Source organism: Pseudorca crassidens, chromosome 11 (assembly GCF_039906515.1).
Source record: "Pseudorca crassidens isolate mPseCra1 chromosome 11, mPseCra1.hap1, whole genome shotgun sequence".
NCBI lineage: Eukaryota > Metazoa > Chordata > Mammalia > Artiodactyla > Delphinidae > Pseudorca > Pseudorca crassidens.
This window is the reverse complement of record NC_090306.1, coordinates 28,940,072-29,084,250: the sequence shown is the minus strand read 5'-3', so window position 1 is coordinate 29,084,250 and position 144,179 is coordinate 28,940,072. Positions and strand designations below refer to the sequence as shown.

The following is a 144,179-nucleotide window of genomic DNA, read 5'->3' as shown; positions in this document are numbered from 1 at the left end:
ATTTTCTCTCTATCTCTACCACCCCAAATTGATAGATAGCTATCTCTCTCCAGAGATACAGATATACAGGTATCTCTCTATACATCTACATAGATAATCTCTATGTCTTGATCTCTCTCTATATACATTTATGTATGGATATATTGATCTCTGTCTTTATATATGTAGGTGGATATAGATAGATAGGTACTGACATTGGTGGGTAAATAGGGAGATAAAATTATATAGATACTATTTGTAAACCTATTATCAATAATTAAGAGCCTATAAATACTTATATATCCATAGTGTCCAGAAGAGAAACTTGTTGCTAAAATATAAAGGTGTATTTTCAAAGCTTCCACCTGCTGCTGCTTTAAGTGGGTAGTATTACTAGATGTGTTTTCTATTGCTAGCATGTAGATCTAATTGAATACCACTGTTTGTCATGGAAAATATTAGCCTTCATATTATCAAAGAATATCCACTTTCTTAAAATATGTATCAGCTATATTTTCATATTTGGTATAGAAAGTTTTTTCTTAATACCATCTTTAAAAAATACTTGCCTCTATCTAACTTTATCTGTATGACTTGAATTAAACTTATGCAATATTAATCATTACATTTATAAAGCTACTGATCATTCCATTAGGCAACACTTGGGATCTTAATGTGTACCTGCCATTTAAAAAGATGTATATTTACATGGACGAACTCATTCAATTACCTCAACAAGCCAAATTTATAGACCAGGGATCTAAGTACAAATAAATGAGGTCATACACATAGAAAGTGGTAAGAGTTGGAACTGATTACTCCCAGCAAATTACTTTCCAAGGCAGGATTGTTGCTATCAATTTAGAGTACCCATAAAGGCTAGACCATTTTTCTTGATTAAAATATTGTAACAGTTTACTACTATCAAGAAAATCTTAATTAAGCAAGAAAAAAGTTGAATATGAACATGTTTTTACTATAGAATTTTCAAAATATGTACATCTCTACATTTTATTAGTTTAGAAATCTGACATAGGCCAAATAGATTCAACAAATCTGAAGTATTTTACACACATTATAAAGCAACACTTTATAGAACAATGTATGCATCTTTTCTCAATTTTAACATGAAAATCCCTAAATATCTATGTGACAAAAGTGTTTCAACATTTTTGAAAGCAAAATTGGCAGAATTAAGAGGTAAAACAGATCAAGACGATGGTTTAAAGTTTTAAAAGTACTTCTTACAGTAACTGATAAAACTGATAAATGAGCATCAGTAACAATATAGACAATGTGAGCAGAACTGTCAACCAAACTGGCCAAATTGACATTCATGGAACAGTATAAGCAACTGTTAAAGAGTATATTTTTTGTTTCTACAGACTGATATTCACCAAGGTAGACTAGCTGCTGGGCCAAACAATAATCAAATAACAAATCAGTAACTCCATTAAACTTTAAATGATTGAAATATAACAGTCCGTGCTCTGATTACTATCTAGTTAAATTGCATATCAATAATGATAATATATTAGTATATCATTGAATTTTTCAATTAATCAACACACATATATGAACAGTGAATCAAAAAATAAAACACCAGAGAAATTTTGAAACATTTCAAGTTGAATAATGAAAATACAGCCTATCTGAATTTGTGAGACCAGATTAAGCATTGCTTAGATGAAAATTTTTACTACAAAATCCCCATATTGGAAAAAGAAAGTGTTTAAAAGCAATGATAGACGTTTCTACATTAAGAAAGTTTTTAAAAGAGCAATTTACCCCATAGTAAATGCAAGGAAAGAAATAATAATGATGAAAGCAGTCATAAAGAGAATAGAAGGAAGAATTTTTTTAAGTGAAAACAGAGGCAAATGGTTGTTATTTGGAGAGGGAAATAAAGTTGGTAAATTCTTTACAAGACTACTAGGTAAACAAGTGATAACACACACAAGTTATCAATAGCAGGAATAAATGAGAGAACATCATTAGACAGATGTTCAGACATTAAAAGGAGAATAATGGGGATTTCTGAACAACATTAAATCAATAAAATAGATAACATATTTAATGGATGAATTTATAAAATTTGAGAAATAATTTCAAAAACTTTAGAAAAACAATGTCCCAAAACTGATTCAAAAAACTAGAATTTCTGATTAAACTTATACCTATTAGACATTTAATTTTTATCCATAAACCTTCCTACAAAGAGTATATTAAAATGACTTTACAGATTTAATTGTAAATGAGAGAATACTTAACTCATTTTTGAGGACAGCATATCTCTGACACCCAAGTCTGACATAGATGTTGCAAGAAAATTACAGACCAATATTGCATTTGAAGACAAATACAAAGATCCTCCACAAAACAGCATCATATATGGCAATGTATCATTGTTCAGTTAAATGTATACTCAGGAATGCAATATTTCTTCAGTATTTGAGAAGCAGCATGATTCACCACAGTAACAGAATAAAGGAAAAGTGACTCACAAAGCCATCTCAATAGGTGCAAAGAAAGCATTTGCAATACTAAAAACATATTCATGAGTTTCTGAAAACATATTCATGAGTTTTAAAAATCAGTCAACTATGAATAGAACAACTACTTTTTAAAAAAATTTTATTGAAGTATAGTTGATTTACAATGTTGTGTTTAATTTCTGCTGTATAGCAAAGTGACTCGGTTATACATATATATATTCTTTTTTATATTCTTTTCCATTATGTTTTATCACAGGATATTGAATATAGTTTCCTGTGCTATACAATAGGACCTTGTTGTTTCTCCATCCTATATATAATAATTTGCATCTGCTAATTCCAAACTCCCAATTCTTCCCTCCCCTACCCCCACCTTGGCAACCACAAGTCTGTTGTCTATATCTATGAGTCTGTTTTTGTTTCGTAGATATGTTCATTTGTGTCATATTTTAGATTCCACATATAAGGGATATGATATGGCATTTGTCTTTCTTTTTCTGACTGACTTTGCTTAGTATGATAAACTCTAGGTCCATCCATGTTGCTGCAAATGGCATTATTTCATTCTTTATAATGGCTGAGTAATATTCCTTTGTAAGTATATAACACATCATCTTTATCCATTCATCTGTTGATGGATATTTAGCTTGTTTCCATGTCTTGGCTATTGTAAATAGTGCTGCAATGAACATAGGGGTGCATGTATCTTCTCAAACTATACTTTTGTCTGGGTATATGCCCAGGAGTGGAATTTCTGGATCATGTGGCAACTCTATTTTTACTTTTTTGAGGAACCTCCATACCGTTCTCCATAGAGGATGCACCAATTTACATTCCTACCAACACTCTAGGAGGTTTACCTTTTCTCCACACCCTCTCCAGCATTTATTATTTGTAGACTTTTTAGTAATGGCCATTCTGATTGGTGTGAAGTGGTGCCTCATTGTAGTTTTGATTTGCATTTCTATAATAATTAGCAATGATGAACATCTTTTCATGTGCCTATAAGCCATCTGTATGCCTTCTTTGGAGAAATGGCTATTTAGGTCTTCTGCCCATTTTTCAACTGGGCTGTTTGGGTTTTTTTGTTACTGAATTGTAGGAGCTGTTTGAACATTTTGGAAATTAAACCCTTGTTGGTCACATCATTTGCAAATATTTTCTCCCAGTCCATAGGTTGTATTTTCATTTTGTTTATGGTTTTCTTCGCTGTGCAAAAGCTTGTAAGTTTGATTAGGTCCCCTTTCTTTATGTATGATTTTACTTCTATTGCCTTGGAAGACTGACCTAAGAAAATATTGGTATGATTTATTTCAGAGAATGTTTTGCCTGTGATGTCTTCTAGGAGATTTATGGTGTCGTGTCTTATATTTAAGTCTTTAAGCCATGTTGAGTTTATCTTTTTGTATGGTGTGAGGGTGTGTTCTAGCTTCATTGATGTACATGCAGCTGTCTGACATTCTCCACACCACTTGCTGAAGAGACTGTCTTTTCTCCTTTGTATATTCTTGCCTTCTTTGTTGAAGATTAATTGTCCATAGGTGTATGGGTTTATCTCTGGACTCTATTCTATTGCATTGATGCCTTTGTCTGTTTTTGTGCCAGGACCATGCTGTTTTGATTACTATAGTTTTTTAGTATTGTCTGAAGTCTGGGAGGGTTATGCCTTCTGCTTTCTTTTTCCTCAGGATTGCTTTGACAATTCTGGGTCTTTTATGGTTCCATATAAATATTAAGATTACTCTAGTTCTGTGAAAAATGTCATGAGTATTTTGATAGGTATTGCATTAAATCTGTAGATTTCTTTGGGTAGTATGGCCATTTTAACAGTATTAATTCTTCCAATTCAAGAGCATGGGATATCTTTCCATTTCTTTGTGGCATCTTCAATTTCCTTTATTAATGTTTTGTAGTTCTCAGCATATAAGTCTTTCACCTCCTTGGTGAGATTTACTCCTAAATAATCTTTTTTTATGTGATTTTATGTTCCCTTTCTGATATTTCATTGTTCGTGTAAAGAAATGCAACTTATTTCTGTATGTTAATCTTGTATCCTGCTACCTTGCTGAATTCATTTATCAATTCTAGTAGTTTGTGTTGAGTTTTTGGGGTTTTCTATATAGAGCATCAGGTCATCTGCATATAATGACAAGTTTACTTCTTCCCTGCCAATTTGAATACAGTTTATTTCTTTTTCTTGTCTGATTGCTGTGCTTAGGACTTCCAATACTATGTTGAAGAGAAGTGGTGAGAGTGGGCATCCTTGTCTTGTTCCAGATGTTAGCAAGAAGGCTTTCAGCTTTTCAGCATTGAGTATTATATTGGCTGTGGGTTTATCATAAATAGCTTTTATTATGTTGAGATATGTTCCCTCTATATCTACTTTCATAAGGGTTTTTATCATGAACTGATGTTGAATTTTATCAAATGATTTTTCTGCATCTATTGAGATGATCATATGGTTTTTATCTTTTCATGATGTGGTGTATCACATTGTTTGATTTGCATATGTTGAAACATCCTTGTGACCCTGGGATAAATCCAGCTTGGTTGTAGTATATGATCATTTTTATGAGTTGTTGGATTTTGTTTGCTAATATTCAGTTGAAAATATTTGCATCTATATTCATCAAAGTTATTGGCCTGTAATTTTGTTTTTTGGTAGTGTCTTTGGTTTTGGTATCAGGGTGATGATGGCTTCAAAGAATGTCTATGGGAGTGTTCCTTCCTCTTTCATATTTTGGAAGAGTTTCAGAAGGATCAGCATAAGTTCTTCTTTGTATGTTTCATAGAATTTACCTATGACTCCATCTGGCCCTGGACTTTTATTTGTAGGGATTTTTTTTTTAATCACAGATTCTATTTCACTTCTAGTGATCTGTCTGTTCAAATTATCTATTTCTTCTTGATTCTGTTTTGGTGGGCTCTATATTTCTCAAAAGTTGTCCATTTCTTCTAGGTTGTCAAATATGTTGGCATACAATTGTTCATAGTGTTCTCTTATGGCTTTTGGTATTTCTGTGATATCAGTTGTGATTTCTCCTCTTTCATTTCTTATTTTGTTTATTTGGGACGTCTCTCATCTTGGTGAGACTGGCCAGAGGTTTGTCAATTTTGTTTACCCTTTCAAAGAACCAGCTCTTGCTTTCATTGATTTTTTTCTATTTTTTTAATCTCTATTTTATTTTTTCCTCTCTTATTATCTCCTTCCTTCCGTTGACGTTAGGTTTTGTTTGTTCTACTTTTTCTACTTCTTTTACGTGGTAGGTTAGATTGTTTGAGATTTTTCTTGTTTCTTAAAGAAGGTCTATATTGCTATGAACTTCCCTCTATGCAGTGCTTTTGCTGCATCCTATAGATTTTGCATGATTGTGTTTTCATTGTCATTTGCCTCAAGGTGCTTTTTTTTTTTACTTTTTTCTTTGATTTCATTGTTGACCCACTGTGTTTTATTAGTAGCATTTTGTTTAGTGGTTTAATTTCCATATAATTGTTTTTTTCTCATTTCTTTTTCTGTGGTTGACTTCTAGTTTCATGCCATTTTGGTCAGAAAAGATGGTTGAAATGATTTCTATACTCTTAAATGTGTTGAGGCTTGTTTCTGTGCCCTAGTATGTGGTCAATCCTAGACAATGTTCCATGTGCACTTGAAAAGAATGTATATTCTTTTTTTGGATGTAATGTCCTGAAATTTCAATTACATTACTGTTCTATTGTATCATTTAGGTTCTCTGTTGCCTTACTGATTTTCTGTCTCAAAGATCTGTCCATTGATGTAAGTGGGGTGTTAAAGTATCCTACTATTATTGTATTCCTGTCAGTTTCTCCCTTTATGTCTGTTAGTATTTGTTTTATGTATTTTGGTGCTCCTATATTGGGTGTATATATGTTGATGAGTGTAATATCCTCTCCTTGTATTGATCCTTTGGGCATTATAGTGTCCTTTATCTTTCTTTATAGCCTTTGTTTTAAAGCCTGTTTTGTTTGATATGAGTATTATGACTCCCACTTTCTTTTCATTTCTGTTTGCATGAAGTATCTTTCTCCATTCCCTCACTTTCAGTCTATGTGTGTCCTTTGCCCTAAAGTGGGTCTCTTGTAGGGAGTATATTGTAGGCTCTTGTTTTTTTATCCACTCTGCCACTCTGTGTCTTTTGATTGGAGCATTGATTCTATTGGCATTTCAGGTAATTATTGATAGATATATATTTATTTCCCCTTTAATCTTGTTTTTCCATTGATTTTGTATTTCTTCTTTGTCCCTTCTTGTTTTTCCTTTGGTGCTTCAATTTGTATTATAACTATGTTCTCTTCTTTTTGGTTTCTGTAAATCTATTGTATGTTTTTGATTTGTGCTTACCCTATTTTTCAAGTATAGTATTCCCTTCCTACATCTACTTGCCTTAGACTGGTAGTCATATAGACTCAAACATATTCTAGAAAAAAAAATCTATATTTTGTTACTCTTCTCCCCCACATTTTATAATTTTGATGTCTTCTTTTACATCTTCTTGTATATCCTTTTGCTGTTCATTGTGGTTATCATTGCTTTCACAGAATATTTTTGATATTTTTAAATCTGTGTACTGGCTTATTTAAGTTACTTACTTTTCCATTGTGATTTTCTCTTTCCTACAGATTCCTACTTCTTTTCTATTTAGAGAAGACCTTTCAATATTTCCTTTAGGATAGGTTTAATATTGCTGTATTCTTTTACTTTTTGCTTGTCTGAAAAATTCTTTATCTCTCCTTCTATTCTAAATGATAATCTTGCTGGGTAGAACATCCTAGGTTGCAGATTTTTCCCTTTCAGTACTTTGAATATATCTTGCCACTCCTTTCTGGCCTGCAACATTTCTGTAGAGAAATCAGCTGATAGCTTTATGGTTCTCTTGTAATTAACTCTTTTTCTCTTGCTGCCTTAGAATCCTCTTTAAATTTTGTCATTTTTATTATAATATGTCTTGGTGTAGGTCTGTTTGGGTTTCCCTTGTATGGGACCCTCTGTGCTTCCTGTACTTGGATAGCTGTTTCCTTCTTTAGGTTTGGGAAGTTTTCAGCCATAATTTCTTCAAATACATTTTCAATCCTCTTTTCTCTTTCTTCTCCTTCTGGGATCCCTATTATCAGTAGATTGTCCTGCTTTATATTATCCCAAAAGTCTCTTATACTGCTTTCATTTTTTATCATTTGGCTTTCTGTCTGCTGTTCTGATTGGGTGATTTCCATTATTCTATCTTCCAGATCACTTATTCCTTCTTCTGCATTATTCATTCTGCATTCATTGCCTTTAGTTCAGCTTTCATCTCTGGAAATACATTTTCTAACTTTTCTTGACTCGTCCTTATAGTTTATAGTTCCTTTTTACAGTAATTTGCATTTCTGTTAATAGCCTTTCTAAATTCCTTCAGTATTTTTATTATCTCCTTTTTGAAATCAGTGTCTATTAGACTGAAGAGGTCTGTTTCATTGTTTATTTTTTCAAGAGAATTCTCTTGATGTTTTAATTGAGAATTGTTCCTCTGATTCTTCATTTTACTTTTTTTCTCTTGCTCTATGGGTTGAGGAGAAACAGTTATCTACTGTGATCTTGGGAGACTATTTTTATGTGGGAACATCCCTGTGTCACCTGCATGGGTTTAATATATTTGGTGTGAGGGCCGTTTTTAGTATAGATGCCTGCCACCTCTTTCCTCAGTATATGCTGGCCATTATCCCCTTGATAGGTGTTGTGGTGACCAGGTCCTGCACTGGAGGTTGAGCAGGTCCTCCCCTTAGCTCTGTGGTTGTCACTGCCTTGTCAGGGGCAGGATCTGCTCCCGAGGTGTTGGAGTAGAAACCCCAGATCTGTTTCTGAGCTGTGTTTGTGAGCTGCAGTGTGAGGTAGGCAGGATTGGATCACACAATGCCTCATGTCTCTCAGGCACTGTTTCCACAAGGCCACCAGTGCAGTGCGCTGAAGTCAGGTCTATGGACTGCAGTAGTTACGAACCTGGACCCACTCTGGGAGCTATGGAGGCAACTCAGACCCAGGCCCAGGCCAGCCCCCCGTGTGCATGCACCCACAAAGCCCACAGCTGCTAAGGCCAGATCTGTCCCAGCTGCAGGAGCACCCATTGTCTATTTGGTTGTCCCACAGGTGATGAATTTACAAAGCCAGAGGCAGAGGTGTAAATCAATGGTGCACGCAGCCATGTTGAGAGACTTCAGCCCTGCTTCCTGAGTCACACAGCCCCTGGGGCTCAGCTGTGGTTTCAACCCCACCTCTGTGAGTGGGCAACCCACTGATGCCTGCTCCCAGGGCCCGCTGAGGTGGTGGTTGGAACAGGAACCCTCCTAGGAGGCAGCTGGAGTGCACAGGGCAGTGACACGTGCATCCATGTAGGTCTCTCTCTTTTCTGCCTGCCATAGATAGGGGGCTGCATTCTGCAGAAGGAGCAAAAGGAGCCTCTGAAGCTCCTTTTCTGTCCTGGCTGATCTCCCTCCCAGTGAGGGGGCTTCCCAGAGTGCGGTAACCTTCCCTCTTTTTCAGCTCCTTCCCAAGTATGCAGGTCCCATCCTGCTTCCTCTTTTTTTTCCTGTCATCCTACCTGGTTATGTAGAGATCTTTCTTGTCCTTTCAGGTGTTTGAGGTCTTCTGCTGGTGTTCAGTAGGTGTTCTGTGAGAACTGTTCCATTTGTAGGTGTATGTTTGATGTATGTGTGGGAGGAGGTGAGTTCCACGTCCTATGACTCCACTGTCTTGAGTGGAGCACTACCTTTCAATTTGATAAGTCATTTATGAAAAACCTAGAACTAGTATATATTTAATGTTGAAGGACTGAACAATTTCATTCTAAGTTTTGCAACAGGGCAAAAATGCCCCACTCTAAAACTGTCTTCAAACCATATGATAATCTTTGTAAAAAAAAAAAAAACCAAAATCAAACTGAAAGAAATCTAAATATATACAATAAAGTAAAGTGATCATGGCAAGATTCAAAATAAAAGAGCAATAGATATTTTTTAATTGCAGTTTTAGACACCATGGACAAAATATTTCAATATAAAATTAACATAATGACATCATTTACAGTAGTATCAAAATCAAAATACTTAGGAATGAATTTGACAAAATAACTAAACTATAAATTACAGCTAGCTATTAACTACTTACTACTCAATAGACCAGTAACCTTGAAAAATTAAAATTTAAATAAACAGATTATTGAACTACATACATAGCTTGGAAGACATTATAGCTTTATTTCAATCCCAGTCATAATCTCAGCAAGAAATTTTGTAAACTTGACAAACTTTACAATTTATTGGAAATGCCATTTACCTAGAATAGCCAGAAGTATTTTGAAAAATAATTTAAAGGTGGTCAGACACTTACCTTTTCACTTTCAAGACTTACTATAAAACTGTAGTAATAATGGCATTGGCATGAGAGCATTTTATTGTATTTGACTTATATTCAAATGATTAAAAATCTAAAGAATATGGGCTTCCCTGGTGGCGCAGTGGTTGAGAGTCCGCCTGCCGATGCAGGGGACACGGGTTCGTGCCCCGGTCCGGGAAGATCCCACATGCCGCAGAGCGGCTGGGCCCGTGAGCCATGGCTGCTGAGCCTGCGCGTCCGGAGCCTGTGCTCCGCAATGGGAGAGGCCACAACAGTGAGAGGTCCGCGTACTGCAAAAAAATAAAAATCTAAAGAATAGTGATGTGTAATTACAGTGACAGCTTCTCTCTCCTATAATCTAGCAAAGTATCATTCCTTACATTTAAAACATGTCAGAAATATTATGTTTCATCTGAAGGGCATATTCTTGCTGGGATGGGTAAATTTTGATGTTTCCCTTTAATAACTGTTTTCCCACCATTGTATTGTGCTTCTCTAATATAACACTAAAAATGAGGCTGACAGAGACTCTTGCCTTCCTGTCCTCCAAACATTCATTTGTAGTTCATACTTCCTTGTGTACTCATCCACCAACGATATACCGGTTGGACAAAGAATTAATGATCCTCAGCACTACAAGCTCTAAACAGCATATGGAGACTGTGAAGAGAGCAAAATATTTTGATAACAGGGCGACTTAAAGAACGTGCTGAAACTGTGGCCAGAGCAATAACAAACTCTTTTCTCTGTAGCCCGAGGGGGAAAAAAATTCACTTTTTAAAGTAAAATTTTAAATTTCACTGTAACTTGTATGTTATATCAAGATGAAGTAGAAACAGCCAACCTCTCAGGCCATAGAAGATGATTTAATCAGGAAAAGACTGAATTGTGAAATGAGTCTACTTTCAGTTCTTATTTAACTCATGTACTTTGTGAAGTTTTTCTCCCATAACCTTGGACCGGGTCTCTCAGGTTTCCAAATGTTACTGCTACCAGATTGCTACAGAAACTGTTTTTTTTGCCCCAGGTCCCTTCATACTGTCCTCATTCCACAACTGCAGGTTCTGACCATCTGGCAGGCTCCTTCTAAATAGTGTCAGTGTGTCATCTGTCACATCTCACATCCCCTGAGGATATCTTGAATAATTGCTCATCCTAAGCAATAATCACACCTCTTAAGGCCAAGAACAAGTTGTTTATATATCTGCACTGCCCCCAGCATTATCTAGGCATTTAAATTGAAAAATTAAATAAGCATTCTACAGCTAGCTATTAACTACTACTCAATAGACCAGTAACCTCTAGGTATGTAGGCCAGATAATATTAATGCAAACTACAACAAACCATCCCAGGTTATTTTGTTCTGGTGGGCATTAATCAAGAAAAGTGATATATCGCTTCGGGTACAGAGATGAATTATGTGGAAATGTTAGGACATCTTTGTATAACAGGTTTCCCCTTCAAGTGATGTCTTCTTTTGAGCAATGAAAGTGTTGAGTAATGAGCACAGATTTCATGGAATTTTAAGAGAGAAAATTAAACTTAGAAGCCAATCGTGTCCAAATGTCCTCACCTAGTTCTCTCCTGTATAATCGAGCAAACCATTAAATCTGACCTCGTGTGACCTTCTAAGAACTTTATAAATATAATATCGTATTGAGAATGAAAAGGTGTTCTAGCAAATCTATGAATAAAGAGAATAAGTTCTTAAACACCCCCAGATAATACTGATGACATTTTGCACAGGGTTGATATGGAAGCAGAGGTGTGAGGTTTGAGAAACCACTGGTGATAGCAGTAAAGCATCTTACCTAAAAGCTCTGACCCCCTTGGTAGAATGAATGTCGTATCAGAACAGAAAAAGTAAATATGTGTGTACATATATGATTACGTATGTCTACATGTTGTGCTTTAACAGAAATGGTACTTTTCAACAATGGATTCTTTTCCACCAGAATTACTCATATTTGATTTTAAAACTAAATGCCAACAATTTGCTACTTGGTTTGCATCCCCTTGCCAAATTCATTGCCAATAAAATGAGTTGCAGGCTGCACAGAGGGGGCGCTTTCCAGTTGTGTCTTCCTTTGCCACAGCCATGGCCACCACACACATACACACAGGCCCACACCAATGTATCTTCCATCTCCCTAGCCGACAAAACCTTCTTCAGGGTAGATTCTCCAATTGCTGAGTCTGAATTGAGCACGGTAGGGACAGTGGTGCAGGCGGTGGAAATGTCTTCATCATGAGATGACAGGAGTAAAAATTTTTTCTGTGTATAAAATGCTTTTTTTAACAGAAGGCAGAATATCTATAATTGTAATCCATTTACTCATTATAAAATATTTTGTAATTAGGAATTGAGTAACAAAATATTTTTAATTTTGCCAATGAATGTAGGTATCATTGGCCAGATTATGGGAAAGGAGAATTACATGTCAAAGCTATTTTGCAGCATTAAAATCCTCCCTTTGGGGCTCCCCTGGTGGCTCAGTGGTTGAGAGTTCGCCTGCCGATGCAGGGGACACGGGTTCGTGCCCCGGTCCGGGAGGATCCCACATGCCGCGGAGTGGCTGGGCCTGTGAGCCATGGCCGCTGAGCCTGCGCGTCTGGAGCCTGTGCTCCGCAACGGGACAGGCCACAACAGAGAGGCCCGCATACCGCAAAAATAAAAAAAGTATGAGACACTGATGAAAGAAATTAAAGATGATACAAACAGATGGAGAGATATACCATGTTATTGGATTGGAAGAATCAACATTGTGAAAATAACTATACTACCCATAGTACTCTACAAATTCAATGCAATCCCTATCAAACGACCAATGTCATTTTTCACAGAAGTAGAACAAAAAAATTTCACAATTTGTATGGAAACACAAAAGACCCCAAATAGCCAAAGCAATCTTGAGAAAGAAAAAGGGAGCTGCAGGAATCAGGCTCCCTGTCTTCAGACTATAGTACAAAGCTACAGTAATCAAGACAGTATGGTACTGGCACAAAAACAGAAATCAAGATCAATGGAACAGGATAGAAAGCCCAGAGATAAACCCACACACATATGTTCACCTTATTTTTGATAAAGGAGGAAAGAATATACAATGGAGAAAAGACAGCCTCTTTGATAAATGGTGCTGGGAACACTGGACAGGTACATGTAAAAGAATGAAATTAGAACACTCCCTAACATCATACACAAAAATAAACTCAAAATGGATTAAAGACCTAAATGCAAGGCCAGACGCTGTAAAACTCTTAGAGGAAAACATAGAACACTCTATGATATAAATCACAGCAAAATCCTTTTTGACCCACCTCGTAGAGAAATGGAAATAAAAACAAAAATAAACAAATGGGACCTAATGATACTTAAAAGGCTTTGTACAGCAAAGGAAATCATAAACAAGATGAAAAGACAACCCTCAGAATATGAGAAAATATTTGCAAATGAAGCAACTGACAAAGGAGTAATCTCCAAAATGTACAAGTAGCTCATGGAGCTCAATATCAAGAAATCAAACAACCCAGTCCAAATTGGGTAGAAGACCTAGATAGACATTTCTCCAAAGATATACAGATTGCCAACAAACACATGAAAGGATGCTCAACATCACTAATCATTAGAGAAATGCTACAATGAAGTATGAAAACTACAATGAAGTATCACCTCACACCAGTCAGAATGGCCATCATCAAAAAATCTACAAACAATAAATGCTGTAGCGGGTGTGGAAAAAAGGGAACCCTCTTGCACTGTTGGTGGGAATGTAAATTGATACAGCCAGTATGAAGAACAGTATGGAGGTTCCTTAAAAAAGTAAAAATAGAACCACCATACGACCCAGCAATCCCACTGCTGGGTGTATATACCCTGAGAAAACCATAATTCAAAAAGATTCATGTACCGCAATATTCACTGCAGCTCTATTTACAATAGCCAGGACATGGAAGCAACCTAAGTGTCCATCAACAGATGTATGGCTAAAGAAGATGTGGCACATATATACAATGGAATATTACTCAGCCATAAAAAGAAACGAAGTTGAGTTATTTGTAGTGAGGTAGATGGACTTAGAGACTGTCATACAGAGTGAAGTAAGTCAGACAGAGAAAAACAAATACCATATGCTAAAACGTATATATGGAATCTGAAAAAAAAATTGTTTCTGAAGAACCTAAGGGCAGGACAGAAATAAAGATGCAGACGTAGAGAATGGACTTGAGGACATGGGGAGGGGGAAGCTGGGACGAAGTGAGAGAGTGTCATGGACATATATACACTACCAAATGTAAAACAGATAGCTAGTGGGAAGCAGCTGCATAGCACAGGGACATCAGCTCTGTGCTTTGTGTCTACCCAGAGGGGTGGGATAGGCAGTGTGGGAGCGACACTGAAGAGGGAGGAGATATGTGGATATATATGTATGTAGAGCTGATTCACTTTTTTAAAAAGCAGAAACTAACATACCATTGTAAAGCGATTATACTCCAATAAAAATGTTAAAAAAAAAAAAAAGGAGAAATGAGGCTTTGGAACGAAGGCCTGGAAGGATTAAAAACTTAGATCCTCCCCCAGTGATTGTGAGGTTGACTGAGCAGGAGACTGTGGTTTTGCCAAACAGTTGGAGGCAGACAGTTCACAAGTGTAGCCACACACTTGGATGTTTGATTTTCTCCCTATTATCTTACAGCTGGCCTAGGCCTGGAGAAGTCAGTTTAAAGAATATGTCCAGAAGTAAGTGTAACTGGGCTGAGACTGTGAAAGAAAAACAGGCAAAACACTTTCTCAAGCACTAGGAAAAGAGAGGTTGGAATCAGAAGCCAAGGGATTTAAAATATAGAAACAGAAATGAGAAGATGATGGAAGGAAGTCGAAATGTGAATGGACTAGAAATCCCAGTAAAGAAGAGCAGGCATTGTGGGGACTTGGACCACAAAAGGGGGAAGTATGGTAAATTATCCTAAACTTCCTCTCCAGACTAATTTTATATTATTTAATTAAGTTTCATAATACCCATTGAGATTTTTTCATTAAATTTTATTATACGTATACATCCACAAGGAAAAAGTAATATATTTACATTGTTAGACATTCTCAGTCAAAAGCATGTTAAATATCTCAGTCCATGCAAACCTTATTTTATGTCACTTTGCCGTGTTTGGTTGTTGTCTACAATACAAATTGTAATTGCGTGCACAATTCTCATTCCACTGGGTGTTCACTCTTGTGTCTTTAGAAAATTAAACGTTTAAGTCACCAAATTGATGTCTGTTTCTTTAGTATTGAGCAGAATTCAATAACAGGGACTCCATGCTCTGTCAGTGAAAATGCTTTACCCTGCTTGTAGGGATGCATCTATTTGAGCCTATAATTAAATCTTACATGGGCTTATTCTGACATATTTACTTTTGACAATTTAAGAAGCCAATATTACCCATTATTATGTATACATTATTGATCTTTGGAATTTTAGTTTTCAACTCCATATCATGGATTAAAAAAATAGAATTTTATTCTAATAGAAAAGTTATCTTCTTTATTTCCTTTCAGCCAGCCTATTGTGAGGCTAAAAAATGGTCAAAATCAAACAAATATACAATGTAAATTATCATGAAATGTAATAGATTACCACCAATATTTATCAATATTTACAATATCTATCAATATTTAATATATACACCAAATTTGGATTTAAATATGTGTGGGTTTAAATATATGTTTAAATTTCAGCACCATTTCTTATTTATGAACTGTGTCATCTAGAGCAACTACTCATATCTCTAAACTCTCTATTTCCTCATATGTAAATTGCATGTAATAATACAGGCCTCAGGGACTTCTCTGGTGGTGCAGTGGATAAGACTCCATGCTCCCAATGCAGGGGGTCCGGGTTCAATCCCTGGTCAGGGAACTAGATCCCACGTGCATGCCACAACTAAGAGTTCACGTGCCACAACTAAGGAGCCCACGTGCTGCAACAAAGGAGCCGGCCTGCCACAACTAAGGAGGCCATCTGCTACAACTAAGGACTGGTGCCGCCAAATAAATAAATAAATAAATATTTTAAAAAATAATATAGGCCTCAAAGAATAGTGGTATTTATTTGTCAGTTATTAGTAATAAATTGATTATTATTGATGTGGAACTTCTTAGACAATATATTTTATAAGAAAGATTGATATATAATATCTTTATAAACGTTACATGATTGAGCTGAGAATTCTGAAGATAGAATATACTATATTCATCTTTAGTTTGCATTTTTATGTAACAAAGTGCATAACTTATGTGAATCATTTTTTTTTCATGTTAAACTGAGAACTTCAAACAATGCCTAAGGAAAACCACTCTAAGAGCACAGTGATGGATTTCTTGAAGTGTTTTGTTCCCCATCAGAGGAAGAAACAAAGTGAGACCCAAGAAGATATAAGAAATAAGTAATCTGTTTAAGAACAAAAAAATGGCACTATGTTGGAACATAATGTGCCAGAAAAAATGGATTTGAAATGATCCAGAATCTAGGCATACACAGTAAAGAGGAAAAAAAATAGATGTGCCATAATGGAAGAGAAAGATTACAGAAAAGGCAGTTCAGGAAGCACATTTCTATGTTGTTATCCTATTTTCCTTTCCCTCTTTTAGAAGTAATAACTCTCCCAATTAATTTCCATCTATGCACATATTCACTGTGTATTATTTAGAAGAGAATCAGTTCCATATTTTAAAAAGGGATGAGATTATAAAAGGAGGAAAGTGTAATGAGGTAGAAAACTGAAGGGAAAAAAACACGAAATAAGATTAGATAAAGAGAAATGAAAAAGAAATCATATAGTTGTATCTTAATACGTTAACCAAATAATTTTGCTGCAAAAACCAAAAACTGGCTAGGCCAAAATTTAACAAAGGGCCGTTTTATGTAAAATGTTTCTTCACAAGTAAAAGTTTATGAAATTCTGAGATCATTCAGTAGATTAGATATATCTGCAAATCACTATCAATCAAGCTGAAACCTCTGTCGTATGTACTTTTATGAATATTATTTTTTAAAAAACAAATTCACCCCTATGAAACAAGAATAGCTCTTTTCTTCTCTTTGCTTAATAAAATTAACAAACAAATACACATATATAGGGGAAAAAAACGTGTAAAGTGTGTTCACTGCATGACCCAGTTGTGCACACAGTTGAATATCTTTCCTGTGTCTTTCTTGTGTTTTCCTGGAGAAAATACTTCAGTGCTTCCTTTGTCTTGTTTTCTGTAACTATTTTTAAATTTTCCCCAAATGATCCAGAGATCTATTCTCCTTCTAGAATTAGACTTTTTCCCAACCATAATATTTTCTTGCAGATGGTTCTTCTGTTACACTTTGAACTGGTTGTTCTCCACTCATGCAGCAGTCTTCTTCCTTGAACTTCCATTCATCTTCAACTTAGGACTTCCTCCACTACGTCCCATCCCGTTTCCTGATCTTCATGCTTTCCTGTTTTTAACTCAGTAATATTGTTGGAGTCCATCCCTCAGTAATTATCTTGGGTCTTGGTGTTGAATCTTTCTTGGATTCTTTATCAAATTGACTGGGTAATGGCCAGGATGCCTTAAGCAGTCACCCTGGGTGGTAACTTCTCTGACCAGCTGTAACAGTTATTACTCTTTCATTGTATTTCTGCTTCCTGAACATGTATTCAAACATATCATCTAGGATTTTCTTCTCTTTCAAAGAGCTGGAGGGCTGGAGTTGGGTATTTCTCTTCTGCCAGTGAGGTTAGGCTTAGATAAATTCCAAACTGTTTGGCTCTGGTAAAAGTTTCCCTTGAGGGTGCAATTTGTTAAGAACAGGGACATGTGGGCATATTTCAGAATAGTGACTTTTCCCCTCCCCCTGCCAGAAGTATGAGGAATTTTTCCTCTATTCTTCACAGTAAGAATCTAATGGGACTCCTAGAGGTAAAACGTATAAAAGATTGGGGCCACATGGAGATTTTAACTCTCAAGCTAGTGCACACTGAGCCTCTAGCACTCTGTCAATACAGTTTGTGTTCCTACTGGGATTGGCACCAGTGATGGGATTCTGTTCCACTTCTGGGTTTATACTCCCAATAAGCTGTGATTCTCTGTATTCTCCTATTTCTCCAGGTTTAGGGGCAGCAGTTTGCCTTGTGGCTTTAGCTCCCTGATGACTCTAAAAAGAGTTGCTGCTTTTCAGTTTATTCATCACTTTTCCTGTTGTGAGGAAGCAAGTAACAACTTTCAGGCTCCTTACAGTTTGGACTAAAACCCAGAAGTACAATCAACACAATATACAAAAGTCCTTTTACGAATTTTTCTCTTAGATCGTCAGTTCATCTCTTAGATAGGTCAATAACAGTTATTTCCTACGTGACTTTTAAATCTTTTCAGTGTTAAAATGCATGTTTCATTTTATCCTTTCCCCAAAAGGTACATCTAGATAATTGTTCAATTTTGCTGACTTTTCACCAAATCAGTATTCTTAATCATTGTATTTAGGAACTGGGTCCAGAATAATTCTCTCACTGATGATGGCATTTATTAATCCATTTGGGAATTTTGTTCTAGACCTTGCTAACTGTAAAGACTTGGGCGAGGTACTGAATTCTACACAAAGAGGAGTAAGATGTGATTTCCACTTTCAAGGTCGTAACAGTCTATCGATAAGTTGCCAAGATACACTTGGAATGCACAAAGTGATAACATGGCAATGCATTACTTTCCTGTGGTTCCTACAGAAACATCAGAAACCGGTGCCTTAAATCTATAGAAATTTATTGTCTCACAGTTTTAGAGGCCAAAAGTCCTAAATCAACGTGTTGGCAGGGCTACATTCCATCCCAAAGCTAGAACGGAGCATCTATTTTTGCCACTTCTAACTTCTGGTGACTCCACGTGTTCCTTGGCTTGTGGCTATACTGCTCCAGTCTCTCTGGGTCACACAGCTTCTTCCTCCTGTGTTCGTGTTTCTCCTTTTCTGTCTGTCTCAAAACTGTTTCTCTCTCATAAAGATAAATGTGATTGCATTTAGGGCCCTCCTGGTTAATCCAAGATAAGTTTTGCCTCTCAAGATTCTTAACTTAATCACATCTTTTGCCATACTAGGAATAATTCAGACATTCTGAATATAAGGGCATGGACCTATATTTTGGGGGCCATGATTCAATTCATTATGGCCAATAAAACACCAAAATCTATAGAAATAGAGAAAGAAGTCAGGGAACCCCCTGCTTTTAAGGTAGGTATATTTAACCTGGCAGAGAGAAAGAGTTTTAATGTTTTCTTGTTTTTAAAGACAAAAAAAATCCATGCTGAGTGATTACTTCTGTGTCTTTCATAATCCTAATCATGAATACATGTTATTTAAACATCACAAAATCTTAATCAGCATATGATTATACCAAGTGATTTGTAGCTGAGTTCAAGAATTTCAAGGACATTATAGGATTATTCTAATTTCTCTAGTCATAATGCTCATAGGTTATAAAGTCAGGACTTCCACCCACATTTTTCTGACCCAAAGCTCATGAGCTTTTAAGAAAAAAGAATACGATAATAATAATATTCGTATAATTAGTGTTAACTAGAAGAATATGTTTTCTTTTGTCTTCAGAGTATGATGTGTTTACTCTAAGTTTGTTTTCATTAACTCAGAATTTGAGGGCAGCACTTTTTGGATTATTCTACTAGCTCCCCAGTTATCATTAGAACTGCTACTACACTCAACTGGTGAGTCAGTAAAAGCCGGCTTTAAAAGCAAGAAGCTTTATGCCATGTGCCTATGGGGCTTGCTGTCAGAGCAGTCCTGACACATCCCATAGAAGCAGAGAAAATGGAACCTCTGAGCCAGAGGTAACAGCAGAACTGATGAAATGAGCAGCTGTGCTCACAGGCTTCAGTAGCATCATCATTTCTTCCTATTTATTGTTGTATTTCTACTGAGGATAAGAAAAGACTTTTTGAGGTAGGCTTGCCATCAATCAGTTCCAGAATGCTTGGAGGTGAGGGAAGCTTGGCTTATACATGAAGAGCAAAGAATCTACATTCCATAAAGCTGAGCATCACGTAGGCTGTTTTGCCTTAAATCATAAATGAAGATCAAAGTAGAGAAGAGATTTAGTGGCACAATTTGATAGATCTTTGTTTTTTGGAAAATAAATCATATGACAAACTAATAATAGAAGACAAGAGACTTGAAAACTTAAAGAAAACTGGGCTGTTTATCTCCAGTTATTACATTGTTTGATGAAATTATTTTGAGGTTTTAGTAAGCTCTAGGCTTTGAGAGATCAAGCTATAATCCTGATAGATTGACCCTTTCTAATTTGTAGTTTTGTTTTCTTGTTCTTCATTTTGTGATGGCATGAGTACTTCTAAGCCACTAGTTGCTAAAATGAAAAGACAAAGAAAAACAATTTTAATAAAGTGAACCTTGATCTAAATTTTGTACACTTATTAAAAATAGAGAAAGTTTAATTTATGGCCCAAGAGCTATCAAAGATGGTCATTCTTTTCATGGCTTTGTTTATCCTCATTTTGTAGCTTTAGTGTTTGGAATATAATAATTCCTTAATAAAGAAAAATGTGGTAAGTCTAAATACATTGCATTTATAGGATCTTCAATGTTAACCGGCAGGCTCAAGACCTTTTATGTATTCTTGGCCTCTCCTGTGGCCGCCCCTGCTCACAGCTGATCCTCATTAGGAAAAACAAACCTCACTTTAAAAAGAACTATTGAGGGCTAAGGAAGAGGTCAATGTAAATTAGTTCACAAAGTGAGACTTCAATTGTTACCTAGTAGAGGGGCAGGAAGTCATATAAAGAGACACCAATTTGAAAGAAAAGGCCTAAGGCCTGTTTTGTTCAAAGTTAAGCCTTTAAGTGAGTTTCTCTCTGTCTCTCCTGCTTTCTTTTTTCTCTCTCACAGATGTTTACCTGCCTGTGAAAGAGCACAGAGATCCTTTTTGAAGTCTGTTTGCATGCACATCTGTGAGAATTTTGGCTTTAGGTCTTACTTCAAAGCTTTTGTACCTAATGATACCACAGAAAGATGATTCAACAGTAATAGCACACCCTCCCAGGAAGACATTTCCATGTGATATAATTTTTGATGTTTAATAGCAGCATAAATTTTCAAAAGGCAAACAAGGTATGTTAGGTGCATGTGAGGAAAGAATCAACTTCCCTGTGCCAAAGAATGATACCAAAATGGTAAAATGAGCTTCTGACACTATCTTTTCAGCAAATCTCTACTAGAATTTTTCTTAGCTCTAAAAAATAACACATTTGAAGTGAGCAAAAACTCTCCCTGATCCTCTTTTCTTACTGAAATAGAAAAGAATGCACATGCCAAAACAATGTCCATATACCAGAACCTGAGGCTCTATCTGTTCTAACAAAGTTACCACATCCATCATGGCAACTTCAATCAGGGCAACTACTGGGCTGAGCTTGCAGCGGTCTACAGTCACCTTCCAGGATCCATCTGGTTTTTGCAAGATCATTGCTAGGTAACTTAACTGGGGATGTGATAAGGACCACCATCCTTGCATCTGTTAGAAAGTCATGGCTGATATAAATCTCCTAAACTCTATATAATACATATATGATACAATTTTTATTTATATATTTTCACTTACTTTCTCATGACAGGAACAGTTTCAGAGGCTTCCATGTGGCTTTCCCTATTTTGGTAGTTATCTACAACCAAGGACCCAATCTGGAAGTTGTACTAACTTCCAAGTATGTTAATACCAATTAAACATTCAGGGTCCAGGGAAATGACCATCAGGTGGTCTATGTAAGTGATTTATTACCTGTCTCCCATATGCCCCCATACATATAGGAAGGCCACAATAATGTTTCAAAGTATTCGTAGTTCAATAACACAGAAACTCCATAACCTATACCAACAGTGCTAAAAATATGAGTAATCCCCATCTCCCAATTTATAGTCAAGTGAGTAAATGGCCATAATTTTCTTGAGGAAAAATGCAGCAAATCATTGCTTTGTATACATGCTATGGTATTGCAATTGTTCCACTTGGAACCACTGTTTAGTGGGCTCTGATTCTGAACAATGGTCCCCAGTCTGAAACCTATGCAAGGAATCATGACATATTTATTAGGGTGGCTATCCTCAGACGCCCAATCACCAAACCTTGATTTCTTCTGCTGGTTCAAGCTGAGTAGTGACTTTGTCAGACACCAATCTATTTTGCCCCTAGGGAGGTCATATTCTATTAACCATCCTGGTAAGACCCTGTGTATCTGGTTCCCAGGGCTATTACTCCAACTTTGCTAGTGATCACAACATATGTGGTTAAGTGCCACCTGGTTACTGACAGTTAACTGCTGCCACCTAGACTCTACTATTTTAAAGTCCATTCATGGACATTGTTTTCAGCTAGATAAATTCTGTAACAGTATTTTCTATCTCCAGCCCTAAAATGAAAAGTAGAGACACTACTGAATTTTTTTTTTTTTTTTTTTTTCTGTACACGGGCCTCTCACTGCTGTGGCCTCTCCCATTGCAGAGCACAGGCTCCGGACGCACAGGCTCAGCGGCCATGGCTCATGGGCCCAGCTGCTCCGCGGCATGTGGGATCCTCCCGGACCGGGGCATAAACCCGCGTCCCCTGCATCGGCAGGCGGACTCTCAACCACTGCGCCACCAGGGAAGCCCCTGAACTTTTTAATGATGCTGCTTCCTGTCTCACCAGGCCATTCATATGGCCTTGATAAATTTTGTGTCCTTTGGGCCTTCCCAGGGAACATAACCATCATGCTTATCTTCTGACTGTACATATTACATCCATTCTAGCACGTCTACTTCTCTGAACTTTTTAATTTCTTTATCCATCATCTGACATTGCAGTTCATGCACTTCAACTGTGTTCAGCTTGGCCACCGTGTGTACCATGCCACTGGGAGCCACCTTATTAGTTTGTACAATCTCCTGAGGTTCTTTCCAGGACACTAAATCCTTTATCTCCAAAGAATATTCTCAGGTAAATAAATTCTTCCTTTTCCAATTCTATGTTCCAGTCCCTTTGATAAAGAATCTTCTAACACAGTGCCACTCATACATCCCAGATGGCTACTGATACATGTCAGATAGATTTGCAGCATCTTTAAATTACAGTACCTTGTTTATGAAGCCAAGTGCATCCTCAGTTGCTTGATATTGTGACTTAAAACCTAGGTATAAGCCAAGTGGCCAGGAGGGAAAGTGAGGGCAGATCTTGAGTGGTATATCTGCTGCCTTTCAGGATGATTGAGATGACTGCTCTTAGCAAAAAGGAATGGAACACTTCTGCAGGCTTAGAAGGTTCAGAAGAGTCAGAGGAATCAAAATCTTCAGGAGCAATCATCCGCATGTCTAGATTCTGTGTGTTAAAGCTTCAGATTTTCCCAATGGGGGCAATGCCCTTGGTATAACAAATCTGCCAAGTTTAACCTCCTTTGAAGTTAGTCGCACAGACTAATAAATCTCAGGCCTCATGTTTGGCTTTCTCTGCACTCCTGCTGCAAAACGAGGGCTTCTTTGCCTCTACCAAGGAGTCCCTTTGGCTTTCACATCTCATTTTTAATTCATTCTTATTTTCTTTATCATTCTATTATCATTCTGTAGAGAAATTATAGCCCATAAGAGTGTGACAGAGAGGGGACTGGAATTATAGAAATTGAGGAAGGTATTAATGGTCTCCTTGCTCCTGGATGAATTCATGTCCACGTTCATAAGAGTGCACTCTCACTTGTGAATCCCATCATATCACATCCTTTCCCAAATCTCTTCAGGATAAACCATATATATATATAACGAGACTGTATTATCTATTCCCCACCGAAATAGTAAACTCATTTCCCGTTGCTCCCTTTTGTGGCATTTTAAATTCTCAAAAAATATGTAAATATAGAGAAGATCAATAATTATCAACATATGTCCAATCGTGTTTTGGCTCTGCCCAAAACACGATTACTTTAAGGTTACTTTAGGATTACTTCAGAGTTACTTTAACCCCTGAATAGTATAGATGAAAATCCTAAGCATAACATTTCATCGGGGAAAAAATAGCATAAGGACTAAAAAAATACAAAATAAGACAAAAGCTTTTCCAGCTATCCACCCACAAATTTAACAATAAACCCTTAATATTAAAAAATCTAGTCAGTGTATATATCTGCATGATGTATCATAATTTATTTCCAAAGTTGTTTTATTGAAATCAGAATCCCAACAGGGCTCAGAATATTGATAGCTTGGTTGATTATTCTCTTGTCTTTAAATCTATAGGTTGTCCCTCTCTCTTTTTTCCATGACGTTTATTCTTCCTTGTGGGTGGTCATTTGCCTTGTAGAGTTAACAAAATTTTGCATTTTTCTGTGTGTATTCCTGTTTTATTTTTAACATATTTCTCCGATTTTCATGTTTTTCTTTTTTAACAAATTAGTGATTGGGAACTACAGTTTTTTTGTTTTTTTTTTTTGCGGTATGCGGGCCTTTCACTGTTGTGGCCTCTCCAGTTGCAGAGCACAGTCATCCAGACGCGCAGGCTCAGCGGCCATGGCTCACGGGCCCAGCCGCTCCGCGGCATATGGGATCTTCCCAGACCGGGGCACGAACCTGCGTCCCCTGCGTCGGCAGGCGGAATCCCAACCACTGCGCCACCAGGGAAGCCCGGGAACTACAGTTTTGATTCAGATTTGATTGGTAAGAGTTCTTCATAGTTGATGTGCTACACTTCTTATTTCTTCACATTAGGGAGCACATAATATCTGGTTGTCTCAAGTTTTATGTTCTTAAAATTAATCACTAGGTTCATTCACTTAAAATCCCCCTCGATGTGTTATGATTCTTAAACACTAATACATTTAGATGTACTGTTTTCTCTATGGTTTTGAGTGCCCACAGCATACTTTACTTATATAGCATTATAATAATTATTTTAAAGAAATAAAGCAATTAACAAGGATTAATGTACAAAAATGCTTATTATAGAATGGGGATAGAAGAAATTAGAAACACATTTAATATCAAGTAATCAAGGCACAAATTATGTGGTACTTGCATAAGATGGAATGTTTTGTAGGTATTAACATGCTTTCAAAAAATATTTAATAACATGGAAAATGTTCTTAATGTAATGCTACATCAAAAAGTGCTGAAGACACAGATTGTTCCTTAAAAAAGTACAAAAGCTTATCAAATGTAATTTCAAGAGCAAAGAAATAATATGTAATTTTAACTTCCTAGTGTTTCTGAGTGTCTGTAAATATACTAAATTTTAATTTAGGATAATGGATAATAAGAACCAATATTACTAAATATCAACAAACTGATTTGTAATTATATATGGCTGAATAAAGTTGTTTCTTTTGCCCTTTTCTCAGTAATTTGGTGCCAACAACAAAAGTAAAAGTTAATGAAAAATATTTTAAGTGCATCTTCAGTAAGAATAAAAAATACTTTTTAGCTCTCAAAAGAAGATTTTGTTAGCATAAGGAAATATGACCAAACTGAGGAAGAACTGTGAGATCATAAGATTAACAATACAGACCTCAATAACACAAAACAAAGTTCTAAAATTAGGTGCCTATCCTTGTGCTTCCTGAATTAAAGTTTGGGAAAAGGAGCAGGTTTCTTCAGGAGAATTAATGAGTGCTAAGAAAACACATCGAAACCAAATTGTATGGATAAGGTTTTCTCGTATAGAATTGCTGGCATAACAACCAAGTGAGGACAACTCGAAATCCCCATAAGAATGACAAATAAATTCTGAAGGATCCAGAATATGTGCTATGAAGGTATTTTGAAAAAGTTATAAATCTATAAACAGACATGAAAAAGTCTCTAAATCTTACCATCAAATAGAAAGCAAAATCCAAAACAATTCAGAATATTAGTCCAATGTTTATATTTCCATCAATTTGAATAGTTTACATTTAACAAATTTCATGAATTAAACGTATAGACAAAACATTCATATTTTTATTTTAAATTTTGTTTTGTTGAACACTGGTTAGTTTGAGCATTTCATTGTATCTATCACATTTTTTACATTTGCTTTCCTGAATTTCTTCTTCCTGGCATTTATTCAATATAATACTTACCTTCATTTTTTAATGAAATCTCTTGCCCCTATATTGATTATTTTGCATTGCAGAAGTTATTTCTCTATTTTGAGATTTGTTTAAACTTTTTGAAGCTTTTGGTGTTTAACCAAATCATTATGTCTGCTTTTATTGTGTAACTCAGAGTTTCAGTTATCTCCTGTATTATTTCAGTAATTTTATGCTCTATGTATTTAAGTCCTTATTCCATCTGAATTTTATTTTGATTTGTATTTTAAAATCTATATAAGGAGACCAACCATCTGCTAACTAAAATGTACATATGTATTTTGCATTATCATATGATATTTGTGCCCTACAGAAATCTCTGAATAAAGTATACTACTGTAGTTGAGGTGAGGGGCGGGGGGACAGTGTGTCCTTAAAGAGAATAACTTACCATCAAGAGAAGAGTAGGTCCTTCGAGAGAAAACAGAAACCTAACAGAAAATGTTAACTTGCTGGACAAGAGAAAACACATTTCAAGTTTCTCCTTAACCACTATTCTACAGAATGCCAAGCACTTGAGAGTATTCACTTTTGACAGTAGGGGATAGAGTGTATTAAATAATTTTGATACTCACTAGCTGATCCCATGAAGATGGGCTGCTGCTTCGGTTGCTTTGGAAAACCATAAATATCTATTTAAAACTCAGTTTGTGAACATCTGTGGTTAAGTTAATCAAATATTTTATCAACGTTTCTTCATGCATTCTCAGTTCCATGAGGTGAAAACGTGCTTCAATTTTCCCCCCTCAGTCCACCATTCACCAGAGGAAAGTTCTCCTTCGTTTGCAGCATTATGTTTTTATCAGATCAAATGGTGGGCAATTATCAGCTTCATCTTGACTTGTGTCTTCAGAAATGTTGAATGGAATCTGAAACTAGTAACTGATAAATAACTATGTCACTTTCTGGATTAAAAAAAAATCTTGTAATTTGTAAAAGTGACTGTTTCATGAAGTTACAATTTTCTGTAGATTGGGTTTTATTTTCCACCTTCTTTCACTTAACAGTTTTCTTATCACACCTAGTTTCTATTATTTTCTTCTTAATTCTGAGAAAAATTGAGTATGTATGTATGCCGAGTATGTATTTCATTGCATTGATTTTCTACGGAATATAACTTGCTGCTTACTGCTATCACAATGATTTTAAATTTGATAATTCTGTTTTTAATCAGGAATAATAATTTCTTTATAATCACTAGAATAATAAAGAGGCAATGATAGCTTTGAATCAGGTCGAAAATGGAGTGGTGGCTAGACTCTGGGTTTCTGGGGTTCTAGGTATGTCCCAACCACATCTGGGGCTTCCCATGTCTAGAGGTGCCTCAAGCAAGGAGGGCTTAGCTCACACTTGGAAGGCCCCTATTTACTTTGTCATGTTCCCCAGGGTGGGAGTCAGCTTGCTGAACGCCTTCCTGTTTGCACCAGAGAAAACATAAGAACCCAAGTTTTTGTCTATCCCCATCTCTGCGTCAGGTCCAAGCCCTTTTCCTAGAGATATGGTAACCATTCTTTATTCCATAACCCTCATTTGAAGCCACTTCTGACCTGCAATGAAGATGAATAAAGAAAACCTGCACCATTGTTCTACATCATGGACCACAGCTCAGATTTGGACTATTCTTGCACATGGACCAGTAAAACGTATAGGACCTTAAGCCCATGTTCTTTATTTGTATCAAATGATGACCAGTAGACTGATTTTGCATCACTTTTCTTGTAGCAGGAGATGAATTAAATAAATAACTTAGGTAAAAAAAGAAAAGGAGAGAAAAAAAGGTAAAGTTAAGAGGAAGACCATGTATCACTCCCTCTTTTCTTGTTGCCCTAGATTCCATCCTTCCAAGCAAGGAATCATAACATTTTTATACACACACACACACACACACATATAACATATACATGCACATATATATACACACATTATTTATATTTTGTGCAAATAAACATTCTGCACACTATATAAAAGACAAAAATCGATCAGTTACAATTAAAGTTCCCACTACTCAGCACTGTGCAAAGAGAAAATTGGAAATATCAGTTCGAGATTAGTTCTCACTATGATGCAATGGTCTCAGCAGAGGTGGATCTAGAGAAAGTGTAAGGTGGCAGGTCTTCTATGATGAATGGCTTATTAGAGGAGAGTATGAATTGGTAATAAGAAACATGGGATTTCAGTTCACAATACTAATATAATTTGTGAGGTGAAAATAGCTAAGAATTTTTCAAAAATAATGACAGACACCAAACCATAGATCAAGGACTCAGAGCAGTCCAAGTGGGATAAATAATAAAAAAACTTTCACCTGGCATGTTGTGTTCTAACTACAGAAAATCAAAGAAAAAATCTTGAAACACACACACCGAAAAACAACACCTTACCTATGAAGAAAGAAGTATAAGATTTATAGCAGACTTCTTGTCATCAACAATGCAAGCAAAAAGAGAGTGGAGAGAAATATTCAAAATGTTGAAATAAAGGAATCACCAAGCTAGAATTCTGTATTAAGGAAAATTGTTCCTCAAAAATGAAGGAGAAATAGACTTTCTCAAATGAACAAAAATGAGGAATTTTTCACCAGTAGATCTGCCTTTCAAAAAATGTTTAAAGAAGTTTAATTTTTTTAAAGCTTAGAGAAAGAAAATGATGCAGGTTAGAAACTGAGATCTATGTAAAGAAATGAAGGGCATTAGAGAGGGAACACATAAAGGTAAAATAAACCCTTTTCTTTTTCTTTTTCTTACTTGATTTAATATAAGTGTTCAAACTAACAACAGCAACAATATATTGGATGAGTATAGCTTATTGATAAGTGAAATGAGTGACATCAATGTTAGAAGGGATGAATACGAAATATTTTAAGGTACCTACACACTCATAAAATAATATAGACCTATTTAGAAGTGGACTTGTAAATACATGTTGTAAATACATGTTGCCATCCTTAGGGCAACCACTAAAATCATTTTTTAAAAAGAAGTAAAACTGTTAAGAAATGAGAGAAAACAGAATCATATAAAATGCCTAATTAAACCAGATAAGGCAGAAAAGGGTAGAATATTAAAAAATAAAAAATAAGAAGTGCAATGAATAGAGAACAGTACAGAAAGGGGAGAGATTAATCCAACTATACACATAATCACTTTAAATGTGAATGGATTAAATGCAACTATAAAAATTAAAAACAGAAAATGACACAGGGGATAAAAAAAACAACTGACTATATGTTGTCTGCAAGAAACCCACTTTAAAAAGAAAGACATAGATTATAAGTAAAGTGATGAAGAAAACTATACCACACTAACACTAATGAAGGGAAAGCTGGAGTAGCTGTATTAATGTGAGGCAAAGCAGACTTCAAACCAGGAAAATTATCAGGGATAGAGAGAGGCATTACATAACGATAAGGGGGTCAATTTTCTAAGAAGACTTAATCCTTAATGTGTATGTGCATAACAGCAAAGTACCAAAATAAGTGAGGCAAAAACAGATAGAATGGCAAGATGAAATAAACAGCTCTATTATTATAGTTGGAGACCTCAACAGACCTCTATCAGTAATTGACAGATTCTGCTTACAGAAAATCAGTGAGCATACAGCTGAACTGAACCACCATCATTATCAACTGTATCTAATTGACATTTATAAAGTACTTATCCAACAGCAGAAGATTACAGTCATCCCTTGGTATCTGAGGGGGATTGGTCCCAGGAGCCCCTGCATATACCAAAATCTGCTGATGCTCAAGTCCCTCATAAAATGTAGTAGTAAAATGAATGGAAATTTCAATCCAAGTTGATTGAATCCACAGATGCGAAACCCAAGAATTTGAAGGGCTAATTAAAATCACAATAAATACATTAAACGTAAGATTTAATTTAGCTAAATAGACAATTATTATTATTTATTTATGACATACCCAATTTAACAGGACATAGAAAGTCTGAAGTATAAGTGACAGAAAGAATCTAAGGGGAGAATACTGATCAAAAAGAAATGGATTTAGTTATAATAATATCAGAAAAAGAAGTCAAAAATACTATCAGGGATTAAAAGATATTTACTATGATAAAATGTATGAATCATTAAGACCTAGTAACTCCAGCTTCTCAAGCTTCTATAAATATAGCAACTCAGTCTTCACAAGGGAAAATTGAAAATCCACAAACTGGGAAATGTTCTCACACTTCTTTCACTTAATGCTATGTCAAAAAATATTTATAGATATAGATAGGTAGATGACAGATGAATGAATGGATGTGTGTGTGTGTGCACATGCACATGCATATGTGTATCCTATAAGAGTCTTGAATCAGCAACTGAATTATTGAATCTGACACTGACCTGGGGTAACATTCAGACACTTCAAAAACATCTAGATAAGTGGTCTGAGGTATCAATACCATCTATTAAACAGAAATGATACCCTCTCAAGTTGTTAGCATGAGAGATATGGAGGTCAGGTGATAAGCTGAGTTCTGACCCCAAGCCCAACTCACAGTGTGCTCACTGGTTCATAATGAAATTTGTGGATATTTATCCCGTTCCTGATATATAAGTGGAAAAAACACAGTTAGTGATAGAACACCCCTTGTCTTGCTTTTCAAATTTGTGTAGGAAAGCCAAATGAAACTGAACTGAACTTGTCTCCCATTCCAACAAGCTTGAAATCAACAGCAATACTGCATTTCTGGAATTATTGAAGAGATGTGTATTACTGTCAAAGATATGAAAAATGTAGTAGTTGTGATTCCTAGATATCCCCATTTAATTTGCTTACATGGCTTTAGCACAACAGTGATGGATCGTGGCACATAAACATGGACTCCTGTATATTTAACAGGTGGTAGCCTGATTTTGAATTGAAACTGCTATGTCTACATATGATACCCTGACTAAAAAAGCTTATCATAGACATTACCATTGGAGATTTAGGTGTGCATCTATTGGTTTGGAAAATAATAAATAAGTAAATTTTCAATCTCCATTAAGTGTGTGTGTTTATATGGTAAGGACCAAGGACGATAGTTCCACCTTCACGGTTTTATTTACGTATTATATCAACTCTCTTGCTTTCTACATAATACTGTATATAGGGCATTTATGATCTCAATAATCCATAGAAGATACCAGTAATTTGCTATATTGATTACATCAGAGTGCTCATTTAACCCCTTTGGGCCCCCACGGGAGTGGAGGAAGACTGGACAGAGAGGGAGAAGGGGCCATTGAAGGTACAGTATTTACTATGGGATTTAACTCCTCAAAGGCCTCCCAGTAGCTTCAGATCTGCTCAAGAATCCTTCATGTCCTGCTGGTTTGCAGCGAGTGGCTCACAGCTTCAAGGCCTCCTCTGCCAGATGGAGAACTATTTCAAACATCCTGCCTCTATTTTGTACTGTAGCAATGCAGACAGGAGACCTGACCCCATTTTCAGGTTCTAAAGAGAAATTCTAAGTACCTGAAAGACTGAGGAACATGGTGGCTTTTATTTAAGATGTGGAGATAGAGAGCACATACCTGGACTTGGGCCTGCAGCAGCACCAAATTGCACCAAGAGTTCCCTTTATTTTCTCTCGCATCTCTGTTTCTCCTTTTCTCTCTGCTGGATTAGCCACGGGGACTCCAAGTTCTTCATTGTGTGGTCCTGGTACCAAGATTCTCCTGGGAATTATAAAGCTATTCACCTTCTACATCGAGCACTTCTTATTTTTTCCCCAGCAACATAAGTCATCCTTAAGAGGGGTCAGGGTGCTAGCTCTTAAATATATTTTAGTCATCCCTTTGTACATTAAATTCTCTTTCTTGGAGACTGCTCCTGACATGGTGTTCACCGTGCTCTCAGCTGGCCTCCTGAAGTTCTGCCCTGCCTTCCCCACCAGGTACAGTTCAGGAGCTGCCTACCTCAGGGTGATAGGTTATCTTCTAGTTGCTTTATTCCTTTCCGTTTTACATTTAGAGAGTATAATTGGAATACATAAACTTCTCTGTGACCACAGCTTTATTTGCAACCCACAGGTTTTGTTATGGCATATTTTCATTATCATTCAATTAATAAAATTCTAATTCCCATTGCGACTTTATCTTTGACCTACATAATGATCAGAAGTATGTTTTTAATATCCAACTATTTGGTAAAATATTGGTTATACAGGTTTAAATTTCTTGCTTATTCAGAGCCTTGTTTTATAACCAGAATATAGTCAATTTTATAAATGTGCCATGTGCACCTAAAAATTTCTGCATAATATATATATTCCATCATTGTCGGTGCAGTGTTTTATGTAAATTTAGGCCAAAGTTTTTAATGATGGTATTCAGATCTTCTATAATCTGCTGATTTGTTGTTGTGGTTCTATGTTCCTGATCTAGGTAATTTAGATTTTTCTATTTCTACTTAGATTTTTGGAATTTCCCTTCATATACTGCATTGAAGTTTAGACTTATAATATATTCCTTGTAAAGTAACAGTGGGTTTTATTATCCTGCCTTATCGCCAGTGATACTTTTTGCTTTCAAATCTATGTTAACATTAAAAAATCTTCTTCAATTTTACTTATTGTTGTTATGACATAATTTTTGAATCCTTTCATTTTCAATCTGACTCTTGTCTCTTGTAGGTGGCATAGAATTAGGTTTTTGGTTTGTTTCAATAATCCTTGTCCTTTAATTTCAGTATTTACAGTTAATGTATTTTCTTATAGACCATTTACTCCTTGTTTACTATTTGTCCCACCTTGTTATGTTCCTTTTGCTCTTCTTTCTTCCTTTGAGATTTCTTCAAATTCCATTTTCCCTTGTATTAGCTTGTTATTTTTACATAAGTAGCAGTTACACATGTACCATGACTTATTAGCTCTTTTACTTCTTCTCAAGCAATGCTGAGATCTTAAATTTCTTTTACTACTTTTTCCTCTTCCTTTTGTTTTAATGCATTCTAATGTTTGATATATTTTATTATTACTCTTTTTTGCTGTTAGATTTTATTTAGGTTTATCCACTTATTTATCCTTTCTGTTATACAGAATTCTTTATAAAGTCCTTATTTTCATCTGTGATAATCTTCCTTCTGCCTGCAGGTCTCCCTTTAGAATTTAATTCAGTCAGTTCTGATGAGAACATATTTTCTAAATTTTGTTTGTCTGCAAATTTCCTTATTTCATCTTTCCTTCCAAACAACATTTTCTCTGCCTCTAGAATTCCCAATGCGCAGTTCTTTTCTTTAGCACTTAAAAATGTTATTCCATTATTTTCTAGTATCCAGTCAGTTTCACTGAGAAGTAAGCTGTAATCTCAATCCTATTGTTCCTTTGAAAGTAATCTCTCTCTTTTTCCTCGGGCTGCTTTGAAGATGTCATGTTTTTCTTTGCTGTTCATGAATTGTACTGTGGTGATCTTAGGTGTGGTTTTCTTTGTATTTGTTCTTGTTGCTTTTTTTTAGTGCTTATTGAATTTAAGGCTCCATATATTCTTTTTAGTTTTAGAGAACTCTCAGCTGTTAATATTGTTTTCATCCCAATCTCTCTCTCCTTTTTTCTTTGGACTCCAGTTTACACATATGATAAAAATGTTTATTGTGGCCCATATGTCTCAAATGCGCTTTTGTGTACTTTTTATTCTTTTCGTTTCCCATGCTTTAGTCTTAATATTGTCACTACTCTATCTTCCAGTTCACTTACCTCTCTTTACCTGTGTCCAATCCACTACCAGGTTTTAAATTTCGTATAATTTTTAATTCTGTCAGTTCAACTTCAATCAGTTTATAGTTTCTAGTTGTCAAGTTAAATTCTTCACCTTGTCATCTATTTTCTTGAACTTGATAATATTTACCAAAATATGTATGAACTTGAACGTTTAGGTCATCTATGATTCTGATTCTTTTTTGTTTTTTATTCTAATTCTCCTTTTCTTGGTAGTCTTGGTGGTTCTTCAGTGAATACCAGACTTGGGATATGACAAGTTGTAGAGAATCTGAATGACATTACAGTTGTCCTTTGAACAACCTGGGTTTGAACTGCACAGATCCACTTATGCATGGATTTTTTTTCAATAAGTAATACAGTACTACATGATTTGTGGTTGGTTGAATCCTCAGATTCAGAACCACAGATAAGAAGGGCCGACCATAAAGTTATATGGGGATTTTTGACTGCACAGGGAGTCAGCGTCTCTAACCCCTACATTGTTCCAGGGTCAACTGTATTTTCTTGAGGAGAGAATTTCCTATTTCTTAGGTAGGGAGCAGAGGGGAAGATCACCTCAGTCACTGGACCAACTTCATACTCATTTTCCTTCTTTATGAGGTTCAATGTAGATGTTGCATCAACCTTCCTAACACGTAGACACACAGACACACACAGACACACACACATATGTAGAGACTTCAAATGTCCTAATTCATATCATTAGTTTTCCATTGGGCCACAAATCTTTCATAGGTTCTGAACCCCAATTTTGTCTCTTCAGCATTATGAGCCAACTAAGTCTTTGCTCTGACTTCAGTTAGCTTTTGTTTGACTTCTTAGCATCTTGTCTTGTCTACCTATTATACATGGAAAATACTGCAAGGGAACACTGTTGCTGAATCCGGCTCCGTTCTCTGAATCTTTACTCTCTCTGTGATTTTGGTCCTTAAAATTCTAGCTGCCTTGTTATTTCTCAATTCCAACTCTGGTTTCCTTAGTCCTATGACATTGTCCTAAGACCTACTGGCTTTTCTACCTCTTAGGAGCCACATTTGGTTTCTCAGACTTTTGCTCTTCATCAGTAGTTTCTAAATGACTGGGCTAGAAACGCATGTGCAGAATATTGTTCTCACTTCAGTGAGTTTCTTTCTCTATTTTACTTTTCTAGGTCATGGCTACCTCAGTAGCTTTCTAACACTCACAGTCAAATGTTTTGTATGATTTATCTGGCCTTTCTAGTTCTGGGGTAAACATTTTCATACCTTCCAATCCAATTTAAGTAATGTATTGTTTTTACAGTGCATTAGTGGAAATTAAATGGTAAATTCAGTCAGTCATTTCATACATCAAAAAGGAAAATCAGTCAACACAACTGTCTGACTGAAATGAATGAAGAAAACAATTCAAGGTAAACAACTGTCCCAGTAGACTTGTATAAATACAGTAGTGGTGTCATGGGCAGAATTAATCTTTCCTCACCCTTAACTGCAGAACACTCTGCCAGCCAATTCAGTCACTCAAATGATACTGAATTATAATATTCCAGTTTCATTTACTCTCAGTTACTGGTGACTGCCCTTCCTTCTCCTTCATCTGTCCATCAGTGGAGAATGTCAGAGCAGGAGAATAGTAATATTGGCATATTGTAATGCACTGTCTTGAATTCTACAGCTTCAAAATTCTTAGGCTAACTCAATGATCTTAAAGAGCCTGGTGCAGAAAGGATATGTGAATTAAATCCCAGACCACTGGCTGACCCTTCCAGCACTAACATCCCTTATTCCTGGTTCTAATATATCACAGAATACTCAAGAGGAAAGTTTTGAGTGGTCAGCAGAAATATGGCTCCAAAGCAGGCACATGGAAAAGAAATGTTGTCATCTGTGAACCACTTTCAAGTTGACTTGTCTTTTACTCATAAACCAGATTCAGTGTGAATTCTGTTCTGCTAAATGTTAGAGAATCTGTTGGAGGAGTGTTGGCAATTCTTTTGAATTTTTTACTATCTAACTTTTTGGTTTTTTAACATCTTTATTGGAGTATAATTGCTTTACAGTGCTGTGTTAGTTTCTGCTTATAAAAAAGTGAATCAGCTATACATATACATATATCCCCATATCTCTTCCCTCTTGTGTCTCCCTCCCTCCCACCCTCCCTATCCCACCCCTCTAGGTGGTCACAGAGCACGGAGCTGATCTCCCTGTGCTATGTGGCTGCTTCCCACTAGTATCTATTTTACATTTGGTAGTGTATATATGTCCAAGCCACTCTGTCACTTCATCCCAGCTTACCCTTCCCCCTCCCCGTGTCCTCAAGTCCATTCTCTATGTCTGCGTCTTTATTCCTGTCCTGCCCCTAGGTTCTTCAGAACAATTTTTTTTTTTTAGATTCCATATATCTGCGTTAGCGTACGGTATTTGTTTTTCTCTTTCTGACTTATTTCACTCTGTATGACAGTCTCTAGGCCCATCCACCTCACTGCAAATAACTCAATTTCATTTCTTTTTATGGCTGAGTAATATTCCATTGTATATATGTGCCACATCTTCTTCATCATTCATCCGTCGATGGACACTTAGGTTGCTTCCATGTCCTGGCGATTGTAAACAGTGCTGCAGTGAACATGGTGGTACATGTCTCTTTTCGAATTATGGTTTTTTTAGGGTATATGCCCAGTAGTGGGATTGCTGGGTCGTATGGTAGTTTTTTAGGGAACCTCCATACTGTACTCCATAGTGGCTGTATCAATGTACATTCCCACCAACAGTGCAAGAGGGTTCCCTTTTCTCCACACCCTCTCCAGCATTTATTGTTTATAGATTTTTTAATGATGGCCATTCTGACTGGTCACACAAAAAACTTTGGCATGGTGTTCATCATCTAGCTAATCCTAACATGCAGACATTTATGAGAGTAAAGTCAGGTCTTTGCCAGAGTGGGTTGCGTATTTGGGCAACTGGGTCAAATCAAGAAGGGCAAATGTAGGCTGCCAGAGTAAATAAGGAGAGGAAAAACAAAAAGAGCGAGACACATCATTCATCAGTGATTTCCCCCCCAATATTCTTAGCCTCCACCTATCTCAATCTTACTGGTAACACAGGAAATAGACTGAAGAATCAGGTAAAAGGTCTCTACAGAAACTGAGGTAATATAGAAAATAAAAAAATAAAACATAAAATTGTAAATTTTCTTCCTAGGGATAATTGAGATGATACTTCAATAATAACATAAGATCAGGTGAAGTCTAAAGAAATTTTAGAAAACCCGGATAAAGTAAGAAAACATCTCTTCGCCAGCATCCGAATGTTAGACACACACCGAGACATGTGGGCCAAGTTCTGGAGAGAAGGGAAACACAGACGCAAGCTTGACATTTGGTGCAGCTTTTCTCCTTGGGGCATTTGCTGATTCAACTCATACAGCCTAGGAGCTGAAAAGCCAAGGAGTTCAAAAGACTCTAACCACAGAAGCCAAACGGCAAGAGCTCAAGCTAAAGGCAACAACTAATGGAATGACAAGCTACACGTATCCTTAGTCTCACAGGGCTGGGGGAATCATTACATTTAAAGCCTAACAAATACAAGGGTAGTTGGGAATAGGGAGAATCTAAACGTTCACATGGTAATCCCAAAGGGCAACACCCGTAGAGGAAGGACAAGACAGAAATAGAGCAACCTTCACACAGAGTGAAAAACGGCTTTGAATGAGATCAAATTGAGAATGGACTAAGATTTCCAGTCCCTATAGTAACTGTCTGCCATGGGCAAAAGGAAATCTTTTCAAGAGAACGATAACAACATCCTGAATGTGGAGGTATCTTTATAGTTTCCTAAAATAAGTTAAGCCCAATTTTAATATAAAAATAATTGGACATACCAGGAAAAAGACTAAATGATCAAAAGAGCAAAAAAAAAAAAAAGAAAAGAAAGAAAGAAAGAAGGAAAAAAGAAAATATAAATAGACACAGGAGGACAAGAGTGAGTAGGCCTTGGTTAAAAAACAAAACAACTATGATTAAACAAAGAAAATAGACACACGGCAAATAAGCATATGAAAAGATGCTACACATTCCATGTCATCAGGGAATTTTAAATTAGAACAATAATGAGATACCACTACACACCTATTCAAATGTCTAAAATCCAAATACTGAAATACCAAAGTTGTTGACGATGCAGAACAACTGGAACTCTCATTTGTTGCTAGGAGGATACTTGGCAATTTCTTACAAAACTAAACATACCTTTACCATACAGTGATCTAGTAATCATGCTATTTGGTATTTACCCATAGGAACTGAAAAGTTACATCCACATAAAAACCTGCACGTGGATGTTTATAACAGCTTCTTTCATAATTGCCAGAACTTGAAATCAACCAAGATGTTTTTCAATAGGTGAATGGATAAACGAACTATGGTATATCGGTACAAAGGAATAGCGTTCAGCAATAAAGAGAAAAGGCTATGTAGCCATGAAAAGACATGGAAGCAGCTTAAATGCATATTGCTAAGTGAAAAAAAGCCAATCTGCAAAGGCTACATGCATATTATATGATTGCAGCTATATGAAATTTAGGAAAAGGCAAAAGTGTGGAGACAGTCAAAAGATCAGTGGTTGCCAGAGGTTGTGGGGAGGGAGAAAAGGATGGGTGAAGCCCGGAATTTTAAAGGCAGAGAAACTCCTGTGTATGGTTCTGTAATGGTGGATACAGGCTATTGCACATTTGTCAAAAATCATATAATGTACAAAACAAAGAGTGAAGTCTAAAGTAAACCATGGACATTAGTTAGTAATAATGTGTCAATATTGGTTCATTAACTATAACAAATGTATTACGCTAATGTAAGATATTAATAATAGGGGAAACTGGGTAGAGAGGTAAGGAGGTATGAGAACTCTGTCCTTTCTGCTTAATTTTTCTGTAAACCAGAAACGGCTCCGAAATAGTCTGTTAATTTAAAAAACAAATCTAGACCTGCACACAAAACTTGCACGTAAATCCAACCACAGCAGCATTATTCATAAGAGCCCCAAAGTGGAAATACCCCAAATGGCCATTTACTGTGAATGGATAGATGAAACATAGTAATATCTACACCATGGAATATTATTCAGCCATAAAAAGAAATCAAGTACTGATGCATGCTACAACATGGATGAACCTTGAAAACATGCTAAGTAATTGTATGATTCCATTTGTATGCAATGTCCAGTCTAGGCAAATCTGTAGAGACAAAGTGTATTAGTGGCTGCCTAGGGTTTGGAGAAATGGGGGAGTGAGTGACCTGTAATAGATTCTTTTTCTTTTCGGGGGGTGGATGAAAGTTATAAAATTGATTGTGGTGGTAGATGCATAACACATTAAATTGTACACTTTAAATAATATGGAAAGTAAATTATATCTCAATGAAACTATTATTTAAAATTATGATTAATGTATTAAAAAAAGGACAACATGTACAATTTAAGCAAAAACTGTCTGTGAAATGCAACCAAAAGAAACTTCTAGAATTAAAAATGCTGAAATTAAGCACTCAGAAGATCAGTTGAACAGTAATTTAGTCAAACAAAAGAAAGGATTACAAATGTCAATTAAAAAATAACTACACTAAAATGTGGAGGGAAAATGATGGAAAACAGAGAAATAAGTACTTAAGACATATAGAGTATATATAAAACACTGTGTCTAGCCAGCCCCAAGTAACACAGCCTAGGGAGGAGACACACAGCCTACCTGAATCACAAGGACTTCTCCAAAGGAAAAATGAGGTTCTGATGCCAGAAGTGGATGGAATGAATTGCAAAGAAAAAGAACAATGGTAAAGTATAATCTAGATATACATCAGTAAATACATAGGTTCCCTGGGGTTGTGATCTGGTACAAACACTAAAAAAAAAAAGGTAAGACTCATATTAGAGGCTGCTAGATTCTGCTGAGGAAAATGTCCAGGGAGGGAAGAGTTGATTTATTTCATTACTTTTTTAGAGTCCACATATAAGTGACATCATGCACTATTTGTCTTTGTCTTATTTCACTTAGCATAGTGTCCTCCAGTTTTATCCATGTTGACTTAAATGATAGGATTTTCTTCTTTTTTAAGGTTGAATAATATTCCATTGTGTATATATATACCATATTTCCTTTATCCATTAATCTACTATGGACACTTGTGTTGTTTCCATACCTTGGCTCTTGTGAATAATGCTACAATGAACATGGGAGTACAGATATTTCTTCTAATAATGATGATGTTTCCTTTGGATATATACTCAGAAGTGGGAGTGAGGAAGAACTTATGACACAAATCGACCATGTGTAAAAGATGTTGTAGGAATGAAAAAGTCTGAACACCTAGGAAGAGTGTGGAGTATTTGGAAAGGTCATTGTTCAAGGTCATACATAGTTTAAAATTATGACATTTCAGTGAGCCTGTGTGCATGAAGGCTTGCTTATATTTTGGGATTTGAATATAGTGCAAAGAAGTGTTGCTAAATTTTCGATCAACATCAAAAACAGGGTGGAAATGTTTTTTCTTTTATTATGAAACTGCAGGAAAGGCAAGCCTAGAATTCTAGGCCCACTAGAATCTTCCCTGATGATAGTGCTAATTTAGGAGAAGAAGGAGGATCCAAGGCCATAGAACAATTTTGAAAGCAAAATAAGACTGCTGAGTCTTCACCCAGTGTATGAGATTAAGTTTTAATGGCATATGATGAAGTGGCCATGACACAGCCGGCAGAGCTCGTTGAGTTGTTGAAAATGGTTCTTGAAGCTACACGAAATGAACAGTAGACATAAAAAAAGAACAAGGTAAATCCCAAAGAGTGGAAGGACAAAATTAATCAAGAGAAAAGTCAAAAATAGAGAAGAAAAGCAGTAAACTTGACAAATAAAACCAAAAGCTTGTTCTTTAGAAAGACCAATAAAATAAGCAATATTTGGCAAATATGATAGTGATGGGACTAGCTATAAAACAGAGGTTTTTTTTTTAAATTACAAAAGAATACCATGGTAGCTTTATACCAACACATTTGAAAATCTGGACAAAATGGCTGATTATTGATTAGTTATGTGCAGCCATTATTTACTCCTGTTTTCAGTAGAGAATACAAGTAGCTTTATGAAAATAGAAAATACAATCAAAGATATACACCTTAGAAAGACATCAGTTATTTTCCAATGTATTAAAAAATTAGAAGAGTCCTAATACAAAAATCAGATATGGAAAACAAACAAGAAAACAAATCAAACAGGTGGCCTAGAAATAGAGCTGTATACAGATAGAAAGTTGGCACATGAAAGAGATGGAATCATAGTCCAATGGAGGAAGTTGAATTACAGCTTTTGGGGAAACAGTCTCATTTTCAAAAGAGATATGAGACTGGATCTTAACCTAGTGATATCACTTATGTTGTACCCAGTCCTATATAGCTCCCCTAATCTTCACAAAAAAATCCACAAGGCATAAACTATTATCCTCATTTTACAGGTGGAAAAACTGAGGTATGAGAGATAAAATGACTAGCCTAAGAAGTACATGGTGGAGCTGGAACTTAAACCCCACAGAAATCATTCTATTAACCATTATGTTATATAATTCCACCTAATGTACAAAACTAAAATACAATAGTTTTAATATTTAAATGTGAAAAATAAAATCTAGAGAGAGTAAAAGAAATTGCAAGGGAATATATTTGTGATTTCAGGGTAAGAGATGAAATAGATCTTTGAAAAATAAAGACGCATACATTGTATGAAGCAAAGGTGATGAATTTAACTATATTAAAATTATAAATTTATTAATATAAAAAATCTGATTTTAAAAAATGGGCAGAAGAGCTGAATAGACATTTTTCCAAAGAAAACATACAGATGGCCAACAGGCACATGAAAAGATGCTCAACATCACTAGCCATCAGGGAAATGCAAATCAAAACAACAATGAGAGATCACCTCACACATGTCAGAATGGCTATCATAAAAAAGAACAAAACTAACAAGCCTTGGCGAGGATGTGGAGAAAAGGGAACCCTGGTACACTGTTGGTGGGAATGTTAACTGATGTAGCCACTAGAGGGGTGGGATAGGGAGGGTGCAAAGGAGACACAAGAGGAAGAAGATATGGGGACATATGTATATGTATAGCTGACTCACTTTGTTATAAAGCAGAAACTAACACACCATTGTAAAGCAACTATACTCCAATAAAGATGTTAATAAAAATAAAAACAAAAACAGGGGCTTCCATGGTGGCGCAGTGGTTGAGAGTCCGCCTGCCGATGCAGGGGACACGGGTTCGTGCCCCGCTCCGGGAGAATCCCACATACCGCGGAGCGGCTGGGCCCGTGAGCCATGGCCGCTGGGCCTGCGCGCCCGGAGCCTGTGCTCCGCAGCGGGAGGGGCCACAACAGTGAGAGGCCCGCGTACCACAAAAAAAAAAACAAAAAAAAACAAAAACAGAACCACCATATAATCCAGTAATTCCACTCCTGGGTACATATCTGAAGAATACAAAAACACTGATTTGAAAAGATGCATGCACCCACATCCAGTGTTTATAACAGCATTGTTTACAATAGCCAAGATATGGAAGCAACCTAAGTGTCCATCAACAGATGAATGAACAAAGAATACGTGCCATATATACACAATGGAACACTGCTCAGCCATAAAAAATGATTAAATTGTGCCACTTGCAACAACATAGATGGACCTGGAGGGTATTATGCTTAGTGAAATAAGTCAGACAAAGACAAATACTGTAATGATATCACTTATAAGTAGAATCTAAAAAATAAGACAAATGAATGAATACAACAAAACAGAAACAGATTCACAGATATAGAAAACAATCTAGTGGTTACCAGTGGGGAGAGGGAAGCAAGAGGGGCAAGATACAGACTGGGAATTAGGAAGTGCAGACAACTATGTATAAAATAAACGAGATACAAGGATATATTGTAGGGCATGGGGAATATAGCCAATATTTTATAATAACTTTCAATGGAGCATAATCTATAAAAATATTGAATCACCATGTTGTACACCTGAAATTAACATAATATTGTAAATCAATTATACTTTAATAAAAAAATTAGAATTTTATGTACAATAAAGGATATCAAAGTCAGACTGAAAAACAGTTGATGGGTAGAGGACATATACATTATCTAAAACCCAATAAAGGACTCAACATCTGAATACAAAAACTTCTACATCTCTAAAGACACAGAATACTCAATAGAAAAATGAGCGAAGGTCATGATAGGCAATTCATAGAAGGAAAACATGAATAGCAAGAAAGTATATGAAGACCTAACTTTTCTACAATCAGCAATGCAGAATTAAAACACCTTACTTCCTATGAATCCACACATGCCAAATTTCCAGAAGTTAAAATGCAAATTATGCCGTGGAGCAACTACGCCTGCGCACCACAACTACTGAGCCTGCGCTCTAGAGCCTGGGAGCCACAACTACTGAGCCCGCGTGCCTAGAGCCTGTGCTCCGCAACAAGAGAAGCCACTGCAATGAGAAGCCTGCGCACCGCAACGAAGAGTAGACCCCTCTCGCTGCAACTAGAGAGAGCCTGAGTGTAGCAACGAAGACCCAATGCAGCCAAAAATAAATTAATTAATTTTTAAAAATGCAGATTAACAGCGTGTGGTGACAAAGGATATGGCAAGAGAGAAATTCCAAGTATTGCTGGTGAGGGGAAAATGGTACAGCTATTCTGGGGAGGAATCTGTGAAATAAGGCATATATATGACTTCTACCTCAGCCATTCCACGGCTGCACTGTTACTCTGCACTGTTACTCAAGGGGACATGTGGAAAGAGTGTATTAATGCTTTATGGTGGACATAAAGTGTTGAAAATAGCCTAAGTATGTATCACCAGGGTAATGGATAAGCAAAACATGGTATTAACATATGGTAGAATATTAGACAGTGGCCACAAGCAATCATTTCCATGGAGCAACACAGACAAATTTTAAAACAATAATTTTGTGTAGAAAAAATAAAAGAATAGGATGTGATTTTTAGTCGATACTACTTTTGCAAAAATTAGAAAATACAAAACAATTCGGTGTTTCAAATATATACACATGTTTAAAATAACTATGAAAGGTGAGTTGGGAAATTACATATTAAATGGCCCAAATGGTGCTATATAGGGGAAAATAAAGGAAATAAATCTGGCAGAGGAACGGCGGGGCCAAAACCAATCTTAAAAGTATTAGAAAATAGAGTGACCGTACACACTGATGATAGAGTAACATGAACTGAGGCATATGGTCCCTTTTGAGTAAATGCCTTAAATACAAACTAAAAAAATAATGTCATAAGATTTACAAGCACTATAAAAATATTTAGCATTATTGCAGTAGATAGTAGAAATATATAACCTTTCAACTTAAATAAAAACAAGACTGATGAAATATCATCTTTGTTCCCATGTCATCCATGCTAAGGAAGAAATAATAAATCAGCTTTTAAGATAGAATTTTTTACAATGAGATAAGAAAACAAACAAAAAGAAACCCTAACTGTTTATCCCATGAAGGGAGAAAAAAACAATTTGAAAAGTCAGAGTAGAACTCTCTGAGGATAATATTTAACATCAATTTTTTTAAAACAGAATTTTAAGAAGCTGGTTTTGAATTGTTTATAGAGTTTCTAATTAGCATGCTGAGGAAATACAGGGTCCATCTTAATCCAGAAGCAAGTAAAAAGTTCTGACTCTTAAAATTCTAGGCTCTAGAGTAGGTGCGTGCTGGTGTGCTGGTGTGTATGTGTGTGTGTGTGCACATTTGCTGTGTGTTTTCAATAAACTCAAGAGTACATAAGGGTGTATGTTATTACATTGTAACAATTCTTGAGCAAGTCTAACTGAAGGTCAGTAGCAAACAAGTAGATGCCGCTTGGGTGGCCCCCCAAACTCTCAGGTAATGCGCAGATCTGGCTTGGCAATCACGTTCTGCTTTTAGATATAATGCATTTTTATGTTCTTGTTAGCATTGAAAGACTAACTTGAATATTTTGCAACTGATGAAATGGACAACAGAGCAGTAACCTAGAGTTTACAAGTATTTGGGGCAGTAAAACTTTAGTTCTAGATTTAACTTGGATTTTAGTCCTAATTTAACTTGGACTTTCTACAACGCATTTTTTTTCTATAAACTGGAGGTATATACCACCATAATCCTAAAAAACCTGTGACTTTGGGCTTCAGGGGTCTAAGCCTTCTCTCTAAGTGACTGAAAGGTACAACTGGATATTAGACCTGTCCAAAAATTGTCCTTTTCTGTCCTCATACACAAGGGTTCAGCTTGATTTTTGGATAGCTGTCATTAAAAAAAAAAAAAAAGTGCAAAGAGCTAATGCCTTTTGCTACAAGACAAAACAATTTCTCCTGGACATGCAGTAATAGGAGGCAATGCCATGTGTTGGAAGCATGCACATATTTTATGATAGATATTAATCTGGAGGTTAACAGCTAGGTGCTCTGGTTGAAGTAGTTTATTTCAAACACACATATAATGTTAACCCACTTTGTAACAAAGCCTTCAACATTTCATATGCAAATTCGTTTTTCTTTCTAGTTTAAGCCCAAGGAAATCCCTATAAGTCTTGTCTCCAAAGAGAAAATATAAAGAATTCATAAGATTAAAGAGTTCTTATCAATTGTATAAAAAACTAGAAATGTACTAACTAGACAAAAATGTAGACGTCTAAGAGAACGTCCAACAAATAGAAAAGTAGAGGACTGCACTGAGATTGCAATCCTGAGAAAAATACATTATTTCTAAATGAAAAAGTAAAAGGAGATAGTATAAGTTAAAGCCAGAAGAAAAATTTTAAACCTACAAAAATACGAGTCAATACAAAGTTAAAAACCCATTAATTTTACTATATACCCAAAAGATTCACAAAAGATCTCATGAATATCACAAATTAAAATAAAACAAAAGCCAGAAATATTGTTTTCCCCAAACTGTACTACCACCTGCTTATTGCTTCAGTGGTAAGAAGAAAAATTATCTTCAAATAGTTAAATTGTATACCTACTTATATTTTAACTCTTAGGTGGATCTTGTTATATAATATATATGATCTCTAAAGAAGACTTGTTGATTGTTTATTTTGTCATCTGTTAGGAAATTCCTATTTAATTAGATAAATCTCCTTAGATAACTCTTAAATAAAAATAGATGCAAATATAGTATGTTTCATATCATTCATTTTAGACCTCTAAGAGTTGGAAAAGCTCAACCTGGAGAAGAAACTAGTTTTATTGAGGGAAGAAACTACTTTCCAGTTTAGAAGAGGAGGGATTATCCCATTTCTGTAGAGGAAGCAATCAGGAAGATACAGAAAGAATGATCCTTGCCTAGCGCTAAGGCCAGAACTACTGTGAATATTGTACCAGATCTTGTAAAAACAGCCACTGTGCTGGCACTCACAGGCCTGGGTCATGGTGTGTTCAACAATAAAACTTTGTTCCAAAGGATGGAACTCCTTCAGGCCAAAAAGCTTTCACCTGCATTATTCCATTAACCTCACTGTTTTGTTATGGGAAATGTGTTTATTTTTTGAAATGACATTGAAATATATCCTTAAAAGAACACTTTAGGTCTCAACAAGATTCTCTTCTCTTTCAGCCAACACATTACCTTTTAGAAATCAACAGTCTACTTCTTTCTTTAAATCATCACATTTCAAAGCTGTAGCAGCTAATAAATGTTAATATAATTTTTCCAAAATTTTCCCTAAATTTCTATGCTGTCTTCTTTATCCTGTCTTTTCAAGGTAAAGGTATCTTTCCAGTTTTCTTAGCATTATCAGGATTATGGATTTTGTTCATTGTTAAAGTGCGTTATTTATGGACGTAAGTTAATGTAAATGCAAAAATATCTTGTATTAGTCACAAGCTGGCTGACTTAAATCACTCGCTCTTAAAGCAACTTTACTGCTCTCCAATCTGTTCAAATGCACGGAAATATAAATTCAGGATGATGTGGCTTCTCTGCGATGCTTTCTTTTCAGGCTGCAGTCTACATGACAGCGTTATATTTTATCCTTGCTGCTGTTGTTGTTCAATCTATAAAATCTCTCTTGAAGACCCCCAAAACAGCTTGTAATTTACTTTTACTTTTGGTGATTCACTGTTTTCAAATTGCCATCTCTGACCATATCCCTCTTCCAGGGGAATTTATGCAGACTCTTCTTTTTTTTTTTCCTTCTACATACTGATTTACGCTAACCTGAGCAATTTACCACTTCTACATCCATGTGGTAGCTCAAATAAAATGAGTTCCTGTGTTAATCCCACAGTAAACCTCGGTAATTCTCACATCACAGGAGTTGTAAACGTTTGTTAACAGAAAAAGAATGTTTTTCCCAAAATAGCTACATAACTCTTAAGACTACTCAAATTCCTAAATAATCCTTTTTACAAGACTCCCGCCAACTTTATTTTGATACATTAAACATGTGAAGCCTATTTTAAAAGGTATTTAACAGTGACTTCATCAAAACAGCTTCCTAGTTTTTCTCATAATGTCTTTTTTCTAAAGTTTTCAAACTGTTTTTAAGTCAACTTGAATAGTGATGAATGTGAGCTGCTATCAAAACGCTTAAGAAGCATTCTGCCAGACAAGATGGGCAAAAATGTTCTAGATCTGCTCAATCTGACATTAGAGGTCATGCAACTTGAAAAAATGAAATAACTATTTCCAACACTCATTGAGCCCTTCATTTTAAAAATAACTTCAGGGCTATTTCCACACTCTACATTTAATAATACAATTTTTTTAAAAAGGATGTTAGGCTCGGTGAAATCAGAAACTGATCTGCCACTTAAAGCTGGTGAGTCTATTCTTAATGGGCCTCTGGTAGATTTGGGATACTGATGATAGCAGTTTCATTTAAGAACTTCACTAAAAAGAATGACATCCGAAAAGGACTGCTGGGGAAGACAGGGAAGAGAAGACCGGAGTCTCCTGAGAAGAAAAAGAGAAACGATTTAAATAAAGTCGCTAAGGAGGAAGGAGGTGGTGAGACGCATAGACAGAAGAGCGAGAAAGAAGATTTAACGAAGACGTGAAATGGAGCGCAGAGGAAGGCAGACGCTAATGAGGAAACAAATGGGAAAAGGTAGTGTTTTCAAACAGGCATGCACCAGGAAGGGACGAGTTACGGCCTGGAGTAGCCCCAGTGCTTTCAGGTGAAAGAGATGCTCGCAGAGAACAGGGACAAGCAGTTTACTTCCAAGCTTTGGAGCAAACTAAAATTCCCTGCCCCGAGCCTCTCCCAGCCTCGGCCGAGCGCGGAGGCGGCGGCTGGGGAAGGGGCCTAGCCAGGAGCCAGGCCCGGCGTCCCGCTCCTCTGGGCTCCGCGGCCGAGGGAAAGAGGCGAGGATTAAGCGGGGAGAGGTCCCGGCCGCAGCTCGGCGGCACCCCGAAAACGGTCCGGGGCCTCGGCGGTGCCCGCGAGCCGTTCCCCCTGCAGCGGGGCGCCCAGTGGCCTTACCTGGGGCGCGGAGGGAGGCGAGGTCTAGGGCGTCCGCTCGCGCCCGCCGCAGAACCCCTCTGCTGCACTCAGCCCAGGCTTCCAAAGGAGGCGCGACCCTGGCTCAGCCGCCGCTTCCCCCTCGGGGTCTTGGCCACCGCCTCCGCCGCCTCCGGGGCTGTTTACACCGTTGGGCCCCGCACGCCGCCGCCGCTGCCGCCTTCTCTCCACCCTAGCGCCGTTGCCGATTCGGCCGCCGCCACCTCCTCCGCCGCAGCCTCGTCTCTCTGGAGCATCTTTCAGCCACCGAACTCTGAGAAACAGAGACTCCAGCCGCGCCGGCAGGAAACTCCCCCGCAACTGCTAGGGGGACGAAGCGGTCAGAACACCGGCGGCTTTTCCGCCATTGAGCAGCAGCCGCTCCGCTCCTTCTGCCTACGCAGACTCTTAACCCATAATTGCTTTACTCTTTACCTCTATTTCTGGGTTCTTAAATTAACTGTTACATCAGTGTTCTTCATTACTCAAATTATTTTTTCTTAGGAACTTTTCCTGGAAGTAAGTTCATGCTATTTTTGACAAGCAAACATTTGACTTCTGAAAGAATTCTTACAGAAATGGGTTTATATCCCAAATGCACCACCAAAAATCTTTGTGACCTTGCATAAACGTCCCTTACCATTTCAGGTGCTATCTTTGCTTGACTCCAAAGTGAACTGATTAAAACTATGAGCATCTAGCTGTTATGTACTTTTGTCTCAGTTTGGTCAATGAAACTCTCAAAAATCCATCAGATTTTCATTATTTTTATCATTAGCCTGTTTGTATAAAATAAGTTACCATTTATGGAGCCAGTGTTCTCCTTTATTCCGGCATCCAATCATTGTAAATATTTCTCATGGACACATTCTTAGAAGGCCTATGAATAACCTGGCCTCTTACTGATTCTCCCTTTTGGAGTCTTACTAGCCAGACTTCCCCAATAACTTTCAGAGAGAGTTTTCCCCCTTTCCGGGTCTTCTTTTTGACTTCTATACACCATAGAACTTTGAAAAGTCATCACACCAATACTAATATTACCACATACCCTCCAAAAAGCTCCAAGCTGTTTATGCCTATTCATTAAGTTAATACTTTATCAAAACTTGTCCAATTGAGTAGTTTTAGCACAGATATTTTACACATTTTAGCACAGACATGCTCTGTTTAAGGCTGACAGATCCATTAGGAATTAACTTTCTGGTACATTTTCCCTCTGACATTTTCCTCACAACTGCGTTTCCTCATAACTGAGCCATCAGTTATCTCTTGCCTATAGAAAGGCAGATAAGAGAAAAGAAAGCTAAATGAGAAAAGATATGTAAATAGACTAGCACAATATTGGACACATAATAAGTATTCAATAAATGATAGCAAGTATTCTTACCCTTATCCTCACATTAGTTTATATGTATTAAAAACTGATTACTGGACTCAACTCTTACTTCCATTTCTCATTAGATCCTCACAGAAACCTTGGAGGAAGCGAGGTTTTATCCCCATTTTACAGGTTGGGAGACTGCAGCCTAGAGGGCTTAAGTACCTTAACTGAAGTCATATAGTCAAGAAATAAGCCTATATTTGTCACAATCACTTGCCCATGCTTTGACGTGACACCACCACCCATCATTTACCCAGCTTCACCAAGGTACTACTAAATTTTTTACTCTTATTCTCCTCTCTTTGCTTCATACTACCATTGCCACCAACCCAGTCAAATTCACTTTTAATTTTCCAATGTTAGTGAAGGGAGTAGAAGGTGGAAACTGAGGTTAAAGGAGGAAACTTTAATGTTATTCAAGGATGACTTCATCTTAACTTCCAGCCTTCGTCTACCCATTCTCTGCTCCAGTCACACGCAGAGTATTTGCTATCTCTTCCGTAAGTCTTGACTTTTCTTGTCTTTATGCCACTTTTCTTTTCTCCATTTGCAATGAATCTCCCTTTCCCTTGGTTCTTCACCATTTCTTACTCCATACTCTCCATTAAAATTCAAATCTACCTTTAAAGCCCAACTCATATACCAGTTCTGTCCTGCAGTCTCCTGGATCTGCCAAGTCAGAACTAACCACTTGCTCCTCCGTGCTCCTGCAATGGCAATGATGTTAGAAGGGCGAGTGATTTTACAGCTCGCTCACCACCTGCGGGAAATATGTCCTATTTGCCCTTCCACATCCTTTCTCCACCCAACTCTATATGGATGGCTTGCATGGCCTATCTTAGTAAGTGTCCTTGCTCTGGCTTCTGTTTGGCTCACCAATGAAGAGTACCAATAGAAGATTGTAGGGAACGAAGGAGGGGAGTGAAGTTAGGGTATTAATTCTTGCCAAATTGTTGGCAGTTGGCTGCATCCCCCAGCTAACATATAGTGCTTCTCTGTGGGGCGTCACAGCATCTTTGGGGAGGACTCGCTCTCCAGCAAGCCCTCCTTTCTCTTTCATCTCCTATAAAGTAGCCATACTTTTACTGAACCCAGGGCACTACACTATCTCTTGATTCTCTACATTGGGCTCAATTTATCCTTATTGATGTACCCCTGATTTCCTGCTGAGACCCTGTCTGATGAACTTCGTAATATGCTCTTCTAAGCTGTTAATTTTACAAACCACATTATTACACTTATTAGAAGAATGTCTTCAGGATGTGTCAGTAAGCTCTGATTGGTGATAATGGTAAACAGCTAGAATTTATGGAACATAAAGCATGCTTTGGTTACTCTCTTGAGTACACCGTGTGCATTATTCTAATTAATTTAAATCACTATTAGCTAAGCAAGGCACACAGATGCTAAGAGGTTCCCAGAAGTAACTTGCTCATGGTCACTCCAGTGTCTCAGTAGTGTTTAGGACTCAGATCTGTCCAAAGCCTAAACCTTAAGTTCTAGGTCTAAGCAGTGGGTCTCAAACTTGAGTATGCATCAGCATCACCAAGAGAGCTTGCTGAAACAGGTAGTGGGCCCCACCCCCAGAGTGTCCAAGTCTGTAGGTCTGGAGCAGGGCCCAAGACTTTCACTTCTAAAAATTCCTACGTGCAGCTGATGTGCTGGTCTGGGTTACCAGACTTTGAGAACCACTAGTCCAGGCATTTTAGGTCCAGAATTTCAGGTGTTAGAATAATTTTCTGGTGATAAATGTCGAAAAAAAAAGCACTGCATTTTCCTGTTTGTAAGGAGGTAATAAATTCAATCTTAAAGAGTCAATAATGGGGCTAAGTATTTAAGAAAGAAGAGTTATTCTCCAGGAAGATGGGAGGAGATGGACATTCTAAGGACAGGAATGCCCTTTCAGGAAACTTGCAAAGGGAACAGAAAAATAACATAGTAAGATTCTGGTATCCAGTGTTCACAGAACATGAGTGGGATACTCTTGACTGTAAAATGGGAAGCCAACTTTTGCTCACCATATACATACCTTATTCAGTACAAATGTTTATTAAGAATCTCCAAAAGCTAGACACTAGGCATCAGGGCTACACTGATGGAGCAGATAAAGTGCCTGGCCTCAGGGAGCTTGTGCTTCAGATGATGTACATCAGCTAGACAGACTGAATGATGGATACTATGTTGGGTTCACACTTCGTCTCAAGAAAAAAATATATCCACAGACGTGATCCAGGAGTCAAATGGCAAAAGACCTAGCCTCAAAGTGAGTGTTAATTTCATTAAATGGTAGGTAAAAATTATTTTATATGCCGAGATAGGCTCTGCTTAAAAGACACACTATTCCTCCAAACGTATTATACAAGCCAGCTTATGAACCTGTGACTTTTTCTAGGAGAAATGTTGCCTTCTTTCCCAAGAAGGGAGCGGTAGGGGTCGGGGTGGAAATAGTTTCATCATCAGAGGCACAGTCTCACTACTACTGCTCAGCTCCAATTCGCAACCTTCTGAATGGTTTCCAGACTAAGTCATTTAGCAAAGTGATGAAGAAAAAATGGCCCATTAATCTTATGATGCGTGTTATAACTTAACTCTGGGTTTAGCACAGGAAAAATATTATTTGCATTGATTAGAAATATGCTTTATGGCTGCATATATTATTCACTCTGAACATTCTAAAATTATTAGCTGGGTTGACATGACGAACTGCACAGGAGTACTTCTAGATGACATCTCAATGTCATCTGTTACTCACATCATATAGGTCTAGGAATCAATATGTATTTTACTCAATATGAGATCTTATTCCAAACACCAAAATATGCCTGTTTTTATTCGATGGTTATCATCATGAAACTACCAGCTAAACATCATTTAGAAAATTCAAAGCAAGTAAATTACTGTATTAACTGTCCAACTATGATTATGACTTTCCTCCACTTAGAGCTGAACCTAATATAATGATCTGGTCAGTCTGACTAGGAGGATTTATTCATTAATTTACTCAAATGTTCTGAGGTATATTTTGAAGGACTTAAATTATGGTCTGCTTTGTAGGATCCAACAGTAAGGGTGCAGGTTTATCTCTTACAAGCTCTGTGACCTTGCCCAAGTGACTTAGCATCTCTGAGCCTCACTTTCCTAATCTGTAAAATGGAAACAATAATAGAACCCAAGTTGTAAAGCTGAAGGAAAAAAAAGTAATATGGTAATGTATTTTGGCACAAAAGAGCAGTTACGCTGATGGTCATTATTTGTGAATACTGTTGCTAAGATTATTGAAAACCTGTTGTGTCTTAGGTGCTGTTCAAGGACTAGAATTTTAAGACTGTTCTTCACCTTTATCCCAGTTTTACCTGCAAAGTTCTGCCATGCACTGGAAAAACATACTGGTATTTCTAGGGAAGGGGACCACTCAGGTGACATTTTTGTTTCACCAGGTATACAAAGTATACAAAGGTTATAGTGTATCTTTTAAGTCCTTTGGACGTCTAGTTACCTTTCACTAGAATGATTCTAGTAGATCCTGATAGATACCTGAGACAAGGTCAGGTCAGTGATGTTGGTACCTTTTCTGGCTTAAGAGCATAGGGCAGAAACACAGGAAGAGAGGTCTTCCTTTTCCACTCCTGTTACTAAGAACCCTCTCGAATAATGACAATCTGAAACAGATCACTACATTGTTGCGTGTTGTAGAATCAAAGCAGTGTACAAAGCAAAGAGCACTGGCCTCCATTATACTTGCATTTCACTCGAGATTCACTTTTCTAGACCGTGGAGAAAGCAGATGTTCCAACACTTTCCAGGTACTGGAATATTACAAGCTGGCAATCTCCACCACTGCATGTTTGATCACACTATTCCCTGCAAATGGAATGCTGTTCCATCAAGGTCAGATTGACCAGTGCAAATACCCGATTTTATCGTACGGTCAGAACCACATTAACTTACTGAAATTCTGCCCAGCTCAGGGTCTACCTTCTCTGTGAAACCTCCTGTGAGATCCCAAGTTACAAACAACTCAATCTTCTTCAGAAGACATTGTATACTATATAAATAGTAATTTACATATAAATATATGTATATGTATGTGTATTTCTTTGTTACATTAAGTTATAACTCCTGTGGTTTCTCTTCTTAACTAAACTGGACCCCCTTATCATCACAGTGGCCATGTACATCATTGTATCCTCCAAAAAATCCAGATAATAATATCATGGATTCAGTATATAGTTGTTTAATAGAAAACAATTAACTAACCACTGCAGAATACTAGTGTCTCTCAAGGTGTGTTCAGTGGATCATTAATCCTATGAGACAGTCCATGAAGGAAAAGATTTCAAATAAATTTGGGATCTGTTGTCCACTACATCTCCTTATCAGAGACTCATAATTCACAAGACTTGTAAAAAGCTCTGTAGCAAAGAAACTGTTGACTTAGTTTGACCCAGTATTTCTCTTGCAAGAGTATCAGTTCTGGAGGTCAAGGACATTTTCCACCTCTAATACAACATCTCTACTGCCTAGTAGAGTGCCTGGCACTTACTAGACACCTAATAAATATTTGAATAAGTTTCAACATACATTCCCCTTTTAAGCTATAGAAGAAAAACACAGTATATAGTAGATTTTGATTTACTTGGGGAGAATAATAATATGAATAGATAAATTTACACAAATCATTTTTTAAAGTATATATATTTGATAATACTTTTTTCCACAAATCTACACAATTGCACATTTAGTGGTGATAGTACACGAACTACATTTGCTTCTGAAAACTTGCTAAGAAGGATGGCTACTAAAAACTACAACTTGAACCCAAAACAATTGATTTAGTTCATTGGTCCCCACTCCTTAGCAGTTTTAATATAGAAGAAAATAGACGCATATATTTCTTTTCTGCCATAATATGACATCATATAAGGAATGTGATTTTATTAGCTAGAAATAAGATTTGCTTTTGTTATTTTAGTACATTTGATCACATAAGAATAATTCTAGATTTTTTCCCCTCCTGTGACTCTCATAGCATCCCCATCTAAAATAGACTTTGGAGATTTAGATCAAATGTCATATCAATTGTCCTAGACTGCTTACTATGTGCTTTCACTATAGATTTTAATGTCAATAGAGAAAGGAGAAGGAAAAGTCAGAGGGAAATGAAACAGGTGTATGCAACACCCCTCTCTACTACCGACATTTCTCAGAATTCTGGGGGAAGTTGCATCTATAAGTGGAAAGTTTTTCACCATGGAACTCACGGTGGTTGAACTTCTCATGAAGAATTTTTTTTTCACTACTGAAGAAAAATATGTTTGATTTTACCATAACTGAAAAGTTCTCCTGTTTCTACTTCTGAGGTTTGCCCTCAAGACTACTGTTGACCTAATGGAAGGGACTCCTATGCATGGAGGAAAAAGTGCACCATTCGAAGGAAAAGCTAAAGGAGTGGTATTCAGGTAGCTCCTCATTCCACCAATGAAAACATACACATAGGTTTTCCACTTTACACCTCATTTTCCACCTTATTTTCATGATTTTGAAATGAATATGTAGGGTCTGATGAGTTTGTCAATAGTCTATAATTATTAGTGTTATTAAAATAGAATACAAATGATAAGCCATATGTAAAAATGCTGTGTGAATAAACTGCTATACCCCAAATAATACAAATGAGTGAATGGCAGTAAATGCTAAGAGGGATTAACAACATAAAGGATATTAAAAAAATGATGACCGTATTTCATATTTATGTGTCTTTTTCTCTCTCACTCTTTTTTTTTTTGCGGTCCGCGGGCCTCTCACTGTTGTGGCCTCTCCCGTTGCGGAGCACAGGCTCCGGACGCGCAAGCTCAGTGGCCATGGCTCACGGGCCCAGCCGCTCCGCGGCATGTGGAATCTTCCCGGACCGGGGCACGAACCCACGTCCCCTGCATCGGCAGGCAGAACACTCAACCACTGCGCCACCAGGGAAGCCCTTCTCTCTCACTCTTACTCAACTCCTAAATAACTAAGAGAATATGCTCATAAATGGTAAGCATGTTTTGGATGTTCGATGTGTGTTTGTGGGAAAGAACAAAAAAAAAACTGCCTCAATTAGGTCAAATATCATACAAGAGATGAATGAGATTAGAGATGGGATTGGGATTTGTGTTAGTTACTCAATAGCTAACCAATCACAGATATGACAGTGTAGTGCAATATGCAAATATACTTTTAAACAACTTCTCTTAAGTTATCTACTGTCTGTAAAGACAATCACACTCAACTGCTCTGCACTTAACCCCAGAGCTTCTGAGTTAGAATCTGTTAGAAACAGGTACACGTTTCATTGCTTTGGCAACATTTACATGGCTCTGCATCAGGCAATACAACTGCTAAGATCACACGCTGGGAATTCAGGAAAGGCTAGTGTCCAGTTCTGGTCGTTCTACCACCCAACTGTGATCTAGGGTAAATTCCTGATGGAAAAAAAAAGAAAAAGAAAAACCCTGAAGATGCTGAAACAGTATTTCCTACTTCACAGGGTCGTCATGGGGATAAAAGGTCATTAGGATAAAGTGCCTCTCACCCAGGAAACACTGATAAATGCTACTGATGCTACCATCATCATCATCATGACTGATCAAGAACATATTGCCACATGGAAATTCAACATTCCCTGGGCCATTCACAACTTTCCTTTAAAGGACTCATATTCTATGTGGGGTCTTAACACCTTCAAATAACAGAAAATACAAGTCTTTACGCCTTTTTTTCTGTAGCTAATTTTGGCATCTTTCACCTCTGTCCACTTAAGTGTTGGTTTAGCATATTCTTGTCACACAAAGAAGCTACTTCCCAAAGACAGGAACAATGTGTCAAGTGACAAAGACATTGAGTGAAGTCTTTCACATCCTAGATTGTCCACGGTACAGCTCAGCTGGTCTCTGGGTTGGAAGGCCTGGGTCTACTTTGCTCGTCTGTTACAGGGGAAGGGACATGGTCCTTAGCATGTGGTCTGTGAAACAGAGGCAGCTGCGGGTAGAATTATAACACAAGCAGAACTGGCTTCAATTCTTGCTTCTTAGGTCTTTTTCTTCTTGTTCAGCTGTTCAAGGAACCTGCCTGCCCTCTGTCCCTGCCAGGACGATGTTACATCTGCCTGGATAAGTAGGTCACCATTGTATATCAGGAAAGGTCTTATTTGTAATCATCAGGAACCAGATACGGCTAATTTGAGCAGAAAAGGAAACTTTTGGAAGTTTATGGTTAGGTCTCAGTAACTAGAAGCAGACTAAACAACCGAAAGCCAAGGCTATGCTATTGCAATTATAGGATCAGGCCAAAGTGATGTTATAAGTCCTAGCTGGCCTTGCTACCAAGCAGGAACAGGAAACAGGAGGTTGACCCAGCACTGCTGGCCTTGCTTCTTTACATCATTTATTTGTAATTCAAAATCCAAGAGAGGGGTGCAGTTGGCCAACCTGAGGTCGCCCGACTGTTTTCCATCTGTAAGGGAGACTGAGCATGTGAGTAAACAGTGTATCTGACATGTTCAGCTTGTATAACGAGAGGAAGGCTCTGTTTCACACCAAGACCCACAAAGTGGAAAATTCCCCAAAGACAAAGGAATTTCAGATCAGATGCTTGGAAAGTTAAAAACAACAACAACAAACAAATGCAGATGTGGAATTAAAGAAATGGAGTCATTAAGAACCTATATGTGGAGTGATTCAGACCTGAGTTCACATCTGGAGCAAGCTACTCAATCTTGCTGAGCTTCAATTTTCTTTAAAGGAAACAACGTGGAAGATGATATCCACATGTAACCTGTGGTACACATGAAGGAGGGTAGTACAGTATATGATGCCTGGCACATCCTATGCATTTTCTAAAACTACCAGTAGTACTATTATTATTGTTACTTATTATACAATTTATTGTAGAAATTAACAGAGAGAGTATTAATAAATGTTAATACAGTGCTAAGTGTCACATTTATGATCTCAACTAATTATCTGTTGATTCAACAAACATTCCACATATCAGAAAATAACCTGTTAGTGTGTATATATATATATATATATATATTTTTTTTTTTTTACAGAAGAAAAGAAACCCTGAGGCTTAGAAAGTGTAAACAATGTACCAAAAGTCACTCATTTAAGAGGTAATGGAATATTATTCAGCCTTAAAAAAAATGAAGGAGATCCTTTCATTTGTGACAATATAGATGAAACAGGAGTGCATTATGCTGATGAAATAAGCCAGACAGGATAAATACGAATGATATCATTTATATAGGGAATCTAAAAAGAAAAAAAGCCACACTCATAGAAACAGAGTAGAAAACTGGTTGCCAGGGGCTGGGGTGTGGGTGGGGAGAAGGGGGGAAGACTGGTAAAAGGGTACAAACTTTCAGCTGCAGGATGAATAAGGTCTGAGGATCTACTGTATAACATAGTTACTACAGTCAATAATACTGTATTGTATAACTAACATTTTCTGAGAGAATAGAACTTAAGTGTTCTCACCAAAAAAAGAAAAAAAGGAAAAAGGTGTCATGAGCTGTTAGATGTATTAATTAACGTGATGGGAAGGATCCTTTTACAACAGATATGTATATCAAATCATCATGATATACTCTTTGACTATCTTACAATTTTGTCAATTATACCTCAATGAAACAGAAAAAAAGAGGTAATAAAGATGAGACTCCAATCCAGGATTATCCAGCTCAAAAAACTACACTCTTAACCATTACAATATAGTATCCATCCATATGTTGTAACTGTAAAATGCTTAACACAAAGGAAACGTTAAATAAATGGTATTTATTCTAACTCTAATGCTTACTAGATATTAGTTATGTGGTATGCTTTACATCTAACTACAAGGGTATAAGGTGCAAATTCTTGCTACAGAACATAAAAGCCCCTGTGGTACCCTGTAGGATAAACACAGTACCTGTAAATCTCTCATCTCTCAACCCAGAGTCTCCTCAAGTTGGAGGTCTTTACCCCCTTTATAATGTGGGAATAATGCCTTTCCCACATTTGCACTGGGCATGAAAATCCATACTTCCAGGTGTATACTGAACCTCCACTTAGCTCCTCGTCACCTTGGAATCACCAGACCAAAGATCATTTATTCCATTAATATAAATGATGTAGGGTTAGAAGTACAGAATATACAGAGAGTGTTGGAGGAATCCAAACAACAAGTCCTCCACTCTCAAAACAAATTTTAGAGTTCCAAAAGTAAAGAGCAATGTTTGGAAATAAAACTAAAAATGAAACTAACATCTACAATTAGCCAAGTATTTGTTATGGGCCAGGCTACTTACTAGGCACTTGATAAACATTACAGCTCATCTTCCTGCAGTCCTTCAAAGTATATAATATTGTTTCTATTTCATAGAGAAGAAAATTGTATCTAAGCAGGTTAGTGATTAGCCCAAGACCACAGGGCTAGGCTGTAAGAAAAGAAGGCCAAGTTTCAGTGGTCAAAATGGTGATGGATGTTATAACTAGAAGATTACGGCTAATCAAATAAAAATATTCAAAACGGTCCTAATGTATTATTAGGATTTCTTTAGAATAACTTGGGTGCCTTAGTGAATACAGTAGTGGTAGGCACTACAGTCTCTTTAATTTGCTAATCATACAAATCTACTTTAACATTCTTGGTGACAAGGAGCTAACTACCGATAAGACAGCTTCTTCAGTTTTGGGGCTACTCCAGGGTGAAATGCCGGAACGTCTTACTGCCTGCAATGTTACCTAGTTCTACCAGGGGGAATAAAGCAGAACAAGTAGCCACTGTTCTTGACAAATGGATACAGTTTCAGTTTTTCAAAATATGAGTGTCAGATTCATTCATTGTATCAGATAGATCTGTCAAATGGCTTTGCCCATTTACTAATGGATGGCACACTGCAGACACACGTTGGGTCAAAGGACTCAATGTCACCTCATTGATACTGTCATCAATATAATTTGTATTGGCATTTTGTCTCACCCTGACTTTAAGGACTATGTGAGGAGATCCAAGTCTCCAGACCATGGACTGATCACCTCTGCTTGACACAGTATTCTCTGCTCATTTCCAGAGGGGACCAAGGATGAGCTCTTGTACTTCTGAGTCTATTCACCCTACCTGGCAACACATACTACCTGGGCTGACTGGATCAAGCAGGAGCCCCAGAGTTTAAATTTCCAGCTGCATTGGAGGAAACAGAGTCTATGCCCCAATCCCATAACCCCTCACTTCTTACTGCTAGCCTATCCTAGGCTGTTCTTGCTGATAGGAGTACTTCATGCTAAAAATTAATTTTGCTTACCTGATGGCAGTCACACAACCTCAAATGCCATTTTTATAAATAAGGCAACCACCAATGGAGTGTGATTTAGGGTTTTTTCTTCTGTAGACCCTGCCTACCCTATAAAATCTCCCATTACTGCATCATGGAGACTATAATCCCTTTCCGAGGGAATAGATTCTTTCCAACCATAAGATGAAATAAGAACTTACATTTCTGTACTGTCCAAAAGGAAATAAATTGATTACAAAATGCAGGAGAATGACTGATTTTCCACATTTGTTGTGTTCATTAAAGGGTTTTTGAACAGACTTGACAGTATTAAAGAAGTTCAACACACACAAAATAAAAATTAATAAATGAAGAGAAGAAAATTGCATTTACAACAAACAAAATAAACACATTGATATATAAAAGGCTGTTATACATCGATGAAAAATGGATGTCATAAAGTCACAAACTAAAAAGTATTAACAGCCAATAAAGATATGAAAATATGTTCAACCTTGCTATTATTAATCAAAGAAATACAAATAAAATAATTCAGGTGTCATATTTTACTGACTAGAATGACACAGTTTTAAAAAACTTGATAATACCGGTATTGATATTGATAATACTGGTACTGATGAGTGTGTGTAAGAAACCACACTGGATGTTAAATTCTTGGTAGAAATAAAAAGCACGGTAACCTTTCTGGAAGACAATATGTCAGTATGTACCAGAACTGACAACCAGCCATTCAAGTTCTAGAAGTCCATTCTAAGGAAATAAACAAATGCTCAAAGACATGAACAAGGATGCTTGTCTCATTGCTTAGCAAAGCAAAACAGGAATAATCTAAATGTTGAACAGTAGGGACTGGTTAAGTAAATAATAGAATGCTGTTCAACCATTAAAAATGATGCTGCAGATTTTTATTAGGTGATGAGTAATCATACTTATATTACTAAATAAAAATGTTATAGAACTGTTTTGTAGTTTGATATAATAATTAAAGGTATTTTACACTTGCATTGTATTTATATGCACCCCGTCACAAAAAAGTTTCCAAAGATACCCTCAAAAATGTTACAGAGATGATTTATCAGAAATGGGATTTTGAGTTATTCTTCCTTTTTTCTTTAAATCCTTTCAATTTTGGAGTTTCTGCAATGAGCCTGTATTATTTTTACAATTAAAAATATTTAAATTTACAACAAAAGGATCTAAATTCCTCCACTTTTCCATTTATTTTCCACCCTGACTCAGGACATTTGTGTAAAAAAAAAATCAGCTTATTTTCTCTTTTGTATCAATCTAAATTTACTTTTCATAAGTTAACTATTTTAGTCTGGCAAAAGTTTCACACAGGAAAATTGTTAAGGTCTGAGTATTCTATTACCTTTAAAAGCACTGGAAACTTTGAAATTCTTTCTTTCAGAATTTTCATATAATACTGAAAGGCGGGGGGGAGATAGAAAAATGAAGGGAAATAGACAGTAGTAGTCAACTTCAATTAAGAAAAAGCAACAAGAGGCAGTTTGTACTCTTTTGATACGGCAGAAGCCCCATGTGTCAACTCATGCTAAAAAATGTATATATACACACACATATATATGTTTGTGTGTATTATATGTATATGTGACACACACACATAATTAATCCACAGTCTTAGGCTAATCACTCATTGTGGCAGAAACAACGAGCTGTTGACTACACTTTAATTAGCTCCTCCAGCCTGTAGAGGCATCACTAGGACCAAGATAGGAACAACATTCTCCATCTCCGCTTGCATCTGGGTATGGTTCTATCCCAAAGAACGTGACCAGAGGTGACCTGAAGAGTTTATGTCTGAAGGATAACGAGTTGATAATTGTAGCTTGCAGCTTCCTCTCTCCTTTCCTTTTTAGGACAAACGTAGAGCCACTTGATGAAGGTGGTGGGTCCCTGAATAACTGAGCAGAAAACTGACCCTCAGACCACCAAAGCCCATACTACACTCCTGAGTGAGTGAGAAATGAACTGTCCATGTGTTGCTCCACTGAGGTTTAAGGTTTATTATTTAGTGTTTAACTAACGCATTTTTTCTTTAAACCTCAGTTGCCTTCTCTGTAAAATAAAGTCTTTGAAAAGGATCCACTGGAAGTTTTTTCCATTGCTTATGTTTTTATCTTAGTTTTTAATTCTCAGAAACATTGCGCGCATTTTACCTTCTAAGTTAGTAAGTCTACTTTTTTTCCCACAAAGACGGGTTCTTCAAGTGATGGAGAAGTCATAGCAGACTGTTGCTTCAGTTTAAGATACGCATTCACATATGAGATGAGAAGGGTGAGGACCCAGAGAAACGCCTTTGACAGAGGGGAGTGAGAGCATACTGAAGAATGTTTAGTAATAAAGAATTCAGATGGGAGAAACGGATGGGTTACATCTAACAGACTTGCTCAAAGGAATTCTGGAAAGGCAAATATGTGAAAATGTATAGCAAAGACATGAAATGCCTTTTGGTCCCTAAATGGATTTCATTTCAAAGACGTGCATGTTGCAAATACATGTACCATAACACTTCTCTGTCCACTTCTAGAATTTTCTAAAGCCTGACAGAACATCTGCAGAGAGAGGATGTCATTCCAAGATAATCGACTGCGAGTTACTAAATTAAGATAAAAATGTCCTTAACCTTGAACAGTTTTTAAAGAGATTTTAGAAGAAAGGAGCCCTCCAGGGGGTTGTATAACTATATAATTGTACCCTTTCTAAAAGGCTATTTACAGATACATAATGTTTCCCCTCCATTCTTTAAAGTAAAATATAGGATAAAAAAATAGTTTGGGGATAATATTTGTTTGGGACAGCAGGCACTGCTAATCAGTACCACTCTCTCCTTATTCCTTACTATCAGAGCCCTGGTTTAGGAGACCCCATTATCCTTAAGGCTAAGGTGGCCAGTTTAAAATCCGAGCTGATGAGATCTAAGTGCAAGTCTGCTGACCATCTGTGGTAAAAAATTTGCTCTCTGAGTTAGACACTGCCTTTTTTTTCTTACTTAATTTCTGTTTTTTTTTCCTTTTCTTTCTTCCTGCCCAAATTGTTGGAACACTATTGGAGATTCTGGGGTCACTTTGAAGCTATGTGGACGTGCTAGAGATGTGGAAGCTGGAAGAGCGAAGCAACCCAGTCCCCTGGTGATGCCCTTCAGCAGCTGGACTAACGCTAGAGGGACTATCTCCAAACTTCCTGCTACCCGTGGAAAGTAAGGTAAATCACTCATTCACTTTCTGTTACCTACTAACTGATCCAGAACTCTAACCTCAGGGTTCTAGAACCCTTCTCAGTATCCCATAGTCATACTCATGTTCCGGACTCCTGATCATCAGACTTGCTTATAGCAGATGTATGGGGAGGGTGGGCTCTTCTGGAAGCCCTCATACTTCCTCCCCTACCCCCACCACACACAAATAATGATCTTTATGTCCACTCATCCTTCTATCTACACTCAGAGGCCAGGGCCCCCAGGAAGGCTTCACTGACAACCCTTTACTCCTCTCTACATGCAGAAAGGGTAGAGGTGTGGGCTCTGGAATCAGACTTCCTAGACCTGAATTCTTAATCTGTTACTTACCAGTTTAGGACATGGGCAAAGTAGTTACCTTCTCTGGACACCCCTGTAAAAGAGGAACACTAAGTAGCACCTATGTACCTTACTGAAAGGATTAAATGAGCAAATGCAGGTAAAGTTCTTATAATTTTTTCTCGGGTCAATCAATTCTAGCTGCTATTGTTACCTTTGACTAATTTAGGCCAGAGTCCCTTTGCCCTCCTTTGGTTCTCTGGGCCCGTCTCATTCACAACACACACAACCGCATACTGCAGAGTTTTGAAAGGTGGTTCTCAAAATGTGGTCCCTGGGCCAGCAATATCAGCCACACCTGGGAACTGGTTAGAACTCTGGCACTGGAGCCCAGCAATCTGTGTTTTAACAATATTCTCAGGCAAATCTGATGCACACTAAAGGTTGACGACAACTGAGAACATCTGTCTCAGACTCTCCTGGAGGCATTCACCAAAAATAGAGTTACAGGACCTTACACCTGACCAGCTGGAGAAGGGGTCTAGTAATTGCCCTGGTTATCATGCTTGTCGTGATTTTTCAGCACATAAATGTTTGAGAATCACTGCCATTTTGAATGTGTGTTTCACTTGTCTGTTTTTCCAGTGGACTTTACTTCCTTACAAGGAACGTTTGTGAAGATTTGTTGCTGTTGTTTGCATTATTAGTTTTATTATGCTAATTCTAGAATCTCTGGTGCATAGTGCAATCTCAGGCAGGAAGTAGTGGCTCATTAAAACAGGTATCCCAAAAGTCTTAGTAGAACTTCAAGATTAATTCCTTCAGGAAGAGGTAAAATTGTCATTAGATGCAGATGATATGATACTATATATAGAAAACCCTAAAGACTCTACATGAAAACTACTACAACTGATAAACGAATTCAGCAAGGTAGCAGAATACAAGATTAACATACAGATATTGGTTGCATTTCTTTATACCAACAATGAAATATCGGAAAGGGAATGTAAAAAAACAATGCCTTTTAAAATCACAACCCCAAAAATAAAATACTTAGGAATAAACATCACCAAGAAGGCAAAAGACTTATATGCTGAGAACTGTAAGACATTAATAAAGGAAAGTGAAGATGATTCAAAGAAATGGAAAGACATCTCATGTTCTTGGGTTGGAGGAATTAATATTGTTAAAATGCTCATACTACCCAAAGCAATCTACAGATTTAATGCGATCCCTATCAAACTATCCATGACATTTTTCACGCAATTAGAACAAATAATCCTAAAATTCATACAGAACCATAAAAGACCCAGAATTGCCAAAGCAATCCTGAAGAAAAAGAACAACGTTGGAGGCATAGCCACCCCAGACTCAGACAGTACTCCAAAGTCACAGTAATCAAAACAGCATGGTATTGGCACAAAAACAGACATATGGATCAATGGAACAGAATACAGAGCCCAGAAATAAACCCACACACCTCAGTTAATCTTTGACAATTAATCTTTGACAAAGGAGGCAAGAATATATAATGGGAAAGAGACAGGCTCTTCCGCAAGTGGTGTTGGTAAAGTTGGACAGCCTTATATAAACCAGTGAAGTTAGAACACATCCTTTCACCATACACAAAAATAAACTCAAAATGTCTTAAAGACTTAAACATAAGACATGACACCATAAAACGTCTAGAAGAGAACAGAGGCAAAATATTCTCTGACATAAATCATACCAATGTTTTCTTAGGTCAGTCTCTCAAGACAATAGAAATAAACATGAAAATAAACAAAGGGGACCAAATCAAACTTACAAGCTTTTGCACAGCAAAAGAAACCATAAACAAAATGAAAAGACAACCTACAGAATGGGAGAAAATATTTGCAAATGATGCGACCAGCAAGGGCTTAATTTCCAAAATATACAAACAGCTCATACAACTTGATGACAATAAAAGCAAACAACCCAATCAAAAAAATAGGCAGAAGACTTAAAGAGACATTTCTCCAAAGAAGAAATACAGATGGCCAATAGGCACATGAAAAGATGCTCAACACTGCCAATTATTAAAGAAATGCAAATCAAAACTACCATGAGGTACCACCTCACACCAGTCAGAATGGCCATCATTAAAAAGTCTACAAATAACATATGCTGGAGAGGGTGTGGAGAAAAGGGAACCCTCCTACAACACTGTTGGTGGGAATGTAAGTTGGTGCAGCCACTGTGGAAAACAGTGTGGAGGTTCCTCAGAAAACTAAAAATAGACCTACCATATGATCCAGCAATCCCACTCCTGGGCGTATATCCAGACCAAACTATAATTCAAAAAGACACATTCACCCTGATCTTCACAGCAGCAATATTCACAATAGCCAAGACATGGAAACAACCTAAATGTCCATCAACAGATGAATGGATAAAGACGAGGTGGTACATATATACAATGAAATACTACTCAGCCATAAAAAAGAATGAAATAATGCCATTCGCAGCAGCAACATGGATGCAACTAGAGATTATCATACTAAGCAAAGTAAGTCAGAAAGAGAAAGACAAATACCATGATACCACTTATATGTGGAATCTAAAATATGACACAAATGAACCTATCTATGAAACAGAAACAGAATCAGAGACATAGAGAATAGACTGGTGGCTGCCGAGGGGGAAGCAGGTGGGAGAGGGATGAACTGGGAGTTTGGGATTAGCAGATGCAAACTGGTATATATAGATTGGCTAAACAACAAGGTCCTACTATATAGCACAGGGAACTACATTCAATATCCTGTGATAAACCATAATGGAAAAGAATATGAAAAAGAATGTATATACATATGTATAACAGAGTCACTTTGCTGTACAGCAGTAATTAACACAACGCTGTAAACCAAGTATACTTCAATAAAAAATAAGTTAATTAAATTTTTAAAAAGATTAATTCCTTCAGAAGAACAAGTACTACACATTCACAAAAAAAGCACCCTTTGAAAGTTTAAATTTTTGAATTTCTTTGCCACTTCCTTAGTTTTGATCATCTTGGACAATATATTTTTAATATTGACTTTTAAAAAGAATTGTGTTTCAGTGTTTGCTATCCCTTAGAGAGACAGAAACAGATAAGTACAACTAAATACTTATTTTTCAGAAGTCTCAAAAGTATAAGGGAAATGAAAGTAATTATATCTTCAAATGATTTTGGGGTATGTTTCTAATTTCATACTTCTGATGCGATTAAAGATTAAAACTGTATTAAGACATTTGAGACATGCCGCATTGGTATTAAATGAATTTAATTTTGTGTAAAGTGGTAGAAATATTTTCTTCAGCAAACATACCTGCAGATATAAAATCACAACCATAAATCTACAAAAAAGCAAGCTATTGAATGAAATCTGATTGGTTATTTCCCTGCAGTATGGATCTGCTAATAATTTAATTTACTACTTGCTAACAGAAGCCAAAATTTAAATATACATATATATGTGTGTGTGTGTATATATATATCTTCAATTTTAAATCATTCATATATATGAACAAGGATACATACACATATATAACAATTGTTCATATATATATATATATATATATATACAATTTAAATTAAAGAAAGTACATCCGGTGGCCTATTTTTTCCCCCCGATTTCTAAAGAACACCATATTCTATTCTAGGCAGTGGAATGTCAATCCACCTTAAGGGTTGTTCAATGAGCATATCTGAGAAACCACTGGTTTAGCCAATGATGTACTTATTGAGGGAGGCCCCAGTGCCACTGTCAAGAGCTTATCCACAGGAGAGATAAGAAGGTACTTGTTTGGTTTGTGAAAAGAAGGAGTAGTGAGGAATGGCAGGTAGCTGCAGGCTGATGACACGTGATGTCCATATATATGTAGAACCAACACACCCATAATTGCACCCATTTTCCATACCCAAATCCAAAACCTTTATATCATTAATCCCAGGCAAAAATGGTAAGATTCATGTGTGTTACTATCCCACGGCTTCAAGATGCCTACAAACTCATATGAGTATGTCTTAGTTTTATCAGTGGAGGACAAACCAGGCTTCTATCACCAAGCCCCATTCCATAACAGGCAAACCAGTCCAAGACTTCTCTGAGTGCTGCAGGAGAGTCTATGGAAGGGGCGCTCACTCCACTGTGATGCCTAAAATGCCTTTGCACAGAGCAAACATTCAATACATGCTGAGTGAATGAATGAGTGAACTGGTGTCATAAAACAGGCTTATTTCAGGGAAATTCCATTCAACAGGCTGGCATTCCTTCCTACCCATCTTAACTGTTAAGCTTGCCATCAGACAAAAATTTAATTATAAAACGTTAGAGCTGAGGAAATTTTAGAAACTATCTACTCTCCAGAGGTATACAACTTTAATTTAGTGGTAAAAATCACTAGGAGTGATTTAGGAGTCTATCAGACCTGAGTCCAAATTCCACATCTACCATATTTTCGTGAGCAAATAACTACTTCTGAGGCTCTGTTCCATGTATGCATTACGGGATATCATAATAATACATACATTAATTGTATGACTATCAGGGGATGAAATGACACAATCCATTTGCCATGGTCGGCTAAGTAATTTGCACCAAGTAAGCACTCAAGACATTAGCCAATATTAATAGCGGAGAGATGAAAACAAAACTCTGGGACTGATGCCTACCCTAGTGGCCCCAGTGGTCATAATGACTTTCTTCCATTCAGCCTGCTCTCTTCTCACTACGACTAAGGAAGAGAAGATGAACAAATTAGGAATAACAATTTGAAAATGGCTTTATACTCCCTGAATGAATGGAATTATAATAAAATGATTCATGAGTTCTGCAGAAATATGATGAGACTTTAGATCTTTATGTTAGTTCTCTACAAAACCAATTTATGGCCCTAAGATGTACCTTCCCACCCAGCCCCATCCTTACCAGGATCAAATATCATTGTAAATGGAAAAGTCAACAACACATAATCAACAAGCTAAGTTACAAGCCAGTGAAGTCTCGGAGGTTTGATAGAGAAAATTCAGATTTATCATTATATGTAAAAATAAGATGATATGAAGAACTCAATCTAAAAAATATTACCTGGAGATCTATAATCTCTACAATAGTGCTATAAAAAGTAAAGAGCTAGAAATCTATTTAGATGGTTTTCCTTATAAGAAAGCACTTTCTGTATAACTTTTAATGTACTATTGATGAGAACAATTCAACAAAATTCAAATAAATACCTGCAGATGTCCTACAAGAAGAAAAGAACAGAGTTAGATGTGACAGGGGATAACTGGACTTCAGGATGAGTAAGACCCTATACTTGACCTCAATAAATTAACGTGAAATACAGTGGATGAGTCATGCACAGAATGTCAGAATTCTAAAAGGCCAAGCTAAGTACCAAAAGGAACATGTGGGGACTCTTAAGAAGGAAATAAAATATTGGTTAGTTGATTCCGAAAAGGCAGAAGGGAGTAGGTTCCCTTTGGCTGCTCTTTGAAGAGATCACTTCCTTTCCCCCCTAGTCCTGAGGCTAGGGTGGCATGGGCAATAGAGGAATGTGGGGACTGAGAATCATTTCTACTCTCACCAGAGTGGCTGGAAGCAGATTTTCTTACCAGGATGTAGTAGTATGCTAATATTTAAGGGTTCTTGAGGTCACAGAGAAGGGTTTGAATACTCCGGCTCCATCTCTTGCTGTGGGTCAAGTTTCTTACCTTTCCAACACCTTGGCGTCTTTATCTGAAAATTGGGGATGATGATAATGTCTCCCACCTGAGTGTGAGAACTATATGCTATAGTGCATACGCAGGGCTAAATTTGGTGCCTGGCAAACAGAAAGTGCTCAGTACGGCAGGCCAGTGTAGTGACAATAAAGGCAAAGATGATGGGGGTAGTGCCGGTGTTGCTTCTGCCCCCAGAACAGGCTCTGACTGGGAGAGAGTTAAAGCACCTTTGGGTTCATGGGGGTTTATATATAAGCAACGGTTGATCAATGTGAGCTGGTTGTCCAAATGATTATGTGCAATCTAAGAAAAAAATGGGCCTCGGATCTGCTCAGCTACTTAATAATATTAGCAGCGGTAGTAGTCAAAGAAGCTAAATTTTATTAAGTGTTTATATGCCAAACAACGTGCTGAACGTTTTAAAAGGATTTACTCACTTATTACAACGAGGCTATACATAGCTAGGTCCTGATAATGTTATTCGTCTCTTTCAGATGTTGACTGAGCCTCAGACGGGTTACAAAAGCACCTAAGATCCCGTTGTCAGTACATGACGGAAATGAGTTCAAATCCAGCCTGTCTGACTTGTTCTTAATCACTAAGGTATGAAATTAAGCATGTTGCCCTTTGCCTGATTCTCCTTCTGAGGGCTGAATATTTCACTTAGCTCTCTGAGTGCAGAAGAGAGAAAATTCTCTCTCCTTGACCCAACTTGGCATCAACATCCAACTCCCCTTCTCAAAATGGGTTCCTTCAACGAGCAGCAATGAATGCCGGGTCGTGGACCAGTCACCTTGATGACTAAGAGTCAGACACTAGGGAAAGAAAATGCTCTGTGACAAACCTACCCTGGTACAGAAACAAGACAGAAATGGGGGGACAGGGCAGAAGATAATGGAATAAGGCATAGGAAAAATAGCACCTGGCATCGTGATAGTAATAATAATAATAATAGTAGTAGTAGTAGTAGTAATAGTAATAATAATAGACTTTACTATGCTCTAGGCATTGTATTAAGTGCTTGGTGTAAGTGACTTCATTTTAACATTGAAAACAAGTCTATGGGGATGAAATATTATTAACATCATTTTATAGGCAGGAGTATTGAGGTTCAGGTAATCAGGTAAATTGCCCAAGCTCATATGGTTAGCAAGTGGAAAGCAGAGATTTGAACCAGCACCTACACTCCTAACCATTATGCTATAACCATTATGCTGAAGACATAAGAATTCCAATGGTCTTTCCCCATAACCCACTCCTGCACTCCAGACTTAAATAGTCCAAGATCAAGAGAGAGCAAGCTTGGAGTTGCCACTCTTCAGTGAGTGTCAATCATTTCAAAACAGTGTATTTGCTAACAAGATGCAGTTCCTGTGATAATCTTCTCAACCAGGTATCAAGAAACAGGAAGCAAAGATTCAAGTAACAGTATGTTCCTACTTACGAGGAAGGTGGGACAGCATAGTTGACACCGGGCTTAACTGTTCTGGAAAACGTGGTCCCAGTAGGCATACACGCTGGTACATTTTCCCCACCTACCAAATACAAAAGAAGTATTTCATTTCCATGTTGCTCTTCAAAGTTCCACCTCATTCGTGCCTGTCATTCATCCTCTGGCCTCTTCCTGTCTCCATTTCTGTACAGAAAGGTGCTGAGTCTCTGCTCTCGGATACGAAAAGGGTGTGTTAGGAGAGGGAGCCATGGTACCTCAATGTCTTTTTTTTTTTTCATCTTAATTCTATTATGCCAACTCCACTGAACTTAATTAGAGTGAATACAGAATTACACAATTACCCTCTGTTCTATTCTTCAGATATTATATTTTGATAACATTTACGACATGCTGCTCTCCCCTTGAACACCAGATGAACACTAGAAATGGATGTGTGTTGACATAAAATCTGTTATAATTACAATTAAAGTATAGCTTACATAATGATAGTGTTAACATAAAATTATAGATGTGTAGAGACAACGTGGTCATGCATTTTTTAGTATAAGTACATGCTTAGACCAATATCTGTTAGCGGAATGAAGATGGAAGAGAATTTTGGTTAAGCCACAAAGGCTGTTTAAGGACTTGCAGATAGCTAAGGGGAACTCAAAGACCAGTAAGATAATATTTCCCCTGCCATGTTTTCGATTGCAAAGTGAAGGGAAGATGTGAAAGTAAGTACCCCTATGGAAATTACAAGACAAGTACATTTTTTTCCTTGAATACCTGGGTAAATGCTTAAATTCTAATGTATATCAGTGATGCAAATTTTCAACTGAGTTTGATAAATCATAAAATAATAATTATACATATATGTATATAAAACTGCATGGAACTAGACAGTTCAGAAGTACTTCTAATTAAAGAGGTACCCTATGACAACTAACTTAAACCTTACAAAATATGGTTCCAAGTACCCTATCAGAGTGAAAAGTAGGAGGCTGAAAGGTTTATTGTAAATGTTTGTAGTCATGGTGTCTTAACTAAAACTACTGTGTCACAAATACTACTAAAATAATTGTGACGTTTTATTCACTTTTACTGCAAACAACAAAACAAACTATAGGTATTTTTTCATTGCAGGTAATTATTTTAGCTAACAGTTATTAAATGTTTTGAGAAGACAGAGTGCTAATTGCATTACTTCATTTTATCTTTAAAATAGCCCTTCCATGTAATTATTCTTAATATCTCCATTGTATTAAAGTGTATCTCTAGTTTACACCTTTCTTCAGAACTGCAGACTTGTGTATCCAACTGTGTACTCAGCATCTCTACTTGGACGTCACGAAAACATCTCAAATCTTATACCTCCAAAACTGGTCTTTAATCCCCCAAACATGCTCTACCCCAAACTTTTTCCATCTTAGGTGACAGTAACCACACCTTTCCAGTTCCCCAGGCCCTAAATCTCGAATTCACCCTTGACCCCCTCTTCCTTTCCATTCTTGCATTCAATCTACCACGAAATGCTGTCACAACCTTCCCAATGTGCCACTTCTGAGAATTACCAGCCGCTAGCAGCCTGGTGCAGGCCACCAACATAGACCCCGAGGATCCTGTAGTCGCCTCCCGAGATTCTCCCTGACTCCACTCTCTCCCCACATCCTCAAGGCCACAGATAGAGTTGTGCTTTTCAAACAAGAGACAGTTCATGCCACACCTCGGCTAAAATCCTGCCCCTGGCTGCCTACGTTTAGAGTAAAAGACACAATGCATGTGATGGCCTCCCAGGACTTACCCAAGCCATCCCATCACATATCCGACCTCCAGCCCTCCTGCTGTCTCTTCCTCCCCACTGACTAAGTCAGCCAGGGTGGCCTCCTTGATATTCCTCCAAGTTGCCCGGCATATTTCTGCCTTAGAGTTTTGGCAGAAAACTCTGGCAGAGATGGAGGATTCTGGTTATTCTTGCTCCCAGGGAGTGGTCTCCCCATCATACATTCTGACAACTCCCTCACTTCAAGTCTTTGCTCAAATGTCAACTTATAAAATCCACCCTGACTACCCTATTTAAAATCAGAACCTACCTGTACACTCCTCCAGCACTCCCAACCCAAGCCTCTTCAGTGAGCTTCACATCCTTTTCCTTATCCCGTAGCGTCCATCAACTTGTGACAAAGCATAGAATTTATTTATAACATCCGTTTCCACACGAGAGTGTAAGGAGGGAGAAAGCATGCAAGAAGGCGCAAGCAGGCAAAGGCTCTTGTCTAATTTATTCATTGATACGTCCAAGCATAGAGAACAGGAAGATCCTTGATAAATAGTCCTGAAAAAGATACAGATGAGGAAACTAGTAGTAAAGCTCAGAAAGTTTAAGTAACTTCCTCAAGGTTCTAGAGCTAGAAGAGGGTCACAGTAGAATTCACACTTGGGGATGTCTAACTTCAAATCTCTTAGCCTCTCTGCTATCTTTTTTTTCTTCTTTGCGGTACGCGGGCCTCTCACTGTTGCAGCCTCTCCCGTTGCGGAGCACAGGCTCCGGATGCGCAGGCTCAGCAGCCATGGCTCACAGGCCCAGCCGCTCCGCAGCATGTGGGATCTTCCCGGATCGGGTCACGAACTCTCAACCACTGCGCCACCAGGGAAGCCCCTCTCTGCTATCTTAAGTCCATGCAATTCAGGATTTGTTTTAATCAGGGCCATGGAAATTCTCACTCCACTGAATAGGATCACTGAAGTGTTCTCTGTCTAGATTTATATATATATTTTCCATTTAAACAAAGGAAACAGAAGAGGGCAATTCATCATGGGTTATTGCGGTAGTTTTACAGCAATTTTAGCAATAATGACATTTAAGTAATAGTGATATTTAATGATAGCATAATAACAATAAAATAATAGCTCTTAAATGTATTGAAGACGAATCGCATGCTAAACTCGGTGCTAAAATATTTCCATGTATATTTTGTGCAAAATCCTTATGAATATTCTATCAGATGAGCTTTATGTGTAACTCCACCAGGCATACTTCTCTTATTCCGCTTTCAAAGATAAGGAAATTGATGAGAAGTGTGGTAACCATTTAATCAAGATGAGACTGGTAATAAGTTGTGAGTATGAATTTAAATTCAGGTCTAACTCCAGAATTTGATTCTCAATCCATACATGAAAATTCTGATAATTCCTTTGATAAGGGTATGGTCTATGTTCTCTCCTGGAAAACATCCCCCATTATGTCTGCCTGTGCTCATACCTTCAGAACACAGTCAAGTTTGAAACATGATAAAAATGTTTAAATAGTGTGCTTTAATAAATGGAAATATCTTCATCTAAACAATAACACAAAAAGGCAGGCTGAGCCCCTTGAAGTGGCTTCGTTGCTATCTTCCATCCAGAACAAGAGACGGAATCAACAGCTGCAGAGTAAAGAAAGCATGAAACCCAGAGATGGAGGATTCTGTAAATGACCAATTACAAGACTATTAAGCCACACTTTCATAGCAAGAGGCAAAATATTCCATTAAACTGAAAATTCTTCTACCCCTCACTCCAAGGCCCACACAAACATTAATGTTGCATTTATTAGGATGTATTTCCTGTGCTCTATCAACTTGACTTTCAGCAACTGTATTAATACAGTCCTTTCGCTTTGCACATATATCTGAATGATAGATTCCATTACTGGAGTTTTGTAGAAAGAGTGGAGTGAATGAAGTAAAGTTTGGGAAGAGCCATCATAATCCATAATGATGGGCACTGAATCAGGACAAGAAGAAACCTCTCTTCTCATTTATTTGAATGAAAATTCTACTATATATTTATTGCCTCTGTACAGGGCCATCTGTTGAATAGTGGAAAACAAGCATCTTTCATTTGGAGGTAGGATTTGTGTGCTCAAGTTTCTATGGGCCTGCAGAATTAATCTTGTTTGAGAAATGAAATAAAATGTAATTTCTTACTGTAAGTAGATGTGGTTAAGCAACTGGCAACTTTGATGTCTTTAAATCACTGCAGTTTCAGGGTAGGCAAATCTATAATTATTTCAAGCACTTCTTTATTGGTGCAACAATTGAGCAGTGTACATAGTGGTCAACAACCCGGGCATTGTCAGACGACTCCAAGTTTGAATCTAGACTTTGCCACTCACCAGCTATGTGACTTTCAGCTATGAGAATCACTTTCTTCAGCTTTACAGTGTGGATTATTATATGCCCTTTGCAGAACTACTGTAAGAACTAAATGTATATGGGCACAGTGGCTCATAGTAAGGGCTCAAATTAGTACTGTGGTCACTACTAGTAGCATTGAAAAGAAATTAGAACTTCTATTCTCATAAAGTGGGATATGTGCCCCTTTATCATTGTAATTTCATATCATTTTACTTTTGACCTTATAATTTAATAGCTCGATCCAAGAAACATTTAGCGGTAAATAGAATTGAAAGAAGATTACCTGTCAAACATGAAATACTGTAGCATCAAGTGTGCTGGCACAATACTCTTCTCAGATAATTAACCTGTAAACATATGTTATTGTCTTCTTTTTAATTAAGCACATTGAACATATATATTTACTGTGCCAATTGGCGAAAGGTCCATTAATTAATCAGTCTAACTATATGCTGCATAAACGTCTTCTAAACATAATCGTATATGTATTTTATTTGTTGGGAAAATGTGTTTGAGATTGTTCTTTTCTGCCTATTTAAAGTAAAAGAGGGTGAGAAGTAGAGTTAGGCTTAATGTACTTTGTACTCCATTATGCCATGAAAATGCTTCTGTGCCCTGGAGACAACAACAAAAGATTTGCTTTAATGACAAGAATCAAGTATGTTCTAAAGCTTCCAGGTAGGAGGCGTATAGGTTGCAGTTTATATCAGAAGTCTTTGCTCTCTCTCTCAACTGCGTCTAGATGGGAAAGATGTGGTCACAAATGCTTCAAGGTGACATAGTAAATGTTGGAAAAGAGGGGGGTAGGAGGCTGAGTTTTGAATATCTCAAACCTGAGCTAGAAGGATTTTATTTAAAGAAAATAGCGGATATTATTTTTCACTTAAGGAATGCCACTCAGCAAACCTGACATTAATGTAGGAAATTAGCTCTTTTAGCTATGATGCTTTCAAATGCACATGGCTGAAAACAAATTCAAAATAGTCAAAGGAAATTTAAAAACAAAAACCAAACAACAACAACAACCTCAACAAACAAGTACTAGAAATTCAGGGATGCAGCCATATTCAGATACAGTTGGATCTGGAAGTTCCAGAGTATCAGCAGGGTTCCAGCTCTCTCTCCATCGCTCAGCCCTGCTTACCTCTGCAAGACTTTATTTTACAGAAAGTCTCTTCTTGTGCTGGATGGTAACTGGGAGTCCCAGAGTCGTATCTCCCCAGCTTAGAAATTCCAGAGAGAAAAGACAATTCTTCCATTTTTCTCTGAGAGAAAAGTCCTGGGGAGGAGTCTGATAGACTTAGCCGAGGTCAGATGCCTACCCATGAGCCAATCACCTGCTTTACTGGAGTTCAGTCCTTGGGAGACTCATCCCCGGGGCCCGTGAGGAGGCAGGATGGCATTATCTGGCAGTTCTCCAAGAAAAGCCTGCTGTCTTTGTAAGATGAAAGGGGAGAGGACATGGATAATGAAACCTGTATCTGCTTCTGTAAAATCCACAGAATCTTACTCCCTGCCCTGTGTCGATGACCATGCAGTAAGCTGACCCAGGAGGTTATTTTTCCCACAACAGTCTTTATATATATTGAAATGCCCACGGTCGCGAGACCCCTCCACAAGACCACCAGAGTCGAGAGTCAAAGCCAAACGGCAAGGGTCATTTATTGCAGGTTCGAACCTGGACCTCTGCGCACTCGTTGCCGGTGGCGCTAAGAGGTCCCGATGGAGTTTAGTTCAGCTCTTTTATAGACAGGTACAATCAAGTTCGGGACTTTCCAGGGGTGGGGAGTACTGATTGGTTAACCTTTAAACAAAGACACTAGTCGCCGTCTGATTGGTTGGATGATTACAAGGGGGGTCAGCAAGCGTAGTTACAGAAGCGAGAGCGGCTGGTTAAGTTTCGGTTTCCTGAGGTTTCGTTTCTCAATTGGAAATACTTAAGACGGGGCCATGGTTACAAAAAGAAATAGTGCAAACAGGAAAACTGATGCAACCCTAACAGCGCTGCGGCCTCCACCAGCCCAACGGCAGGGCGGCGGGAGGCTGTGCGGCCAACTCCAGGCGGCGCTCCCAAATGTGGCAACCCAGCGCCGCGCCCTGGAAGGGCCCTTTCTCGGCCCTTCTCCTCAGAAAAGTAACTCCAGGAAAAGCACAGACTGAATGCAGGGCGTCAATTCAGTCTTATTCCCACCAAAGTAGAACACAGTCCCCTCATTCCCCCCTTTCTCATGAACCAGAGGAGCCAATCTTGGGTCCTTAAGGCTCAGTTTCTTCAATTTCTAAGGCCTCGTAGGGCTGATATTGTGTTCTTAATACCACTAGCTGAACTGCATTTATTTTTTCTCGGACAAAATCTATGACTCTACTGAGCATACAGGGGCCTATAGTGAAGAGGAGAAGGAGGCATAGTAGAGGGCCCAGGATGGGGAGGAGGAAGGGAAGCATTCCATGAAATCCTGACCAAAGGGGATTATCCGCTAATTCCTGCCGCGGCGAGCTAGGTCTTCCTGGAGCTGGTGGATCTTGGTTCTTACAATGCCTGATTTATTTGCATAGAAACATTTTTCTTTTAGGGCGAGGCATATCCCACCCTGTTCAGCTGTCAGCAAGTCTAAGCCCCTCCTATTCTGTAGGACTACCTCGGCCAATGAATCTAATTGGTCCTGTGAGTCCTGAATGGTACCAGAGAGGGCTTCTACATCTTCTATTAATTGCCTAGACAGCTGATTATAGGAGTGAAGGGAGACCCCAAGACCCGTACTTCCTGTGGCCACAGCTCCTGTAATTCCTAATCCTACCAGGAGGGGTATGACTGTAATGGCTCGTTTGGTTCTCCCTGCCCAAAGGTCAAAGCTGGGAATGGGCAATGGGGTGTCTCCCGAGATTAGGTCTACACTGGGGAGGAGGGTGGCTAGGTTGCAGACCCCTGTCCAATTCGGGGGTAAATAGGTGTATGCTAGGTTATTTCCACAGACAAAAACAGTGGTGTTAGGACTACAGAGGGAGGAGTTCACGGGGATATACTGACTACATCCAGTGGATGAAAGGATTCCCAAGTCAATACTGGCGTTAGAGAGGGGATCGTTCTTAACAAAGCATGAGGTATTAAAGGTGGTTGAAAATTTTGAAAATTCTATGGGGAACGGCTCGGGGAGTGAAGTAGGGTTACATCGTTCGCTGATGTTTAAATTGGCGAAGGTGGGGATGGCTATAGGGCGGGGCGGTCCTTGAGGAAGGCAGAGCCAGCAATCCTGCGCTAAGTTGGGGTTGGTGGCATTCAAAAGTGTAAAAGTAGCTTCTAGTATAGTCATGGTCTGGGGGTCCAATTCAGAGGGATTGACCTTAGGGAGAATTAGGGGTGGTAGTTGAGCTGTGGGTACAGATGCCGATAGACCTCTTCTATTTGTCTTCGGGTTTCTATCTGGCGTACTGCGTCCTGGGGCCCCCCACCGTCTGACATATGTGTGGGGGCCCTGGTATTCCAGCATACCGGGGTCCCGGGGGTGCCAGTGCATCCAGCCTGAAGGTATTTATTACCCTCACTAATGGTGGGGCTTTTATTATTCTGTAGTATGGCTGTGAAATAAGTCTTGTTATTGGCCCCTATACATTGCTGGTAAGAGGTATAGCACATGCTATGCATTGATTCCTGGAAGGCAGAACAGGGGCAAGTAGCTCGAGGGGGGAGTGGCTTAGGCTTATGGTAGCATTGCCAGCTTTGAGAGGCCCCGGTAACCCTATATTCCTGAACAAGATACGCAGTTATGCCCCCGCAGTCCTGCATATGAGTATACCCTCGGGGAACAACAGGAGTCTCCATAGTACCTCCCCTGCACTCGCACGGTGCACCGTATAGTTGTTGTATTAAAGTATTCTTATCGGGGGAAGGGCCGAGTCCTCCCCTCGTGGCCCGAGGGTTGAGGGTTAGGACTATCATTAGGGCTATCAGCAGTACCTTGGTCATCATGGGGGAGGGTACGGCGCAAGGTCAGTTTGAAGGGATTGTCCTTATTCCGGTCAACCGTCCAGGTGACGTCAGCTTTAGTGGACTTGATGAGGTCAGAAAATGGGTCCACCGGCTTGACGTGGGTGTAATGGATCCAGGCAGCTATGCTGTCCACCTTGATGGCCGTCGGCGTTGTCAGGATGATCTGGTAAGGTCCTTTCCACCTGGGTTCTAGGGTCTCTTGTCGATGGCGTTTGACAAGGACCCAGTCACCTGGCCGGAGCTGGTGTGGAGTAGGCGGGGGTCCTGTTGCATATAGCTCTTTTAGTTTGGGCCAGATTGTCTCGTGTGTCCGCTGTAAGGCTTGGAGGGAAGACAGGAGATTATTTTCTGGGTCCAATTGGATAAGGTTAGTCTTTAGGTTAGGGATGATAGGAGGAGGCCTACCATGCATTATTTCGTAGGGAGTAAATCCTAGCTTATAGGGGGAATTTCGCACCCTAAACAGAGCGTAGGGGAGTAGGACTACCCAGTTAGCGCCAGTCTCCATGGTCAATTTAGTCAAGGTCTCTTTTAGAGTTCTATTCATTCTTTCTACCTGTCCTGAACTCTGGGGGCGGTATGCACAATGTAATTTCCAATTAGCCCCAAGTATGGAAGCCAGATCCTGACTTACCTTAGAAACGAAGGCTGGCCCGTTGTCGGACCCTATCATAACTGGAAAGCCATATCTGGGCAGGATCTCTTCTAGTAGTTTCTTAGCTACTATTTGTGCAGTCTCTTTCTTGGTTGGGAATGCCTCAGTCCAACCTGAAAAGGTATCTATAAACACCAGTAAATATTTATACCCATATTTGCCAGGCTTTACCTCCGTGAAGTCCACTTCCCAGTAGGCTCCGGGCTGGTTTCCTCTTTCCCGGATGCCAGTGGTTGACGGGTGGGTGCTGGCATTATGGAGTTGGCAGACTGCACAGTCAGCAACCAGTCGTTCAGTCTTCTCGGAGACATTTTTAATTTTAAGTCCAGTCTGCCTGATAAGATCCTGTAGCCGTCGGGCGCCCAAGTGGGTGCTACGGTGGATCTGTTCAAGGACCAGGGTTCCTAGTTTCTCAGGAAGGAGGATATCGTTCTTAGCGTCCCGCCACCATCCGTCTCTAACCTGGGTTAGAGGGAGCTTGCTCATCCATCTGATGTCATCCTCCGAGTAGTCGGGTTGGGGCGGTAGTTCCCGGGGCCCTGGATCCGGCAGTTGCAGGGGAAGTAATGGTATTGGAGTGTGTGCCGCCTTTCGAGCCGTCTGGTCTGCCAAATTGTTGCCTCGGGCGACTGGATTCGTGGGTTTTTGATGCCCCGGGCAGTGTACAATGGCTAGCTTTTTGGGTTCCCATATGGCCGCTAGCAAGGCCAGGATTTCCTCTTTGTTCTTGATGTCTTTGCCCTCTGCTGTGAGTAGTCCCCGCTCTCGGTATATTGCCCCATGTATATGTGCGGTAGCAAAAGCATACCGGCTGTCTGTATATATGGTGGCTTTTTGGCCTTTGCTCATCTTGAGAGCTTGGGTCAGGGCAATTAATTCAGCTTTTTGGGCTGAGGTCCCCGGGGGGGAGAGTCTCTGCCCATATCACCTCAGTTTCTGATGTTACCGCTGCCCCCGCATACCTCTGACCTTGCTGGACAAGGCTGCTGCCGTCAGTGAACCATGTGACTTGTGCATCCGGTAGGGGCTGGTCACGTAGGTCTTCCCGAACCCCATGGATCTGGGCCAGTACCTCTGCACAGTCATGGAGTGGGGAGTCCAAATCTGGGTCAGGTAATAGGGAGGCAGGGTTTAATGCCCGCGGCGGAGTGTAGCTGATTCTGAGGGGATTTAACAGTAGACCCTGGTAGTGGACCAGTCGAGCATTGCTCATCCATCGGTCGGGAGGCTGTTTGAGAACCCCGTCGATGGCGTGGGGGGTGGTGACATGCAACTCCTGTCCCATAGTTAGTTTGTCAGCATCCTTTACCATTAGGGCCGTGGCGGCGATCATCCGGAGGCAAGGAGGCCAGCCGGCAGCCACTGGGTCCAATTTCTTTGATAGGTAAGCGACAGGCCTGGGCCAAGGACCGAGGGGCTGGGTCAACACGGCCTTAGCTATGCCTTTGCTTTCATCCACAAAGAGGTGGAAGGGTTTGGAGACATCAGGGAGACCAAGGGCGGGTGCGGATAGCAAGGCAGTTTTGATCTGCTGAAATGATTGCTCAGCCTCCTCTGTCCATTTAAAGGGCGTCTGCTCTTTGGTGGCTAAGTATAGCGGTTTGGCCATTTCAGCAAATTTGGGTATCCATAAACAGCAGAACCCCGCTGACCCCAAAAATTCCCTCACCTGTCGAGGCGTGGTGGGTCTGGGGATGCGGAGGACGGTTTCCTTCCGTGCATCTGTGAGCCATCGTTGCCCCCCTTTCAATAGGTACCCCAGGTAAGTTACCTCAGGCCTGCAGATCTGCGCTTTCTTGGCAGAGGCCCGGTATCCCAGGGTGCCGAGAGTCTGTAGGAGGTTTCTGGTTCCCTGCAGGCAGGCTTCAGCGGTCTCAGCAGCTATTAAGAGATCATCAACATACTGCAGGAGGGTTACATTGGGGTTTTGTCTCCGGTACTCACTGAGATCCTCGTGTAGGGCCTCATCAAACAAGGTGGGCGAATTTTTGAATCCTTGGGGAAGTCTGGTCCAGGTGAGTTGTCCGTTTATGCCTCTCTCGGGATCCGACCATTCGAAGGCAAAGAGTTCTTGACTTTTGGGCGCCAAGGGTAAACTAAAAAAGGCATCTTTGAGGTCCAGCACAGTATACCATTGTTTTCCTGGACTAAGGGCGCTCAAAAGAGTATATGGATTGGGCACAGTAGGATGGATGTCTATGACCCGTCTGTTAACTTCTCTCAGGTCCTGCACTGGGCGGTAGTCTTTACTGTTAGGTTTGCGGACTGGCAGCAGGGGTGTATTCCAGGCCGACTGGCAGGGACGCAGTATCCCCAGGTCAAGAAGCCGGCGAATATGAGGAGTGATACCAGTCTTGGCCTCTAGGGCCATGGGATACTGTCAGACACGTGCAGGATCTGCTCCTGGTTTGATCTCTATGAATAGGGCTGGGCGATGTTTGGCTAGTCCCATCCCACCTGTTTCTGCCCATGCTTCGGGGAACTGCTGAAGCCATGACTCTATATCTTGATTTTGGGAGGGTGGTTCCTGGTGAAGTCGGTACTCATCTTCTAAGTTCAGGGTGAGCACAGATATGGGTTGGTCGTGAGGGTCTGTTACGATTGGCCCCTCTGGCCGAAAATGAATTTGTGCTCCCATTTTAGTGAGCAAGTCTCTCCCCAGTAAGGGGCAAGGGCTATCGGGAATGACCAGAAAGGAATGGGTTACTCTTCCCGTGCCCAAGTCCACAGTTCTCTGAGTGGTCCAGGGGTAATGTTTGACTCCCGTAGCTCCCTGGACCCAGGAGGATTTGTTAGAAACTTTCCCGTGGGGCTTAACCAAGACCGAATGCTGTGCCCCCGTATCCACCAGGAATTGGACTGGTTTCCCCTCCACTTGTAGGGTTACCCTGGGTTCGGGGAGGGGGTCCGAACCCCATCCCCCCTACTCTGCATCATGTGTAAATAGGACTGGGGTGGCCTTCGGTTGCCATTACCTCTGGTTGGGGCGCAGCTGCCTTTTCTTGGGGCATTCCCGAGCCCAGTGGCCTTTTTCCTTGCAATAGGCACATTGATCTCTGTCCAATGGTCGCCTGGGAGGTCGAGTGGCTGGGGGGCCCTCTTGATCTTTCTGAACAATGGCGGCCAGGACCTTAGTCATTTTCTCAGTGGCTTTAAGTTGTTTATCCTCTGGGGCGTCTCGGTTATTAAAGACGCGCTGGGCGATACGGAGTAGATCCTGTATCTGTTTGCCCTCCAGATCTTCTAACTTCTGGAGTTTCTTTTTAATATCAGGGGCTGCCTGGTTAACGAAGGACATTACAATGGCAGCCTGATTTTCGGGGGCCTCTGGATCCATAGGGGTATACTGCCTAAAGGTTTCCATTAATCTTTCTAAGTAAGAGGAGGGACTTTCTGTTTTACCTTGTATAATTGAATATACCTTGGCCAAATTAGTGGGCTTGCGCGCGGCAGCCCAGAGACCCGCCATTAGAGTCTGGCGATAAATGAGCAGTCGTCCCCTACCTTCTCCGGTGTTATAGTCCCATTCATCCTGCGGGGGGGCGAGTTAAGGGAAAGGCTGCATTGATGAGGTCAGGGTTAGTGGTGGGTTGACCATCATCTCCAGGAACCAGTTTTCTCGCCTCCAGCTGGATTCGCTCTCGTTCTTCGGTAGTGAATAGGATCCGGAGGAGCTGTTGGCAGTCATCCCAGGTGGGCTGATGAGTGAACTTAACGCTATCTAGAAGAGCTATCAAGTCTTTAGGATTATCAGAGAAGCGGGCATTCTGGGTTTTCCAATTATATAAGTCACTGGTAGAGAATGGCCAATACTGGAGTCGGGGGTTCCCTGTCTCATCGGGAGGGCCTATTTCTCGCAGGGGTAGGGCTATGGTGGAATCCGGATGGCGGAACCCTGGGTCGCGCTGAGTGCGTCCACGGGTGCGTCCAGCCGGCCCATGGGAGTTATTTTCATTGGGCAGGAGGACCGGTAGTGCTTCTGCCTCTCGGTTCTCCGGTTCTGACCTGGGTGGCCCCTCGGGAGGGGCCGCAGGAGGTTCTACCAAGGGGAGAGGAGCAGGGCCAGGAGCAGGAAGGGGGACCGGTTGTGGGGCCAAAGGAGGAGGTTGATATGGGGGGGGGGTCTAGGAGAAGGAGGTGTTGGCTATCAGAGAGTATGGGTGCAGTTGGGGCCTGAGGCTTGGGAGGTTTAGTTGGTCGGGCCGCAAGGATCTTACATGACCCTGATGACAAAAAGGGGGTCATCCAGGGAGGTGGGTTTTCTGTCAGGTCCTGCCATACCAGGATGTAGGGGATCTGGTCTGGATGGCCTTCTTTTCCTGGCAAGAAAACTCTAGATTTAACTTTTAGGATTATAGGAAGACAAAAGGTACCCTCGGTGGGCCAGCCAACCCCGAAAGTTGGCCATTCAGAGCGGCAGAAGGTAATTAGTTTTTTTCTCCGGATGTCCAGACTGAGGTTCTGTCCTCGGGACTTTACATCCCCGAAATTAGCGAGGAGGAGGGAGGGGGGGTACTCTGTGCTTGGCCCATGTCTAGGTCCTGGAAGAGACTGGTCAGAAAAGGTTACTCTGAAAACAAAAGTGATTAAGAGCAGTCCCAATAGCGGAGCCTGTAAAAGGAGGAAGGGGAGGTTATCGCGTGCGCGCTTCAGATGGGCTATCAGCCCCAGATGGGTCGTGGTGGACGTCTCCAACCACACCCGACTAGGTGTCCTATAGCGCGTCCGCCAGGACTGTCCTAGTCCCCAAAACAGAAGGTACCCTGAGCCGGCTTACTTACCAATCGGTTGTCAGCGATGACCCGTTGACCTGATGTCTGGTGGGCTCGGGGGCATCCCGGACGAGCCCCCAAATGAAATGCCCACGGTCGCGAGACCCCACCACAAGACCACCAGAGTCGAGAGTCAAAGCCAAACGGCAAGGGTCATTTATTGCAGGTTCGAACCTGGACCTCTGCGCACTCGTTGCCGGTGGCGCTAAGAGGTCCCGATGGAGTTTAGTTCAGCTCTTTTATAGACAGGTACAATCAAGTTCGGGACTTTCCAGGGGTGGGGAGTACTGATTGGTTAACCTTTAAACAAAGACACTAGTCGCCGTCTGATTGGTTGGATGATTACAAGGGGGGGTCAGCAAGCGTAGTTACAGAAGCGAGAGCGGCTGGTTAAGTTTCGGTTTCCTGAGGTTTCGTTTCTCAATTGGAAATACTTAAGACGGGGCCATGGTTACAAAAAGAAATAGTGCAAACAGGAAAACTGATGCAACCCTAACAGCGCTGCGGCCTCCACCAGCCCAACGGCAGGGCGGCGGGAGGCTGTGCGGCCAACTCCAGGCGGCGCTCCCAAATGTGGCAACCCAGCGCCGCGCCCTGGAAGGGCCCTTTCTCGGCCCTTCTCCTCAGAAAAGTAACTCCAGGAAAAGCACAGACTGAATGCAGGGCGTCAATTCAGTCTTATTCTCACCAAAGTAGAACGCAGTCCCCTCAATATGACTAAGGAACACACTGGTAAAAGAATATGGGAGAAAGTCTGAGTATGACAAGTCAGCTAGACTGATATTAACTAAAAAAGCTGTGTGAAAATATCCTTAAAAAGTTGCCCCCAACTCACTCAAAGTCCAAAGTTGGAGCTGGAAATACAATGTCATGGAGTTTGGATAAGAACAGGTTTTCTCCAAGCTGAACTATGACACAGAGAGTAGAGGCTTCTAGAAACTATACTTTTTCAAAGAAAAAACATCACATGAGAAAAATGAGGCCTAGAAAAATTAAATGACTTAAGGTAACATAGCTAATTAATGGCAGGACTGAGACTAGAGTATACTTTGTGTAATTGGCTATGGTCTTTTTTGTTTGCTTTTGTTATCACTTCAAAACGAGACAAACTTAAAGAAAGGAAACACAACCAAGGCTCAGTGGTTGGAAAAGAGATGGATGTGAACGCCCACTTGTTTCTTACGTATAAAGTTACCCCTCGCAGTGTTTTGGAGGAGAAAACGCTGGCTCTTCCCAACGTTGGTTACATACACAAAGATTCCAAAGACAAGACAAGTGCTTTGCAAACAAAGTAACTAGAACCAGCTCAGGCTTCCCCGCGCCGGGTCCTACGTTCCACGGTCAGAACCACCAACTGTATCCCCCCGGGTAACAAAGTGATTCAGAAAAGCTAGCGTCTTCAGAGAAGGGAGAAAACTTAGCCGGGAAGAGAGTCAGGAGAAAACTTGCTCAGCTTCTTGCTGGGGTCTGAAACGATCCCAACAGAGTCCTTAAACCCCTCAGGTTTCCCCAATCAAGCACCCTCGCCTCCAACCTGGGCCACCCCAGATCTGACTATCAGAGGAGAGAAGTCTGCGGACGCACGGAGAGCTGACCACCCCACGAGAAGGACCTACGCGCGGCCGCACCCACTCACCCGCCGCTCCCCGGGAGACTGGAGACCAGCGCGGGGTCCAGGTCCTGGGCGTGGCAGACTCGTCCCTCTCCGGGCCCAGCTCCAGCTCACCCCGGCGCGGCCCGCCCGGGCGCCGCCATCTTGACCAGAAAGGGGGCCTCGCGCCGGAGGCCCCTGAGCGGGCGCCCTGAGCGGAGCCGGAGCGCCGGGGAGCCCCAGGTCGGCGCCCTACGTCCCCCGCGCGCTCGCGCCCCGTCCACGAGCGACGAGAGTCCCGCACGCAGCGCCCTACCCAGGCTTCCGCAGAACCGACGCCCCGCGCAGCCCGCACCACGGCTCAGGCGGCGCCGAGGGCGGCCCGGGCGGAAGAGCGGGCGCGGGGCACGCGCTCGGTAACCTGGCAACGCGGAGCAACCCGGCGTCTCCGGCGAACCCCAGCCCTCCACCAAGAGGAAGCACGGACCCCCGCACCCGCCGCCCAGCCCGCGTCGCCCCTCGGTCGTTCCGCCCGCCGCTGCCCGCTGGCTATGGTCTTTTAAATCCATGATACAACGTCTGTATGTAACAAATCTGTTAAACCCTAAATGTTTATGATATTCAAGTAATCCATTATCTGAATTATTCTTGAAGATAAAACATCCAAAGACTTCTTAATTGTATGGGTATACGTACATAAAATACACGTGGAGGTAACTTCAAATATAGTATGTGCCTGTCTCTAATTCCTTCCCTCTCCGCTCTTTTAAAAAAATGCCCCTTTAAAAATTGCCCACTCACCATCTGTTAGGTAAATTTGCTGAAACACAGTAAATGTGGAGACAGAAATTGTTATAGAGACTATTCCAAATGGCACCGACACCTGTATTTATGAAATTTTTAAAAGGGTAAGTTAGAGTTGATTTTTAAAAAAAAAAAAAATCCCACTATAGTAACACCACATCATCCTAGGTGCCCAGTTCTATCCAATTACATAAGATGGAGAAAGAGAGCGAGAGAGAGAGAAACAGAGAGAGAGAGGAGAAAGAAAAAGAAGAAAGGAAGAAAACCAAGTACTTATGTGTAAAGTGTTGCTCCCAAAGTTTGAGATTATACTCAAGCATCAATGAACAGAAGGAAAACACTTACAAATTTACAAATGTATTTCATTTATGGTATGAGGGACACAGGTTTAGATTTGCAACACGCTCCCACAAGGGTCAAATTGACCACTTTTTTCTATCTAGTTGCTCTTGAGAGAACAAAACAATTGAAACAGATGCCATTCAATTCCAAGTCTATAGCTTAGACCATGTCACTGCACATGAAATATTGTTCATTCAGAGTCAGCACATAGCAAGAGTCATTTATACTCTCAGAGTGTTTGCTCTCAAGTCAATAGCAGAGAAGCCTTGACTAAAAACGTTCCCATTAATTGCCATTGTAATATATCTTACTTATAGCCCATGAAACAGTGGTCAGGGGAGATTTAGTCTTTGGACACCATACTATATAATCTCTCCACTTTAAGCCATCCCCCACTCGGCGATTATTTTTTAAATATGTTACTCGTAGTCAATATTAATTTACATTTAATCTTTCTTAGCATTAGGAGAGTATTATTTTATACAGGCTCAGAAACAAATCTCCCGAAATTCCTCCCTGATGCTCCCTTCAGGCTGAAAATGCATTGCAGGGTGGCTGCAGTGACTTACTTCTAGTTGGCAGAGCCCTGGCCACACACTAATTTCATTAGCCTCAAACTCCTGGATTTGAAAGATCCACTGAATATGATTCCTGTCCTCTGACCTGTCACTTACTAACCAATTCAGTGTGCATACAGAGGAGAGAAAGGACTTGCTCAGCTCTGGCCCACCGGCAGGCAGATGAGAATTCCCAGTCAGAGACACTGTTTACATCTGAGTGGTCATTCTTGCCCGGGTCCTCATTTTCAGGAAGGAAGTTCAATCCAGGCTTTGCTGGCAGCTGCAGCATCTGTTACATCCATTACTAGCTCCTTGTTCCTTCTTGCCCCCCAGTGCTTAGCATCCCCCATTTCAGTCACTAAGTCTTCCTTCCCCCAGCCTAGAAGCTTACCTCACTGTAAATTTTTATCTCAAATGATAGGTTTGGCACATTCCCCACAGCAACCCACAGGGACTGGGGAAAAGAAAACTCAGATCCCTGGAGAGCTAAGAATTCAACCATTTAGAGGAGTTTCTTTTATACAGGACAGTCTTCATTGAGCTGAACCCTGCAATCCCAGAGAAGATTCACCTACCCGTTCTTTTCTTCTTTCCCTAAAGTGACTGTGTCTTTGAACAATGGGTCTGTGTTCCACTATTCTCTCTATTCATTTTGCAGGTTTACAGAGGCTGGGAAACTGGGGACTGGACTTACATGCCAGGAGCTTCTAAGACCACACGCAAAAATAAGGCTACGGGAAGAGATTGTTGGAATCTATCTCTGTATATTTGAACATGGGCAGTGGTTAACCAGGATGCTCACACCAAGCTTATATCCAGCTTGCAGCACAAGCTACAAGTTGGTGCATCCCTCCTACTACCAGCCTCTTCTCAAAGATGCAGGTGAAAACTGGGGGCTCTTGTCCCTCAGCTGTTCAATCCAACATGAATAGCTGCAATTTGCAAATTAGAGGAAAATGACAGTGTTTTCTCTGAATGGTTTTGGTCCCAACCCACACTGCTAATGTTGGCATTCAGTTCCTTTCCTTCCCAGCCCAGGGAACGGGGGAACTAAGCATAAGGCAAGCGTTCTCTTTTCTTGCAAGTGCCTCAGATCCACACACCAGAGAAGGAATCAGCTCCCCCTGGAATCTTTTTCAGCAAACACAATCCTTCAGCCTAGTCGGCAAGCTCTCTCTTGACTTTAAGATTTCACTCTTTTTTCGACAGGCAGGCCCATCTGCAGTACTGCCCAAGCTCCAAGTGAAGGCACCAAAATAATTTTAAAAATGTCAAACAGCAAATGTGCCTTCAACCCCCAGAGCTCCAGTAAAACTACTGTGAGTTGCCCCTGTGGTTCTCAGGTGACCTCTGGCCTCATCCTCCCTGCAGCGCTGCCTCCTCAGGTTCTCTAGTTTAAGCTCAGAGGTAAAGGAAGTGCTTCTGGGTTTTGCTTACAACAACCCAGTCTCTTCCTGAAAGCATTACCTCAAAGTGAAGGCTGCCCAGAAGCACTTTTGGCCTTGCAAACATCTAGAGATCTCCATGGTGGCATACTCAAGAGGTGCTAGAGATGCTCAGAGGCTCAGAGGGGCCATACCAGGCTGCAGCTTTAGACAGGCACCCCTCCTTCTGGCACAAACACAAGCTTCATACTCCTGGGTGCTGATGTAGTGACAGCTTGAATCACAAGGAGTCCCCTCCAGAAACCCAACATGCTTCAGGAAAGGCACTTGAGAGGGAGCCAACTTTTTAGCTACGGGGAGCATAAGGGTCAGCCAGAACATCTGGAGAAGGGACTAACTGAGCTTGGGTCCTACCAGGCAGGGAGAGAGCTGTGCATTAGGAAAGGATCACTTCAAGACAGAGATGAACAAAAAACTTGGATATAGGGGTAGAGAAGGAAAAGAGAGGCAGAAATTGAAAGGGAGAACATAAAAACAGAGAGACAAAAAAAAAAAAAAAAAAACAGCAGGGAGAAAGAGACACAAGGAGAGAGACACACAGGAAGAAAGACAGAGAAACAAGAGAATCCATAGTCACGCAGACCCTGAAACTCAATTTCTTCATCCAGAAGCCATCCATCTATACCCAGGGCGGCACAGGAGCCGTGGGGCCGAGGCTGCGGGAGCAGGCGGTGAGAGAGCACTGCAGCACCGCCCACGGCTCAGCTGGCCCGATCCGCCGTCCTCGCATCTTCCGCCGTTGCCCGCCTGCACCCGGAGCTAGAGGACCGCCCGGCCTTGCTCAGCGCACCCTACTGCCTCCCTCCAGGCGCCTTCTTGTCTGGCTCTGAGAATCGTCCTCAAAACCCAGGACTGGGGTTGGGGGCTGCGTTAGGGAGGTCGTGGGAAAGGATGGGCACAGGGTGGGTGCAGAGAAAGCGATTGTGCTTCGCAGTTAGCATGAGCTCACCTCCGGGCTCTGAGCTGGCAGGAGTAGAAAGCTGATCGCCCGGCTCCTGCCAGTGGCCAGATCGCAAAGGCAGTTTAGACGGTGCAAACAACTGCCCAGAGCAAATCGCCTGGGGGCACGTCTGCGGGTGGCTTCTCCCCGCTTGAGGACAGTCCCCACGCCTTCCGCCCCATGCCCTCGCAGAGACAGGTTACAGGTCGGGAAATCCAACCCGAGCGAAATGGGCAATTCACGTCCAAATGTAGGTGAAGACCTAGCCTTCGGTTTAAGAACTGCCTCCCTAAGCTCTTCTCGAAATTTTCCAAGGCAGCTGCAGCTTGTCGGGCGGCTTGGGGCAGGGAAGCTGGGGAGTTGAGAAATGCCTAGTTTCTAGGCGTCTTCTCATCTTTCATATTCCTTGCGCCTAGGTGGCTCTCACAGGAGCCCGGCACTTTTACAAGCCTGTTTTGGAACCATATTTCACTCGAATGCAAACCCATTTAAATCATCGCCTTGTTTTTCGGAGACTGTTTCTTCTAAATGGGGCCATAAATCCAGAATGTCAAGCCGGATGGAGTGGAGCGCGGACAGGGGAGAGATGGAAGGGAAATGAATCAAGCAGGGAAAGTACCTCCTCGGGTGAGGTGGGAGGGATTCGGCAGGATCTCCAGGGTGGAAATGAGCGAAGGCTGACCAGACCCCGCACCCCTGGAGTCCAAGCCAGCCTTCAGGATAAAGAGCGCGGGGAGCTACGGCGCGCTCTGCCCCGGAGGGAGCGCCCCCCTACCTGGAAAAGCCTCAGGATGTTGGCTACCATGATGGAGACCGAACTCCCCGAAGCCCCAATCACTCCAACTACTTTCTCGGGCTTGACGAAAACCGGAGGCTCGCCGTTGGTGCAGCGCACTTCGGAGGTGTCCTTCTGGATGAGCGCCTGGACGAAAGTGAGCGACTGTTCGAGCGCATAAGTGTCCCTGGAACAAGTGTCCAGGATCCGCGCTCCCAGCGTCACGTTGGGCAGCAGGTTCGGATCGCTGTTGATCTGGTCCAAGGCGTAGAGCATCGCTTCCAGCCTGTGGATCCCGTTCTCCCTCTTGATGTCGCCGCAGGGCACTCCGCTGGGACCCTTCGCGTGCACCGGGAACAGCCCCCCGAGGGTGACGTCCCCCTCGATCCGAATGGAGTGCGGGGCGTACGTCTCCTGGCCGCGCGCCGCCGCCGCCAGCGCGCACAGAAGCACCTGCAGCACGCAGCAGGGAAACTTCATCAAAGTCAGGGCGCGGAGCAGCTTCCCCAGCTGGACCGTGCTGCTCCCGCGGCTGCGGCGGCGGCGGCGGCGGCGGCACTGGAGGGGACGGTGGCGGGCCCGCCGGAGTCCTGGCCCCTTGGGGTGAGCTCCTCCGGTGAAGCCCAGGGTCTCCTGCGGGCGAGGAGGGTAGGGGCGCCCGGGGAAGGGCAGCCGGCGAGGGTGGGGGGTCCCGCGGCGCCTGCCAGCTTGGGGCGCCGTGCGCTCTCGGGTTCCCCGGCCAGCGCGCCGCGCTCGAGCTCGCGCTCGGTGGCTTGCAGCTCGAGCTCTCCAACAGCCCAGCACTGGGGAGAGAGCGAGGATGGCTATCGCTTTAAATGCGCGTTCGGCTCCCTCTCCTCCTCCGCCCACTCCCTCCCACCCTCGCTCGCTCTCAGGCTCTCCCCACCCTTCCCAGCGCCCACCCTCCCCACGGTTTTGCAACATCACGCAGGGAGGGGCTGCGTGCTGAGGTAAGGGGGGAGGGAATGGGTGGGCGGCTGTGGGGCGGGGGGAGTACCTCCGATTGGGAGTTTCGAGGTCCCCAGGGAATCTGGGGATTGCAGGTCGCAGGCGAAGGCTGAGCTCCTGCTTCGGTCTCACTGTAGAAGCCGCTCGCTCGCCCGCCTGCACCCACATGCACATTCTAGGCACATGGTGGCATCAGCTCCGGACAGGGCGGTTCTAGCTGGGGCTGACTGCTTCCAACCCTGAGGTCCGGAGCCGGGGCTGTCAGCGCCGGGAGAATGCGAGGTAGTCGAAGGTGATGCCGCCAAGCATGAAGGGTAGTAGGGAGATCCCAGTCTCTACTGCTAATTCGTCTGTGCCAGTTTTTCCTAAGAAAAACACACATACACACAGGAGCCTGATTTATGACCTAAAGAACCTTTACGCAGAGACTTCTCCGGGGCCAGGCACTGGGCTAGCCTGTAGGGAAAGACGCCAACAAGAAATGCTGGGAATGGAAATGCATCTTTGGTCTTCAGGGGTTACTGTGGCCGGAGCCGGATGAAGTAACCCTGGTCTCCAGTAAATCTGTGGCGGATTCGCTCCTTTTCTTCCTTTCATCGCAAGAGATGGAACAACTGAGAACTCTGCAGAGCGCACTTCCTTCTCTGGCGCTGACAGGTGTAAGGCTCCCTCCTACCCATTTCCAGAGATGCTTTTGGGCTGATGTCAGGTTTCCTCGGGCAGGAAATAGCAAGAAAGAGGTGACAGTAGGAGGAGCAGACAGAAATCTCCCCATCGATCCAGTGATCCAGTGATCCATTCTTTTTTTTTTTTTTTTTTCTGGCTGAAGATTTGGGGGGTTTGGGGAGTGGAATCAGGATGCCAGAGCAGGTAGTAGTGCAGTTAGGAAGCTGTTTTTCAAAGGTGTCCCATCCTGCAGGTCCAGCCCAAACTTGGCCCAGCAACAAGTGGCCCTAGTTCCTACACAAGGAAGGGCAATGTATCTGCCCTTGGTGCCCACGTGTACTGCTTATGGTGGTCTCTACTCTTGCTGAGCCTTTCCGTTGGAGGGCAGCGAAACTGTCTTATACAGAATTGAGGGCGCAGAGAAAACCAAAACAAGACTATACTTTCTGTTGTAATGTTAGTGTACTAAAGAAAAATGTCCTTGCACATAAACAAAACAACACACACACACACACACACACCCCTAAAAAGTCAGAAGTTGGGAAGTTGGTTGTCTCTTCCACCAACCACCTGTATGACCTTGGCACTTCTGTTCCTGTGCCTGAGTTTTACTTTGCCCATCTGTAAAATGATGAGATTGAATTGAATGTTTTACAGGTTAACTTTTAACTTTCAAATCCTCTGTTGAAATAGGCCATGCACCTTTGGCCATGGTGTTCTTTTTAGACCAATATCCTTTGTTGCTTTAAGTGTAGGGCACCCGTTTTTTGATACCCAAACAACACTTCAAACATTTCCTGGTACAGAGGATATTTTTTTTCTTGTTGACCACCCATTTATCGTCCTTCTAGGGAGAGTCCAGTCCATCATTTTCTTTTCAGACATGCCCCTCCTCCAGGTTTCAATACTTAAGGTTTGAGGAGGAAAAAAACCTTCTGGCTACAGTGTTCAAGGAAGGGAATAGAGGCTAACAAGAGCTATGCAGGGCTAATCCCTGGAGTTCTGCTGGAGTAACGAGGGTGATGACATAGGGTTACCACTGTCCAATAGACAATCCGTGCCGGAGTTAAAAGAAAAAGGAGCCTCCTTCCTCTGAATGCTTTATGTATATCTTTTGGACAATGTTACACTATTTGATTTTGTAAAAACATACCATTTTACTGCCATCTTCAAGAAAAGTGATGTAAAAGCTATGCGAAGCTACCCCTGTATACAATGTGATCATCCATCACTCATAGATGTGATGCCCTGCTATATAAGTGCACACCTTGTGCGACCTTATGCTGTGATGCGCCCGCCCCTTCCAGCCAGCCCTGGAGCTGCGAGCGTATAAGCCTGCAGCTGTGCCAGAAGCTCCCACATAAACAGGGAAATATTTGAATCCCATAATGAGAGACACCAGAGAGGAGAAAAGGCAGCGAGAAGAAGGGGTGGGGAAGAGAGAAAGGGACCTGGTTAAAACATGTGAACTCCTGGATCCACATGTGCCTGAAAGATTGCCTCTTTTTTTTCAGTTATATAGTATTTTATTTCTGTTGTTTGAAGTCAAAATATCCTCTTGTAACTCACCTATTCTGCTATTCAATACATTGGATCAAAAAGGCTGGAACAAGTGAAATAGATATCCTGTTAAGGCAGCATTAGCTAATTTGGAAAGGGGGAAAGAAGCAAAGCAATGGAAAGGCATCCTTGGGAACACAAATACTGTGATCCTAGTATTTAGGCATCAGTACCTCAGGCTATATTTGATAGAGACTGTATCCTTATTTAGTTTTTAATTTAAGGCTATTTAGTAGGCACTTGGTGCCAAAAAATATATTTGAAGAGCTGTGTTACAAGTAATAACACTTGATTTTTCACCTGCCCATGTGAAGATCTATGTTCTCCTCTTCCATTTCCAGGTCACAGCTTGCAACTGCTCAACAAATAGTTCTTGGCTGACTGTTGAATGTTGCCTTGTTCTGTGTTCTCTCTTTGCTCTACTCATTCTCCCCAAACATCTGGCAGCAATCATTATCTTCTTTTTGTTGCAGTCATCTGTGTGCATGTTTTATTTCCCTTGCTAAGCTGGAAGATCCTTGAGGGTTAGGGGCTAGGTATTATAAGGGGCTAGGTATTATTTATCTTTTTACCTCGGACAATGTTCAGAATGGTGTTTTGTACCTAAGAAGCACTCATGTGTTGAATGAATCAGAATTGGTTAGCCATTCCCCACTGTCTTTATCTCACAATAACAGAAACATAAAGTGGGCAGAGCAGAAACGACGGCAAATAAATTGTCCTCTTAGTCACAGAATGCAGTTTCTAGAACTTAAAGAATAATTAGTAGATTTTGAAATAATTTTGTTTTACAAAAATTTCATAAGATTGAAATACTCTAACCTTAAAGCTCTCGATCAACTCTAAAGGAGGGCTTTAATTGGCTCTTCCTGAGTCAAGTGTTTATTCCTGGGCCGATAACTGGGGCCATTGTCATAATAGAAAGTGTGATTTGTTACCAGAGAAAGAGGAAAGTGACGCTGGGCTTGCAAGATATTTATATCTTCAGCCAGAGTGCATAGGATCTGGAACTTAATTGGTGACGCAGTGTTTGTTTGAGATTATATGAATGAAAAATCTTTGTGTAAGGGTGATTAGTCTAAAACTTGGCCAGTCATTGTCCTAGTGTCATATTAAATTGCAGGAGAATCTAGTTTTAGGCACAAAGATCATAAATATAAAATGTGTTCCCAGGCTTTGTTCTGTGTAGTCAGTAATCTATACTCACCCAGTCATTAACAAAAATGAAAGTTAAGGACTCAGTCCTAACTTATATGCTTAGCATTGTATTTTGTTAACAATCTCAGTTTTATTTTCTTTGTTCTCCCCTGTCCATCATCTTCTGCAGAAAATAATGTCTCCACTTTCAATTCCCTGTCTATTTAAATCCGATTTGTAATTTATAAAGTTGTCCTCCTTAAGGGCTGCTGCTTCTGCCACAGTAATGTACTCTGGCCATTATTATACTCTTCCATCTTTCATGTAGGTCTCCATCCATGGGTTTTGGTTTCATAGCTTTTTTTTTTTTTGGCGGTACGCGGGCCTCTCACTGTTGTGGCCTCTCCCGACGCGGAGCACAGGCTCCGGACGCGCAGGCTCAGTGGCCATGGCTCACGGGCCCAGCCGCTCCGCGGCATGTGGCATCTTCCCGGACTGGGGCACGAACCCGTGTCCCCTGCATCGGCAGGGGGACTTTCAACCAGTGCGCCACCAGGGAAGCACTATACTTATGATTTTATATTTGCTTATTTACTTTTGTCTCCCCCCTCAGCTCAAGAGAGACTATATTCATCTGTGTTAATCACTGCTGTATTTCCTGAACATGCCTATAAATCATACTGAAGAATGGTGCCTGAAATTTGGTAAGGGATCAATCAATTTTCTTGGCTGGATGAAGAAATGTGTTCATAAATTAATGAACAGATCTTCGGGGCTTCTGCCTTGAGGACTAATGGGAAGAGGATGGCAAATGTTTGGGACAGGGTACTGCGAGAAGTAGTATTTGGAGTACTCTGATAGCTATCCTAACAGATAAGACTGTGTTCATTTAAGTAGTTTTAATGAGAGAGCTGGGAACTAGGGACACACAGCATTAAGGTTTTTATAATGCATTCTGTAGAGTTCTTTTTAAGTCTGTACAAATATCATTGAAAATATATGCATACATATACACCTCTGTTACTTTACTTAGTGCTTTACAAGAGCCCCTCAAGGAAGGGGTAGTAGCAACTCTCAGTATCCTTCCTTTATGATGAGCTTAATTTATTCAAAGTTACATCATAATTTATTTGTAACTGTGAAACTAGACTTAGTTATTGAATAGACCGTCCCTAGAAACGTATGACATTAATAAAACCAACAAAAATTTGTTCAGTTTCCAATGACAGACACACTACAGACTCAATTATGGGCCATCCAGTTTAATGAAGGGAAGAAGTGATTTAACAAATATAGAGCAAACAGAATATGAAGTTTTATCCTCCGTTAATATTAGTAACGGATAGTGTGGGCTCCAATGCCTTCAAGATAGCTTGAGACCATCATCTCTGTGTCATGGGCAGGGGGATGTTCAGCCAGGATGTCTTTCACTGTCACTGAGAAAAATTTCCATAATATATAATGATACCTACTGAAACTGATATGGGGCATTCGGGTAATAAGGAATCCGTTAGCATATTTTTCCGGAAGCCTTGACTACAAAATGAAGACAGTAGATTTGGACACTTTCAGCCATGAAGAAGTTGTTTGGATATTCATCTTTATGCCTAATGAAATAAGCTTATTTCATCTCTGCAGCTTCCCATATACCATTTTCCCACCTCTGTTTTATGTTTGGAAAGACTTTTAGAAATTGAAAGTCAAGTTAAAAAGTGAGTGACAACTTAAATGATATATGGAATATTTTGCTGACTTACAAGAGCATGCAGAATTAAATATGACCCAGTTCAAATGTTTATTTTAACGTGCATGTTGAGGTGGAGTTTTCAAGGTGCCAGAAAATGAGAATTCACCTTCCAGTGTGTGTTACCAGCTCTGTTCATTGCACAGAATCATCTTCATAAAACATACTGTTTTCTATGTACCTGGTATATATCTCAATTAGTTTGAAGAATTTCTCAGATACCTCTTAACATGTAATGCTCCAATTCCAATCTTGCCATGTCCTGTACCAGTGACACAGCACACAGGAGTTTTATTTCTCTTTATTTCTCTGGGTTGTTCAGAACCCAATGAAAGAACAATGGAATGGGATCAAAGAGATCAGGGTTCTTGTCCCAGATTTACCATAAAATAATTGTGTCCTCTTGGGAAAATTATAGTCATTCTAGGTCCCTTTTCTTTACTTTGACAGAGCTGCACTAGATGACCCCAAGTAATATAGCACTCTTTCAGTAGTAGCTTAGATGTTATCGGTATTCTGAAACAAATGAAGACAATGACACATGGAGCTGTGCAACATCTCTGTAACTCTGTTGTCTTAGAGTTGCCTCCATTTTACAGATGATAAGATGACTGTGCATAGAAGTAGATGTTTGGAACCAGCAGTTCCAAAGTAAGTGGAGGTAAACCACAAATTTCCTTCCTTCCTGAAGCTCACTTAGCCAAAACATAGGCTTCTGAATATTAAGCTGTAGAGCATATTATCAGTACATTTTAAAAGAAGCTATTCTTCTAGGATTTCCAATTAATAGCAGGAGGTTTTGAAATTCTTAAAAGATCATCTAATTTTGTGAGATTTACAGCTCTATTTTCCTGTCAAGCAAGTTGTATTAGTGCCAGACAGTCATCTGAGCTTCTGGATGCTTCTCTGAACCTCTTGAAGTTTTCTTCTTGCTATCTGAAATTCATGCCAGATAAGCCTTTTTCTAGAGCGTATGTACAGACTTGTGTATTTTCATATAGGAAAGCGATGCAGTGAGTCAAGTCGTGGGTTAAGCCCTCATTCTCAGAGTGGTATTGAGCTCCTGGTGAAATATAATCATCATTTCCTCAGAATCGAAAAGCAGTTATCTCAGGTGTATAATCCCATTAACTATTTATACATTTACGTATGATACATGTATTTATTGTACCTACGAGGTGTGTTCTCTTTGGGAAGTACAAAGCTCTTAGAGACATAGGTTGTTCATTGTTTTGTTTTCCCACAAATACTGTGACCCTTTGAGCAGGAAGGTCTATATTTTACTAACATCTAGAACCAGCAGTTAACACGGTGTCTAAGATGTAGTCAATAATTATGAAATAGATAAATGAACACATTTTTATGCAAGGGCCAGGACATGGACAAATAGAAATTTTTCATTTTCAGTCACAAAGCAACAACAGACGTAAAAATGATACCGACAACAAGTGCTACGGTCATTCAAAGAAGGCATAGAATAGATAGAAGGATCTCCTCTATGGCACAGGGAACTATACTCAATATTTTGTAATAACATCTGCATGGGGCACCTGCTCCACACCAGGCCCTATGACAGGTGCTTACATACTTTCCCTCTCCCCCATCCTATGGGGAAAGTACCTCTGCTATAGATTTAACATTTGCCTCCCCCATTAATAACTTTTTTAAACCTTATTCACATTGCATCAAAGGGATGCTTTGATGCACTGCTGAGGTCTTCTCAGCAAAGCTCATGGGAATTTGGTATATGAGGATCCACAATAGCGATCCATTTCATCGGTGTCAATCTTTCTGGACAGTTTGGGTGGAAAGGACAATTCCTGAAGGTGCGATACCTTCACCGCATGTACTAGCATTGGGTCTTGCTTGTGTGTGTGTCACCGACTTCAGCCTTGCTGTAGCAATAATAGCTAAGATACTGTAGAGCTGAGAGGCTATTTAAGTATTTATAGATATATACATAAGATAAAAGCACCTAACTTTTTTCTACTTATTGCTTACTTTCCACAGCGGTGTACACACCACACTTTAGGAAACAGTGATGTTGTCCAATTTGTCTTCTCATTTGAAGATGAGAAATGAAGGTCTGGAGACCTTTCATTGCTCAAGGTCATTCGAGTGTTTAAGGGCAGGATGCTGGGGTTCCTGACTTCCAGGGAACCTAACTTTTCTCTGAAATTATACTGCCCCTTAATCTCTTAGCAGTACATAAAACAAATATTGGTGACCTCGTGACATGCCAGCCCTTGGGTGAAATGGAGATCTGTGACTGGCTCTCAAACTTTTAAGAAATGGGAGTCTAGAAAAAAAAACCCAAAACAGTCATGCAAAGACTCACTGGGCTGGAAGGGGAGCCCGTGGTCGTCTAGCTCAGTGCTGGGCTGAACCCTGGATCGTCCAAGGAGGGTCTTGGAGGCCTCTCTGCAGGCCAAGTAGTCAAGGCATAAGGGGGAATCAGGCAGGTTTGCTTCTGTTTCTTCATGTTATTTTCATGTAAGATAGCACTGAAAACTTCAAAAGTAACACTGGAAATGTGCTGTGCTTGTCCATTTTCATCTTATAGGTAATGACATGAAGGCTCAAAGGGGGATCATGTTTTTCTAGTTAATAACAGACAACATTCCTCATCCAGCATTCCGATAGCTTAAAAAAGCAATAGAGGCAAGTGGGTCCATGAACGTGGGTTTTGTGGTCACGCAGATTTGAACTTGCATCCCAGCAGGGCTTGAATGGAGTTTTTGTCTCCAAATTAGGCAAATTGCTTCTCCAAGGCTCATGGGGTGGTCAGTGTTGTTATAGGGGAGTGAGGTAAAAGCATTTTCTTCACCATATCCTGCCCCAGACATGTTATCTGAAAGGAAGGAAGGAAAAATGGGAGGGATATATGGAGAAAGAGGGAGGAAACTAAGGTGGCAGAGAACATTCCTAAAAGTCCTCCATGTTACTTCTGCTGTGCTTCCACACGCTCCTTGGGACCTCGCTTGCCAACAGAAATGTTGATTAAGCACTCTGGTTCTTATGTACTTTCTGTATTGGGAACACTTATAGTTAGGTTTCAGGGCTCTGAACTCCCCAAACTGGGGAACTTGTCATTAAAAGGTCCTTTTAAAAAGCACAAGTGCCCCAAAGTTTAATGGCATTAGATTTTGGCAATGATTTCTTGAATATGACACTGAAGGCACAGGCAACAAAAGGAAAATAGAGAAATTGGACTTCATGAAAATTTTTAAAACTCTGTGCATCAAGACCCTATCAACAGAGGAAAAGGGCAATCACAGAATGAGAGGAGATGTTTGGAAATCATATATCTGATAAGGGATTAATATCTAGAGTGTACAGAGAACTCCTAAAACTCAACCACAAACCAAACAACCTGGCTAAAGAATGGGCAAAGGACTTGATTAGACATTTCTGCTAAGAAGATGCATAAATGGCCCATAAACACATCAAAAGATGCTCAGCATCACTGATCATTAGGAAAATGCTGATCATTAGGAAAATGCAAGTCAAGACTACAGTGAGACACCACCTTACACACATTAGGGTGGCTACTATGAAAACAAAAAATAACAAGGGTTGATGAGGATGTAGGAAATTGGAACCCTGTGCACTACTGGTGAGAATGTAAAATGGTACAGCCATTGTGCAAAATATCATGGTGGTTCCTCAAAATTAAAAGTAGGATTACCATATGGTCCAGTTCCACTTCTGGGTATATACCCAACACAACTGAAAGCAGGTTTTCCAAGATACTTTGTATACCTATGTTCATAGCAGCATTGTTCACAATAACTAAACTGTGGAAGCAACCCAACTGCCCACTGACAGATGAATAGATAAGCAAAACGGGGTGTATACACAACAGAATATTATTCAGCCTTAAAGAGGAGGTTCTGACACAGGCTACAACATGGATGAATCTTGAGGACATGATGCTAACCTACAAGTCATAGAAAGACAAATGCTCTCGATTCCACTTGTATGAGGCACCTAGAGTGGTCAAGTTCATACAGACAGAAACTCGAGTGGTGGGTGCCAGGGGCTGGGGGTAGCAGTTGCTGGAGGGCAGAGAGTTCCAGTTTCTCCAGAAGAAAAGAGTTCTGGAGATTGGCTGCCGCACAACGTGAATCTCCTGAACGTTTCTAAACTCTACACTCGTAAGTGATACGATGATACAATTTTATGTGCATTTCACTACAATTAAAAACCAAACATGGACTTCCCTGGTGGCGCAGTGGTTAAGAATCCGCCTGCCCATGCAGGAGACACGGGTTCGAGCCCTGGTCCGGGAAGATCCCACATGCCGTGGAACAACTAAGCCCGTGCGCCACAACTACTGAGCCTGCACTCTAGAGCCTGCGAGCCACAGCTACTGAAGCCCGTGTGCCACAACTACTGAAGTGCATGCACCTAGAGCCCGTGCTCCGCAGCAAGAGAAGCCACCACAGTGAGAAGCCCACACACCGCAACGAGGAGTAGCCCCTGCTCGCCGCAACTAGAGAAAGCCCACGCACAGCAACGAAGACCCAACGCAGCCAAAAATAAATTAATTAATTAATTTAAAAATTATTTTTAAAAACTATTAAAAAAATAAAACACCAAACACAAGTGGCCCTCGGAGACACAGTAAATATTTTTGTCATTCACAGTTTAGCGCTGCCTCATTGTCAGGGTGCTAGTCTTCAGTCAACTAGCTGAGAACTGGTACGGAGGGGATGGGAACTTCCATGAAAGAGCTTCTGAAGCTAAGTAGCCTGGTCCATTTCCTAATTTCTTCAACGAATATCTGAGTGCTTGCTGGAGCCAGTCACTGTACTTGGTCCTCGAGATAGACAGCTGTGAAAACATTATACAGAGAGCCTTGCAATCTGGGAGTGAGAGGTGGGGTAGGGAAGGACCCGCAAATGAAAGCATGGAAGTTTTTAGCATGTTACCAGATGATGCAGGTTACGGGAACAATAAAGCATCAAAGGGAAAGAGGGCTACCCTAATTAGAAGGGGACATGTGGACGGACTGGAGAGAGCAGCCCCTGTAGATATGGAGAGAAAGAACATTCTAGGCAGAGAGAATAGTAAGTGCAGGAGGCTATGGGGAGGGAGCTGCTAGGAACAGCCAGGGACAGCGTGCCAGTGTGTCTGGAAGGGCTTGAGGGAAGGGGAGGGACGGGGTGTGTGTGTGTGTGTGTGTGTGTGTGTGTGTGTGTGTGTGTGTGTGTGAGAGAGAGAGAGAGACAGAGACAGAGACAGAGAGACAGAGGGGGGGATGGGGAGGGGGAGAGAGGGAGAAGACTGCTTTTATTCGAATCCAGATGGGAGCCTCTGAAGGGTTTTGAGCTCCGAGCAACACGATCTGACTTGGGACTTACCAGGATCACCGTGACCACTGTACCTAGAACGGATTGAATGGGAGGGGGCAAAGCAGAAAAACGCATTTGAAAGGGGTGCACAGAAGGGGAGAGCAGGGCTGGTGAGACCTGAGGGGAGAGGTTTTCTGTCTCTTGCAGGGTGCCGGCTAGGGTCTAGTCTGGGAGTGGCGCCCCGCTCCCCGTCTGCAGAACTCTGCCCTCCTCACCTCCTGTAAACGGAGGCGAAGTGCATCCTTGAGGCTCTCCCAGAGAGTTGATGGCCTGCCTGGGACAGTCCTGAGTCACAGCCCCTTGGCTGTCACCAGCTCCAGGGATGCTCCTGTCCTGAGCATTAACCTCCCTCAGGGGGAGTCCTCATTCTCCAGGGAGGAAATGGATATCTCACTGCTGCGGGCTCTTAACTCCTGTAAAGCTACAGGACAAATGACTTCGCTGAACATGCTTCATGCAGGGAAGAATGGGTAATCTCAGAGAAGGGAATAAAACTTCTCAAAACTCCGAACCAGGGGATTGCAGAGAAGCTCGCTGTCTTCTCTCTTGGGTGCATGTGTGTGAATCGGGGAAGGAGAGGGCGGGCACCGACTTGGGTCTCGGTTCGCCCCCGCGGACCATTCTTCCAGGGCAAGTTTTTCTTAGCGTCACTCGATTTCCTGAAGTGGGAGAATGAATACCCAGTGTAGCAAAGGGGGAAGAAAAGCATGTTAGTTAGCATGAAATACGGTCATCTGATGACTTGTCCATTATGTATTTGAGGAAGCGAAGATTCTGAAGACCTTCACCTACTCAAGGAGAGGAAATTGCCTCTGTCTACACCAGGACCTCTTACTTTTGCCACTGGTGACATTTTGTGTCCGATAATTCTTTGCTGTGGGCTGTCCTGGGCATTGTGGGATACTCCTACAGTATCCCTGGCCTCTGCCCAGCGGACGCCAGCAGTCCTTCCCCAGCTGTGACAGCAGAAATGGCTCCTGAACTTGTCAATTGTCCGGGGCGCGGGGAGCTGGGGGGAGGGGGGCAGAGTTGCTCTGGGTTGAGAGCCCCTGACCCAGGCTCAGCAGGCACATGGGTGAAGTCAGGACTGTGTATGTCATGTCCTCTCTGGCTAACAATAATCGATGGAGTTAAAACTAATAGTGGCTTCTGCTTGGTCACTGGGACAGCAGAGCATTCACTGTTCTGCCTTGAGAGAACAATTTTCCTGTGTTTTAACTAATAAGGCCCTTGTGATGGCTGGATTCTGGGCACCCCAACTAGTAAGTGTGCCTATAAGGCAAAGAAACCAAAACCAACGTCCTCCCTGATTGCCAGGGAAGGGGCATGTTTTCTTTCCCCTCCCTCTCCTGGATCCATGCAGTAATTAGCCAAAGTAAAATGAATATTAGCTCATGCTTAATTGCCTTTACAGTGTACTCGCCAGCACTGATGCAGTAGTGCTAAAGCAATGTTTTTTAATAAATTTTTTAAAATTTATTTTTATTTTTGGCTACATTAGGTCTTTGTTGCTGCGCGTGGGCTTTCTCTAGTTGTGGTGAGCAGGGGTTACTCTTCGTTGCGGTTCACGGGCTTCTCACTGGGTGACTTCTCTTGTTGCAGAGCATGGGCTTTAGGCGCGTGGGCTTCAGTAGTTGTGGCACGCAGGCTCCGTAGTTGTGGCACACGGGCTTAGTTGCTCCACGGCATGTGGGATATTCCCGGACCAGGGCTCGAACCCGTGTTCCCTGCACTGGCAGGTGGATTCTTAACCACTGCACCACCAGGGAAGTCCCTAAAGCAATTATTTCTTTAACTTTATGGCTTTAAATAATCCTTGGCTCTGAAATTCCCTGTACCCCTCAGCTACGTAACCACAGGCCCCTCTGCCCTAAATCCTTTTCTTATACTTTGTAGCTTTTTAAGCAACGCCCCTCTTTAGGAAGACATAATCCCTTCTCTGTAGAAAACATGAAAGACCTGAACAAATCAAGATTTCTCCATGGAGAATTCAGCTAGTCCTGTGCTTAGCTCCGAACAAGGAAATCCATCTCTACACCAAGCACGCCATTACCCGGACTAATGCCTGACTTGAATAACAAGCAAATTATTGTGCTTTTAATTGTACCCTGCTCGGTCACAAAGCACGTGTGAGAGAGGAATGTGCCCAGCTTCTCCAGGAGAAACAGGTCAGGCCTCTAATCCTCCTGTTCTGTCACCTTCCCCTCCCCCTTTCCAATCCTTTCTCTTCTCAGCAGAGCAGAGAGAAAAAAAAGAGACAGCTAAATTATGTTTAAAATGGAAGAGTCTCAAAGAAGAAAAACGGCGGTCAGTACTGACTTGGGAGAGGATGCATTATCTATCCACAGCCTCTGCAGTGTGGGCCATTTGAGGACAATCAGTGTTCTAACCGGCTTGCTGGAGGGCGATATCTGCGAGCCTAAACCAGGCTTTCTCAGCCTCAGCACGACTGCTGGGTGGGGTTGGATGCTTCTTTGCTGTGGGCCTGTCCTGTGATGGAAGGACTTTTAGCCTCCCCTAAGCTGTGACCATCCAAAGTGTCCCAAGACACTTTCAAATGTCTCCTGGGTGCAAAATTGCCCCTGGTTGAGAACCACGGCCCCAAGCCCTTCCATATTGGGATGTACTTGCTCTCTCTCCCATTCTCTCCCCCCGCATACACAAAACCCAGGAAAATCATGGTTCCTGTGTTAAAACTGGGGAGATCAACGTGCTCTTCATGTAGGTAGAATGAGCGGAAAGGAAAAAGACACTGACTTGTGTGTAGTCAGGGGACAGAGTGGGAACCCCCTCAACGCCAAGACTGAAAAGAGTCTTAGGATGTGGGTGTGTTTCTGGCTCCCTCTGGGAAGTGGCAATGCCCCTGGTTGAACAAGCCAACCTTCGAACGCCTCTACCCTGTGCTCTTTGGAATCGGGCTTGCTGTGGGCGAGATGAGGAGTGATGGCGAGGCTGCAGAGATGAAGGCGTCTGTGAAGGTGCTGACTGTCTCCTCCCACACTACTTGGGACAGGGGAGAACTACCCAGCTTCGGAGAGATACCCATTGCTCAGACAATGACGATCCTGTCTTGGACCTAAACATCGGGATGAAAGAGGGCTACTGACAAGACAGACGTTGTGCAAGCACGGGGTTGCACTTTCATTGCAGACATTGAGGCAAACATTTCACTCCTGGTGATATAAGACCTCCCCTATTTTTAGGAACTTACAAGAAGCATTATTGCTTGTTCTTACCGGCCAGAAGGAAAGGCGGGAGAACGAGCACACTGCAGGGAGCCCCCATCTCCACTAGATGGCGGTGTACATCTTCCTCAGAAGCCAGGCGGGCAGCGCTCTGGGCAGCTCGTTGGCCTAAGCAAGACAAGGGCCACTCTTCTTTCGGGAGACAGGCGTCTCCTGTCATTGTCGGCACAAACAGCCCCAAACAATTGCACTGACCACACAGCTCTAAGCCACGTTCCAGGGCGCTGCCGTCTGTTCAGGAGTGAATGCTGGGGAAATGAACCACGCTGCGAATTTGCTTGATTGGGGGGAAAATAAGATCTCAAGTGACAGTGGGTGTAATTTATTTTTCCAACAAGAATAGGGGCAAAGCCATTTCATCCCCCCCACCCCAACTGCTACCATAAATGAAAGCAATCACCTAATTAGTCCTGAATTACTAACTGGCAGGGTAAAGATCTGCTGGAAGTCAAGCTGAAGTGGGGAGTCTGGAGGAAGGGATGTGATTTCTGCAGGGGAGGAGGGGAGGGGTAGGGCGGGGGGGGGAGGGGCGGAAGGGGAGGGGAAGGCCTGAAGCCCATTGTGAGGCCCTGCGCTCCTGTGGTCTGGGGGCCGTGCTGGCCCTGACCCTGGGAGAAAAAGAGGCTCAGTGATGTCTTCAGGCCGTTCATTTTGTGCAGGAGAATGACTTTATAAACTGAAGGAAAAAGAACCTGTTGGAGAAAACCTATCCGAGAGTTTCTCTGAAAATGCTACAGATGGAGATGAACTGGCTTGGGAAGGAGAGCACAGCCCTGTGGCGCCTGGCCACGCCGCTGGTGGTGGACCCCCCAGGAAGGTTCTGTCACGGAAACGACAGGCAGATCTGAAACCAAGTTGGGCTTTACGTCATTAAGAAATCCCCCAAAGGAATGGAATAAAGGCCTCCTTTCACAATTTGGGTTTTGCAGGTGTCCTGAGGAAGCGCCTCTTCCCCAGCTGAGACAGCGCGCTGTCCCCGCGACCCGGTGAGCGGCCCTCGTCCTGCGGGGAAAGCAAAACAGCAGCGGGGTGGGTGCGCGCCCAGAGCTGCCCCTCTCGCAATTGATTTGTTCAGGGATGACTTCTTGCGTTCTAGTTAGATGTGACTTTAATCGAAGTGCTTTCCTAAGGCGATTTATCACAACTGTGAACCGTCAGTTTGCACAGCTGCTGCTCTTTTAGGGAAACGCACAGGCTCGGGAGGCGGAGGGGCCGGCGCGGGCTCCCCTCTTTCCCACGGACCGGCCCACGTGCCCCTCGCCCACCAGAAATATGTGCGCCGCGTCCTCAGAGGCCGCCGCTTCTGTGCTCGGGCTCCTCTGCTGTTTCTGGCTGCTGAACAGCCATCTCCTCTCTCCTGGGAGGGGCAGCTGGTTTCCTTTTGGGGCGCTCCCTTTCTCCCCGTCTCAGCTCCTGCAGCGGAGACGAGGCTGCCCCTCTCTCCCTGCACGCTGTGGGCTGGGTGTGCAACCCGGCTCGGGCCACAGTCCCCCACCGTCCCCGCCGACCCCGCTCGGCGCCCACCACAGCCGGCAAAGCCCACACGGGGCGCCCAGTTAAAGCTGAACCGCAGATGAAAACCACGACTTTTTAGGGTGTCTTCAACATTGCATGCAACATACTTCTACTAAAAAAATTACTGTTTATCTGAAGTTCAGCTTTAACGAGGCGGGCATCCTGTATTTTGTCTGGCAGCCTTCTTGGTTCTAAAGAAAATGTTTGTCCAGAGCAGTTCAAATTGGAATCAGCCTAGGACTTTTAACTGGAGCTTTGGGGAAAAAATACTTAAAAGGTATCTGTTGGGACTGCTAGGCTGGTAGGACTCATGCTTGCAACTGCTGGGAGCCAGCTTTGCTCTCATGTGGGGAGAGCTGCTTGAACTAGAAGCCAACACCACAGAGAGCAGACCTGTTTCATTTGAACAGGTGGATCCAGCTGTTCTTGAAGCTGGCCCGGTGGGTGGTAGAGGTCAGGGTGCTGATGGCCAGGAGGGATAATAATTTCCTACCCCTCAAATCTGGGAAGTGAAAACAGCAGGGCTGAATGTGCCCACAGGGCATGGCTTCTGTTCAACTGGAAGAGTGGTGAATGGCTATTGGGTGACAAAAACAGTCGGTCTACTATATTCTTACTTTGTTTGCTAATTGTTTTGCTGCATGTAAACTCTTTGTTGCATTAGCTCTTGTTCATGACATCATGTCTGGAGACAGGGTCTGATAGACTTACATGTGGAATTGGAGATTTAAATTTCAAATCTGCCTCTGCCTGGTTGAGTGGCTTTAGGGTCCTCGTAACCTCTACAAAGTTGAGGTTCTGGGTCTGAAACCTAAGGACAGAGGTTATCGTAATCCATCTGGGCTGCTATAACAAAATACCAGAGCCTGGGTAGCTTATGAACAACAGAAATTTATTTCTCATAGTTCTGGAGGTTGGCAGTCTAAGATCAGGGTGCGAGCAAATTCACAGTCCGGTGAGTATCCTCTTCCTGGGTCACAGTTGGCGTGTTTTCTCTGTAACCTCCCATGGCAGAAAGGTCGAGGGACCTCTGCGGGGTCTCCTTTATGAGGGCACTAATTTTGTTCATGAGGGCTCTACCCTCATGACCTTATCACCTCCCAAATGCCACACCTCCTGATACCATCACTTTGGGGGTTAGGATTTCAACGTATGAATTTTGGGGGAGGCAAATGTTAAATCTATAGCAGAGGTACTTTCCCCATAGGATGGGGGAGAGGGAAAGTATGTAAGCACCTGTCATAGGGCCTGGTGTGGAGCAGGTGCCCCATGCAGATGTTATTACAAAATATTGAGTATAGTTCCCTGTGCCATAGAGGAGATCCTTCTATCTATTCTATGCCTTCTTTGAATGACCGTAGCACTTGTTGTCGGTATCATTTTTACGTCTGTTGTTGCTTTGTGACTGAAAATGAAAAATTTCTATTTGTCCATGTCCTGGCCCTTGCATAAAAATGTGTTCATTTATCTATTTCATAATTATTGACTACATCTTAGACACCGTGTTAACTGCTGGTTCTAGATGTTAGTAAAATATAGACCTTCCTGCTCAAAGGGTCACAGTATTTGTGGGAAAACAAAACAATGAACAACCTATGTCTCTAAGAGCTTTGTACTTCCCAAAGAGAACACACCTCGTAGGTACAATAAATACATGTATCATACGTAAATGTATAAATAGTTAATGGGATTATACACCTGAGATAACTGCTTTTCGATTCTGAGGAAATGATGATTATATTTCACCAGGAGCTCAATACCACTCTGAGAATGAGGGCTTAACCCACGACTTGACTCACTGCATCGCTTTCCTATATGAAAATACACAAGTCTGTACATACGCTCTAGAAAAAGGCTTATCTGGCATGAATTTCAGATAGCAAGAAGAAAACTTCAAGAGGTTCAGAGAAGCATCCAGAAGCTCAGATGACTGTCTGGCACTAATACAACTTGCTTGACAGGAAAATAGAGCTGTAAATCTCACAAAATTAGATGATCTTTTAAGAATTTCAAAACCTCCTGCTATTAATTGGAAATCCTAGAAGAATAGCTTCTTTTAAAATGTACTGATAATATGCTCTACAGCTTAATATTCAGAAGCCTATGTTTTGGCTAAGTGAGCTTCAGGAAGGAAGGAAATTTGTGGTTTACCTCCACTTACTTTGGAACTGCTGGTTCCAAACATCTACTTCTATGCACAGTCATCTTATCATCTGTAAAATGGAGGCAACTCTAAGACAACAGAGTTACAGAGATGTTGCACAGCTCCATGTGTCATTGTCTTCATTTGTTTCAGAATACCGATAACATCTAAGCTACTACTGAAAGAGTGCTATATTACTTGGGGTCATCTAGTGCAGCTCTGTCAAAGTAAAGAAAAGGGACCTAGAATGACTATAATTTTCCCAAGAGGACACAATTATTTTATGGTAAATCTGGGACAAGAACCCTGATCTCTTTGATCCCATTCCATTGTTCTTTCATTGGGTTCTGAACAACCCAGAGAAATAAAGAGAAATAAAACTCCTGTGTGCTGTGTCACTGGTACAGGACATGGCAAGATTGGAATTGGAGCATTACATGTTAAGAGGTATCTGAGAAATTCTTCAAACTAATTGAGATATATACCAGGTACATAGAAAACAGTATGTTTTATGAAGATGATTCTGTGCAATGAACAGAGCTGGTAACACACACTGGAAGGTGAATTCTCATTTTCTGGCACCTTGAAAACTCCACCTCAACATGCACGTTAAAATAAACATTTGAACTGGGTCATATTTAATTCTGCATGCTCTTGTAAGTCAGCAAAATATTCCATATATCATTTAAGTTGTCACTCACTTTTTAACTTGACTTTCAATTTCTAAAAGTCTTTCCAAACATAAAACAGAGGTGGGAAAATGGTATATGGGAAGCTGCAGAGATGAAATAAGCTTATTTCATTAGGCATAAAGATGAATATCCAAACAACTTCTTCATGGCTGAAAGTGTCCAAATCTACTGTCTTCATTTTGTAGTCAAGGCTTCCGGAAAAATATGCTAACGGATTCCTTATTACCCGAATGCCCCATATCAGTTTCAGTAGGTATCATTATATATTATGGAAATTTTTCTCAGTGACAGTGAAAGACATCCTGGCTGAACATCCCCCTGCCCATGACACAGAGATGATGGTCTCAAGCTATCTTGAAGGCATTGGAGCCCACACTATCCGTTACTAATATTAACGGAGGATAAAACTTCATATTCTGTTTGCTCTATATTTGTTAAATCACTTCTTCCCTTCATTAAACTGGATGGCCCATAATTGAGTCTGTAGTGTGTCTGTCATTGGAAACTGAACAAATTTTTGTTGGTTTTATTAATGTCATACGTTTCTAGGGACGGTCTATTCAATAACTAAGTCTAGTTTCACAGTTACAAATAAATTATGATGTAACTTTGAATAAATTAAGCTCATCATAAAGGAAGGATACTGAGAGTTGCTACTACCCCTTCCTTGAGGGGCTCTTGTAAAGCACTAAGTAAAGTAACAGAGGTGTATATGTATGCATATATTTTCAATGATATTTGTACAGACTTAAAAAGAACTCTACAGAATGCATTATAAAAACCTTAATGCTGTGTGTCCCTAGTTCCCAGCTCTCTCATTAAAACTACTTAAATGAACACAGTCTTATCTGTTAGGATAGCTATCAGAGTACTCCAAATACTACTTCTCGCAGTACCCTGTCCCAAACATTTGCCATCCTCTTCCCATTAGTCCTCAAGGCAGAAGCCCCGAAGATCTGTTCATTAATTTATGAACACATTTCTTCATCCAGCCAAGAAAATTGATTGATCCCTTACCAAATTTCAGGCACCATTCTTCAGTATGATTTATAGGCATGTTCAGGAAATACAGCAGTGATTAACACAGATGAATATAGTCTCTCTTGAGCTGAGGGGGGAGACAAAAGTAAATAAGCAAATATAAAATCATAAGTATAGTGCTTCCCTGGTGGCGCACTGGTTGAAAGTCCCCCTGCCGATGCAGGGGACACGGGTTCGTGCCCCAGTCCGGGAAGATGCCACATGCCGCGGAGCGGCTGGGCCCGTGAGCCATGGCCACTGAGCCTGCGCGTCCGGAGCCTGTGCTCCGCGTCGGGAGAGGCCACAACAGTGAGAGGCCCGCGTACCGCCAAAAAAAAAAAAAGCTATGAAACCAAAACCCATGGATGGAGACCTACATGAAAGATGGAAGAGTATAATAATGGCCAGAGTACATTACTGTGGCAGAAGCAGCAGCCCTTAAGGAGGACAACTTTATAAATTACAAATCGGATTTAAATAGACAGGGAATTGAAAGTGGAGACATTATTTTCTGCAGAAGATGATGGACAGGGGAGAACAAAGAAAATAAAACTGAGATTGTTAACAAAATACAATGCTAAGCATATAAGTTAGGACTGAGTCCTTAACTTTCATTTTTGTTAATGACTGGGTGAGTATAGATTACTGACTACACAGAACAAAGCCTGGGAACACATTTTATATTTATGATCTTTGTGCCTAAAACTAGATTCTCCTGCAATTTAATATGACACTAGGACAATGACTGGCCAAGTTTTAGACTAATCACCCTTACACAAAGATTTTTCATTCATATAATCTCAAACAAACACTGCGTCACCAATTAAGTTCCAGATCCTATGCACTCTGGCTGAAGATATAAATATCTTGCAAGCCCAGCGTCACTTTCCTCTTTCTCTGGTAACAAATCACACTTTCTATTATGACAATGGCCCCAGTTATCGGCCCAGGAATAAACACTTGACTCAGGAAGAGCCAATTAAAGCCCTCCTTTAGAGTTGATCGAGAGCTTTAAGGTTAGAGTATTTCAATCTTATGAAATTTTTGTAAAACAAAATTATTTCAAAATCTACTAATTATTCTTTAAGTTCTAGAAACTGCATTCTGTGACTAAGAGGACAATTTATTTGCCGTCGTTTCTGCTCTGCCCACTTTATGTTTCTGTTATTGTGAGATAAAGACAGTGGGGAATGGCTAACCAATTCTGATTCATTCAACACATGAGTGCTTCTTAGGTACAAAACACCATTCTGAACATTGTCCGAGGTAAAAAGATAAATAATACCTAGCCCCTTATAATACCTAGCCCCTAACCCTCAAGGATCTTCCAGCTTAGCAAGGGAAATAAAACATGCACACAGATGACTGCAACAAAAAGAAGATAATGATTGCTGCCAGATGTTTGGGGAGAATGAGTAGAGCAAAGAGAGAACACAGAACAAGGCAACATTCAACAGTCAGCCAAGAACTATTTGTTGAGCAGTTGCAAGCTGTGACCTGGAAATGGAAGAGGAGAACATAGATCTTCACATGGGCAGGTGAAAAATCAAGTGTTATTACTTGTAACACAGCTCTTCAAATATATTTTTTGGCACCAAGTGCCTACTAAATAGCCTTAAATTAAAAACTAAATAAGGATACAGTCTCTATCAAATATAGCCTGAGGTACTGATGCCTAAATACTAGGATCACAGTATTTGTGTTCCCAAGGATGCCTTTCCATTGCTTTGCTTCTTTCCCCCTTTCCAAATTAGCTAATGCTGCCTTAACAGGATATCTATTTCACTTGTTCCAGCCTTTTTGATCCAATGTATTGAATAGCAGAATAGGTGAGTTACAAGAGGATATTTTGACTTCAAACAACAGAAATAAAATACTATATAACTGAAAAAAAAGAGGCAATCTTTCAGGCACATGTGGATCCAGGAGTTCACATGTTTTAACCAGGTCCCTTTCTCTCTTCCCCACCCCTTCTTCTCTCTGCCTTTTCTCCTCTCTGGTGTCTCTCATTATGGGATTCAAATATTTCCCTGTTTATGTGGGAGCTTCTGGCACAGCTGCAGGCTTATACGCTCGCAGCTCCAGGGCTGGCTGGAAGGGGCGGGCGCATCACAGCATAAGGTCGCACAAGGTGTGCACTTATATAGCAGGGCATCACATCTATGAGTGATGGATGATCACATTGTATACAGGGGTAGCTTCGCATAGCTTTTACATCACTTTTCTTGAAGATGGCAGTAAAATGGTATGTTTTTACAAAATCAAATAGTGTAACATTGTCCAAAAGATATACATAAAGCATTCAGAGGAAGGAGGCTCCTTTTTCTTTTAACTCCGGCACGGATTGTCTATTGGACAGTGGTAACCCTATGTCATCACCCTCGTTACTCCAGCAGAACTCCAGGGATTAGCCCTGCATAGCTCTTGTTAGCCTCTATTCCCTTCCTTGAACACTGTAGCCAGAAGGTTTTTTTCCTCCTCAAACCTTAAGTATTGAAACCTGGAGGAGGGGCATGTCTGAAAAGAAAATGATGGACTGGACTCTCCCTAGAAGGACGATAAATGGGTGGTCAACAAGAAAAAAAATATCCTCTGTACCAGGAAATGTTTGAAGTGTTGTTTGGGTATCAAAAAACGGGTGCCCTACACTTAAAGCAACAAAGGATATTGGTCTAAAAAGAACACCATGGCCAAAGGTGCATGGCCTATTTCAACAGAGGATTTGAAAGTTAAAAGTTAACCTGTAAAACATTCAATTCAATCTCATCATTTTACAGATGGGCAAAGTAAAACTCAGGCACAGGAACAGAAGTGCCAAGGTCATACAGGTGGTTGGTGGAAGAGACAACCAACTTCCCAACTTCTGACTTTTTAGGGGTGTGTGTGTGTGTGTGTGTGTTGTTTTGTTTATGTGCAAGGACATTTTTCTTTAGTACACTAACATTACAACAGAAAGTATAGTCTTGTTTTGGTTTTCTCTGCGCCCTCAATTCTGTATAAGACAGTTTCGCTGCCCTCCAACGGAAAGGCTCAGCAAGAGTAGAGACCACCATAAGCAGTACACGTGGGCACCAAGGGCAGATACATTGCCCTTCCTTGTGTAGGAACTAGGGCCACTTGTTGCTGGGCCAAGTTTGGGCTGGACCTGCAGGATGGGACACCTTTGAAAAACAGCTTCCTAACTGCACTACTACCTGCTCTGGCATCCTGATTCCACTCCCCAAACCCCCCAAATCTTCAGCCAGAAAAAAAAAAAAAAAAAAGAATGGATCACTGGATCACTGGATCGATGGGGAGATTTCTGTCTGCTCCTCCTACTGTCACCTCTTTCTTGCTATTTCCTGCCCGAGGAAACCTGACATCAGCCCAAAAGCATCTCTGGAAATGGGTAGGAGGGAGCCTTACACCTGTCAGCGCCAGAGAAGGAAGTGCGCTCTGCAGAGTTCTCAGTTGTTCCATCTCTTGCGATGAAAGGAAGAAAAGGAGCGAATCCGCCACAGATTTACTGGAGACCAGGGTTACTTCATCCGGCTCCGGCCACAGTAACCCCTGAAGACCAAAGATGCATTTCCATTCCCAGCATTTCTTGTTGGCGTCTTTCCCTACAGGCTAGCCCAGTGCCTGGCCCCGGAGAAGTCTCTGCGTAAAGGTTCTTTAGGTCATAAATCAGGCTCCTGTGTGTATGTGTGTTTTTCTTAGGAAAAACTGGCACAGACGAATTAGCAGTAGAGACTGGGATCTCCCTACTACCCTTCATGCTTGGCGGCATCACCTTCGACTACCTCGCATTCTCCCGGCGCTGACAGCCCCGGCTCCGGACCTCAGGGTTGGAAGCAGTCAGCCCCAGCTAGAACCGCCCTGTCCGGAGCTGATGCCACCATGTGCCTAGAATGTGCATGTGGGTGCAGGCGGGCGAGCGAGCGGCTTCTACAGTGAGACCGAAGCAGGAGCTCAGCCTTCGCCTGCGACCTGCAATCCCCAGATTCCCTGGGGACCTCGAAACTCCCAATCGGAGGTACTCCCCCCGCCCCACAGCCGCCCACCCATTCCCTCCCCCCTTACCTCAGCACGCAGCCCCTCCCTGCGTGATGTTGCAAAACCGTGGGGAGGGTGGGCGCTGGGAAGGGTGGGGAGAGCCTGAGAGCGAGCGAGGGTGGGAGGGAGTGGGCGGAGGAGGAGAGGGAGCCGAACGCGCATTTAAAGCGATAGCCATCCTCGCTCTCTCCCCAGTGCTGGGCTGTTGGAGAGCTCGAGCTGCAAGCCACCGAGCGCGAGCTCGAGCGCGGCGCGCTGGCCGGGGAACCCGAGAGCGCACGGCGCCCCAAGCTGGCAGGCGCCGCGGGACCCCCCACCCTCGCCGGCTGCCCTTCCCCGGGCGCCCCTACCCTCCTCGCCCGCAGGAGACCCTGGGCTTCACCGGAGGAGCTCACCCCAAGGGGCCAGGACTCCGGCGGGCCCGCCACCGTCCCCTCCAGTGCCGCCGCCGCCGCCGCCGCCGCAGCCGCGGGAGCAGCACGGTCCAGCTGGGGAAGCTGCTCCGCGCCCTGACTTTGATGAAGTTTCCCTGCTGCGTGCTGCAGGTGCTTCTGTGCGCGCTGGCGGCGGCGGCGCGCGGCCAGGAGACGTACGCCCCGCACTCCATTCGGATCGAGGGGGACGTCACCCTCGGGGGGCTGTTCCCGGTGCACGCGAAGGGTCCCAGCGGAGTGCCCTGCGGCGACATCAAGAGGGAGAACGGGATCCACAGGCTGGAAGCGATGCTCTACGCCTTGGACCAGATCAACAGCGATCCGAACCTGCTGCCCAACGTGACGCTGGGAGCGCGGATCCTGGACACTTGTTCCAGGGACACTTATGCGCTCGAACAGTCGCTCACTTTCGTCCAGGCGCTCATCCAGAAGGACACCTCCGAAGTGCGCTGCACCAACGGCGAGCCTCCGGTTTTCGTCAAGCCCGAGAAAGTAGTTGGAGTGATTGGGGCTTCGGGGAGTTCGGTCTCCATCATGGTAGCCAACATCCTGAGGCTTTTCCAGGTAGGGGGGCGCTCCCTCCGGGGCAGAGCGCGCCGTAGCTCCCCGCGCTCTTTATCCTGAAGGCTGGCTTGGACTCCAGGGGTGCGGGGTCTGGTCAGCCTTCGCTCATTTCCACCCTGGAGATCCTGCCGAATCCCTCCCACCTCACCCGAGGAGGTACTTTCCCTGCTTGATTCATTTCCCTTCCATCTCTCCCCTGTCCGCGCTCCACTCCATCCGGCTTGACATTCTGGATTTATGGCCCCATTTAGAAGAAACAGTCTCCGAAAAACAAGGCGATGATTTAAATGGGTTTGCATTCGAGTGAAATATGGTTCCAAAACAGGCTTGTAAAAGTGCCGGGCTCCTGTGAGAGCCACCTAGGCGCAAGGAATATGAAAGATGAGAAGACGCCTAGAAACTAGGCATTTCTCAACTCCCCAGCTTCCCTGCCCCAAGCCGCCCGACAAGCTGCAGCTGCCTTGGAAAATTTCGAGAAGAGCTTAGGGAGGCAGTTCTTAAACCGAAGGCTAGGTCTTCACCTACATTTGGACGTGAATTGCCCATTTCGCTCGGGTTGGATTTCCCGACCTGTAACCTGTCTCTGCGAGGGCATGGGGCGGAAGGCGTGGGGACTGTCCTCAAGCGGGGAGAAGCCACCCGCAGACGTGCCCCCAGGCGATTTGCTCTGGGCAGTTGTTTGCACCGTCTAAACTGCCTTTGCGATCTGGCCACTGGCAGGAGCCGGGCGATCAGCTTTCTACTCCTGCCAGCTCAGAGCCCGGAGGTGAGCTCATGCTAACTGCGAAGCACAATCGCTTTCTCTGCACCCACCCTGTGCCCATCCTTTCCCACGACCTCCCTAACGCAGCCCCCAACCCCAGTCCTGGGTTTTGAGGACGATTCTCAGAGCCAGACAAGAAGGCGCCTGGAGGGAGGCAGTAGGGTGCGCTGAGCAAGGCCGGGCGGTCCTCTAGCTCCGGGTGCAGGCGGGCAACGGCGGAAGATGCGAGGACGGCGGATCGGGCCAGCTGAGCCGTGGGCGGTGCTGCAGTGCTCTCTCACCGCCTGCTCCCGCAGCCTCGGCCCCACGGCTCCTGTGCCGCCCTGGGTATAGATGGATGGCTTCTGGATGAAGAAATTGAGTTTCAGGGTCTGCGTGACTATGGATTCTCTTGTTTCTCTGTCTTTCTTCCTGTGTGTCTCTCTCCTTGTGTCTCTTTCTCCCTGCTGTTTTTTTTTTTTTTTTTGTCTCTCTGTTTTTATGTTCTCCCTTTCAATTTCTGCCTCTCTTTTCCTTCTCTACCCCTATATCCAAGTTTTTTGTTCATCTCTGTCTTGAAGTGATCCTTTCCTAATGCACAGCTCTCTCCCTGCCTGGTAGGACCCAAGCTCAGTTAGTCCCTTCTCCAGATGTTCTGGCTGACCCTTATGCTCCCCGTAGCTAAAAAGTTGGCTCCCTCTCAAGTGCCTTTCCTGAAGCATGTTGGGTTTCTGGAGGGGACTCCTTGTGATTCAAGCTGTCACTACATCAGCACCCAGGAGTATGAAGCTTGTGTTTGTGCCAGAAGGAGGGGTGCCTGTCTAAAGCTGCAGCCTGGTATGGCCCCTCTGAGCCTCTGAGCATCTCTAGCACCTCTTGAGTATGCCACCATGGAGATCTCTAGATGTTTGCAAGGCCAAAAGTGCTTCTGGGCAGCCTTCACTTTGAGGTAATGCTTTCAGGAAGAGACTGGGTTGTTGTAAGCAAAACCCAGAAGCACTTCCTTTACCTCTGAGCTTAAACTAGAGAACCTGAGGAGGCAGCGCTGCAGGGAGGATGAGGCCAGAGGTCACCTGAGAACCACAGGGGCAACTCACAGTAGTTTTACTGGAGCTCTGGGGGTTGAAGGCACATTTGCTGTTTGACATTTTTAAAATTATTTTGGTGCCTTCACTTGGAGCTTGGGCAGTACTGCAGATGGGCCTGCCTGTCGAAAAAAGAGTGAAATCTTAAAGTCAAGAGAGAGCTTGCCGACTAGGCTGAAGGATTGTGTTTGCTGAAAAAGATTCCAGGGGGAGCTGATTCCTTCTCTGGTGTGTGGATCTGAGGCACTTGCAAGAAAAGAGAACGCTTGCCTTATGCTTAGTTCCCCCGTTCCCTGGGCTGGGAAGGAAAGGAACTGAATGCCAACATTAGCAGTGTGGGTTGGGACCAAAACCATTCAGAGAAAACACTGTCATTTTCCTCTAATTTGCAAATTGCAGCTATTCATGTTGGATTGAACAGCTGAGGGACAAGAGCCCCCAGTTTTCACCTGCATCTTTGAGAAGAGGCTGGTAGTAGGAGGGATGCACCAACTTGTAGCTTGTGCTGCAAGCTGGATATAAGCTTGGTGTGAGCATCCTGGTTAACCACTGCCCATGTTCAAATATACAGAGATAGATTCCAACAATCTCTTCCCGTAGCCTTATTTTTGCGTGTGGTCTTAGAAGCTCCTGGCATGTAAGTCCAGTCCCCAGTTTCCCAGCCTCTGTAAACCTGCAAAATGAATAGAGAGAATAGTGGAACACAGACCCATTGTTCAAAGACACAGTCACTTTAGGGAAAGAAGAAAAGAACGGGTAGGTGAATCTTCTCTGGGATTGCAGGGTTCAGCTCAATGAAGACTGTCCTGTATAAAAGAAACTCCTCTAAATGGTTGAATTCTTAGCTCTCCAGGGATCTGAGTTTTCTTTTCCCCAGTCCCTGTGGGTTGCTGTGGGGAATGTGCCAAACCTATCATTTGAGATAAAAATTTACAGTGAGGTAAGCTTCTAGGCTGGGGGAAGGAAGACTTAGTGACTGAAATGGGGGATGCTAAGCACTGGGGGGCAAGAAGGAACAAGGAGCTAGTAATGGATGTAACAGATGCTGCAGCTGCCAGCAAAGCCTGGATTGAACTTCCTTCCTGAAAATGAGGACCCGGGCAAGAATGACCACTCAGATGTAAACAGTGTCTCTGACTGGGAATTCTCATCTGCCTGCCGGTGGGCCAGAGCTGAGCAAGTCCTTTCTCTCCTCTGTATGCACACTGAATTGGTTAGTAAGTGACAGGTCAGAGGACAGGAATCATATTCAGTGGATCTTTCAAATCCAGGAGTTTGAGGCTAATGAAATTAGTGTGTGGCCAGGGCTCTGCCAACTAGAAGTAAGTCACTGCAGCCACCCTGCAATGCATTTTCAGCCTGAAGGGAGCATCAGGGAGGAATTTCGGGAGATTTGTTTCTGAGCCTGTATAAAATAATACTCTCCTAATGCTAAGAAAGATTAAATGTAAATTAATATTGACTACGAGTAACATATTTAAAAAATAATCGCCGAGTGGGGGATGGCTTAAAGTGGAGAGATTATATAGTATGGTGTCCAAAGACTAAATCTCCCCTGACCACTGTTTCATGGGCTATAAGTAAGATATATTACAATGGCAATTAATGGGAACGTTTTTAGTCAAGGCTTCTCTGCTATTGACTTGAGAGCAAACACTCTGAGAGTATAAATGACTCTTGCTATGTGCTGACTCTGAATGAACAATATTTCATGTGCAGTGACATGGTCTAAGCTATAGACTTGGAATTGAATGGCATCTGTTTCAATTGTTTTGTTCTCTCAAGAGCAACTAGATAGAAAAAAGTGGTCAATTTGACCCTTGTGGGAGCGTGTTGCAAATCTAAACCTGTGTCCCTCATACCATAAATGAAATACATTTGTAAATTTGTAAGTGTTTTCCTTCTGTTCATTGATGCTTGAGTATAATCTCAAACTTTGGGAGCAACACTTTACACATAAGTACTTGGTTTTCTTCCTTTCTTCTTTTTCTTTCTCCTCTCTCTCTCTGTTTCTCTCTCTCTCGCTCTCTTTCTCCATCTTATGTAATTGGATAGAACTGGGCACCTAGGATGATGTGGTGTTACTATAGTGGGATTTTTTTTTTTTTTAAAAATCAACTCTAACTTACCCTTTTAAAAATTTCATAAATACAGGTGTCGGTGCCATTTGGAATAGTCTCTATAACAATTTCTGTCTCCACATTTACTGTGTTTCAGCAAATTTACCTAACAGATGGTGAGTGGGCAATTTTTAAAGGGGCATTTTTTTAAAAGAGCGGAGAGGGAAGGAATTAGAGACAGGCACATACTATATTTGAAGTTACCTCCACGTGTATTTTATGTACGTATACCCATACAATTAAGAAGTCTTTGGATGTTTTATCTTCAAGAATAATTCAGATAATGGATTACTTGAATATCATAAACATTTAGGGTTTAACAGATTTGTTACATACAGACGTTGTATCATGGATTTAAAAGACCATAGCCAGCGGGCAGCGGCGGGCGGAACGACCGAGGGGCGACGCGGGCTGGGCGGCGGGTGCGGGGGTCCGTGCTTCCTCTTGGTGGAGGGCTGGGGTTCGCCGGAGACGCCGGGTTGCTCCGCGTTGCCAGGTTACCGAGCGCGTGCCCCGCGCCCGCTCTTCCGCCCGGGCCGCCCTCGGCGCCGCCTGAGCCGTGGTGCGGGCTGCGCGGGGCGTCGGTTCTGCGGAAGCCTGGGTAGGGCGCTGCGTGCGGGACTCTCGTCGCTCGTGGACGGGGCGCGAGCGCGCGGGGGACGTAGGGCGCCGACCTGGGGCTCCCCGGCGCTCCGGCTCCGCTCAGGGCGCCCGCTCAGGGGCCTCCGGCGCGAGGCCCCCTTTCTGGTCAAGATGGCGGCGCCCGGGCGGGCCGCGCCGGGGTGAGCTGGAGCTGGGCCCGGAGAGGGACGAGTCTGCCACGCCCAGGACCTGGACCCCGCGCTGGTCTCCAGTCTCCCGGGGAGCGGCGGGTGAGTGGGTGCGGCCGCGCGTAGGTCCTTCTCGTGGGGTGGTCAGCTCTCCGTGCGTCCGCAGACTTCTCTCCTCTGATAGTCAGATCTGGGGTGGCCCAGGTTGGAGGCGAGGGTGCTTGATTGGGGAAACCTGAGGGGTTTAAGGACTCTGTTGGGATCGTTTCAGACCCCAGCAAGAAGCTGAGCAAGTTTTCTCCTGACTCTCTTCCCGGCTAAGTTTTCTCCCTTCTCTGAAGACGCTAGCTTTTCTGAATCACTTTGTTACCCGGGGGGATACAGTTGGTGGTTCTGACCGTGGAACGTAGGACCCGGCGCGGGGAAGCCTGAGCTGGTTCTAGTTACTTTGTTTGCAAAGCACTTGTCTTGTCTTTGGAATCTTTGTGTATGTAACCAACGTTGGGAAGAGCCAGCGTTTTCTCCTCCAAAACACTGCGAGGGGTAACTTTATACGTAAGAAACAAGTGGGCGTTCACATCCATCTCTTTTCCAACCACTGAGCCTTGGTTGTGTTTCCTTTCTTTAAGTTTGTCTCGTTTTGAAGTGATAACAAAAGCAAACAAAAAAGACCATAGCCAATTACACAAAGTATACTCTAGTCTCAGTCCTGCCATTAATTAGCTATGTTACCTTAAGTCATTTAATTTTTCTAGGCCTCATTTTTCTCATGTGATGTTTTTTCTTTGAAAAAGTATAGTTTCTAGAAGCCTCTACTCTCTGTGTCATAGTTCAGCTTGGAGAAAACCTGTTCTTATCCAAACTCCATGACATTGTATTTCCAGCTCCAACTTTGGACTTTGAGTGAGTTGGGGGCAACTTTTTAAGGATATTTTCACACAGCTTTTTTAGTTAATATCAGTCTAGCTGACTTGTCATACTCAGACTTTCTCCCATATTCTTTTACCAGTGTGTTCCTTAGTCATATTGAGGGGACTGCGTTCTACTTTGGTGAGAATAAGACTGAATTGACGCCCTGCATTCAGTCTGTGCTTTTCCTGGAGTTACTTTTCTGAGGAGAAGGGCCGAGAAAGGGCCCTTCCAGGGCGCGGCGCTGGGTTGCCACATTTGGGAGCGCCGCCTGGAGTTGGCCGCACAGCCTCCCGCCGCCCTGCCGTTGGGCTGGTGGAGGCCGCAGCGCTGTTAGGGTTGCATCAGTTTTCCTGTTTGCACTATTTCTTTTTGTAACCATGGCCCCGTCTTAAGTATTTCCAATTGAGAAACGAAACCTCAGGAAACCGAAACTTAACCAGCCGCTCTCGCTTCTGTAACTACGCTTGCTGACCCCCCCTTGTAATCATCCAACCAATCAGACGGCGACTAGTGTCTTTGTTTAAAGGTTAACCAATCAGTACTCCCCACCCCTGGAAAGTCCCGAACTTGATTGTACCTGTCTATAAAAGAGCTGAACTAAACTCCATCGGGACCTCTTAGCGCCACCGGCAACGAGTGCGCAGAGGTCCAGGTTCGAACCTGCAATAAATGACCCTTGCCGTTTGGCTTTGACTCTCGACTCTGGTGGTCTTGTGGTGGGGTCTCGCGACCGTGGGCATTTCATTTGGGGGCTCGTCCGGGATGCCCCCGAGCCCACCAGACATCAGGTCAACGGGTCATCGCTGACAACCGATTGGTAAGTAAGCCGGCTCAGGGTACCTTCTGTTTTGGGGACTAGGACAGTCCTGGCGGACGCGCTATAGGACACCTAGTCGGGTGTGGTTGGAGACGTCCACCACGACCCATCTGGGGCTGATAGCCCATCTGAAGCGCGCACGCGATAACCTCCCCTTCCTCCTTTTACAGGCTCCGCTATTGGGACTGCTCTTAATCACTTTTGTTTTCAGAGTAACCTTTTCTGACCAGTCTCTTCCAGGACCTAGACATGGGCCAAGCACAGAGTACCCCCCCTCCCTCCTCCTCGCTAATTTCGGGGATGTAAAGTCCCGAGGACAGAACCTCAGTCTGGACATCCGGAGAAAAAAACTAATTACCTTCTGCCGCTCTGAATGGCCAACTTTCGGGGTTGGCTGGCCCACCGAGGGTACCTTTTGTCTTCCTATAATCCTAAAAGTTAAATCTAGAGTTTTCTTGCCAGGAAAAGAAGGCCATCCAGACCAGATCCCCTACATCCTGGTATGGCAGGACCTGACAGAAAACCCACCTCCCTGGATGACCCCCTTTTTGTCATCAGGGTCATGTAAGATCCTTGCGGCCCGACCAACTAAACCTCCCAAGCCTCAGGCCCCAACTGCACCCATACTCTCTGATAGCCAACACCTCCTTCTCCTAGACCCCCCCCCCATATCAACCTCCTCCTTTGGCCCCACAACCGGTCCCCCTTCCTGCTCCTGGCCCTGCTCCTCTCCCCTTGGTAGAACCTCCTGCGGCCCCTCCCGAGGGGCCACCCAGGTCAGAACCGGAGAACCGAGAGGCAGAAGCACTACCGGTCCTCCTGCCCAATGAAAATAACTCCCATGGGCCGGCTGGACGCACCCGTGGACGCACTCAGCGCGACCCAGGGTTCCGCCATCCGGATTCCACCATAGCCCTACCCCTGCGAGAAATAGGCCCTCCCGATGAGACAGGGAACCCCCGACTCCAGTATTGGCCATTCTCTACCAGTGACTTATATAATTGGAAAACCCAGAATGCCCGCTTCTCTGATAATCCTAAAGACTTGATAGCTCTTCTAGATAGCGTTAAGTTCACTCATCAGCCCACCTGGGATGACTGCCAACAGCTCCTCCGGATCCTATTCACTACCGAAGAACGAGAGCGAATCCAGCTGGAGGCGAGAAAACTGGTTCCTGGAGATGATGGTCAACCCACCACTAACCCTGACCTCATCAATGCAGCCTTTCCCTTAACTCGCCCCCCCGCAGGATGAATGGGACTATAACACCGGAGAAGGTAGGGGACGACTGCTCATTTATCGCCAGACTCTAATGGCGGGTCTCTGGGCTGCCGCGCGCAAGCCCACTAATTTGGCCAAGGTATATTCAATTATACAAGGTAAAACAGAAAGTCCCTCCTCTTACTTAGAAAGATTAATGGAAACCTTTAGGCAGTATACCCCTATGGATCCAGAGGCCCCCGAAAATCAGGCTGCCATTGTAATGTCCTTCGTTAACCAGGCAGCCCCTGATATTAAAAAGAAACTCCAGAAGTTAGAAGATCTGGAGGGCAAACAGATACAGGATCTACTCCGTATCGCCCAGCGCGTCTTTAATAACCGAGACGCCCCAGAGGATAAACAACTTAAAGCCACTGAGAAAATGACTAAGGTCCTGGCCGCCATTGTTCAGAAAGATCAAGAGGGCCCCCCAGCCACTCGACCTCCCAGGCGACCATTGGACAGAGATCAATGTGCCTATTGCAAGGAAAAAGGCCACTGGGCTCGGGAATGCCCCAAGAAAAGGCAGCTGCGCCCCAACCAGAGGTAATGGCAACCGAAGGCCACCCCAGTCCTATTTACACATGATGCAGAGTAGGGGGGATGGGGTTCGGACCCCCTCCCCGAACCCAGGGTAACCCTACAAGTGGAGGGGAAACCAGTCCAATTCCTGGTGGATACGGGGGCACAGCATTCGGTCTTGGTTAAGCCCCACGGGAAAGTTTCTAACAAATCCTCCTGGGTCCAGGGAGCTACGGGAGTCAAACATTACCCCTGGACCACTCAGAGAACTGTGGACTTGGGCACGGGAAGAGTAACCCATTCCTTTCTGGTCATTCCCGATAGCCCTTGCCCCTTACTGGGGAGAGACTTGCTCACTAAAATGGGAGCACAAATTCATTTTCGGCCAGAGGGGCCAATCGTAACAGACCCTCACGACCAACCCATATCTGTGCTCACCCTGAACTTAGAAGATGAGTACCGACTTCACCAGGAACCACCCTCCCAAAATCAAGATATAGAGTCATGGCTTCAGCAGTTCCCCGAAGCATGGGCAGAAACAGGTGGGATGGGACTAGCCAAACATCGCCCAGCCCTATTCATAGAGATCAAACCAGGAGCAGATCCTGCACGTGTCTGACAGTATCCCATGGCCCTAGAGGCCAAGACTGGTATCACTCCTCATATTCGCCGGCTTCTTGACCTGGGGATACTGCGTCCCTGCCAGTCGGCCTGGAATACACCCCTGCTGCCAGTCCGCAAACCTAACAGTAAAGACTACCGCCCAGTGCAGGACCTGAGAGAAGTTAACAGACGGGTCATAGACATCCATCCTACTGTGCCCAATCCATATACTCTTTTGAGCGCCCTTAGTCCAGGAAAACAATGGTATACTGTGCTGGACCTCAAAGATGCCTTTTTTAGTTTACCCTTGGCGCCCAAAAGTCAAGAACTCTTTGCCTTCGAATGGTCGGATCCCGAGAGAGGCATAAACGGACAACTCACCTGGACCAGACTTCCCCAAGGATTCAAAAATTCGCCCACCTTGTTTGATGAGGCCCTACACGAGGATCTCAGTGAGTACCGGAGACAAAACCCCAATGTAACCCTCCTGCAGTATGTTGATGATCTCTTAATAGCTGCTGAGACCGCTGAAGCCTGCCTGCAGGGAACCAGAAACCTCCTACAGACTCTCGGCACCCTGGGATACCGGGCCTCTGCCAAGAAAGCGCAGATCTGCAGGCCTGAGGTAACTTACCTGGGGTACCTATTGAAAGGGGGGCAACGATGGCTCACAGATGCACGGAAGGAAACCGTCCTCCGCATCCCCAGACCCACCACGCCTCGACAGGTGAGGGAATTTTTGGGGTCAGCGGGGTTCTGCTGTTTATGGATACCCAAATTTGCTGAAATGGCCAAACCGCTATACTTAGCCACCAAAGAGCAGACGCCCTTTAAATGGACAGAGGAGGCTGAGCAATCATTTCAGCAGATCAAAACTGCCTTGCTATCCGCACCCGCCCTTGGTCTCCCTGATGTCTCCAAACCCTTCCACCTCTTTGTGGATGAAAGCAAAGGCATAGCTAAGGCCGTGTTGACCCAGCCCCTCGGTCCTTGGCCCAGGCCTGTCGCTTACCTATCAAAGAAATTGGACCCAGTGGCTGCCGGCTGGCCTCCTTGCCTCCGGATGATCGCCGCCACGGCCCTAATGGTAAAGGATGCTGACAAACTAACTATGGGACAGGAGTTGCATGTCACCACCCCCCACGCCATCGACGGGGTTCTCAAACAGCCTCCCGACCGATGGATGAGCAATGCTCGACTGGTCCACTACCAGGGTCTACTGTTAAATCCCCTCAGAATCAGCTACACTCCGCCGCGGGCATTAAACCCTGCCTCCCTATTACCTGACCCAGATTTGGACTCCCCACTCCATGACTGTGCAGAGGTACTGGCCCAGATCCATGGGGTTCGGGAAGACCTACGTGACCAGCCCCTACCGGATGCACAAGTCACATGGTTCACTGACGGCAGCAGCCTTGTCCAGCAAGGTCAGAGGTATGCGGGGGCAGCGGTAACATCAGAAACTGAGGTGATATGGGCAGAGACTCTCCCCCCCGGGGACCTCAGCCCAAAAAGCTGAATTAATTGCCCTGACCCAAGCTCTCAAGATGAGCAAAGGCCAAAAAGCCACCATATATACAGACAGCCGGTATGCTTTTGCTACCGCACATATACATGGGGCAATATACCGAGAGCGGGGACTACTCACAGCAGAGGGCAAAGACATCAAGAACAAAGAGGAAATCCTGGCCTTGCTAGCGGCCATATGGGAACCCAAAAAGCTAGCCATTGTACACTGCCCGGGGCATCAAAAACCCACGAATCCAGTCGCCCGAGGCAACAATTTGGCAGACCAGACGGCTCGAAAGGCGGCACACACTCCAATACCATTACTTCCCCTGCAACTGCCGGATCCAGGGCCCCGGGAACTACCGCCCCAACCCGACTACTCGGAGGATGACATCAGATGGATGAGCAAGCTCCCTCTAACCCAGGTTAGAGACGGATGGTGGCGGGACGCTAAGAACGATATCCTCCTTCCTGAGAAACTAGGAACCCTGGTCCTTGAACAGATCCACCGTAGCACCCACTTGGGCGCCCGACGGCTACAGGATCTTATCAGGCAGACTGGACTTAAAATTAAAAATGTCTCCGAGAAGACTGAACGACTGGTTGCTGACTGTGCAGTCTGCCAACTCCATAATGCCAGCACCCACCCGTCAACCACTGGCATCCGGGAAAGAGGAAACCAGCCCGGAGCCTACTGGGAAGTGGACTTCACGGAGGTAAAGCCTGGCAAATATGGGTATAAATATTTACTGGTGTTTATAGATACCTTTTCAGGTTGGACTGAGGCATTCCCAACCAAGAAAGAGACTGCACAAATAGTAGCTAAGAAACTACTAGAAGAGATCCTGCCCAGATATGGCTTTCCAGTTATGATAGGGTCCGACAACGGGCCAGCCTTCGTTTCTAAGGTAAGTCAGGATCTGGCTTCCATACTTGGGGCTAATTGGAAATTACATTGTGCATACCGCCCCCAGAGTTCAGGACAGGTAGAAAGAATGAATAGAACTCTAAAAGAGACCTTGACTAAATTGACCATGGAGACTGGCGCTAACTGGGTAGTCCTACTCCCCTACGCTCTGTTTAGGGTGCGAAATTCCCCCTATAAGCTAGGATTTACTCCCTACGAAATAATGCATGGTAGGCCTCCTCCTATCATCCCTAACCTAAAGACTAACCTTATCCAATTGGACCCAGAAAATAATCTCCTGTCTTCCCTCCAAGCCTTACAGCGGACACACGAGACAATCTGGCCCAAACTAAAAGAGCTATATGCAACAGGACCCCCGCCTACTCCACACCAGCTCCGGCCAGGTGACTGGGTCCTTGTCAAACGCCATCGACAAGAGACCCTAGAACCCAGGTGGAAAGGACCTTACCAGATCATCCTGACAACGCCGACGGCCATCAAGGTGGACAGCATAGCTGCCTGGATCCATTACACCCACGTCAAGCCGGTGGACCCATTTTCTGACCTCATCAAGTCCACTAAAGCTGACGTCACCTGGACGGTTGACCGGAATAAGGACAATCCCTTCAAACTGACCTTGCGCCGTACCCTCCCCCATGATGACCAAGGTACTGCTGATAGCCCTAATGATAGTCCTAACCCTCAACCCTCGGGCCACGAGGGGAGGACTCGGCCCTTCCCCCGATAAGAATACTTTAATACAACAACTATACGGTGCACCGTGCGAGTGCAGGGGAGGTACTATGGAGACTCCTGTTGTTCCCCGAGGGTATACTCATATGCAGGACTGCGGGGGCATAACTGCGTATCTTGTTCAGGAATATAGGGTTACCGGGGCCTCTCAAAGCTGGCAATGCTACCATAAGCCTAAGCCACTCCCCCCTCGAGCTACTTGCCCCTGTTCTGCCTTCCAGGAATCAATGCATAGCATGTGCTATACCTCTTACCAGCAATGTATAGGGGCCAATAACAAGACTTATTTCACAGCCATACTACAGAATAATAAAAGCCCCACCATTAGTGAGGGTAATAAATACCTTCAGGCTGGATGCACTGGCACCCCCGGGACCCCGGTATGCTGGAATACCAGGGCCCCCACACATATGTCAGACGGTGGGGGGCCCCAGGACGCAGTACGCCAGATAGAAACCCGAAGACAAATAGAAGAGGTCTATCGGCATCTGTACCCACAGCTCAACTACCACCCCTAATTCTCCCTAAGGTCAATCCCTCTGAATTGGACCCCCAGACCATGACTATACTAGAAGCTACTTTTACACTTTTGAATGCCACCAACCCCAACTTAGCGCAGGATTGCTGGCTCTGCCTTCCTCAAGGACCGCCCCGCCCTATAGCCATCCCCACCTTCGCCAATTTAAACATCAGCGAACGATGTAACCCTACTTCACTCCCCGAGCCGTTCCCCATAGAATTTTCAAAATTTTCAACCACCTTTAATACCTCATGCTTTGTTAAGAACGATCCCCTCTCTAACGCCAGTATTGACTTGGGAATCCTTTCATCCACTGGATGTAGTCAGTATATCCCCGTGAACTCCTCCCTCTGTAGTCCTAACACCACTGTTTTTGTCTGTGGAAATAACCTAGCATACACCTATTTACCCCCGAATTGGACAGGGGTCTGCAACCTAGCCACCCTCCTCCCCAGTGTAGACCTAATCTCGGGAGACACCCCATTGCCCATTCCCAGCTTTGACCTTTGGGCAGGGAGAACCAAACGAGCCATTACAGTCATACCCCTCCTGGTAGGATTAGGAATTACAGGAGCTGTGGCCACAGGAAGTACGGGTCTTGGGGTCTCCCTTCACTCCTATAATCAGCTGTCTAGGCAATTAATAGAAGATGTAGAAGCCCTCTCTGGTACCATTCAGGACTCACAGGACCAATTAGATTCATTGGCCGAGGTAGTCCTACAGAATAGGAGGGGCTTAGACTTGCTGACAGCTGAACAGGGTGGGATATGCCTCGCCCTAAAAGAAAAATGTTTCTATGCAAATAAATCAGGCATTGTAAGAACCAAGATCCACCAGCTCCAGGAAGACCTAGCTCGCCGCGGCAGGAATTAGCGGATAATCCCCTTTGGTCAGGATTTCATGGAATGCTTCCCTTCCTCCTCCCCATCCTGGGCCCTCTACTATGCCTCCTTCTCCTCTTCACTATAGGCCCCTGTATGCTCAGTAGAGTCATAGATTTTGTCCGAGAAAAAATAAATGCAGTTCAGCTAGTGGTATTAAGAACACAATATCAGCCCTACGAGGCCTTAGAAATTGAAGAAACTGAGCCTTAAGGACCCAAGATTGGCTCCTCTGGTTCATGAGAAAGGGGGGAATGAGGGGACTGTGTTCTACTTTGGTGGGAATAAGACTGAATTGACGCCCTGCATTCAGTCTGTGCTTTTCCTGGAGTTACTTTTCTGAGGAGAAGGGCCGAGAAAGGGCCCTTCCAGGGCGCGGCGCTGGGTTGCCACATTTGGGAGCGCCGCCTGGAGTTGGCCGCACAGCCTCCCGCCGCCCTGCCGTTGGGCTGGTGGAGGCCGCAGCGCTGTTAGGGTTGCATCAGTTTTCCTGTTTGCACTATTTCTTTTTGTAACCATGGCCCCGTCTTAAGTATTTCCAATTGAGAAACGAAACCTCAGGAAACCGAAACTTAACCAGCCGCTCTCGCTTCTGTAACTACGCTTGCTGACCCCCCTTGTAATCATCCAACCAATCAGACGGCGACTAGTGTCTTTGTTTAAAGGTTAACCAATCAGTACTCCCCACCCCTGGAAAGTCCCGAACTTGATTGTACCTGTCTATAAAAGAGCTGAACTAAACTCCATCGGGACCTCTTAGCGCCACCGGCAACGAGTGCGCAGAGGTCCAGGTTCGAACCTGCAATAAATGACCCTTGCCGTTTGGCTTTGACTCTCGACTCTGGTGGTCTTGTGGAGGGGTCTCGCGACCGTGGGCATTTCAATATATATAAAGACTGTTGTGGGAAAAATAACCTCCTGGGTCAGCTTACTGCATGGTCATCGACACAGGGCAGGGAGTAAGATTCTGTGGATTTTACAGAAGCAGATACAGGTTTCATTATCCATGTCCTCTCCCCTTTCATCTTACAAAGACAGCAGGCTTTTCTTGGAGAACTGCCAGATAATGCCATCCTGCCTCCTCACGGGCCCCGGGGATGAGTCTCCCAAGGACTGAACTCCAGTAAAGCAGGTGATTGGCTCATGGGTAGGCATCTGACCTCGGCTAAGTCTATCAGACTCCTCCCCAGGACTTTTCTCTCAGAGAAAAATGGAAGAATTGTCTTTTCTCTCTGGAATTTCTAAGCTGGGGAGATACGACTCTGGGACTCCCAGTTACCATCCAGCACAAGAAGAGACTTTCTGTAAAATAAAGTCTTGCAGAGGTAAGCAGGGCTGAGCGATGGAGAGAGAGCTGGAACCCTGCTGATACTCTGGAACTTCCAGATCCAACTGTATCTGAATATGGCTGCATCCCTGAATTTCTAGTACTTGTTTGTTGAGGTTGTTGTTGTTGTTTGGTTTTTGTTTTTAAATTTCCTTTGACTATTTTGAATTTGTTTTCAGCCATGTGCATTTGAAAGCATCATAGCTAAAAGAGCTAATTTCCTACATTAATGTCAGGTTTGCTGAGTGGCATTCCTTAAGTGAAAAATAATATCCGCTATTTTCTTTAAATAAAATCCTTCTAGCTCAGGTTTGAGATATTCAAAACTCAGCCTCCTACCCCCCTCTTTTCCAACATTTACTATGTCACCTTGAAGCATTTGTGACCACATCTTTCCCATCTAGACGCAGTTGAGAGAGAGAGCAAAGACTTCTGATATAAACTGCAACCTATACGCCTCCTACCTGGAAGCTTTAGAACATACTTGATTCTTGTCATTAAAGCAAATCTTTTGTTGTTGTCTCCAGGGCACAGAAGCATTTTCATGGCATAATGGAGTACAAAGTACATTAAGCCTAACTCTACTTCTCACCCTCTTTTACTTTAAATAGGCAGAAAAGAACAATCTCAAACACATTTTCCCAACAAATAAAATACATATACGATTATGTTTAGAAGACGTTTATGCAGCATATAGTTAGACTGATTAATTAATGGACCTTTCGCCAATTGGCACAGTAAATATATATGTTCAATGTGCTTAATTAAAAAGAAGACAATAACATATGTTTACAGGTTAATTATCTGAGAAGAGTATTGTGCCAGCACACTTGATGCTACAGTATTTCATGTTTGACAGGTAATCTTCTTTCAATTCTATTTACCGCTAAATGTTTCTTGGATCGAGCTATTAAATTATAAGGTCAAAAGTAAAATGATATGAAATTACAATGATAAAGGGGCACATATCCCACTTTATGAGAATAGAAGTTCTAATTTCTTTTCAATGCTACTAGTAGTGACCACAGTACTAATTTGAGCCCTTACTATGAGCCACTGTGCCCATATACATTTAGTTCTTACAGTAGTTCTGCAAAGGGCATATAATAATCCACACTGTAAAGCTGAAGAAAGTGATTCTCATAGCTGAAAGTCACATAGCTGGTGAGTGGCAAAGTCTAGATTCAAACTTGGAGTCGTCTGACAATGCCCGGGTTGTTGACCACTATGTACACTGCTCAATTGTTGCACCAATAAAGAAGTGCTTGAAATAATTATAGATTTGCCTACCCTGAAACTGCAGTGATTTAAAGACATCAAAGTTGCCAGTTGCTTAACCACATCTACTTACAGTAAGAAATTACATTTTATTTCATTTCTCAAACAAGATTAATTCTGCAGGCCCATAGAAACTTGAGCACACAAATCCTACCTCCAAATGAAAGATGCTTGTTTTCCACTATTCAACAGATGGCCCTGTACAGAGGCAATAAATATATAGTAGAATTTTCATTCAAATAAATGAGAAGAGAGGTTTCTTCTTGTCCTGATTCAGTGCCCATCATTATGGATTATGATGGCTCTTCCCAAACTTTACTTCATTCACTCCACTCTTTCTACAAAACTCCAGTAATGGAATCTATCATTCAGATATATGTGCAAAGCGAAAGGACTGTATTAATACAGTTGCTGAAAGTCAAGTTGATAGAGCACAGGAAATACATCCTAATAAATGCAACATTAATGTTTGTGTGGGCCTTGGAGTGAGGGGTAGAAGAATTTTCAGTTTAATGGAATATTTTGCCTCTTGCTATGAAAGTGTGGCTTAATAGTCTTGTAATTGGTCATTTACAGAATCCTCCATCTCTGGGTTTCATGCTTTCTTTACTCTGCAGCTGTTGATTCCGTCTCTTGTTCTGGATGGAAGATAGCAACGAAGCCACTTCAAGGGGCTCAGCCTGCCTTTTTGTGTTATTGTTTAGATGAAGATATTTCCATTTATTAAAGCACACTATTTAAACATTTTTATCATGTTTCAAACTTGACTGTGTTCTGAAGGTATGAGCACAGGCAGACATAATGGGGGATGTTTTCCAGGAGAGAACATAGACCATACCCTTATCAAAGGAATTATCAGAATTTTCATGTATGGATTGAGAATCAAATTCTGGAGTTAGACCTGAATTTAAATTCATACTCACAACTTATTACCAGTCTCATCTTGATTAAATGGTTACCACACTTCTCATCAATTTCCTTATCTTTGAAAGCGGAATAAGAGAAGTATGCCTGGTGGAGTTACACATAAAGCTCATCTGATAGAATATTCATAAGGATTTTGCACAAAATATACATGGAAATATTTTAGCACCGAGTTTAGCATGCGATTCGTCTTCAATACATTTAAGAGCTATTATTTTATTGTTATTATGCTATCATTAAATATCACTATTACTTAAATGTCATTATTGCTAAAATTGCTGTAAAACTACCGCAATAACCCATGATGAATTGCCCTCTTCTGTTTCCTTTGTTTAAATGGAAAATATATATATAAATCTAGACAGAGAACACTTCAGTGATCCTATTCAGTGGAGTGAGAATTTCCATGGCCCTGATTAAAACAAATCCTGAATTGCATGGACTTAAGATAGCAGAGAGGGGCTTCCCTGGTGGCGCAGTGGTTGAGAGTTCGTGACCCGATCCGGGAAGATCCCACATGCTGCGGAGCGGCTGGGCCTGTGAGCCATGGCTGCTGAGCCTGCGCATCCGGAGCCTGTGCTCCGCAACGGGAGAGGCTGCAACAGTGAGAGGCCCGCGTACCGCAAAGAAGAAAAAAAAGATAGCAGAGAGGCTAAGAGATTTGAAGTTAGACATCCCCAAGTGTGAATTCTACTGTGACCCTCTTCTAGCTCTAGAACCTTGAGGAAGTTACTTAAACTTTCTGAGCTTTACTACTAGTTTCCTCATCTGTATCTTTTTCAGGACTATTTATCAAGGATCTTCCTGTTCTCTATGCTTGGACGTATCAATGAATAAATTAGACAAGAGCCTTTGCCTGCTTGCGCCTTCTTGCATGCTTTCTCCCTCCTTACACTCTCGTGTGGAAACGGATGTTATAAATAAATTCTATGCTTTGTCACAAGTTGATGGACGCTACGGGATAAGGAAAAGGATGTGAAGCTCACTGAAGAGGCTTGGGTTGGGAGTGCTGGAGGAGTGTACAGGTAGGTTCTGATTTTAAATAGGGTAGTCAGGGTGGATTTTATAAGTTGACATTTGAGCAAAGACTTGAAGTGAGGGAGTTGTCAGAATGTATGATGGGGAGACCACTCCCTGGGAGCAAGAATAACCAGAATCCTCCATCTCTGCCAGAGTTTTCTGCCAAAACTCTAAGGCAGAAATATGCCGGGCAACTTGGAGGAATATCAAGGAGGCCACCCTGGCTGACTTAGTCAGTGGGGAGGAAGAGACAGCAGGAGGGCTGGAGGTCGGATATGTGATGGGATGGCTTGGGTAAGTCCTGGGAGGCCATCACATGCATTGTGTCTTTTACTCTAAACGTAGGCAGCCAGGGGCAGGATTTTAGCCGAGGTGTGGCATGAACTGTCTCTTGTTTGAAAAGCACAACTCTATCTGTGGCCTTGAGGATGTGGGGAGAGAGTGGAGTCAGGGAGAATCTCGGGAGGCGACTACAGGATCCTCGGGGTCTATGTTGGTGGCCTGCACCAGGCTGCTAGCGGCTGGTAATTCTCAGAAGTGGCACATTGGGAAGGTTGTGACAGCATTTCGTGGTAGATTGAATGCAAGAATGGAAAGGAAGAGGGGGTCAAGGGTGAATTCGAGATTTAGGGCCTGGGGAACTGGAAAGGTGTGGTTACTGTCACCTAAGATGGAAAAAGTTTGGGGTAGAGCATGTTTGGGGGATTAAAGACCAGTTTTGGAGGTATAAGATTTGAGATGTTTTCGTGACGTCCAAGTAGAGATGCTGAGTACACAGTTGGATACACAAGTCTGCAGTTCTGAAGAAAGGTGTAAACTAGAGATACACTTTAATACAATGGAGATATTAAGAATAATTACATGGAAGGGCTATTTTAAAGATAAAATGAAGTAATGCAATTAGCACTCTGTCTTCTCAAAACATTTAATAACTGTTAGCTAAAATAATTACCTGCAATGAAAAAATACCTATAGTTTGTTTTGTTGTTTGCAGTAAAAGTGAATAAAACGTCACAATTATTTTAGTAGTATTTGTGACACAGTAGTTTTAGTTAAGACACCATGACTACAAACATTTACAATAAACCTTTCAGCCTCCTACTTTTCACTCTGATAGGGTACTTGGAACCATATTTTGTAAGGTTTAAGTTAGTTGTCATAGGGTACCTCTTTAATTAGAAGTACTTCTGAACTGTCTAGTTCCATGCAGTTTTATATACATATATGTATAATTATTATTTTATGATTTATCAAACTCAGTTGAAAATTTGCATCACTGATATACATTAGAATTTAAGCATTTACCCAGGTATTCAAGGAAAAAAATGTACTTGTCTTGTAATTTCCATAGGGGTACTTACTTTCACATCTTCCCTTCACTTTGCAATCGAAAACATGGCAGGGGAAATATTATCTTACTGGTCTTTGAGTTCCCCTTAGCTATCTGCAAGTCCTTAAACAGCCTTTGTGGCTTAACCAAAATTCTCTTCCATCTTCATTCCGCTAACAGATATTGGTCTAAGCATGTACTTATACTAAAAAATGCATGACCACGTTGTCTCTACACATCTATAATTTTATGTTAACACTATCATTATGTAAGCTATACTTTAATTGTAATTATAACAGATTTTATGTCAACACACATCCATTTCTAGTGTTCATCTGGTGTTCAAGGGGAGAGCAGCATGTCGTAAATGTTATCAAAATATAATATCTGAAGAATAGAACAGAGGGTAATTGTGTAATTCTGTATTCACTCTAATTAAGTTCAGTGGAGTTGGCATAATAGAATTAAGATGAAAAAAAAAAAAGACATTGAGGTACCATGGCTCCCTCTCCTAACACACCCTTTTCGTATCCGAGAGCAGAGACTCAGCACCTTTCTGTACAGAAATGGAGACAGGAAGAGGCCAGAGGATGAATGACAGGCACGAATGAGGTGGAACTTTGAAGAGCAACATGGAAATGAAATACTTCTTTTGTATTTGGTAGGTGGGGAAAATGTACCAGCGTGTATGCCTACTGGGACCACGTTTTCCAGAACAGTTAAGCCCGGTGTCAACTATGCTGTCCCACCTTCCTCGTAAGTAGGAACATACTGTTACTTGAATCTTTGCTTCCTGTTTCTTGATACCTGGTTGAGAAGATTATCACAGGAACTGCATCTTGTTAGCAAATACACTGTTTTGAAATGATTGACACTCACTGAAGAGTGGCAACTCCAAGCTTGCTCTCTCTTGATCTTGGACTATTTAAGTCTGGAGTGCAGGAGTGGGTTATGGGGAAAGACCATTGGAATTCTTATGTCTTCAGCATAATGGTTATAGCATAATGGTTAGGAGTGTAGGTGCTGGTTCAAATCTCTGCTTTCCACTTGCTAACCATATGAGCTTGGGCAATTTACCTGATTACCTGAACCTCAATACTCCTGCCTATAAAATGATGTTAATAATATTTCATCCCCATAGACTTGTTTTCAATGTTAAAATGAAGTCACTTACACCAAGCACTTAATACAATGCCTAGAGCATAGTAAAGTCTATTATTATTACTATTACTACTACTACTACTACTATTATTATTATTATTACTATCACGATGCCAGGTGCTATTTTTCCTATGCCTTATTCCATTATCTTCTGCCCTGTCCCCCCATTTCTGTCTTGTTTCTGTACCAGGGTAGGTTTGTCACAGAGCATTTTCTTTCCCTAGTGTCTGACTCTTAGTCATCAAGGTGACTGGTCCACGACCCGGCATTCATTGCTGCTCGTTGAAGGAACCCATTTTGAGAAGGGGAGTTGGATGTTGATGCCAAGTTGGGTCAAGGAGAGAGAATTTTCTCTCTTCTGCACTCAGAGAGCTAAGTGAAATATTCAGCCCTCAGAAGGAGAATCAGGCAAAGGGCAACATGCTTAATTTCATACCTTAGTGATTAAGAACAAGTCAGACAGGCTGGATTTGAACTCATTTCCGTCATGTACTGACAACGGGATCTTAGGTGCTTTTGTAACCCGTCTGAGGCTCAGTCAACATCTGAAAGAGACGAATAACATTATCAGGACCTAGCTATGTATAGCCTCGTTGTAATAAGTGAGTAAATCCTTTTAAAACGTTCAGCACGTTGTTTGGCATATAAACACTTAATAAAATTTAGCTTCTTTGACTACTACCGCTGCTAATATTATTAAGTAGCTGAGCAGATCCGAGGCCCATTTTTTTCTTAGATTGCACATAATCATTTGGACAACCAGCTCACATTGATCAACCGTTGCTTATATATAAACCCCCATGAACCCAAAGGTGCTTTAACTCTCTCCCAGTCAGAGCCTGTTCTGGGGGCAGAAGCAACACCGGCACTACCCCCATCATCTTTGCCTTTATTGTCACTACACTGGCCTGCCGTACTGAGCACTTTCTGTTTGCCAGGCACCAAATTTAGCCCTGCGTATGCACTATAGCATATAGTTCTCACACTCAGGTGGGAGACATTATCATCATCCCCAATTTTCAGATAAAGACGCCAAGGTGTTGGAAAGGTAAGAAACTTGACCCACAGCAAGAGATGGAGCCGGAGTATTCAAACCCTTCTCTGTGACCTCAAGAACCCTTAAATATTAGCATACTACTACATCCTGGTAAGAAAATCTGCTTCCAGCCACTCTGGTGAGAGTAGAAATGATTCTCAGTCCCCACATTCCTCTATTGCCCATGCCACCCTAGCCTCAGGACTAGGGGGGAAAGGAAGTGATCTCTTCAAAGAGCAGCCAAAGGGAACCTACTCCCTTCTGCCTTTTCGGAATCAACTAACCAATATTTTATTTCCTTCTTAAGAGTCCCCACATGTTCCTTTTGGTACTTAGCTTGGCCTTTTAGAATTCTGACATTCTGTGCATGACTCATCCACTGTATTTCACGTTAATTTATTGAGGTCAAGTATAGGGTCTTACTCATCCTGAAGTCCAGTTATCCCCTGTCACATCTAACTCTGTTCTTTTCTTCTTGTAGGACATCTGCAGGTATTTATTTGAATTTTGTTGAATTGTTCTCATCAATAGTACATTAAAAGTTATACAGAAAGTGCTTTCTTATAAGGAAAACCATCTAAATAGATTTCTAGCTCTTTACTTTTTATAGCACTATTGTAGAGATTATAGATCTCCAGGTAATATTTTTTAGATTGAGTTCTTCATATCATCTTATTTTTACATATAATGATAAATCTGAATTTTCTCTATCAAACCTCCGAGACTTCACTGGCTTGTAACTTAGCTTGTTGATTATGTGTTGTTGACTTTTCCATTTACAATGATATTTGATCCTGGTAAGGATGGGGCTGGGTGGGAAGGTACATCTTAGGGCCATAAATTGGTTTTGTAGAGAACTAACATAAAGATCTAAAGTCTCATCATATTTCTGCAGAACTCATGAATCATTTTATTATAATTCCATTCATTCAGGGAGTATAAAGCCATTTTCAAATTGTTATTCCTAATTTGTTCATCTTCTCTTCCTTAGTCGTAGTGAGAAGAGAGCAGGCTGAATGGAAGAAAGTCATTATGACCACTGGGGCCACTAGGGTAGGCATCAGTCCCAGAGTTTTGTTTTCATCTCTCCGCTATTAATATTGGCTAATGTCTTGAGTGCTTACTTGGTGCAAATTACTTAGCCGACCATGGCAAATGGATTGTGTCATTTCATCCCCTGATAGTCATACAATTAATGTATGTATTATTATGATATCCCGTAATGCATACATGGAACAGAGCCTCAGAAGTAGTTATTTGCTCACGAAAATATGGTAGATGTGGAATTTGGACTCAGGTCTGATAGACTCCTAAATCACTCCTAGTGATTTTTACCACTAAATTAAAGTTGTATACCTCTGGAGAGTAGATAGTTTCTAAAATTTCCTCAGCTCTAACGTTTTATAATTAAATTTTTGTCTGATGGCAAGCTTAACAGTTAAGATGGGTAGGAAGGAATGCCAGCCTGTTGAATGGAATTTCCCTGAAATAAGCCTGTTTTATGACACCAGTTCACTCATTCATTCACTCAGCATGTATTGAATGTTTGCTCTGTGCAAAGGCATTTTAGGCATCACAGTGGAGTGAGCGCCCCTTCCATAGACTCTCCTGCAGCACTCAGAGAAGTCTTGGACTGGTTTGCCTGTTATGGAATGGGGCTTGGTGATAGAAGCCTGGTTTGTCCTCCACTGATAAAACTAAGACATACTCATATGAGTTTGTAGGCATCTTGAAGCCGTGGGATAGTAACACACATGAATCTTACCATTTTTGCCTGGGATTAATGATATAAAGGTTTTGGATTTGGGTATGGAAAATGGGTGCAATTATGGGTGTGTTGGTTCTACATATATATGGACATCACGTGTCATCAGCCTGCAGCTACCTGCCATTCCTCACTACTCCTTCTTTTCACAAACCAAACAAGTACCTTCTTATCTCTCCTGTGGATAAGCTCTTGACAGTGGCACTGGGGCCTCCCTCAATAAGTACATCATTGGCTAAACCAGTGGTTTCTCAGATATGCTCATTGAACAACCCTTAAGGTGGATTGACATTCCACTGCCTAGAATAGAATATGGTGTTCTTTAGAAATCGGGGGGAAAAAATAGGCCACCGGATGTACTTTCTTTAATTTAAATTGTATATATATATATATATATATATATGAACAATTGTTATATATGTGTATGTATCCTTGTTCATATATATGAATGATTTAAAATTGAAGATATATATATACACACACACACATATATATGTATATTTAAATTTTGGCTTCTGTTAGCAAGTAGTAAATTAAATTATTAGCAGATCCATACTGCAGGGAAATAACCAATCAGATTTCATTCAATAGCTTGCTTTTTTGTAGATTTATGGTTGTGATTTTATATCTGCAGGTATGTTTGCTGAAGAAAATATTTCTACCACTTTACACAAAATTAAATTCATTTAATACCAATGCGGCATGTCTCAAATGTCTTAATACAGTTTTAATCTTTAATCGCATCAGAAGTATGAAATTAGAAACATACCCCAAAATCATTTGAAGATATAATTACTTTCATTTCCCTTATACTTTTGAGACTTCTGAAAAATAAGTATTTAGTTGTACTTATCTGTTTCTGTCTCTCTAAGGGATAGCAAACACTGAAACACAATTCTTTTTAAAAGTCAATATTAAAAATATATTGTCCAAGATGATCAAAACTAAGGAAGTGGCAAAGAAATTCAAAAATTTAAACTTTCAAAGGGTGCTTTTTTTGTGAATGTGTAGTACTTGTTCTTCTGAAGGAATTAATCTTTTTAAAAATTTAATTAACTTATTTTTTATTGAAGTATACTTGGTTTACAGCGTTGTGTTAATTACTGCTGTACAGCAAAGTGACTCTGTTATACATATGTATATACATTCTTTTTCATATTCTTTTCCATTATGGTTTATCACAGGATATTGAATGTAGTTCCCTGTGCTATATAGTAGGACCTTGTTGTTTAGCCAATCTATATATACCAGTTTGCATCTGCTAATCCCAAACTCCCAGTTCATCCCTCTCCCACCTGCTTCCCCCTCGGCAGCCACCAGTCTATTCTCTATGTCTCTGATTCTGTTTCTGTTTCATAGATAGGTTCATTTGTGTCATATTTTAGATTCCACATATAAGTGGTATCATGGTATTTGTCTTTCTCTTTCTGACTTACTTTGCTTAGTATGATAATCTCTAGTTGCATCCATGTTGCTGCTGCGAATGGCATTATTTCATTCTTTTTTATGGCTGAGTAGTATTTCATTGTATATATGTACCACCTCGTCTTTATCCATTCATCTGTTGATGGACATTTAGGTTGTTTCCATGTCTTGGCTATTGTGAATATTGCTGCTGTGAAGATCAGGGTGAATGTGTCTTTTTGAATTATAGTTTGGTCTGGATATACGCCCAGGAGTGGGATTGCTGGATCATATGGTAGGTCTATTTTTAGTTTTCTGAGGAACCTCCACACTGTTTTCCACAGTGGCTGCACCAACTTACATTCCCACCAACAGTGTTGTAGGAGGGTTCCCTTTTCTCCACACCCTCTCCAGCATATGTTATTTGTAGACTTTTTAATGATGGCCATTCTGACTGGTGTGAGGTGGTACCTCATGGTAGTTTTGATTTGCATTTCTTTAATAATTGGCAGTGTTGAGCATCTTTTCATGTGCCTATTGGCCATCTGTATTTCTTCTTTGGAGAAATGTCTCTTTAAGTCTTCTGCCTATTTTTTTGATTGGGTTGTTTGCTTTTATTGTCATCAAGTTGTATGAGCTGTTTGTATATTTTGGAAATTAAGCCCTTGCTGGTCGCATCATTTGCAAATATTTTCTCCCATTCTGTAGGTTGTCTTTTCATTTTGTTTATGGTTTCTTTTGCTGTGCAAAAGCTTGTAAGTTTGATTTGGTCCCCTTTGTTTATTTTCATGTTTATTTCTATTGTCTTGAGAGACTGACCTAAGAAAACATTGGTATGATTTATGTCAGAGAATATTTTGCCTCTGTTCTCTTCTAGACGTTTTATGGTGTCATGTCTTATGTTTAAGTCTTTAAGACATTTTGAGTTTATTTTTGTGTATGGTGAAAGGATGTGTTCTAACTTCACTGGTTTATATAAGGCTGTCCAACTTTACCAACACCACTTGCGGAAGAGCCTGTCTCTTTCCCATTATATATTCTTGCCTCCTTTGTCAAAGATTAATTGTCAAAGATTAACTGAGGTGTGTGGGTTTATTTCTGGGCTCTGTATTCTGTTCCATTGATCCATATGTCTGTTTTTGTGCCAATACCATGCTGTTTTGATTACTGTGACTTTGGAGTACTGTCTGAGTCTGGGGTGGCTATGCCTCCAACGTTGTTCTTTTTCTTCAGGATTGCTTTGGCAATTCTGGGTCTTTTATGGTTCTGTATGAATTTTAGGATTATTTGTTCTAATTGCGTGAAAAATGTCATGGATAGTTTGATAGGGATCGCATTAAATCTGTAGATTGCTTTGGGTAGTATGAGCATTTTAACAATATTAATTCCTCCAACCCAAGAACATGAGATGTCTTTCCATTTCTTTGAATCATCTTCACTTTCCTTTATTAATGTCTTACAGTTCTCAGCATATAAGTCTTTTGCCTTCTTGGTGATGTTTATTCCTAAGTATTTTATTTTTGGGGTTGTGATTTTAAAAGGCATTGTTTTTTTACATTCCCTTTCCGATATTTCATTGTTGGTATAAAGAAATGCAACCAATATCTGTATGTTAATCTTGTATTCTGCTACCTTGCTGAATTCGTTTATCAGTTGTAGTAGTTTTCATGTAGAGTCTTTAGGGTTTTCTATATATAGTATCATATCATCTGCATCTAATGACAATTTTACCTCTTCCTGAAGGAATTAATCTTGAAGTTCTACTAAGACTTTTGGGATACCTGTTTTAATGAGCCACTACTTCCTGCCTGAGATTGCACTATGCACCAGAGATTCTAGAATTAGCATAATAAAACTAATAATGCAAACAACAGCAACAAATCTTCACAAACGTTCCTTGTAAGGAAGTAAAGTCCACTGGAAAAACAGACAAGTGAAACACACATTCAAAATGGCAGTGATTCTCAAACATTTATGTGCTGAAAAATCACGACAAGCATGATAACCAGGGCAATTACTAGACCCCTTCTCCAGCTGGTCAGGTGTAAGGTCCTGTAACTCTATTTTTGGTGAATGCCTCCAGGAGAGTCTGAGACAGATGTTCTCAGTTGTCGTCAACCTTTAGTGTGCATCAGATTTGCCTGAGAATATTGTTAAAACACAGATTGCTGGGCTCCAGTGCCAGAGTTCTAACCAGTTCCCAGGTGTGGCTGATATTGCTGGCCCAGGGACCACATTTTGAGAACCACCTTTCAAAACTCTGCAGTATGCGGTTGTGTGTGTTGTGAATGAGACGGGCCCAGAGAACCAAAGGAGGGCAAAGGGACTCTGGCCTAAATTAGTCAAAGGTAACAATAGCAGCTAGAATTGATTGACCCGAGAAAAAATTATAAGAACTTTACCTGCATTTGCTCATTTAATCCTTTCAGTAAGGTACATAGGTGCTACTTAGTGTTCCTCTTTTACAGGGGTGTCCAGAGAAGGTAACTACTTTGCCCATGTCCTAAACTGGTAAGTAACAGATTAAGAATTCAGGTCTAGGAAGTCTGATTCCAGAGCCCACACCTCTACCCTTTCTGCATGTAGAGAGGAGTAAAGGGTTGTCAGTGAAGCCTTCCTGGGGGCCCTGGCCTCTGAGTGTAGATAGAAGGATGAGTGGACATAAAGATCATTATTTGTGTGTGGTGGGGGTAGGGGAGGAAGTATGAGGGCTTCCAGAAGAGCCCACCCTCCCCATACATCTGCTATAAGCAAGTCTGATGATCAGGAGTCCGGAACATGAGTATGACTATGGGATACTGAGAAGGGTTCTAGAACCCTGAGGTTAGAGTTCTGGATCAGTTAGTAGGTAACAGAAAGTGAATGAGTGATTTACCTTACTTTCCACGGGTAGCAGGAAGTTTGGAGATAGTCCCTCTAGCGTTAGTCCAGCTGCTGAAGGGCATCACCAGGGGACTGGGTTGCTTCGCTCTTCCAGCTTCCACATCTCTAGCACGTCCACATAGCTTCAAAGTGACCCCAGAATCTCCAATAGTGTTCCAACAATTTGGGCAGGAAGAAAGAAAAGGAAAAAAAAACAGAAATTAAGTAAGAAAAAAAAGGCAGTGTCTAACTCAGAGAGCAAATTTTTTACCACAGATGGTCAGCAGACTTGCACTTAGATCTCATCAGCTCGGATTTTAAACTGGCCACCTTAGCCTTAAGGATAATGGGGTCTCCTAAACCAGGGCTCTGATAGTAAGGAATAAGGAGAGAGTGGTACTGATTAGCAGTGCCTGCTGTCCCAAACAAATATTATCCCCAAACTATTTTTTTATCCTATATTTTACTTTAAAGAATGGAGGGGAAACATTATGTATCTGTAAATAGCCTTTTAGAAAGGGTACAATTATATAGTTATACAACCCCCTGGAGGGCTCCTTTCTTCTAAAATCTCTTTAAAAACTGTTCAAGGTTAAGGACATTTTTATCTTAATTTAGTAACTCGCAGTCGATTATCTTGGAATGACATCCTCTCTCTGCAGATGTTCTGTCAGGCTTTAGAAAATTCTAGAAGTGGACAGAGAAGTGTTATGGTACATGTATTTGCAACATGCACGTCTTTGAAATGAAATCCATTTAGGGACCAAAAGGCATTTCATGTCTTTGCTATACATTTTCACATATTTGCCTTTCCAGAATTCCTTTGAGCAAGTCTGTTAGATGTAACCCATCCGTTTCTCCCATCTGAATTCTTTATTACTAAACATTCTTCAGTATGCTCTCACTCCCCTCTGTC

General features: G+C 41.7%; 1 long non-coding RNA gene and 2 pseudogenes across 7 annotated transcripts; 1 reads left to right on the top strand and 2 right to left on the bottom strand.

The window, feature by feature from the left end:
- Positions 1–26,324: 26,324 nt before the first annotated feature.
- Positions 26,325–86,165, bottom strand: LOC137201783 (uncharacterized). Of its 7 annotated transcripts, none has more exons than XR_010932321.1 (7): positions 85,854–86,150; positions 75,086–75,149; positions 72,718–72,798; positions 70,637–70,727; positions 31,512–31,655; positions 28,373–28,408; positions 26,325–26,603 (listed from the first exon to the last, which is right to left on the bottom strand). It is a non-coding gene; the product is annotated as an uncharacterized lncRNA (long non-coding RNA). The 7 variants fall into 7 exon arrangements; XR_010932323.1 differs by having other exon boundaries at positions 28,373–28,405; XR_010932322.1 differs by lacking the exon at positions 26,325–26,603 and adding an exon at positions 27,722–27,736.
- Positions 86,166–88,452: 2,287 nt separating this feature from the next.
- LOC137202886 (metabotropic glutamate receptor 7 pseudogene) lies at positions 88,453–91,154 on the bottom strand (annotated as a pseudogene).
- A 24,121-nt stretch (positions 91,155–115,275) lies between these two features.
- On the top strand, positions 115,276–117,972 carry LOC137202885 (metabotropic glutamate receptor 7 pseudogene; annotated as a pseudogene).
- The last annotated feature ends 26,207 nt before the right edge of the window (positions 117,973–144,179 follow it).